The sequence below is a fragment of the Hippopotamus amphibius genome, chromosome 3 (genome assembly GCF_030028045.1).
Source record: "Hippopotamus amphibius kiboko isolate mHipAmp2 chromosome 3, mHipAmp2.hap2, whole genome shotgun sequence".
Classification (NCBI taxonomy): Eukaryota; Metazoa; Chordata; class Mammalia; order Artiodactyla; family Hippopotamidae; genus Hippopotamus; species Hippopotamus amphibius.
Genome location: NC_080188.1, coordinates 198,176,463 through 198,288,386, shown reverse-complemented (window position 1 = coordinate 198,288,386; position 111,924 = coordinate 198,176,463). Strand labels below are relative to the sequence as shown.

At 63.1% G+C, this 111,924-nt stretch overlaps 3 protein-coding genes and 1 long non-coding RNA gene across 4 annotated transcripts; 2 read left to right on the top strand and 2 right to left on the bottom strand.

Moving 5' to 3' along the window:
- Positions 1–3,041: 3,041 nt before the first annotated feature.
- On the bottom strand, positions 3,042–46,843 carry PKP1 (plakophilin 1). Its single transcript, XM_057727649.1, has 14 exons — positions 46,513–46,843; positions 37,067–37,173; positions 19,041–19,372; positions 16,562–16,706; positions 15,459–15,666; positions 14,568–14,745; positions 13,368–13,482; positions 12,195–12,350; positions 11,296–11,472; positions 10,070–10,223; positions 9,612–9,798; positions 9,036–9,120; positions 6,507–6,613; positions 3,042–5,364 (listed from the first exon to the last, which is right to left on the bottom strand). Exons 1-13 carry the CDS (start codon positions 46,712–46,714, stop codon positions 6,539–6,541), a joined length of 2,121 nt encoding a protein of 706 aa, XP_057583632.1. The 5' UTR covers positions 46,715–46,843; the 3' UTR covers positions 3,042–5,364; positions 6,507–6,538.
- Positions 46,844–57,836: 10,993 nt separating this feature from the next.
- Positions 57,837–63,031, top strand: LOC130849073 (uncharacterized). The gene is made up of 3 exons (XR_009052681.1): positions 57,837–60,790; positions 61,142–61,224; positions 61,500–63,031. It is a non-coding gene; the product is annotated as an uncharacterized LOC130849073 (long non-coding RNA).
- A 1,074-nt stretch (positions 63,032–64,105) lies between these two features.
- Positions 64,106–68,096, top strand: LOC130848876 (basic proline-rich protein-like). Its single transcript, XM_057727251.1, has 9 exons — positions 64,106–64,443; positions 65,159–65,272; positions 65,327–65,660; positions 65,819–65,952; positions 66,318–66,522; positions 67,106–67,299; positions 67,521–67,667; positions 67,771–67,899; positions 68,003–68,096. Exons 1-9 carry the CDS (start codon positions 64,106–64,108, stop codon positions 68,094–68,096), a joined length of 1,689 nt encoding a protein of 562 aa, XP_057583234.1.
- Positions 68,097–81,789: 13,693 nt separating this feature from the next.
- On the bottom strand, positions 81,790–111,502 carry IGFN1 (immunoglobulin like and fibronectin type III domain containing 1). The gene is made up of 27 exons (XM_057727249.1): positions 111,484–111,502; positions 111,206–111,400; positions 110,323–110,473; positions 108,797–108,876; positions 108,615–108,737; positions 107,325–107,464; positions 106,457–106,556; positions 104,741–104,785; positions 104,424–104,469; positions 103,842–104,019; positions 103,043–103,156; positions 101,097–101,265; positions 99,812–100,084; positions 99,501–99,554; positions 93,918–94,031; positions 93,360–93,484; positions 92,307–92,448; positions 91,672–91,971; positions 90,758–91,057; positions 90,077–90,250; positions 89,118–89,246; positions 87,502–87,804; positions 86,531–86,619; positions 84,904–85,099; positions 83,913–84,221; positions 82,795–83,121; positions 81,790–82,257 (listed from the first exon to the last, which is right to left on the bottom strand). The coding sequence occupies exons 1-27, from the start codon at positions 111,500–111,502 to the stop codon at positions 81,902–81,904; spliced, it is 4,551 nt and encodes a 1,516-aa protein (XP_057583232.1). The 3' UTR covers positions 81,790–81,901.
- Between the last annotated feature and the right edge of the window lie 422 nt (positions 111,503–111,924).

Here is a 111,924-nt window from a genome sequence, read left to right as displayed (position 1 = left end):
ACACGCGATGCTTCTCCCAAATCCGCCAGCCGGCCCTGGAGCGGGCACCCCTGCTGGTTGTAAGGGGGGGGGTGTCCCCCCGAGGGGCAGAGGGAAGCGCCCCGCTGTGCCTACCTGGAGGGCGGGTGGCGTCTGGGGAAGCTTCTAGGCAAACCCTGGCCTGGGCCCCTGCCGATGCCACGGCTGGACGGGAGTTGGACAGGGTGGAGCTGGCGGGGCTGGTCCTCACCGCCTGACGGTATCCGCCAGGCCTCCGCCGCGGCAGGAGCTGAGGCGCCGAGGAGGGAGGCTGTGGGGTCCCGGCACCGACCCTGGGCACCACCCCTCCGGCCTGGCCGGGAGCTGGGGCGGGCGGGGACCCAGGTTCAGGCTCACGGCGTCCCGGAGGGCAGAGTGGGAATCGACCTGACTGTGCGCAAGCCTGTGTAGGTGCAGCTACAGAGGGCGAGGATGTGAGCTTGGGCCTCAGCCCCCACTCAGATTCCAAGTCTGTCTCCCACGAGCTGTGTGACCTTGAAGCAGTCACTCAGCCTCTCTGAACCGCCGTTTCCTTACCCGGGAGCCGGAGTGCTCATGCCTGCCTTGTGGCGTCGCAAGGAGGTTTAGGTGATTAACGTCTGCACATCCCCTTGTGCCCACTGCCCTCGAGGACAACTTCGAGCCCCGGAACTCAGGGATGTGAGGCTGGGAGGTCCAGAGCGACACCCCCTTGGCCGTGGAGACCCGGGTGAAGTTTCCTTTCTGAGAGAGGCAGGGGGTGGGATTTTAGTGGCCTCTTGTGGAAGGGGTGGCACTCTTGGCCCAGAGATTCAGAGCCACTGGATAAATGAAAGTGCTTTCTTTATTAATTCGCCAGGCGTGAGACTTCCGAATGGCTGGCTAAAGGGCGTGAAAAGGGCGTGAAGCCCTTTCTTGTGCGGGGTCTCTGCTGAGCCGCCGACGGGGGCTCGTCGGCGTTGACGCGTGTCCCCGAGAGGGCTGACGTGCCGGCCAGCGTCCTCAGTCCTCTGCTGAGCCAGCGGCAGTGTCCGCAGGATGACCAGCTAGGCTGGGGGCCGCCTGCTGGGGTCACGGAGGCGTGTCTTGCCCTGCGGCCCTGCTCTCGCCGGCCCCCTATTCTAACCGAGCCAAGCGGCCGGCCCGTCGGGGCCATGCGCGCAGCAGCTCTGGGTCTGATCTTCCACGGACCAGAGCCTCTCCTGGTCAGCACGTCTGCCCAGCAGCCCCGGCCCAGACGCGCGATCCTGGGCGGCCTCGGGCGGCACAAGCTCCCAGGTCACTGACGCGCGGGCGCCGCGCCGCAGGGCCCCGAGGCCGGCCGTCTCCGGGTGCTCAGCTCTGACGCGGGGGCCCCCGGTGCGCCGCCGGTGACCCTGCGCCGGCCTCCCCGGGCCCGTGTCCGCCTCTGTGAAGCGGACGCTCGTGCCCGAGTTCCGCCTGTCCGGCCGGGGGAGGAGAGGAACACCCGAGGCTTCGTCCGGTGACGGTCGTGCCGGCGCCTCGCGTCCGAAGCCTGCTGTTGACGATGAGCAGCTCCCGCTGGCTGCGGCCCCGGCCGCGCCGGGCGGCAGAAGGCCCTGCGCGCTGAGCGGCGACGCGTGAGGCTGCAGGCCGCCCTCGCGGCCGGGGCGGCCCGGACTCCAGGAGGACACGGCGTCACGGCCCGGGGCGGACGGGCGGTGGGCGGGCTGGACCCGGGCTCCAGGACACTCAGCCCCGGGACTCGGGAGACCCCTCCTTGCCGCGCGGGCTTCCGGCGGCTCCTGGCGCCCCCGTGCCGAGCGCCCTCTGACCCGGACCCCGAGGCCTCCTGCTCCCATCAGCGAGTCCCCTGAGGGGCCGGAAGGGCCCGCACCCTGCTGGCCAGGGACGGCTGGGTCGCGGCCCTTAGGCACCCACGCGCCTGAAACGCACCGCCCTCCCTGTGAGTCACCGCTGTTCGCCGTCATTCTCCCCAAGCCGCCACGTCGCCTGCGGGAGCTGCTGGGCCGGAAGACCAGGAACCCGTGCGTGGCTTCCACGTCCGGAACCACTGGGCGTGAGGATGGTGGGGATGGAACGCTGCAGCGTTCTGCATGAAAGGGTCGTCGCGGCCGGGCGGCTTCACCGCAGGGACCATGACTCGGATCAGTCGCGCACGAGGCCCGCGCACGCGCTGGGGGTCAGACGGGGGTCTGACAGGCATGCAGGGCAGTCAGGACAGGGGCCGTTGGGCAGTGGGACAGGTCTGGGGCCGCGCGCGGCTGGCGGAGATTCACAGAGCCGCGGGCCCTGGAGCTGTGCGCTCCCCTGCCTTCCCGGGTGTGCGCTGGGCTGCAATGGCAGCTCCCCAGCTAGACACGTATGGATTTTGAATCTGTCGTTTGATGTCACATTTTGGAGGGCCTGGACCTGGTGTATCAATGATCTGGGCCACAGACAGGCCGTCTTCCTCCCCCTGGGCTGACACAGCCCTCCTCCCCGGCCTCCCTGACCGTCACCAGCTGAGGGATGACCTGGAGGTCAGGGCCATGGGCTGCACAGAGAGGTCCGCACCCTTGCAGGCTGGGACGCGTCCTCCCCAGCCTCCTCCCGCTGGGCAGCCCACAGCAGCACGCCGACCACCGCGTGGAGCTACGCCCTGTGACCGAGGACGTTCCAAGGCTGTCTCGTCCCTTCCGAGCCTCTTGAGGCGGGGGCCCCGGCCCGTCCTGTAGGACCCAGGGAGAACACGCTTTCAGTAACCGTGAGCTCCTTTTCTAGCCCTGAAGTTCACTTCCCCTCAGGTGCCTGCCTGCACGTGCTCCCCTGCTGGTGGCTGTGTGACACTGGGTGTGTCTGTCCCCTCCCTGGGCCCCACGTTCCTTATGTGTAAGATTAGGGCAGCCACCCCAACGTCCTGGAGCTGAGGACAGAATGTGGGACTTGGGGCTGGTGGTGCCCGCCCCCCGACGGTGCCCCCAGTCCTTGCTGGGCGCGGGGTCAGCGAGAGTAGATCCGGAAGACGTGAGCGGCCCCCTCGGTCCCCGGCAGCTCCCCGAATAATCCACTGCTTGGAAATGTTCAAAGAAACGCTAGCAATTTATTGATTTCCCATATTTCAAAAAAAGCAAACATATCGTATACCCCACAGGGAAGCGGGCCCGGCCAGCACGAGGTTCTTGCGTAAACACGGAGCAGAGGGCGGATGGGCTGCAGGGGGTCCCGCCTCCCCCACCCCCCAGCCCACCCACAGCCCCCGCCTGGCCCAGGCTCCCGGGTGGATGGGAGCAGCCCTGCCTGGCCCACGACCAGGCCTGCCTTAGGCACAGGGTCGGGGCAGTGACAGGGAGGCAGGTCCTCTCCCACCTGGCCCCGAGCTGGAGTGTCCCGGCCCGGCAGCGTGCAGCCAACACGTGCTTCACATCCTGAGCTGGGCCTCAGCAGACCCCGTGCTCCTTCTCTAGGAAATACATCCGCAGGCCCCTCCAAGTTCTGCCTCTTCCAAAAGTGACAGGCCCAGCTGGCCAGCCTCAGACGTCGCCAGAGAGGTGACCAACACCAGGCCTGGGCTGACTGTGCACTTGGGCCCCTGAGTCTGCAAAGCTGCCCACCCCCCAAGGCGGAGGCTGGGCCGCGGCCCCTCACCCCGCGGGCTCAGGAAAGCCGGAGAAGGGCCCCTCCGTGGGGCTGTCACAGGCTCCCTGGTCCTCGGCCCGTTCCCTCTTGCCCTGACTGGGCTGGACGGTCCTCTCACACTGGGGACCCCTAAAGCCAGGGACCCGGGGCCCCTCTCTCCTCCAGGAGGACATGAGTTGGGGGTGTGGCCTCTCTGCCCACGATGCACGCCCAGTGCTGACAACACTGCCTGGCTCCCTGTTTCTTTGAGAAACGAACGCCTCTGGGCCCTGAGGCCTGGCAGAGGTGACCGTCTGCTGGGACCAGCTCCCGGTGGCCCCGGGAGGGAGGCAGCCCACCACCACGAGGGACGAGGAGGACGTGGCACAGACCCAGCACCAGGGGACGCCCGGCTGTGCGGCCTGTGCTCTCGGGTCTGCCCCCCGCCCCCCCCGCCATCCTGCTGTCACATCTCTCAACAGGAGGGTCCTTGGTGCAGAGGTCTGACTGCTGGGGTGAGCGGTGGGGCTGGACGGGGTTGGGGGAGGGGCAGTGAAGAGGGAGCGCCAGGCAGCCAGTCCCTCTGGGTCACCACCAGTGCTGCTCGGCGGGGACGCTGTGTCCAGCCCTGTCTTACAGTGGAGACTAAGGGCCGTGCACTCAGCCCCTCTCAGGAGACCCCTCCTCTACGTCGTATCTGAGATGCACAGGAGTCTGGGGTCTGGGGTGGCCGGTGCCCCTGGCGGGCCTCTTACCACATCCCCCGCGGTTTTCACAAAGTGGAAGTAGAGACAGATGGCTGTGGACCAGGGAAGGAGGGGGTGGCCTCTGGCTGGGGTGGGGGCTCCTTTTCCTGGTCTACCCAAATTCCCCTCCTCCAAGTCTCCGGGGACCCAAAACACTCCCTCACTTGGCTCTAGGCAGATGTGCAGGGCAGGAGCCTCCTGGCAGACTCCCTGCCCTGCCCAGCCCAGCTGGCCCCTCCGCTGGGAATATGAGGGCCAGCCGGCCGTCCCCTCAAAGGCGGCTTTGAGCACCACTCTGCCTCCTTCCTCCTGCGATGAGACCCTGGAAGGCGGGGCTTCCCAGGCCGAGCCTGCTCTGACAGGCACACAGCCCGCGAGAACAGCCACCCCCCGCTCTGGCACCTACTCTCGGGACCGTCTGCACAAAGCCCAACAAGCGTGCCTGTCCCGGCCCGGCCCGCAGACCCCACACCCCGCCCGGCCCCGGCCCCGTGGCACTGCGGGCAGGGCGGCACAGTGCACAACCAGATCTTCCCAGGAGACACCCCGAGCCCGCCAACCCCCTTCCTGCAGAGCCGCCGCCCAGCGCGGGCTGAGCCCCAGTCTCCGTGAGTCCCACACCCCACCCCGCAGGACTCCCCGTGGGCCTGGTGCTGGCAAGGCCCCGGCCCGGCACACACCGTCCAGGCAGCTGAACCCAAAGCACAGGTGAGGGCGTGTCCCTCCACCAGCCGGCAGCTCACACAGCGCTTTGCAGTTCGGGGTCCTGCTTTCAGCACACGCACACACTGTACACATGTATGTATACCGCTTCTCAGCTACGGAAGTGTTAACATCAGACATAAGCCCCCTTAACTCAAGAAAGTACCCCCCCACCCTCCCCAACCCCCATGGCCCGGCATTCCCCAAGGAAAAAAAGAGAATCTAAAAATATTTTTGTCATCCACAGCATCCGGTTTGCTCCCGGCTGTGGTGAGCGGCTGTGCAGTGGACAGAATACCCTCCGGCAGGCCTGCGTCTTCTCAGCTGGGTCATATCACGCCTGAAAAGGACAGGCCTCCAGTGAGCACCCACGGGGGACCGCCCGCACCCCCGGTCTCACCGGGGCTGTCCCCCTCCCACCACGTCCGCACAGACGCGCCTGGGCCTGAGCCTGGGGTCGGCGCACCCCGACAAGCGCACGGGTTGCTCCTGCTGGGTCAGAGCTGCCCCCGCCCCACGCCGTGGCCATGTGTTCCACACGGTGGCCCACGCGGCACGGAACACCTGGACTGCGCACGTCAGGTGTCTGCCGACTTCAGTCGCCTCTCTTCTCCTGTCCTCATGTGGTTGGAGCCCATGTGCCAGGAGAGGTTGCCTGAGGTCTAAGGGAACCTTCGTCTGGACCCAAGTTACAGCCCCTCCCCCACCAGGACCCTCCCCGGCGGCTGGGCTTGGGGTTCTGGCGGAGGCCTGGGGCACTGGGGGGCCCCCTTCAGCTCAGAAGACCTGTCCTCACGCCTGGCTGCCTCTGCTGACCCTCGAGGGTTGACGAGGTCTGGTTTGAGTATGTAAGTGTGGTCCTGGGCTTGCCTGCCTCAGAATCACTTTGGATGCTTGTTTAAAAATGTTTTTTCCTGGACCCCACCCCGGAGCCACTGAGTCAGAATTGCTGGGGCCTGGGGCCAGGACTGTGTGGTTTAGCAAGCATCCCAGGTGAGTCTGATGAGGGCGAAGGCTTATGAGTTTTGCCAGAGATATTGGATCTGCGGTTTTGGTCCCTAGAATCATCAGCTGGAAAGAAGCTTGTCCACACTAGGCATGTTGCAGAGACTGGAAAGTGGATTATAAAAAGAAGAGGGTGAGCTGTAGAAGCCCAGACCCAGAACAACATATGATGTTGCAACAGGGGCACCACTCACACCGCAGTCCACGTGAGTGGTGCCACCCGGGTTGTGCAGTGTGCAACCCACACGGCTGTACCCAGCAGTCCTGCCCAGACCTGTGGCCTGTTGCTGCTACCAGGACACTGCACATACCTAATGTCCTGTGTGGGACAGTCACCGGCCAGGCAGACTACATGGCTGTCCTCACAGACCTTGTGTCAGCCGAACCGAAGGCTGCTTCTGTGTCCGTGGGGAGCACTGCCCGGCCCCTGTCTCTGAGACTGGAGGGGCCCCCGGCCCTGCATGGGCCGACTCTCACCTGCAAGCTGAACTGGCCCGAGCAGCCTCTTCTTAGAATCGGGAGGTGAAGTTCCTGAGGCTGTTGGCCCCAGCTAAGGTGCTCAGCATGTTCCTGTCGAAACCTTGCTGCGGGGGAGAAGCAGACGCTGTATGAGACATCCTGCGAAGGACCAGCGCGGGCGTGCCCGCGGTCAGACGCGGCCCCCAGGCAGCCTCGGGCTTGCGCCAAGCCCTCTGGACACACTCTGCGCGGGTGTCGGGGCTGACACTGGCCTGATCACACGTGCGGCCAAGCATGCGGCCGCTGACACCCAGGCGCGAATGACACGGGTCTGGCCCTCGGCACATCGGAATGTCCGTCACCGAAATCTGAGCCGAGGCGTGAGGGCTCAGCGAGTGCCTGTCGCTCTAGATACAGAACAGGCACCAAAATCAGATTAGGAAAATGCTTGTTTTCCTCCTTCTGACGGGACCTGCTTTTTAAAAAATAAATCCCGACAAGAGCTTTTGGCAGGGAGGTCACACACGGCGCCTCTCCCGCTGGAGCAGGGCTGGCGCCCGGGGCGGAAGCCGCTATGTCACGGGCTCTGTCTGCCTGTGGGTTCTGCCCCCTCCCGCCTCACCAGCCCCGAGTGCCTGCTGGGAAGAGACCGAATCCTGCTCCTGTATGTCTCCGAGCAGACAGCAGGCGCTCCGTAAAGGCCCTGGGGTGACTGCGCGCAGCCCTCAGGAAGGGGCACTGCTGCCAGCCCCGGGCTCTGAGAGCCTCGTCCGCGCTGACGGGTGGGGACGCAGGGGCCCCGGGCAGGCGGTTCAGAGCCCGGTCCCACCTGGCCTGGGTGTGGACCACGTGATCACCTCGCCCTCCCCCACCCCTCGCCCTCTGCAGAGGTGCAGCCTTCCTCCTGCCAAGCTTGGCGGGATGTGCTGGAAGGTCCCGGGAGAGACAAGCCCCGGGTCCCAGCCCTGCTGTCCCCGGACTCCCTGAGCCAAGGCCAGCTCCACGCCCTGCCTCCCTGGCCTGCAGGCAGGACCAACCCCGTGGATGCCTTGCTGGGGATGCCACAGGCTGTGAAGGTGGATGGGCGCCGACCCAGTCCCGTCGGGGCTGGTCCAGCGCGGCTGCAGGCGGGAGCGGGCACTGACCCCAAGCCGGCTCCCACCACACGGCCCAGCAGAGCCTAACGAGGGGACCCTGGGTGTCCCGGGCGGGCGCCGCCCCCACGTCCGGGCTAAGCCCAACCCTCTGGGGCACCTCGGAGCAGCTGGAGGAAGCCCTCCCGGGTCCCCTCGCCCCCTCCCCTCCACAGGGCCTCCCTGGCCGCTGTCACGTGGCCAAGCCCACCCTCCCTGTGGTGCTGCCGGGAAAGAGCAGGACAAGGGCCACCACCGGCCGTGGCGTCACACGTCCCCGGCCACCTTTGACCACGGTGGCTGCACTGGGGGAAGAGCCACCCTCCCCCAAGCCCCATGGGGCTCCCCCGGCCTGCTTTGCCAGCTGTGCCCTAGAGTCACCAGAAACTTCCGGATCCCTGGGTCCAGGCCCTTGCGGTTCCCATCTCCTTGTCCGTCAGTGGCCCTGGGCATTGCTGTCCCCCCCCAGTGCCTCCTCCGCCCGCATGTCCTCACCTCCTCCTGCCCCCCTCCCCTCGGCCCCCAGGGAGGGTCTTCTCCCGGCTTCCACCCTTGTCCCCCAAGACTGTGCCGCAGATGTGCTGCCTGTGCCCGTGGCTTCTCCCACCGGGACACGCGGCCGTCTACGTGCAGCCTGGCCTCTCTCCCCAGGCGCACGCCTGGGCCCCAGACTCCACCTCTCCGTCACGGCCCCCCTCCCTCCTCTCCCCAAAGCCCCCAACCCTCCCCAGCCGATCCATCTCCGAACGTAACCTCAGGGTGTCCAGCCCGAAGCCCGAGCCTCGTCAGCCCGACCGGCCGCACTCACCGCTGCTGACACCTCGGTCTAAAGAGCGGCTGCCCCAGATGGGACGGAGGTCAGCGGGAACAGGTCCTACAGCACCGGGCCCAGCGGTGCGGCTGGGAAGGGGGAGGTGCTGGGGACAGAGGGCAAGGTCGCCCCCGGACAAACCCAGCAGCCTGGTCTCTGGTCCGCTCCGCCCACTGTGCGTGGAGGAGGCTTCCTAGGGCTGCTTTCAGCATGAAACCCTCTCCCCCAAACCCTCAGTGGCTCCCCAGCACCGAAAGCAAACCCTTCAGCCTGAACTCGACGGGGTCTCGTCATGCAGCCCGAGCCACCTGCGCAGCCAGCGTGCACACGTCCCCCGCGGGAGCGATGTGCCTTTTGTGCGCCTGCTTTTCAGGTCACTCCCAGAAGACCACCCCCCCAAGTCTCTGTCCTCCACGCCCTCAGCACCTCCTCAGGCCCCGGGCTGAGAGTGTCAGTGCCTGAATCCCAGTCCCCGTCACGCACACCTGTGTGAGCACGGCTCGTCCTCTCCCTTCCTGAGCCCTGGACCTGAGTCAGTGCCGGGAAGGGTGGGGGAGCCTCGCCCCGGAGGAGTGGGGCGGCGGGAAGGGGCCGGGCCCTTACCTGTCTGAGGACCCCCTGCAGCTCCTTGCTGGACCACATGTCGGACAGGAGGAGGCGGGCGGCCTCTGCAGCCTTGGGGGAGGCACTGCGTGGGCGGAAGGTCATGCGGGTGAGGCTCCAGCGACTTGAGGACGAACACACACTCCCCTCCCTCCCACCCTCACCTCCTCGTGGGGTGGCCCCGCGGTGCCTGAGAGCACAGCCCCGCTGGGGGTCCCTCTACACAGCGGGCACAACCCCAGGCCCTGTCCACCTGGAGGCACCCGGGACTCTCGCGGGGGCCCCGTGCCACTCCTGGCCTTGTCCTGGGAGGAGACACCGTCCCCGCCCGGCTGGGTCTGCTGCTCCGTGCCCCCTGCTGCCCCATGAGGACTCAGCGTCCCTCGCTCCCTGGCTGGGAAGTGTGCTGCCCGAGGCCTGGGTGTCAGGCCGCAGCTTCTGGAACCGCCCTCCTGGCCGGCTCCCCCTGCGCCCCCCCGGGCAGCGCAGGGCTCCCCTGCAGGGGGAGGGGCGTGGAGGGGAGGGGCGGGGAGTGGAGGGGCGGGGCGGGGCGGGGCGGGGCGGGGGCCCGCCCACCTGCTGCGGCACAGGTTGATGACGTTGTTGACCATGTTGCTGGAGAAGTACTGCTTGGCCGTGCCCGGCAGGGACGCCATCAGGTTCCTCACGGTGTAGCAGGCCGACGACAGGATGTCCTCCGAGTTGCTGGTGTTGCCCGAGTGGCTGGTGAGGAGTCGGGTCACCTCTGGGAACACTTGGGTCCCTGGGAGGGAAAGCGGGGGCACGTGGGGTCAGCGAGCGGGGGCTCCCGTGGGGCCCCCGTCCTGGCGGCTCCCGCTCAGGGCGCGGGGCCACGTGGGACCTCGCCCGTCCGTGCCCCCGCCCCAGGTGACCCGCCCCTTCTGACGCCCGCGCCTCCCCGGGGCCAGCGCCCCCCGCCCCCGGCAGCAGTCACAGGGGGACCGTCCAGCAGGCTCTGGAAAGCAGAGGTCCTTCCCGGGGGCGGGGGCGGCCTGAGCCACGCGGGCGCTCACCCATCGCCCTGTGCAGCGCAGGGTGGCGGGACATGTTGCTCAGGAGGGAGGCCCCGGACCGCACCACGTCCGAGTTGCCCGACTGCAGGAGGCGGGCGATGTGAGGCAGGCCCTTCTCCTTCAGCCCGATCAGCTGGCTCACACCGCTGGACATCTGAGGGAAGGCACGAGTGAGGCCCGGCCGGCAGCGCAGGGCCAGCTACCCCAGACGGAGAGACCCCGGGCTTGCTCCCTCCTGTGTTGCAGCAAAGACAGACACCCGTCGCTCCCGCCTGGACGACCGCGGAACAGACCCCCAGGCAGACGTGCACCTGCGCCTCACCCGGGGCCGCCTGGCGCCCGGGTAGGGGCTGGGACGGAGGGAAGCCTCTGGCCCCTCGTTCACGGGGGGAGGGGCCCGCGTCGACTTCCCGACGGAGCCGGTCTGCCTTCCTCGCCCCTCCCAGCACCGCGCCCTTCCCGGCACCATCTGCTCGCGTGAGGCCTGCGGCCGCGGCCACCTGTCACCTAAAGCAGTGCCCGCCCTCCTCTGCCAAGCTCCCCGCCTCTGGGGGCTCAGCAGGTAAGGATGGCTAAGCACGGGCGTGTGCCCCGTGGAGATGCAGTCCAGGGGCCCTCGCGGTAACCTGGTCCAGGCTGGTGTGGGGTTCTCAAAGACCCCGGCCCACCCCCTCACAGCGGGGGGGGCGTCCTCCTTTACCCTCAATTCACCCCTGTCCTGCTGAGCCGGGGGGCGGGGGGGGGAGGGGGCGCTGCAGAGTGCCTCCTGCAGCGCCGCCCAAGCCATCACGTCCCCCAACTGCTTTCGGCCTCAAAAACCTCTCCCGATTCTGCCGCACCTTCCTCTGGACCCGCCTATACCCCAAACCCTCTATTTGCACCTGTTTCAGTTCAGCTCACAGGAGACCCCCCCTCCTGCCAGCAACACCCTTCATGCTGTCCCCCAGCCAGGCGCAGCCCAAGGCCAGCCCGGGCCGGACACCAGGAGGCAGAGGGGATCCTGTGCCACAGACCGAAGCCACGAGGGCTGGGTTCCGCAGCCCCTCTCCTCCGCTTGGGCGTTCCCCGGGGCTGGGGGTTCCTGCTCCCTCCTCCCATCCCCGGGGCCTGGCCCGGAGCCTAGCGCGAGCCGGGCCCTGGACGCAGGCAGGGCCAGGCCCGTGGGACCCGGGGAGCTGAGCCTGGCCTGTGGGTGGAGGGACGGGGGTGGCGGCGGGCGCGCTCACCAGCCCCTTGCTGGCGGTCAGGTTCTGCAGGGCGCCGGCGCAGGCCTCCAGCGTGGCGTCCTTCTTGCTCTTGCCCATGAGGTTCAGGTAGGTGCGGATGGCATCCGAGTGGTACAGCCAGCTGCTGCCCTTGGGGTTGGGCTCTTCCTCGGGAAGGGGGCAGTCAGAGTTGTTGTTCTGGGGACAAGAGGTAGGTCGAGAGGGGTGTAACCCACGCATCCTGCTCCCCCAGCCGCAGGGTCACGGTCCCCGGACGAGGAAGAGCCCCCTGCACTCCCTCCCCAAGCACCGGGGCTGCTCTGCGGTGGGTGAGGGGCGGCCGTACCCGCCCTGTCTCTGCGGGGCACAGGGCATCCTCCGTGCTCCAGGCCAGCTCTGTCCCCACCTCCCGGCGGTGAGGCTGCCTTGGGTCTCACACCCTGGGCGTCCTCCCCTCTCAGAGTCACAGCCTGAACTTGACCCTCCCTGGGCCCGCACATGTGGTCCAGGGCCTGGCTCTCACCGCCTGCCCAGTGGAGGCAGCTGCCCCTCCCTCCACAGCACCCCTCCGCTTCTGGGGAGGCGTGGGGGGCTCAGGAGGTGGTGGAGTCAGGCTGCCCCCCCATCCTCAGGGGTGAAGGAGAAGAGGGGGAGACTTGACTCGCCACACAGCAAGAGCGCCGAGGGGCTGGAGCAAACGGGGGTCCGGAGCCTGTGGCCTCTGGGGGTCTGAGCGCCTCCATCCCTGTGTCATAGGTGAGACGAGGCCACCAGCTCCTGCTGTAGCAGGTCCCACGGCCAAGGTCGGGCAGGGGCCCCTCCCCCGGGGCTGGTCTCAGGCTCCGGCAGGGCGGAGCGGGGTGTGGACCCGGCAGTGGGACCGGGGGACTGGGCGGGAGCGGACGGCCGCACGTGCTCACCATCACCCTGTCGCTCTTGTTGCTGAAGCAGCCGGTGGAGGACTTCTCGGTGTAGGCGTTGCGCGTGTTGTACTCCAGCTGGCGGTAGCGGGTGGGCACCTCGGCGTCCAGGCGGTAGGAGAGGTTGTGCAGGACGCACATGCAGTTCTCCACAGACTGGGGGCCGAGCAGGGACGGCGCTGAGCCTCCGCCCGGCTCCCGCTCCCTGCTGCCACCACCCCACGGACGAGAGGCGGGCCCCTCGGGCGGCTCCGGGCGCACAGACCCTGCCACGGTCCGAGAAGCTCCCAGGGGCAGCTGCTCCCGGGCCTTTGCCACGTTTCTTCCACAAACCCTCCCCCTCGGGGCTGAGGCCGCCGATCTGCCCTCCCCGTGTTTGACTCTGCGGGGGTTTGAGGTCCCCTGACGTCCGGGGCCCGGGGGCACCCCGGTGGAGGGCGTGTTCTATCTGGAGCAGAGAATCACGGTGCCGCCGGAGCCAGGCTGAGCCGCCAAGCTGTCTCCTGAGCCTGCTGTCGCTTCCGAGGGAGGGGGCAGGAGACAAATCCCTCCCCACGGAAACCGTGAGCAGGGCCCACGGGCCGTGATGCCCGGCCAGTCCCCTGGGGACCGCCTGCTAGTCTGCGTCCTGATGTGTGGAAGGACCCCAGCCTCCCGTGTAGCCTCCTGCCTGACTTCCCCTTTCTGTCCGTCTGTGCAGGGTCCAGAGTCCCGGAGGGGAGGGGGAGGGTGGCTCTGCCCGGGCCTTTTGGGGAGGCCGTGGGAAGACAGCTGCGGCAGGAGAGGCGCTCAGAGAGGACACAGAGGCCCTGGGGCGCCCACTGGGCTGGCGGCAGCAGTGGACCCTCACAGAGAGCTCGCCCTGAGCCAGGTGACCTCTTCATGCTTTGCTTATTGACTGAGTCCCTAAAACGACCCCCCGCCCCAGGTAGACGTGATGTGAACTGAGAGAAGTGGCGGAGAGGACCCGTCCCTGTAGCCACTGCCCAGGTGCCGCCACCAGGGAAGGGGCGGGTGCTCAGCGTCCAGATGTCCCCTCCGGCCACCAGGCCACACCTGAAAGGCTCCCGCGGGCCGGGGAGAGAAAAATGCCGGATCCGGAGCCCCAGGCCGCCCGCACGGACGAGAGATGGAGAGGAGTCTGGGGCGGGGCCCCCTGGGGGCCACCCTCACCTTGTCGTCGCAGCGGTTGGCCGCCACGCAGTGCTGCACGTAGGCCATGAGGGCGTCGATGAGCCCTGTGTAGTTGCGCATGGCCCGGCGGCCCGCGTCCGCCGAGCTCAGGTTCCTGGGGGAGGACACGGGCGGTGGGGAGGGTGGGGAGGGAGGGCAGGCGGGAGGGGGGGCGACGCGGGGAGGTTGCGGGGTGGGGGGCGGGGGGAGAAGAGGCGAGGAACGAGGAGGGAAGCCGAGACGGGGACCAAAGGAGGAAACACGTAGTTCAGCCGATTCTGCTCAGGCCCGGCCGAGGCCGGGACGGGGTCTCTTTTCCCCTTTCTCTGTGCCCACCTGGTCCCCAGGCCCGTCCCCTCTGCGCGTCCAGGGCTCCGTGGCCACGGGCAGCCCGGGCACCCACCCTGCCCTCGTAGGACTTGGGGCTGAGGCTCTGCCCACCGGTCTCTCCCTGGGGGTGGCAGCGGAAGCTCCGCGCGCTGCTGCACGGGGCTGGATGCCCTCCCCGCGGAAGCTGTGTGCTGCCCCCAGCGCGCGCTGGCTCCCGCCTGGGCCCCTCTGCCTGGTGCAGGCCGGGCGTGACCGCTGCCGCCCCACAAAGTCCAGGACTACCCCAGCTCTGCCTCTCCCCGGCCGGTCTGCTCCCCGGAGGCTGCTGCCCGAGGGGGCAGGGAGGAGCCCAGGCCAACGGCACCCCTGTTCTGGGGCTCCCAGGAGCTGGCGAAGACGAACCCCATCAGAGCGGGGTGTGGTCCTTAGGGGCTCTGCTCCACGGCTCCACCTCCGTACCCGCCCGCCCCCCGGAAGGAGCACACCCAGGCCCCCCCGCCCACAGCGCCCAGGGCCTCTGGCACAGCCTGGGGCAGAACTCAGGAGACTCTGGGCAGAGCAGCGCCGTCTTCACGCCGAGGCACACGCAGGTGCTGTCCGCACCGCAGCCAGGGAGACTCACAGGGAGCCCGCCGGCAGGCTTGTATCCGGAAACGCTCTTCAAGACAGCACGGGAAGGCATGTTGCGGGTGAAGGGGGCGAAACGGCTGAGCCGGTTTGGACACTCAGATCTGAGCATTTCCACTCAGATTCCTCACTTCGACCCCCTCAGCGGAGGCGGTGGGGCCCTGAGCCTCCTCCAGGCCCAGGGAGGCCGGGCTGGGCCTGGGCGCTGAGCCTGGGCGGAGCCGGGCCGCAACCCCGCCTCACCTCAGGCAGCCGGTGGCGTTGAAGAAGACCTCGGGGTCCACGGCGTCCCGGGGCAGGCTGCTGTTGCCGCGGCACCCGCCGGAGAAGGGGATGATGACATGGTCGGCCAGCACGGGCAGGGCGTCCGAGATCAGCTCCTCCTTCAGCTCGTCGGTGGAGGACAGGTTCCAGAGCAGCCCTGGGGGTGGGGACCGCCAGGCTCAGGAGGACCCGGGAGCCGGTGCCCCCCCCGGACACCACCTCCCGGACGGGCCTCTGCCCTCTGAGCGTCCCATGAGCCCACCTGCCCGCCTCTCAACCAGATGGCATGGTCTTGAGGACAGAGCACGTAGAGTTCTCTATGCAGGTAAAAGTCACACGTGTGGAAGCGGATCAAAAACGTCTGACTCACCCGTGTCTTCTGATACAAGTTTTAGCACCCAGACTCTTCTCCTGGGCTCTGTTTTCTACCCAAAGTCACCCCAGAAATTCTCACTGTTGCTGTGTACGTGGTCCCCTCGTCCCCGTCCTTCCTGAGGGCTCTGCAGCGACCCCTCTGCCCTGGGCCCCCACCCTGAGCGCTCGCCCGCCTTGGGAGCAGGCGCTTGAGACCCGCTGCCCTGCCCGCTCCCCTTCACCTGCACATCCCAGCGTCCGCGGAGGACGGTCCTGCCTGGACACCAGCGCCCCACCCCCGCCCTCTGTCCCTCACACACAGATGGTGGATGGACGGACGGACGGACACGACGCCCAGGGTCGCCCGCTGGACACCACGGACTGGCCAGCACGGGTCCCGTGGGGCTCCTGGGGTGGCCGCCTGAGGCCGCCCGCCCGCCCCCCGCCCGGCACCCCAGCCCATCCTGGGCCGCAGCCCCCGCTCCCGCTCCCGCTCTCCATGGCCAGGCTCCCCACCGGTCAGCTGCTTCTGGATCTCCACGCTCCTGGTCCTCCTCAGGAGGCTGACAGCCTCGCGGATGCCGTTCTGCCTCCGCGTCTCCAGCTTGTTGGCGGTGCTGCGGAAGACCAGGTTGCGCAGGGCCCCGGCAGCGGCCTGCTGCACGTTCTGGTTGGGGCTGCGGAGGAGGTCCACCAGCTTGCAGATGCCGCCCAGCTGGTACACCTGCGGGACAGGGTGCCCGGCGCCGGGCAGGGCGGTGAGGCCAGGCTGACCACCCTCCCCTCAGGGCAGCTTACTCCGACCGGAACACCCAGGGTGGCCGAGACGCGCAAGCGGGACGGGGTGATGGTGACGGGCCAGGCCCGGCCCGAGGCCAGGCTCGGCCGCCGGCCCCCCTGCACCCTAGCCGGGACCGCTCAGCCCCTCATCCCGAGCCCCGCTCTCCTCCTTGGAGCCTGGCGTGAGGACCAGACAGGGACACGCATAGACACACGCTCCAGAGTCCGAAGGCGGGGAGGCCCCCCTGTACGGGAATGCCTCCTCCTACAGCAGGAACTGGATGCCGTCGGGTCCGGCCCGCTCTAGGAAACGCATTCACGGGCCGCACCCTAGGGCTGATCTCAGAGGCCCCGAGGTGTCCTCCCTGCCAGCCATGCTTGGGAGGCACAGACAGCCCTGTTCTCAACCACAGATGCCTGGTGAGAGAGGATGGCATCAAGGAGAGACAGAAACAGAGAGACAGACAGAAGCAGCGATAGAGACAGAGACAGAGACAGACACAGAGAGACAGAGACAGAAAGAGGCAGAAACAGAGAGAGGGGGTCGGGGAGGATGTTGAAGGGGAGGACGCGTCCCTCCTTAGTGGAATTTGAGGGGGCGGTCTCTGTTGAACCCTTGACTGTCACCCGTGTCTCTTCCATGACCTGAGCGGTGTCCCCTCCCCCAGGGGCTCCGCTCCCCACAGAGGCTTAAGATACCCGCTCTGATCTCAGGCCGTGCCAGGCCCAGCCCTGGCCGCAGGCAGCTGGCAGGGGGAGGAGGGGCCGACGGCAAATGCCCCCACCAGCTCACGCACGGGGTCAGGCGGCCCCGCCCAGGCCCTGCCCCGGGCGCTTACCTGCTGCTTGGCACACTCATCCTGGAAGCAGGTGTGCTGGATGTAATAGGCCCCGATGGCCTGGCACGTCTCGTCCCGGGAGCTCAGGTACTGCACGGCCTTGGGGATGGTCAGCCCGCTGCACTCGATGTCCTCGCAGCAGATCCTGTGGGGACGGGCAGTGCACGGGGTCAGGGCGCTCGGGACCCCCCGCACGCGCCTGGGAGCCGGAGTGAGGCGGCCCCAGCCCCGCTGTGGACCGCTCCTCCAGAGGAGGGGGAAGGCACACCCCACGGAGAACCCGTGCTGGGATGACGCCCTGGTCCAAGGGGTCCGTGTCCAAGCAGGCAAGCTCCCTCTGTCCTGAAAACACTCTGCCCTGTTTCTGCGGGGAGCCTCGCCACGCACTCCGCCATCTCTCACGTCTGTGCCTGGTACCGGGAAGACGGAAGAGAATGGCTGGGGCCTGTCCATCTATCCATGTCCCTCCATCACCCCTCCATCCATCATCTATCCCTCCACCCAGCCCACCTCTCCCTCCTCCCTCCATTTCCAAGTCTAGCGTGTTCTTCTAACACACAAATTCTCACACCTACTCCTTTTCTGTCCTCACGGCCACCACCTTCCTTCTGACCGTGGTCACTCTCGCTGGGACGACAGTGAGTCCCCCACAACCGGCTGTCTTCTCCACGTGGTCCCATCCACAATGTTACGCCCCTCTCCCAGATCAGCAGCCCTAACACCCTCTTCACTGCGCTGTCCCCGAAGGCAGCGTCTCCATACTGCAAGTTCAAGTTCAAACTGCTTAGCCTGATGTCGAAGATGACATGTTAGGTCACACCGTACAAAACGGCCAATAATCACCCTTTCTGAGCCACGGAACTAGAGCCATCACGTTCTAACCCTATAGTCCGGCTCTGCCGTGTCCCGCACGCTCCCCAGCCCTGACGCGGGTCCGCTCTCTGTGCCGGGCCCTGATGGATCAGGGCCCGGGGGGGGGGGCCTCTGTCCCTTCCCTCACCATCCCCGCGACCCGCCCAAGACTCAGTGCTGGGAACCTTCCCAGGGGAAGGAAACCTCTCTTCCAGGACCCCCGCGGCTCCGAGGGTGCCGACTGCAGCTGTCTCCCCAGCTGCCTGTGTCCTGGTTCCCACGAGACAGCAGGGGCAGCCCCCTCTTGGCATCCAGCCTGCCCCCTAGAAATCTCGCCAGCATGTCTAGAGGGAGCCGCTCCTCACGGGTGCCAGCCTCCTGCAGGTGCCCGGCTCCTGCTGGCAAGAGCACCCACGGGGCAGAGCTCCCGCATCTCGCGTGGGCAGCAGCCCGCCCGCAATGAGAGACCGTCGCCCTGCATCTGCCGGTCAGACGTCACCTCCAAACGCCCTCCCTGGCTCAGCAGACCCTGTCCTCTCAAGGCCTCCCGTTTGGGGCGATGAGCCGGGGCCAGACACTGCCCTGGTCCGTCTCCCAGGAAGAGAGGCTTCCTGGTCCTCCTCCGGAGCATCCCCAATACCCCTTACGGCCTTCGAGTGGCCAGGAGAGGGCCAGCTTAGAACGCGTGTGCTTAGGCTCAGGACTGTGTGGTGAGCGGGGGAGGGCACAGGGCGTGGAATCGGCTGTGCGGCCTCGGGCAAGCCACCTAACGTCTCTGTGCCTGTTTCTCCTTGGGTTCTCGCCTGGAAGGGCTCAGGGGGCTTAAGATGAAGACTGCAAGGCTCCTGGGCTCCGTGGAAGGTGGTTCATCTGCAGCTGCGGGCCGGGGCCATTCTCTTGGTGGCCGTCTCCCTGCTCTGACCACAGGCCGTCCACGTATCCGTGTGGTCAGAGCGTGTAGCGCAGCAAATGTCAAATACGTGAATAAAAGACCACCAAGTGATGACACAGGACGGCTCCGAGATTCACGGGGCTCTGAGCCCTGGAGGGCAGACCCCAGGACCCTCGAGACACCGTGGCCGCCCCCAAGCCACCCTGTGCCCAGGGCTCTCCCCCTCCATCGCCTGTGCGCCACCCTGGCTCTGCATCCTGCCCGTTTTTGTCTCTTGTCCTGTAGGATGGCCCCGGCTCCTCTCCCATCGTCGACCCCAGGTCACACTCCTTTGCTCTTTCAGAACATGGGGAGAGGTTTACACGCTCAGGCCCAGGGGTTCTCACACCCGGGCAGGGTCCCCATCGCCTGGAGGCTGGTAACGCACACACTGCGGGCCCCTCCCGGGGTTTCTGAGTCGGAGGTCTGGGCGGGCCTGACCAGGAGCATTTCTCACAGTTCCCCGGTGATGCCAGGGCTGCTGGTCAGAGGAACACGCTTTGAGAACCGCGGGCCCAGCTAGACTCTAACTCTCTTCCCCTGTTCATTCCCCGCGACCCTTTAAAACCCACACGCTTGACGCGTTCGTTCAGGGCCCGGGTTCTGCCTCCGCCTGCACGCTGAGAACTCCCGGGCTGGCGGTCTGTCTCCCACGACGGCCCCCACCCCTCGCAGCCCCCGCCGAGCGACACTCACTTGGAGCTGGCCCTCGAGTGGCTGCAGGAGGCAGGGTGCACCGGGTACTTCCTGGACGGCTTCTGGCCGCTGCAGCTGCTGTAGAAGCTGTAGCGGTTCTGGATGGTCTTGTGGCCCTTGCCGCCCAGCGTGCCCTTGCGCAGGGTGCCCCGGGGGTCGCAGTAGAGGTCGGGCTCGCTGCGGCTGGCCTTGATCTGCGTGACGCAGATGTCGCTGCCGGCACCGGGGGCGGTGCAGGGGCCACGGGGGTACGGCCGGCCCCAGCTCTCCATCTGGCTGTAGGAGCTGAAGCGCCTGGTGTCCGTCTCCCGCTTGAGGGTCCCATTGTAGATCTGGCCAAAGAGAGGAGAGAGGCTCAGCCCCCCACTGCCCCCGTGGCGGTGCTCAGAGAATCCTGGGATGTCTGGCAGGGAGCAAACCTTGGCCGGCATCACACGGACTACTTTTCACACGGCAGCGTGACCCGTTACGCATTATGAAATCAATTTAGCAGACTGTCACCATCATTTTTTTAAAAAACGGGATCAAATAATATACACTGGAATAAAAAATACAGAGTACGGCGTAGGTAGAAAGGACTGCGCTGTCACGTAAAACGCACTTCATACATTTCATACACAAAATGTGCGTGCTGTCGTCAAAAACGTTTGACAGCCACTGACCCCGTCCCGGTGGGCCCCGTCCAGGAGGGGGGTCGGCGGCCCAGGGCGGAGGGGGCCTTCCTCTGGAGGGAAGGCATAGGAAGGGCACAGGAAGGTCCCAGCGGCTCCAGGTGGCCTTGGCTGCCTGTCCCCAGCACGGGGACATTTCTCCTGCTCTGGCCAGGATTTCTTTCCCCTGTCATTTCTCTGCTAACCTCCCCATCTTGACTCCCGTCTGCCAGGGAAAGAAGCACATGTCACAGGCATCCTAGGGGCGCCCCTCGAAGGCCACAGGGGGACACATCCTGCTCCCTGGGCTTCCTGCGCCCAGGGAGGCAGGCCCGGGGCTGCGGTGCCGTCCGGCTGGCAGCGGGGAAGAGGTGGCCAGGGCTCGCTCCAGCAGGAAACTTAGAACCACGAGGGGCCCCCCGAGCTCTGCGCGGACCCAACCGGGAGTCAGGCGCCCTGGGGAGAGGCGGCAAAGCCAGAGGCGTGGTGGGAGCACGGCCCTCCTGGAGCGGTCCAGGGAGCTCTCCCAGGAGCTCAGGGCGGCGGGTCCGCCTGCTCCGACTCGTCCTGAGACCCGAGGATCGACACGCAGCCTGAGAAAGTGTCTCCACACAGGTGGGCTCCGCTCTGCCGGGATGCGCTGGGGCCAGTCCAGCGGCCCAGAGCCTGCCCGCCCCACCCTGCGAGTGAGAGTGTGTGTGCCCGCCCGTGTGTGTGCCCGTGTGTGTGTCCATGTGTGTGCGCGCCCGTGTGTGTGTGCCCGTGTGTATCTGCACCCGCACACAGGGCCGTCGTCGGGCAGCTGAGTCACCCCCGACCGCACCGGCTCTAGCCACAGCCCCGCTCCTCTCTGCAAGGAGAGCCTTCAGGCAGGAACCCACCTGCGGGCCACCTTCCGTCAGCAGGGACACCCAGTGCCACCCGCGGTTAACCTTGGCCGTGGGGCTCTGGTCGGCCCCGCCCGCACGCGCCGCTGTGCACTCGGGCGGGCACCGCGCGCACCCCCAAACGGGGTCAAACCAACCCGCCCCAAAGGGAACTGGTGTGGGGGGCGGGGCAGGCACAAAGGGACAAGAAGAGGCGGCGGTCAGAGGAGCCGGCCTCCCGGGGAGGAAGGTGACGTGGCCCCGGGGGGAGGGCTGAGCCGTACACGGAGGAGCAGCAGGGCCCCCCGTCCTCCGTGATGACACCCCCGGTCACCTCGGCGCTGAGAGTCCACACGCTCCCCCGGCCCAAACCCAGCCGGGGCGCTGGGGGCCGCCCGCAGAGGCTGGGTGCCCGCCGTGCAGGTGGCGGGGGGGGGCGCAGGTAGCCGCCCCGCGGGGCTGGATTCCTCAGCCCTCGCCAGTCACACCGCCGTCGAGTCACCCCACCCAGCTCCTGCGCCAGGCCGGCTGGCCGGGGGGGCCGAGGACGGCTGCGGCCAGTTCCCTCCCCACCCCCCCCCCGAGACGCTCGGCCAGGCCCCGCCCCCTCCTCGTGCCCAGGGGCCCGGGCTCCCCTCCTGGCACGGCAAGCCCTGCCCGCGCAGACGGCCTGCGGTCTAGCGGCCGCCTGTGACCTTTGCCCTTTCCTTCTACGTGCCCGAAACGACGGGGTCATCGTGCGCCGAGGCCTGCGCGGCAGAGGGAGACGCGGGGGCCGAGAACACAGGCTCAGGGGCCAGGAGGCCTGGGGTGAGCTCTGGCCCCGTCAGCGGCCCCGTGGCTGGCCTCGGGCACGTGGGCCTCAGTTTCCTCATCGGTAAACTGGCATCTCTGCGCACGGTGTGCAGGCCGGTTGGGAGACTTCCGTGCACGGGGCTGAGGAGGCGCTCAGCACAGGCCTGACGAGAGGGTCCCTCTGACGCTCAGACGGGGGACAGGCTGGCTGCCTCCAGGACCCGCGAGGGAGCGGCCAGCTGGGCACGGGAAGGGGAGGGAGGCAGGACAGCCCGGGAGAGGGTGCACGCCGGCTCCCGGGGCCCAGGCCGCCCTCCCCCCACGGCCGCAGGACAGCCTTCACGCGCTTCAGAGAAGCAGAGGAGCCTCGTCCGCCCAGACGGGTGGCTTCGCGACGAGGCGGCGTGGTGTTTCTCCGCGTGGGTGCTGCCAGCCTCGGGGCCGGACAATTCTTCACTGTATTGGGTGCCCCTGCCCCCGGGCCTAAGCGCCGGGAACGCCACACAGCCCTCATGACCGGCGAGGACGCCCCACGCTCCCAAACGCTGCCTCGCGGGTCCTGAGCAGCCGCCGGCCTGGCCGGGGGAGCGGGCAGCGCGGGGCAGTGGTGCTGGTGGGCGGGGGTCCGGGCTCACCCCCACGCCCAGGCAGGGATCCGCTGGCAGCGTCCTCTGCTTTGGCTGCAAAGGACAGGGACACACACATACGCACGCACACGCACACCCGCACACACACGCACACCCGCACACAGCTGCACACACCTGCACAGGCACACCCACGCACACCCGCACACACACGCCCCGGGGCTGGTGATCGCACGCCTCCTCGGGAAACGCCGGCCTCAGGTGGCTCTGCCCAGGGATCAGAACATGCCAGAGGCTAGAGGCCTGATGAGCCCTCGGCCAGAGAGCGGGCTGGGCTGGCCGCCTCGGGGGCGCCTGGGCGGGGCCTGCAGAGAGACCCGCTTCTGCCCAGGAACCCGCAGGGCCCGCCATCCCGTCCCGCTCCGCCCCTGCCCGTTTCCTCTCCCCGCCCTTCCTCCCCGGAGCAGCGGGGAGCCCTGCGCCCCGCACGCCCCCGGCCCCCGCCCGTCCGGCTCCCCCTGGAGTCAGGACGCTCTCAGAGGCTGGCGCCCCTGTCTGCACTCAGGGAGGCCGCTCCTCCTGGGCGTCCCACCCCGGGCCTCAGGGCACGGAGCGCGGGGCCGCCCCGAGCCCGCCCCGGGTCCGCCGTGGCCAGGGGCGCGCCGGGCAGGCCCGGAGGGAGAGAGGGTCTGTGTCCGCGGATGAGCCCGCTCTGGAGCCCAGCGGCGCCGGGCAGGCGGGCGGGACACACCGGCCCCGGGCGGGCACATCCGGCCCGCCCGCCCGCGGGGAGCCAGCGGCCGGGTCCCCCCACGCCCTCCCGCAAGAGCCAGCGCGCGGGCCACGTCCCGGGGTCCTCGCCGGCCCTCGCGGCTCGGTGAGGGGCTCCCAAGGGAGGCCTGGGCCGCAGACCCCGCGGGCCGTTCCCCGCGCCCCGGGCCGCGCGCGCAGCCGGCCTCCTGCCCCGGCACGGCGGCCCCCGGCTGCAGGGGGCCTTCCCCCGCGGCGGCCGGGCTCTGGGGGCACGGGTCGTCCCCCCCCCCCCCCCCGGCTCCGGCCTCGGGGGGCGCGGCAGACGCGGGGCCCGGGGCGCGGGGGCTTCCCCGCGGGGGCGCAGCCGCCTGACGGGCCGTGCGCGTCAGCGTGGGAACCACCGGCCCGAGTCACCAGAGGTGCGGCCCGGGCGGGGGGAGGGCCGGTCCCTGCGCCCTCGGGGCACCGCTCCCTCTCCCGCCGCCCCGCCGTGGCCGGGCCTCCCCTCCTTCCCTGGCCGAGCGCGGAGGACACACGGGCCAGCCCCCCCAGCTCACAGGCCCTGCCGTCTGGGCTCGCGGGCGGCTGCGGGGGGTACGCCAGCCGCGCGGTCCCTCGGGGTGGGGGGGCCGAAGCCGCCCCCGGGGGTCTGTCACCTGCACCCAGTGACCAGCAGTGCCCGCTCGGGGGTGGCCCCGGTCTGCGAAGTGGACAACGCTGACGGATGACCAGCTCCCAGGCCCGGGGGAGGCACACGGAAACCTGACACAGCCTGAGGCCAGGGGCCGGGTGCCTGAAGTTATCACCCGAAGCTTTTTAATGTGGAAAAAATGAAAGTTTTGATGTCCATCCTGGGAGTAGAGATTTCCCAGGAGAGCTGACGAATAATGGCGTGTCCCCTATAATCCTGGAAAGCGGGGACGGAGCCCGCAGAGACCAGGGCAGTGGTAAGAACTGGGTGATTCAGAAAAGTTTTCTGAAGAAACTGGACCACGAAGCCCAAGTAGAAAAGGGCCTGTGACGCCCCGGGCTGTCGCCTGCGGGTCTTCCACGGAGGCGCTGCTCCCTCCAGGGACAGAGGCCACGGCTCGGGGGAAGGACGCATCCTGCCCTCCTGGGCTCCAGGCTCCATGTCTGCCTCTCAGGCCGGCGGGAGGGTCAGGCCCTCCCCGGCCCCTGCTGCTCCTGGGGACAGGGTGGGGCGAGGGGGAAAGTGCACTGGAGCACCCCAGCACCCCGCTGAGAGCTGGCCGCCACGACATGTGATGTCTGATGAGGCAATGGTGCCAGCTCCGGCACCCGGCACCCAGCTCCAGCACCCGGCAGCCAGCTCCAGCACCCAGCACCCAGCTCCGGCACCCAGCTCCAGCACCTAGCACCCAGCTTCAGCACCTGGCTCCAGCAGCCAGCTCCGGCACCCAGCTCCAGAACTCAGCTCCAGCACCCATCTTCAGCACCTAGCTCCAGCACCCATCTTCAGCACCTAGCTCCAGCACCCAGCACCCAGCTTCAGCACCTAGCTCCAGCACCCAGCTTCAGCACCTAGCTCCAGAACCCAGCTCCAGCACCCAGCTTCAGCACCCAGCACCCAGCACCCAGCACTCAGCTCCAGCACCCAGCTTCAGCACCCAGCACCCAGCTCCAGCACCCAGCTCCAGCACCTAGCTCCAGCACCCAGGACTCAGCTCCAGTACCCAGCTCCAGCACCCAGCTCCACAACCCAGCTCCAGCACCCAGCACTCAGCTCCAGAACCCAGCTCCAGCACCCAGCTTCAGCACCCAGCACCCAGCACTCAGCTCCAGCACCCAGCTCCAGCACCTAGCTCCAGCACCCAGGACTCAGCTCCAGTACCCAGCTCCAGCACCCAGCTCCACAACCCAGCTCCAGCACCCAGCACTCAGCTCCAGCACCCAGCTCCAGCACCCAGCTCTGTCCTCACATCCTGTTCCCTGCTTCATCACTAAACTGCAGGAGAAGCTGTATTTTCTGCAACGGTTCTTGGACCTCTCCCCCGCACACCTGAGATGCAGGCTTTTCTCAGCTCCCGAGCCCCCAGGACGGGTTTGGGGAACCAGGACCTCAGGTGTTGTACTGTTGTACACAGACATCTCCACTTCACTTTGGGAAAGACCTCCTGGCAGGCGTCTGCCTTTCAGGGGCAGCTGTCAACCGGCCCAAGAGGCAAAGGACCCCTGCCCCTCGGTCACCTCTCTCACAGTCTCAGATGAGTCCCAGGTCTGGTCCTTCTGCCCCCCAGAAGCCCCATGTTCTGCGGTCATTTTCAAACCCGGAGGCTGGGGCCTTCGTCCCAGTGATGGTGCACTCTGAGGAGGGAACCGTGAGGGCCCTTCCAAGGTTCCCACGTCAAATAACTTCTGGAACCTCCAGGAAGTGCCAGCTTCCTGAGAGAGCACACCCGAGGGTCAGGGAGATCCCACTTTGTGCGGGGAGGCTGGTGGGGGGGTCGCCGGCACCCTGAACTGCCCCCCCCAGCGCTGAGCCAGAAGGCGCTTCCCAGCTGTAAGGGGGCGGGGCCAGATGCTGCGTGATGGCAACATCCTCGGGGACAGACGCTTCCTTGGCCAAACAAGAGCTCCCTGGAGACTCCTTGGTGAAGACCCCGCTGCCACTGAGGAGACAGCCAGGAATTTCACAGGAAGGAAGGGACGGCTGGCTGGACCCCCCAGGGCTTGGCGACAGAGCCCCCTTGGGAGGACGAGCCCACGTGCATGTGTACACACACGCCCTCCATGAGCACACCTGCCTACACATGCCCTCCATGAGCACACCTGTCTACACATGCCCTCCATGAGCACACCTGCCTACACACACCCTCCATGAGCACACCTGTCTACACATGCCCTCCATGAGCACACCTGTCTACACACGCCCTCCATGAGCACACCTGTCTACACACACCCTCCATGAGCACACCTGCCTACACATGCCCTCCATGAGCACACCTGCCTACACACGCCCTCCATGAGCACACCTGCCTACACACGCCCTCCATGAGCACACCTGCCTACACACGCCCTCCATGAGCACACCTGCCTACACACGCCCTCCATGAGCACACCTGCCTACACACGCCCTCCATGAGCACACCTGCCTACACACGCCCTCCATGAGCACACCTGCCTACACACGCCCTCCATGAGCACACCTGCCTACACACGCCCTCCATGGGGCACGCGACACCTGGCCGGGGGTGGACTCCGTTGGGGAAGGTCTTTGGAAGCACCTTGAGCTCCTCCCGAGAGCCCTGGGGCAGGCCTGCAAAGAGCCCTCCCACCCACTCTCTTCCTGGAGCCTCACAACCCCCGTCTCCGGCCGGCCGCTGAGGCGCCAGGACAGACAGCAGCATCTGTATCCTCTCCAAGAGCATCTCTTAAGCTCGGAGAACTTGAGGTTGGGCCAAGGCCACAAGGCCAAGACGGGGCAGACCCCGAATCAGGACACAGGCCTCCGGCCTCCCCCAGTGTCCATCCAGCCTGTCGGCCACCAGCGTCTGGTCACGTGAGTGACCTGTGAAGGGCCCAGAGCCTCTGCAGCGAGGGCTGCTCTGCAGGAACCCCACCGCCCACCCCCGCGGCGGGCTGGCCTGACGCCTAGGAAACCCCCTCCCCGGGCCCCAGACCCAAGAGCGGCCTGTCCCTCCTCTCCGGCTGAGGCTGGGAGACGTGTAGGAAGAGGGCGGCTGCCCGGCCGTGTGGCACATGACACGGCCCTGCGGCCCCCGCTGCCGAGCTGCAAGGCCCTCTGTCCCAGGGACGCCTGTGGGCGAGGCGGCCTGTGATTGCAACAGGGCTGTCCGGCGGGGTCACGGCGGGAGGGTGTGGAGGAGCACTCGTCCCCCACTCCACACCCCTGCCTGCTCCCAGGGCACACGGGCTGGCCTGGGAAATCAGGACGCCACGCCAGGACTGGGGATCGAGGCTGAGCCCCGCGTCTCCTGCAGTCAGCCAAGGCTTGCTGAGCCTCTTGAGGCTCTAGAAGCGTAGCCACGTCGCTCCCAGCCTCGGTGGCGGTCAGAAGGAGGAGAAGGGCCTGCCCCGAGCCCCCCAGCTCCCTCCAGGCCACCTCCCATGGCACCCTGCCCTTCCCCCAGCTCTGTGGGCCTCCCAGAGCTGCTCAGGGCTGCAGGGAGATCGGGAGTCCCTGGGGTCTCCTGCTGACCCTCCCCAGAAGCAAGTGATCCCGCAGAGCTCGGGGCCTGCAGGCCCTCGAAACCTCATCTATCAATGCTCCACCCGAGGGACTTCCCTGGGGGTCCAGTAGGTAAGACCCCGCGCTCCCAATGCAGGGGGCCTGGCGTCCATCCCTGGTCGGGGAACTAGATCCCACACGCCTGCCACAACGAAAAACAAACAAACAAAAAACTGCACCTAAGACCCAGCGCAGACTAAAAAAAAAATATTTTAAAAACATAAAGAAAACATCTAAATGCTCCATTCAAAAGGGCCTTCAGCGGGGCACGGGGTGACCACCCGTGAGGGGAGGGGACGCCACCTGGTCGCCTGTCGCCTTGCCCTCGGCTCTACCTGACCTGCTGGACCAGCTTTGGGAAAATATCCTGCGAGATGAGCGTGCGGCCCAGGCGTGAGCCAGGCTCCGTCGGTGGCCGTGCGGTGACTTTAGGGCATCTGAGGGCACAGCCGACAGCCGGCACTGAGGCTCACAGAAGAGTCTTTGTTCTCCCACTTGCATTCCCACAAGAAGGTCCAGCTCGGCGCCAGGATGCTTCCTGCACATGTGCCAACCTCCCTTTCAGAGCAGAGAGGAAAAACGTCTTACCCACCTGGAATGAAATGATGATTTGTTGTCATTCTATTTATTATTGCTGATTCTAAGTTATGGTAAGCCTTCATTTATGGCCGAGGATACTGGTTTTTCTCTTGAGTTACTGATATAAAGTTTCCTTTCAAAATGAATGCATTGCAACTTAAAAGAAAGTCTTTTAAAAATAAGTAAATAGTAGTGGGTGAGATGCTTTTGTGAAAACCGTGACAGCAGAGATCAGATGCAGTGCCGTTGCCTCCAGTGGCCTGGGTCCCCTGCTGTGACAGTGGGACAGGCGCGCGGGGCCGGGGGCCCGGAGGTCAGCGTTCTAGTCCCGCTTCCTCCCTGAGTGGCTGTGCAGCCCTGGGCAGCCCCTCACCTCTCTGAGCCTCCACTTCCCAACTGGAGCGAGTCGTGTCCCTTCTGAGTCAGTCCTGCGGGAGGCACACGCCCTTCTCCTCCCCAGCCGTGCTCCGGGCTTCCGAACAGACGCAGGGCACAGCGCTGCCTTCACCCCTCCGCCCCGCGCAGGCGTGGGGGTGCTCCCTCCCCAGCCGTGTCTCCACCCCTCCCCCCTCCCCCTGACTGGGTTTTGATTTTCAGCTGCGTCTGCTGTGAGTGCGGGAAGGCCTGGGTAGAGACTTGCCAGACCTGCCGGGCGGGGCCCTGAGGGCGGCGGCTGAGCCCCACCCTGGGGAGGGGAGGGGTCCCACCCACACACCTGGGAAAGGCCCTGCGTTTGTCTCGCGGAGCCGGTGACAAAAGGCAGCTGCAACCAGAAAAGAGGCACCAGGTGACCCGCCCCGCCCGGGGCTCGGTTCTGATGGCCCCTGCAGGACCCTTGGAGGCCTTGCCGCGGGCCGCTGGACCCTGCCCTGGTGGGAGACAGGGTCCTGACCTGTCCCCCCCCTCCCCCCTCCTCCCCCACCTCCTCCCCTACCTCCTCCCCCACTTGCGCCCTCCACACCCCGCCCCCGCAGAGCCGGCTGGGCTCTGGACCCAGTTCTTCCAAGTCTACCCACGAGCGACCTCCGGGCGAGCCCCTGCACTTTTCCGTAGCCTGACTTGCCTGCTCATAAAATCGGAACAGCAAGGCCCAGCTCAGCTCCTGATCTCACAGATCCGGGGGACGTGGGAACAGGATTACTCTGTATAAGGCAGGCTGCTCCGTGATTCAGGGGTTCTGAGGACGCGACTTCCTCCCGCCCAGAGCCCACCGCACGTGAAGGCGGGGATCCCGGCAAGCTGCCCCCAGCCTGCTCATCCAGAAGCCCGGGGCCCCAGGGAGCAGGGGGGGCCCTGCTCCCCGGGGAAGAAGGCTGGCGGCCACCTGGTCCCACCTGCCCTTGACAGGCCAGGAGGCCGAGGCCCAGAGAAGTTTAAGCAGCTCGTGCTGCAAACCTCAGCATTTCTTCACCCCCTCTCTCCCGCTGGGGTTTTGTCTGTTAGTTGTTTTTAACTAGAGTGTTAGGGCTTTAAAGACTCGTTGGCCGAGTGGTTTCCTCTTTGTCAGGACTTGAAAAAAAGGTGAAACCAAAGCTCACTAATTTTCTTCTGGAGTGAAATAAAAAAGTTTACAATTGTCCCTGATTCTTCAAATCTTCCCTCCAGCGTTTCAGAGGCTCTACTGTGACTCACGTGTGAGAAGGAAGGTGAGAACCTCTCTCCCTGACCAACCAGCCTGCCCCCCTCCCCCCAAGGACCCACCAGCTGGGACAGTGGCAGGTGACATCCTGCCTTCTCCGGGCCCTGGCCGCTGGAACTGCCCTTCTCGGGGTGATGGCTGTGCCTTGTGAGAACTCAGAAAGGAGGGCCCAGGGGCTACGGCCCCAGCCCCAGGCCTGGCAGCATCCCTCTGCCCCGCCCGCCTGCGAAGGGCGGCCCCCAAGCCCAGCTCCCCGCCTGGAGCCAGCCCTGGGACCCCGCTTGCATCGATCCGCCCGTCCCCTCCCTTCGCGAGCTCACGGTGCCAACGTCTCTCCCCCAAGGACACACGATACAGGAAGTAAGAGCCCAGGAGACGGTCTGACGGTGCATCTGGGGCCACGCAGGGGCGGGGGGCCAGCGGCGGTTGCCGGGCAGTGCTACGGAGCCCTGCGCCCAGGCCAGCGGCCTTCCTTTCCTCCACCTTACCCCTGGCCTCTAAAAAGTCCCCCCACCCCGCTCCCAAACCTCAGCCGGGAGGAGCAGCCTCTCTGAGAGGCTGGAGTCAGCTCTCGGGGAAAATCAGCCCAGAAGGCGGCTCCTCACACGGGGCCCCAAGGGGAGGCAGCAGGAGCCTCTGGCACGGAGAGCAGGGCCACCCCGCGGACACGGCCACCCCAAGGGACACCCCAACACGGCGTCTGAGTTTGAACAGAGGGAGTGTCCCCAGCCCCAGCAGTGCCCAAGCCGGGCGTTGCCCCTACCGGGAGGGGAGCCAGGGCAGGGGGGCGGGGATGCCGAGGCCCGTGGGCACCCCCTCCTGCCGCCTCCCCTCTCGGGCACACGCTGTCCCCCGGCAGCAGGGTGCTTGTCTGTTCTTGCCGGGCGAGAGCCTGGGGCCCGTGGGACTGGGTGGGGGTGAGTCACTGCCGGCAGAGGGACGCTGGGTTGGCAGACACGTCAGTCACTCCCTCTCGGGGCAGGAGCCATGCCCCCGTGGGGCAGGAGCCGTGCCCGCGTGGGACAGGAGCCCGCGTCCCCTCCATCCTTCTCTCCCTGGACTTTCCAGACAGACCAGGCCAGGCAGGCACCGCCGGAGAACCCAGGTGAGAGGGGGAGCAGGGCAGGAGGTGGCTCCCAGGGTTGTAAGGGGGGTGGGGGGAAGTGACCAGCCGCCTCCCCCCTGCAAAGCTAAAGGAAATGAGGGCTCCCAGCTCCCCATGCTGCTGCAAGGGTCGGTCGCCTGCCGCCTTCCTGGTGCCTGGCGTTGCCCAGACGGAAGCAGGAGTCGGCGCAGAAGCCCTCACCCACCCGCAGGCCTGCGGGGCGGCCCTGCCCCACCCCAGAAACCACCGTGAGGCCCAGGCTGTAGGCCCGCAGCCGCTCAGAGGCCGTTCTCGAGCCGCATAGAACCCTGAAACGTTGGGGCTGAAGGGGTCCTTGGCTAGATCTGGTCCAACAGCCTTGCTCCAGGGATGAGAAAAGGTCTTGAGAGGTGAAGAGCCCCCCGGGTCCTGCCCTCCGCTTACAGCAGCTGAGCTGAGACCAGAATTCAGGCCTCCTACCCGACTGGGTGTGTCCCACCTGCAGCCCTGACTGCCCTTTGAGATAGGAATTCTCACCCATTTCAGAGCTGGGCAAGCTGAGGGTAAGAATTTGCCGAGGGTCCCCCAGCTAGTTGAGGGTCCAGGGCTGGCCCCTCCACACCACCTGCCTCTGGGGGAGTCTGTGTTTACCAGGACCGGGAAAAACAGGCTCTTCTCTGCTTCCAGGCAAGAGTACTGCCATTTTCTCTCTGGCAGCCCCGGCCCCCGCCCTGCAGACCCGGCACACACAGACCCGGCACACAGGCAGACCCTGCACACGCAGACCCAGCACACACGCAGACCCTGAACACGCAGACCATGCACACACACAGACCCTGTACACGCAGACCCGGCACACACAGACCCTGCACATGCAGACCCTGCACACACAGACCCTGCACACACGCAGACCCGGCACACGCAGACCCGGCACACACAGACCCGGCACACACGCAGACCCTGCACACGCAGACCTGGCGCACACGCAGACCCGGCACACACGCAGACCCGGCACACACGCAGACCCGGCACACATGCAGACCCTGCACACACGCAGACCTGGCACACACGCAGACCCTGCACACACAGAGCTCACTGGAGCCTGGGTTCCCAGCCTCCACAGAGCTTTGCACCACCCAGACCTCTCATCCACAGAAGGGGGCCACCCAGGCGTCTCTGGGTCTGGGGCGGGCTGGACCAATCCCCCTCAGGGAGAGGGTCCCTAGCGCGTCGTCCTGTTTTGATGGGGTCACCAAATACGGACACGACAGTTAAGCAAGTACAGCTGAGAAGAGGCTGGGAGGAAGACTTGCTACTGAACCATGGATTTCTTTTTTTAATAATTTTTTTCCTAGGTGGCACAGTGGTTAAGAATCTGCCTGCCAATGCAGGGGACACCAGTTCGAGCCCTGCCCTAGGAAGATACCACATGTTGCAGAGCAACTAAGCCCCTGTGCCACAACTACTGAGCCCACGTGCTGCAACTACTGAAGCCCACGCGCCTAGAGATTGTGCTCTGCAACGAGAAGCCACTGCAATGAGAAACCCATGCACCACAATGAAGAGGAGCCCCCGCTCACCACAACTAAAGAAAGCCTGTGTGCAGCCACAAAGACCCAACACAGCCAATAAAAAAATAAATCCAATAAATAAATATTTTTAAAAATAATAATTTTTTCATATAATTTTTTTTTGGCCACACCGCATGGCTTGTTAGATTTTAGTTCCGCGACCAGAGATTGAACCCGGGCCCTCAGCAGTGAGAGCTGGGAGTCCTAACCACTGGACCACCAGGGAATCCCCTGAATCCTGGATGAAAGTAGAGAAGGGGGTCCGTGCCCAGGATGAGGGGAGACCTGCCCCGGGCCACTCACTCTGCTGGGGAGTCTGGCCCCACCCCGCACGCTGGGCTGCTGCGCACGTGGGGGCAGCTCCTGGCAGAGTGCTCCGTGCCCGTCCACCTCCAAAACACATCTCACTCCACCTGGCTCCCAGAGGGACGGAAGTGCCTGAGGTGTGCTTTCTGATTTGTCAACAGGAAAACCCCTCAGGGCCGGAGGTGGAAGAAAAGGAGCCTATCTCCTTACTCCAGAACCCTCCCTGGGAGTCTAACCTGTCCACCTGCCCCAGCCCCACCCAGGACAAACCCACCGGACAGACGCCCGTGTTCAGCTTTGGAACAGACGGGCTGTGCCTTCCGTGCCTCCCCCTCCCTCCTCCGTCAGCCTGCGGTCAGCCGGCCCAGGGGACGTGTTCAAGGGGCCCAGGACAAGGACCTCAGGGGGGCCGTCAGCCTCCCTTTGGGCTCCTCAAGTAATCCTGCCCGGGTCCCCAGCCTAGGAGGGGGGCACTTAGCGAGTCTTGCTTTCATTACAGGGAATGAGTAGAAACACACCCTGACCTGGGGTCACGAGATGCAGCAAATAAAACTGCAGGACGCCCGGTTAAATTTGAATTTCAGATCAACAACAAATAACACTGTAGGAGAACTATGTCTCAAATATGGCATTTCACTGTATTTTACCTGGCAGCCCCCCGGAGCCCCACAGCTGAGCAGCTCCAGCTTGAGTCTAGGAAGGCAAAGGGGCCACTGTCCTGTATCTTTTGTGCGAGGCTGACTGCTCAAGGAAAGAGCAGGCTTGGCTGGGGCAGGAAGGGAGGAGATGAAGGGTCGCTTCCAAGTCCCCGGAACATGCTGTGGTGTCAAAATACTGAGACTGCAAAAAGCTATCTCATGACCAACAAAAGAGAGCACCTGTCTGGAGTGACGAAAGGAAACTCCGCCAGGTTAGGGGTTAGGAGGCCAGGGGTCAGTCTGCTGAACCATGAACCAGCCGTGTGACCCTGTCCTCACTGGGCCTGCGTGTCCTCAGCTGTGAAAGGCCAGCCTCGTTGGGCTCTAATCGCCCCCGAGTCTGGTTCTGAGAACTGGGACAGAAGAGCTGAGTCTGCTCGTCTGGGAAACGGGGCTGGACACGCCCCACCCTCTGCCACAGCTCACCTGCTCCTCCCTCCCCGAGGTCCTGGGCCTCTGGGCTCCAGCGATGCTGTCCAGCAGACATGGGCTCTAGGGCCCGGGTGGCTGGAGCGGCCAGCAGAGAATGGACAAATGACTGGCCAGAGACTTCCTCTGGACCAGTTCTTCTTTTCCTTAAGCCCCTGGATGCTTTTGATGTGTCAGACTAACTTCGTTTCATTCTATTACAAGCCCCTCTATATTCAATTTTCTTAACTTGTGATATATGATCATAGATTATAAATAATATGCTGAGATATATATATCATCTATATTTTTTAAGTTAGAAGACTTATTGAAATAGAATATAAGGTAAAATTATAAGGTAACACCACTGCTTTTTAAGCATTTGTAGAACTTTCTTTTTGGAAGACGTGCCCACAGATCCTTTGCATATTTAAATAAAATATATACTCAATGGAGACCGACCTTTGTTATCTGAAGTGGATTTGATGCTTGTAACTGAAGCCAAATCTGAGCAGGGAGGCTCTCAGAGGACTTAGGATCATTTCTGCCCAGACACACGTCCTGACAACACAGGAGCGGGGCTACTTTTCTCAGATGGCCCCTAAAATGGCACAAACGACCACCATATTTTGTTTAAAATTTTTTTAGAGGTTCCAGAAGCATTTTGAGCAACGGCAGAGCCGGTGGAGTCCTCCCGCTTAGCCACCGGCACCTGCATGCGTCCTGTCTGCGGGCCTCCCTGCTTCTCCAAGGGCAGATGGAGGCTCTGCCCCCGAGGGTCCGCGCGCCCTGCTCCCTGCCCCCTGCCCTCTGCGCTGGTCTCACGGGGCGGGGGTGGGGGTTCAGCTGCCCGTCCCTGAGAAAATCCCACAGCCCGGGGTGCTCTCCCAGCGTTTCTATCACCCTGCCCCCTGCTCCCCCCCCAGAGTCCTGACCCGCGGTCCCGGTTCTGCCGTCCCCACTGGCTCTGGCATCAGTCCTCCCCCATACCCCCGCCCCTCCCTCCACCAGATCCCGGGTGCACATGGCTTTGCGCTGTTCCCAGAGCCTCTCCTGAGCGGAGCGGAGCCAGGACCTGCCCCGGCAGCTCCCGACCTGAGTCACGTCTGAAGTCCCGCCAGCAGAGGAGCGGCGAGGAGGGCTGGGCCTTGGGGATCGGGAAAGGAAGGCGTTCTCACCGGGTGTCAGGGAACAGGCACAGGGAGGGCGGGGTGGCTGGGAGCCGGCAAGGCTGTCGCGCATCAGGTAACGGACCAGACGCAGCGCCCAGCCCGGCCGCACGCGGGTTCTCCCAAGACACCCTCGGGACGAGCCCCCTGCAGGCCCTCCTGCAGATCTGCACGTGTGACAACCCCTCACTGCCCATCTGATGGCACTTCCCAGTTAATGGAACACGTCAACCCCCCGCGTGGAGGTGAGGCGCACCGATGAGGTGAGGCACACTGATACCCGGAGAAGCCACAGCGCCAGAGAGCGGCAGGCCCAGGGCTAGAACCCGAGCGTCCAGGTTCTGACTGGGCGACGCGTGACATCTGCGCCATCAGCACGACGGCTCATCTGACTGCTGGGCCCGTCCGGGGACCTGCCCTCCTCGGGCTGCTCCTAATCCTTTTCATGGCATCTAAGTCCGCCTCTCAGGTTCCGCCTGCTCATCAGTCTTTGTGTCAAAGCCTGGTCCTCACATCTGAGCCTGGTCTGCCAGCCTACTGGGCTCCGTCAACTGCATTGATCCATTACTGGCTTTGAGGGTATCAACTGACATCAAGGATCGGGAAAAAAGGAGGGAAATAAATTCACAGCAAACCTAGTGAAACCTGTAACATGCAAGAAAGACAAATCCTCCCAAATTAGCCCCCAAAGAACTTAGGTAGGAAGGAATCAAGCACATCAAGAAAGAACACCTAACTCACAAACCACCCACCTCTCTCTTGCCTGGGACCCCGACAGGCGTGGTGACGTCTGCGGACAAGGTGGACTCAGAGCTATAAAGCTGCTAGGAGCCAAGCCCAGGCAGACAGCGCCCAGGGCCCCGTGCAGAAGCTGCCTGCACACCCAGCTGCACAGGCCTGCGGGGCCTCACAGGAGAACTCCCAGAGCAACACAGGCTAACGTAGAGACTGGCAAAAATAAAGGGACGTCACAGACTCTGCAGGCTGGGCGAGCACCTGGGTGGCACCGAGCCCAACACCCCAGTTCTGGAATAGAAGAGAGCTCCTGCACAGACTTGTATGCCTGAAGCAGGGCCTCTGCCTCGGAGCTCGGTGCAGAGGTAGGGCTATAGGAGTATTTGTTCAGTTACGGGCAGATGGGCACGGGGACGAGATCACAAGAAAGCCAGTGACAGGGCCAGGATTAAAGCATCTAGGACAATCTCTACTCATGCTAACTTTTCAAAAACACTCTTTTTTTTCAAGACATATTTTACTTAACCCTATGTATACAAAATATTATTATTTCAGTATGTAATCAAATAGAAAATATCAATGACATGGTTTCATTCTCTCATTTTGTGTCGTCTTCAAAACGGAGTGTTCCACACGTACAGAACATCTCAATTTGGATGCTAAATTATCATGGGAAATCGATCTGAACTCTTTCTTCCTTTCCATCCTTATCGAAGTATCATAGCGCTACAGGGCTGTGCCAGTTTCCACCGTACAACGAAGTCAATCCGTTGTATGTATACATACACCCCCCAGACGCCCCACTCCTGGGCCTCCCTCCCAACCTGCCCATCCCACCCCTCTAGGTGGTTACAAAGCACCGAGCTGATCTCCCTGTGTGATGCAGCAGCTTCCCACGAGCCATCTACTTTACACCTGGTAGTGTATATGTGTTACTGCTACTCTCTCACTACGTCCCAGCCTCCTCTCCCCCACAACATCCTCAACGTCCGTTCTCTACATCTGCGTCTCTATTCCTGCCACTGGGTTCATCAGCACCATTGTTCTAGATTCCATATATATGCGTTAGCACACGGTATTTGTTTTTCTCTTTCTGACTCACTTCACTCTGTATGACAGACTCTAGGTCCATCCCCTCGCTACAAACAACTCGGTTTCATTCCTTTTTTTATGGCTGAGTCATATTCCATCGTACATATGTGCCACATCTTCTTTACCCCTTCATCTGTGGATGGGCATTTAGGTTGCTTCCGTGTCCTGGCTATTGTAAATAGTGCTGCAGTGAACATTGTGGTACATGTTTCTTTTTGAGTTATGGTTTTCTCTCGGTATATGAAAAAAATCTTAAGAATGATTATAATCAGGTTTTTTATGCACATTATTTCATCTAGTCCTGACAACAACCCCCAGAGGCAGACTTTGTTACATTCGTTTCACACGTGAGGGAACCGAGGCCCAGAGGTAGAAGAATCTCCCCCAAGGTCACATGCTCAGCCGTAGCACACCTGGAACTTGAACGCGGGTTTGTCCAACTTACACACTCCAGCTGCACTCCCACCCCGCCGCCCCAGCACACATCCTTGGTCATCAGCACATCCTGAGGGGACGGGTCCCTCTGGGATTTTTCTAGAAACATCTACCATATACCTGACTGGACCACAAGAATTCAAACGTCTTTCAAATCCATGATCAAACTAGACATACCGGCAAATGGACTTTTTTTAAAAAAAAAGAATATGATGTTTTCTTTATGCTTTTTCTAAAAATGTTCTCATTTGAGACATTCAGAACTACGCAGTCCGTGCAGACAGGAGGCTGCAGTAAGAGCCGCGTGTGACACGATGGCCGCACGGACCCCGGGGGGCTCCCCCTCCGGGACCCTTCCCACCCCCCCGTGGCCTCCTCCGCAGCCAGGACACGCCGTCTCCTCCACACACCCTGAACCAGCCCCCCACAGCCTCCAGGAAGCAGCTCCTTACCGGGTACCCCCACGCGCCGTGCCCCGCCTGGAACTTGGAGTAGTAGCTGCTGCGGCCGCTGGTGCCGTAGTTGTTGTAGTTGTCGGCCAGGCCGTCATCCACGGAACCTTGAGGACAGGGCAGGGTTAGGACGAGGCGCCCAGGCGATCCCCGCAGCCTCCTCCCCGGGCGTCCCCTGTGCAGCCCGGTGCCCCGCGGACCTCGGAGGAGACCGGGGCTGAGCCCTTGGAGGGGGAGGACGGGGCGCCAGGAGCCAGCCCTCCACCGCCTCCTCCCTCTCTCCGCCGCCTCCACCGCCAGACGGCTGCAGCGCCAGCTCCGAGGGTCCCGGCCGAGCCCCTCCTGGGGGTCCACCCCTGCAGCCGGGGCCAGGCTGACACCTACAGGTCAGGAGTCGGCCTGGAGGGCCTCGGCCCCGCACGGTCCCGTCCAGGGATTCATGACTCCTCGGTCCGCAGGATGACCCTCCCACTTGGCAGCCACAGCCAGGAGCTCAACACGGCAGGTCCAGAGCCCCGAGGTCAGGGTCAAGGCAGACCCGGAGGACCCAAGGCCAACGCCAGGCGGGACTGTGGCTCCCGAGCCCGGCCCGGCCCTGCTAGTGGCGGGGGGACCTTCCGCCCCCTCCTGCAGCTCCCAGGCGCCCCAGCGGCTGCGGGGGGAGCGGCCACCAACCTCAAAGACCCGGCGAGGATTAATTACTGCGTTCCAAGTGCTTGGGGGCCCACAGAGGACAGGCTCCGGGGAGGACAGGGTCACCACGATCATGAGGGGCGGCGTGGCTGCGGAACACAGCCTGGACGCCGGCCTCCGTCACTGGATGTCAGGGGAGCCCAAAGGACGGCCCGGCTCTGCCCGCAGTCCTGCTGCCCTTGCAGCGTGGCTAACGGTGACCTGCCTGGGGCTCTGCGCACGCCGTGTCCCGGGCCGAGTCTGCCTTCCCTGCTCGGCCACAGCCACTGAATCGCAACCGTCATTAAACCCAAGCTCAAAATCCGCCCAAGAGCCTGTCCCGCTGTCCGTACCCCAGGTCACATCCTGCCTGGTGCCCCGTGTCCTAGACTAGCAGCCACGGCTCTATGGCCTGAGCGTCCGGAGCAAGGCTGGCCCCACCGTCTTACGACATCACGGCCCCTGGGGAAGGTCGATCCCGGGAGAGGGGTCCGACCCCTGCATCAGGGGAAGGGTCCCGCCGGGATCCCGCCTAGCTCAACTCGCCCCTCCCCGTCGGCCGTGCCCCCTCAGACCCCCAGGCCTTCGGGGGTGCGCGCTGGAGCGTGGGAGCTGGGGGAGAAGGCAGAGCAGAGGGGCAGTTTTGGGATGTGGCCGGTGTCGCTGCCTGGTGCCACCTCCTCTGTCCAGAGCCCGGTGAGCCCCACAGCTCACGGGGGGCACCACCCCGATCCACCACGCCCCCCACCATGGGGGGCCAGCTGGCCACTGGGGAGGCCGACCCCGGCAGAGACCCCCGCCCCGGGAGCCTAGAGGTGTTGAAACGGGTCTTGGCTTTGGGCCTCGGCTTCCTCTTCTGTAGAAGGAGGGGCTGGGCTCTGTGCCCCGCGGCCCCGTGGTTGTGCGATGACAGTGATCGTGCCTGACGGCATCCAGGGAAGCCCAGCCTCTCCTCTCCAGAGACGCTGTCAGCAAGGAAGACGTCAGGGCATCAGAGGCTACATTACCACCTCCTTTGCTGCCCGCCTCAGGGCCCCCCCCGGAGGTGTCCCCACTCAGAAGGCCCCAGGCCCAGGCCTGACTCCAGGTCCCTGCTGGGTGCAGGCAGCTTGGGCCGCTTCCTTTCTCCAGAGGCCTCCCCTCTGGAAAGGCTGCCTTGGGGGGCGTGGACCCCTGAACTCACTCTCACGGACGGAAGGGGCCGCGGCCAGGACCCCCGGTGGCCGACAGCCAGCGTCCTGTCCACCTCCCCTCCGTCCGGCCCGCTCCCGCCATCCCTTCCAGGGTGGGCAGGCCAGGGCTCACGTGGGCAGGAATTTCTTACCCAAGGGCAAGTGTGGGTCGGCCAGCTGCTTTGGATGCAAACTCTGGGGTGGTGACAGACACAGCGTTCTGGGAGAGGCGTCCCCAGGAGGCTCTGTGGAGGGCAGGCTCCCACGGGGCCGCGCCCTGCTTGGGAGGGAGTCTGACAGCAGTGATGCCACTCGCCCTCTTGGTCATCAGGTGACGCATCTCCTCCCCCACGCCCTGCACCCGCCCGCCCGCCTCTCCCTCTGCTCCGTGTGAAGGTGGAGAGTTCTCGGCCATGGAGGCAGACAACCTCTGGAACAGCCTATCATTCCAGGCCCTGCGGTGCTGATCGGCGTGGGCCGCAACCTTCGCTTCTGGTTGGACCAAGGCCTCCAGGCCCCGCCAGGCAGCCCCTGCGGGCACCTCCCGAGATCCCCTGCAGCTGGGGGTCGAGCCGCGTGACTCCCGCCCACCACAAGCTGCTCGGCCTGGCCTGCTGGCGGCCGTCACCCCAGCCAGCACTGCTTCTTTGACACGAGGCAGCTGCCCCTGGGCCCAGGTTTTGGGGGAGGGGCGTCCAGAGGCCTCGCACACGTGCCGTCACACCCTGCAGTGTGCCGGACACCCGAGGGGGTGCGGCCGTGGGTGAGAGCGTCGCTCCCACCGCAGAAGCGAGCACGCCTGCTCCCGACCCTGGGCGGTCTGGTCGGGAAGCACCACCCCCTGAAAGTCACGTGCAGTAGGGAGCACACGGGGCTTCCCACTGAGGGTCATGGGACAGCTCTGAGGGCCTGCACGTCCCCACGGGCCCCTCGACCCCTCCGGACGTCACTCCTGGACGCCTGTCCTGATGACCCGCACCTGGTCCCCGCGCCCAGGCCGCCCGTCCTCTCGGTGCAGGGCGTGGTGAGGTGTGGCGCCCCGTCTCGCCCTCGTGGCAAGCACGCCCTGGTGCCCGGAGGCTCCGTGTCCCCAGAGCTGCAGAGGGGACCCGGGTCCTGGGCTCCTCTCGGCCAGGCCCCCCTCCCACCAAAAGAGGCCCCTGGTGGATCAGGGAACCAGGGAGAGGCGGAAGCCAGAATGCCCAAGGCTCTATCCTCGGGGCGGATGCTCGGTCCCGGGGCGGGAGGGGCGGGGGTCCAGCGCCAGCGTGCCGCACGGTCCCCCCCACTGCCTGGGGGGCACTGCACCCCCTGTCCTCACTGGAAGGGCCCACGGGCCTCTCCGCGAAGCCGGGGCAGCCCAGCTGTGTGTCTGCCACGAGGCCTGCCCACCCACAGAAGCCGCGGTCAGAGAGCAAAGGTCGGCCTTCCCTACGAACCGCATCTCCGGCCGCCCTGCCCACACAGAGAGGTCACTACCGGTCACTGCTGCAGGAGAGGATCATCTCAGAGCCCACCCCCGCCCCCCGCACACAGCAGCACCCTGGTGCCCCTTCCCCTGGGCCCGGACGTGGCCTGACTCTCCCTGGGTCACAGGACACCTGGGATTCCTTCCCACCGGGTCGGGCCCGCCTTCGCAGGGATGACTCAGCCTTCACCTCCAAGCTTTCCGTGGGTCACACCCACCACGCCTGAAACATTCCTGCTCTCCTTCTCAGCCAAGCCTCTCCCTGCAGCCCAAATCCTGCACGAAACCAGCTCCTCCTGGAGACGACCCCCCCGGGCGCCCCCGCCCCGGGTGCCGAGCTGTGTCAGCACTCTGTCCACCTGCTCGATGCCGTGCTGTACACTCTTTGTGTCTGTGGCTGGGGCGGCGGGGGGCGGGGACGGGGGGCACAGGGGTTCCCCACCCACCCCGACCCCAGGACCAGACTCCACCTGGAGAAGACCCTCGGGGCATCGGCCGGCCTGGCGCCGGGCTGCTCCAGGGGCGGAGGTCACCTGAAACGCCTCTCCCCCACCCAGCCTCCCCCACAGCCCCGCCCCTGCTGGTCAGAGGCCCTCAGAGAGGGATGTCTGCGGACCTGCTTCCCACGAGGCCCCTGCCTCTTCTAGCTGCTTCTGCACGTGCCTCAAAAATACCTTCACTGCACCCCTAAATCCCTTGCAGCCAGCAGGCCCAGCAGGGCGAGGCCCACGGCAAGAGGAGTTTAAGCGAGACAACGAGAAGAAGTGTCAGAAGAGGGCACCGAGCGGTCTGGGCACCTGACTGTCCCGCAGCCCAGCTCCTCCGCCCAGGCCCGCAGGGGGCTCGCGGACACGCCGCCCTGTCCTGCAGGGAGGAGGCCAGCTCAAGCCCACCGGGCACTCTGGCGCAGTCCTGCCCTTTCCCGGGCATGTGTACGGAACAGAAACACCAAGACAGACGGGGCGTGTTCAAACCAAGCTCTGTCGGAAGCCTGCTTCTCCTCCTGATGAGCTGTGCGTGGCCACCGTGGAGCCCCGGCCGTTGAGCCAAAGGCAGGACCGGCACGGGGGCGGGGCCAGGCTGGGCTCAGGCCCCCCGGGGGGGCGTCCAGAGGAAAACATCGTCACCAGCACCTGCCACACTAGACGTCCACCCGTGTGTGTGCGCGTGTGCATGTGTGTAGAGACGTGTGCGTGTGATGGGGGTGGTCCCCACGCTGGGTCTCTGTGTGAGGGAGGATGGGGACGAGAAAACCTCACTGCACATCGGAATCACCTGGGAGCCTTTAGAAGTCCACATACCCACCCTGTCCCCGTAATAACTAAAACGGAACCTCTGGGGGCTGGACCCCGGCACTTGTATTCTGTAAAAGGCCCAGAGAAAATAAAATGCCCAGACTATTCGGAGGTGCAGCCACATTTGAGAACAGTGCATTGGGAGGCATGTTTTGGTGATGTGAAGCTTCCTGGAGGGAAACTGTGAGGGGTAGGTCTTGAGGGGAGGAGCCTTTCTGCAGCTGCAGGCAGCTTGGGGAACCGGTCTGCAGGGGCAGTGAGTTCTCCGTCTATTTCCAGTGAAGTCTCTGGAGATGATCTCACCCCACCTCTTACAGTCGCAGAGACCCAGAGAGAGGCAGGGACTTGCCCGAGATCACACACCCGTTGGCAACAGCCGCAGGGAGAACTCAAGCCTGCTGACACCAGCTGCACTCCTGCCGCTCCACAAGTTGCAAGGCGGGTGTGCGCGCGCGTGTGTGAGCACACACGTGTGTGTGTGCCCGGGTGTGGGTATATGTGTGCATACGTGTGTGGCTGTGTGGTGTGTGCCTACAGAGAACCTCGCGGGAGGCTACCTTCCATGGAAAACAGCCTTCCAATTTGTTTCGTTCAAACATCACACACTTTCTGTCACATACCGTCCCAGAAGTAGCTCCCAGTTTTAAACCTAGAACAAGTGGCTTATTGATATTTACAATTTGGTGTGTGTGTGGGGGGATTTCTTTTGTTTCGTTTATTTGTTTTTAACCTCCGTCACTGCGCTCAGCAAAGGAGCAGGATTCAGCAGCAGGCACTGCTGTGAAACGCCCGGGATACTGGGCATTTTTGCATGTGTTGTAACAGGCTGGCGGAAACTCTGGCTAAACCCGCAGCTCCGAGCCAAGAGGCATCGTGAAGAAACAGCTCTGGTTCACCTGAAGTTTAATTAGGATGTTCCCCTGCTGGGACAGGCCAAAGCATGGACACCCCGTACCTCCTCTCATCTCATCTTTGGTCTCGAGGAAATAACCCCGGAAGAGATGTCTGTGCCCAGCCTGTGGTGGGGACAGAACACCTTCCAGGAGAGTGGAGACAGCAGAGCCTCCCAGGGGCAGAGGCTCACGCGGAGACACAGCTCCACACAAAGCCAGAGCCGGCCAGCGAGGCCTTGAGACGGGGCGTCCCTCCCCCAGGCACAAGGCTGCCGCCAGGAGGGCCTGGGGAGCTGGACACCTGCCTGGCGCACCCCACCCCCACCTCGGACCGTCCCACCTGGGAAATGGTGCTTCTGAGAAGAGTGGAGATGGGACCCTCGGCTCCAAGGGTGACGCCGTCTCAGGGCAGTGGGCAGAGTGGGCGGGCTAGGAGTCCCTGGAGTGAGCAGTGATGTGTGCAAGGAAGCGGGTTCCACCCGAGCTCCGTGCGTAAGTGTGTGTGTGTGAGAGTGTGTGTGACAGTGTGTGATAGTGTATCAGTGTGTAGTGCAAGAGTGTGAGTGTGAGTTTGTGATAGTGTGTGTGTGCATGTGAGAGTGTGTGAGTGTGTGTGAGTGTGTGTGCGTGTGAGTGTGTGAGAGTATGCGTGTGCGTGAGAGTGTGAGTGTGAGTGTGTGATAGTGAGTGTGTGTGCCTGTGAGAGTGTGTGAGTGTGTGTGAGTGTGAGTGTGTGATAGTGAATGTGTGTGCGTGTGAGAGTGTGTGAGTGTGTGTGCATGTGAGTGTGTGCAAGTGCATGCGTGTGCGTGTGCGAGTGCGTGCATGTGCGTGTGCGTGAGAGTGTATGAGTGTGTAGTGCAAGAGTGTGAGTGTGAGTGTGAGTTTGTGATAGTGAGTGTGTGTGCATGCGAGTGTGTGAGTGTGTGTGCATGTGAGTGTGTGCAAGTGCGTGCGTGTGCGAGCGTGTGCGTGTGCGTGTGCGTGAGAGTGTGTGAGTGTGATAGTGTATGAGTGTGTGGTGCAAGAGTATGAGTGTGTGTGAGTGTGAGTGTGTGATAGTGAGTGTGTGTGCATGCGAGTGTGTGTGTGTGCATGTGAGTGTGTGCAAGTGCGTGCGTGTGCGAGTGCGTGCGTGTGCGTGTGCATGAGAGTGTGTGAGTGTGATAGTGTATGAGTGTGTGGTGCAAGTGTATGAGTGTGTGTGAGTGTGTGATAGTGAGTGTGTGAGCGTGTGAGAGTGTGTGCGTGTGTGAGCAGTGGGTTTCAACTTGGATCAGAGGAAATCTGTGTTCAGCTTTAGGAAGAGATTCCCAGCAGAGGATAAAGGACGTGAACGTGGCAGTGCCTCCTCGCGGGCCCGACGGCAGTGTGCCAGCCCCTGCCCCCACGGTCCGCCCCGCACGGACTCCCCCTCTCAGGGAGGTCACGTATCCCAGCCCCCATCTCCAGCGGGGTGGCCACGTCCCCGGGTTCCTCCTGCTTCTCACAGGGTGCCCACGGGGACCCTCAGGAAGTGCGGGCGGCAAAGCCCAAGGGCCCCTTCAGGAAACGGCGGGTGGGCAGGTCCCAAGCAGCCTTCTACAGGGTCCCCAGGCCCCAGAGACCCCCTCCCTCGCAGGGCACTGCCTGACAGGCTGGGCCATCTGTCTGGGCCTGTGTTTGGGGGAGGGCATGGCAGAGATGGGCGTTCGTGCCAGGCTCCTTCCACAGTGCCCCCTCCCCAGCCCTTGGCGGCTCAAGGCCCCCCCCGACAGGATGGAAGGCAGCCCTATGGGGCCAGCTCCCAGCAAAGGACGCTCCTACTGCCAGAACCTTGGGGGGCCGACTCCTGGCTGTCCTCCACAGGCTACAAACAGAGGCAGCTCCTCTGCCGGCAAGCGGGGCGCACCTGGCCTTCTTCAGGGCGGGGGTCCAGGAGAATCAAAGACCCCAGAGAAAGCTGCTCTTCTCTCTTGGGAAACTGAAGGAGAATTGGAGTCTGTTGAGGGGGGTGAGGGGGATGGCCTGGGGTGAGGTCCTTTCACAGCTGCCAGTTACCCCTCCTGGGAACCAGAGCAAACACATGCAGTGAAACCAATGGGACAAAGAGGGACCTAAGTGGGGAGAGGTGGTCACGGAGCAAACAGGGGACTCCTGGGCGGCGCCGGAGAAGAGACAAAGCCAGATAAACCAGAAACACCAGCTCCAGGTGGCCTGAGCGCCTCGCCCAGTTACAGTGCCACCGGGGAAACTGGTCAGAGCCAAGGGGAGAGGGGGCACGCCCACAGGGTCAGCCCTCGGGAAGGGACGTGCCGGCCATCAGGGTCCACCCCCGCCCGCTGACGCCCCCGGAGGACCCTGGGATGGAGACGTGGAGAGAGAGGGAGGGACGTCACCTGCAAGTTGCCAGGCCAGGGGCGGAGCGCTCAGCCAGTGCCCCACCGGGGGAGTCGGAGGGGGTGTTTGGGCACCTGGGCTGGTCTGAGACTTTTCTGGAGCTGTGAGCCCCGAGCTCCGGGACGGAGCGGCAGTGGGACGGGGACAGGTGGGTCCTGACAAGGGAGAGAGGAGGTTGGCTCGAGCTGTGACCGGGCTGTGGCCAGAAGCGAGGCACTTTGTTTCCCGAACCTGCTTCCAGAAAAGGCTGGCGGCAGCTTCCAAGGCACCAAACAGAAGGAAGGAGGGAAGCGCCCTGGAGGCTGGGACTTGAGTCGGGGTCTGGCTGCAGAGGAGTCAGGGGCCCAGGCCGGGGCAAGGGGCGCAGAGCCTTACAGGCCTTCGGGTTAGGGGTGCAGGGGAGTCCTTGGCCAGCCATTTTCTCTCCCTCAGCTCTACTCGGGGGCCACTCGGCGGGGGGGGGGGGGGGGGGTGGTGGAGTGTGCGCGCACGCGCATGTGGGAGCACGGACGGGGGTCCATCTGCTTTGTCCCCCCTCTTTAAGGCCCCCATTCTCCCCACTCTCTCACAGACATCTGACTTGATAAACCTCTCTCTTTTTTTTTCAATAAATAAATCTTGGTTGGTCTGTACTGGTCTGCAGTCTGCAGCCTCTTTATTAGCATGTAACTAAATGCAGCTAAATAAATAAACAGACGGTCGGTGGGCTGATTTGTACCTAATTCTCACTGGGGATGCTTTGTATGCAAGTGTTTGGTCTAGAAATCCTCCACAAAGGCCCCTGCCAGGTGTCATACCTTCCTCCTTGAGTTTCAGGGGTCCGACCCCTTTCCCCTGGCCACCCCCAGGTGGGGGACCTTACCCTGGAGGGGAGGGGGCCGGCCAGGCCGGCACCTACATCCCAAGTGCCCGCCACGAGGGCCCACGAGGGGTGGGGGTGGGGATTCCCGACTCGCCCCTAAGACACTTGTATCTGCGCAGGCTGAGTGGGGCAGGGCGAATCCCGCGGGGCAGGGGGGTTCTCTCAGCCACCGGGAAAGAGGGCATCCTGGACCCCTCCCCGGCCTCAGTCCCGTCCACACTGGCCTCAGGCGACCTTGGAACCACACCTGCCTCTTCCAGGTGCGGGGCTCCCGCTAACAGTCACAAGGGCGCGTCCACTCCCTCGGCCACCTCCCCGGCCGCCGCGCCCCTCCTGGGCCCGCACTCGGGTCTGCGTGGCTCCCTGCCCGTGCAGCAGCCCCGCACCGAGTCTCCCCCGGACTGGGATCCCGCAGCTAAGTGCGGGCAAGATGGGGCAGGGGGTGAGGGAGGCGCACGACCCCGGGCAGCCGGGCAGGACGGGACGCGGGGACAGTTTCGCATAGCAGGCTGCGGCCCCGACTGTGTGTGCCCCGTGAGCGCCCCGTGAGCGGTCCGGGCCGCCGCGCCCCCGAGCACCCGGCGGCTGGAGGGAGCGCGGCTGGAGGGCCTCCGCCCGGACTCTGCGGAGGCGCGCGCCCCTCGCCCCCCCACCCGGAGGCGCGCCGGGGAGGGGCGCACGGCCACGCGGGCCCCCGGCCTTTACCTCGGTTGGAGTGGCTCAGGGTGGACGCCTGGGAGGACTTGGACTTCTGCCGCTTGACGGCCATCATCACCTGCTCCTGCACGCGCTGCCGGCCCGACGTGCCCGTCTTCATCTTCTGGTCCGACGGCAGGGCCAGCGTCGAGTTGTCCTGGTCCTGGAAGCATTCGTAGGCCAGGGCGGTCTTGAGCGGCGAGTGGTTCATGGCGGCGCGGGGCGCGGGGCGCGGGGCGCGGCGGCGGCGGGCGCGGGCTCTTCTCGCGCGCGGCGGCTCCCGGTGCCCACGGAGCGGCGATCCACGCGCGCGGCGGCTCCCGGCGGCTGCTCCCGGCGCGTCCCGGTCCAGGCACTGGCGGGCCCGCCCTCCGCCGGCCTGGATATACCGCCCCGCCCCGCGCCGCCCCCTCCCCGCCGCCGCCGCCGCGCCAGCCGAGCCCCGGGCGCTGCGCGGCGGGCCCCGCGCTCCCGGGGGCAGGGCTTCCAGCCCCCAGCGTGGACCCAGGCGGCTTCCTGCTCTCTCTCCCTTTTCCCCGCTTCCCTCTCCCCGCGACCCGCTGAGGTGAGGCCGCCCCCAGGGAGCCGCCCTCTGTCCCGGCCCCGCACGTTCAGGGGTAAAGTGTGTGTGCTCAGCTCGGCACCCAGGCAGACGTCTGTCCAGGAAAAGGGAGCTTGTCCCCACTGGGCCCCCAGATGCGCATCTCCCTCCGTCTTGAAGTCACAGCGGAGACCAGCCCTGTGGACCCAGGCGCCCAGGTTGAGGGCACGGAGCACAGCCCCCTCCAAAGGCTCTGCTCTGAGGCAGCTTCCAGCCTGCGGGGGTGGGGGGCCTGAAGCCCAGGCCAGGAGGAGAGGAGGTGCAAAGCCACAAAGTAGGACCCCTCCCCCACGGCCGCAAGGCGTGGGCACACCAGGGGAAACGGCATGGGGACAGGGGAGGTCTCTGAAACCTCAGACGTAGCCCCTAAAGTGGGTGCCCCCACCCTAAAAGGGGCTCGATCAAACATACGTCTTTAATGGACGAATAAACGAAGATGAGCTAATTTAAGGTAAATTAAGTCTAACTGGACTCCTACTCAGATCCTTACTGAAAAACCGGAAGGTTGTCTACCCCTTAAAACTACCCGGCTGTGGACTTATTATCCTAGGATGCTGTGTGCCTGTTCCCACACTCCCTGGGGCGTGGGCCGTGATGCTTCGTTCCTGTGACGTTGTCCTCAGACCCCGAGGTAGCGGGCGCCCGGGAATCTGGCGTGTAGCAGGAACTGAACATTTTCAACCTACGTTGATGGAAATCTCTCTAAAGGCAGCGCACCCTGCCTTTCCCCTTCAGCAAAAGACCCTGAGCACATCCATGCACTTCTCCACGACGTGGAGTTCCTGTGCCGGACGCCCAGTGCGGAACTGGCCGTGCAGCCCCGTCAGCGTCTCTGTGCTCGGGTCACCTCTGCTGTCCTTTGTCGCTGGCACTCACAGCCTTCACTTTCAGTTTGCCCTTCTGCTCTGCAGAGGAAGGGCTCCTCAGACTCTGTGCTTGTCGGGGATTCTGCTAGGAAGAATTGAGAAGGCTGGGGATGGTCTCGGGGACCACATGATGGTCACTCGCTGGCTTCCTGAGACGTGGGTGTTATACGCGGAGCCCAGCTGTTCTCCGTAATGCATTCCCAAGACCCACGTGCAGAGCAGAATATCGTAAAGCACGTCATGGTTTCAACAGAAATAGTTTTATAATTGAGGGTTCTGTCCCTAAGAACTGAGCGTCAAATAAACCAGAGATGTGACCAACAATATGTCATAGATACCAAAGTTCAACCCCTGGAGACCTCGACCATCACTTCAAATTGTAAGATTCCGCTTCCAGCCGTCATTGGTCAGGGCTGGACGGAGCCTTGGACAGTTTTCTGTCTCGGAGAGGAGGTAGCTTGCCTGTAGTCACCAGTTAATATGTGGCAAAGCCTCCATTCCATTTGGGCCCGGCGACTCCAGGGCCAGTGCTCTCCCTTCCACACTATCCGGCCTCCCTTATAAAAGTCCTATAAAGTGGCCTTAAAGTACAGTGCACACCAGTGACAGAAGGGCCCCAATGTCCTATAAAGTATACATGACAGCACGTAAAAATACAAGTCCATTGTATCACGCACTTGACCCATCTATAACCTAATATGCTAGCCATAATAAATGTCAATTACATCTTTAAATAATGATAATGTTGCTACCTTTAGGAGGCAGAAGGGCCCTGAAGGAGGTGATGGGAGTAGCCCGTATTGCTATAAAAGGCCATGTTTAGCCCCTGGAAGCTGAAACTGATTATCTTTAATATTGTTTCCAGATACGAAGTTTTTCTAGACGCTTCTCTATTATTTTGATACTGACATTTTTATATGTTGATAGCCGCAGCAAGTATTTGCTGTGCTCCTACGAATCAGGCACTGTCTGGGCCCTCACGTGGACCGTGTCATTTGCATCCTTACCATCATCCTGTGAGGTGGGTACCTACGCCATCATCTCTTTCAGATGAGGAAACAGGCCCAGCAAGGTCAGGAGGCTCTTACGTGGCACAGGCAGGGCCGAGCACAGGCAGCCAGGATCTAGCAGCCGGGCACTCGGTGCCGGTGCCGGGCTGCCTCCTCGTGATCTCCCTGCGACAAGCCTTCTGTGGACCAACCTTGTAACAGCATCCTTTCCCATCACGTGGCACAACATCCAGGCCACCTGGGATCCGGTCCAGCTGTATCCCTAACTCACTTCATGATGCTGGACAGGTCCCCTCCTCCATGCTTCCCACCAAATCTGTAAAGCCAGGAGGTAGATTTGGTAGCTCTCCAAGTCCACCATAGCCCTAACACTCTCTAATTCTGCTGTCAATTAAGGGGGGGGAGGCGGTTAGAGCAGGAGAATCTTGAATTGGGTCTTCTGGACTTTGTCTCTCCTACCCCAACAACAAGGTGAAGTGAAGTCTGGACGTGGACACGGACAGCCCGTCCACTCTGCAGACACTACTTTATCTCCCAGTAACCCCCAGTAACCCCCATTGTTTCGCGTATGAGAAAACACGCTCAGAAACATAAACTCAGTGGTGCAGCCGGGATCTGAACCAAGTCTGACTCCCCCAACTGGAAGAAAGAAAGGAAGGGGACTCGAGCCGTGGGTCTGGGGCCACGGTGAGGTTTGCTCTGGCTGGGGAGATTGGTCTGGCCACAGCTCTTCCCTCGCACCTCTCCCTCCCGCCTGCCCGAGCCCTGCCTCGAGGGGCCCCTGCCTCTGAAGGAGGCCAGAGGAGAGTGCCACAGTCCCCAAGTGAGGAACGGAGGCCCCAGCGATGAGTGTGCTCTGAACGGCATGCCTTTAGGTGGTGAAAGCACCCCAGTGGGAGTGGGCAGAGTCGCGTTCAGAGGGTGTGGGGTGGTCTAGGGCAAGGATCCTGGAAGAAGTTAATTCTGACTTGATTCAGAAACAAGATGAGTCCACTCCATCCTCAAAGCAGGATGACAAGTGGGGCTGGGGCCTCACCCTCTGCTGCCCGCCCTGCAGCACTGCCTGGGGCCCAGACCCCACACTCAGCACCCAGGGCTCTCCGAGAAGTGCCATTCATTCACTCACCGAACACTTGGTGAGGCTCTCCCACGAGGCAGGCCCATCCCAGGACGTGATGTCAAAAGACGCAACGTTCCTGCCTTTATCCAGCTCACCTCCTAGAGGTGGGGGGAGGCCGGGGCTGGCCCAGGGGAAGGCTGCAAGGAGGCCTCTGGGGCTCCTGCTGCGTCTAAGGGTTGAAGCTACTCCTTGTTCAGTTTCCAGCCCCCCAGGTGAAGGGCCCACCTCCACCGGAACCCCAAATGGAGCCGGAAGCGGTCGCTTCCCGTGTGCACCCCTAAGCTGGAAGGGACGGCCCTGTGCAGCCCAGTCCTTCGGCACCTGCCTGGGGCTTCCTGCTCCCGGCTGCCCGGCCTTTTCTAGCCGCGTCCCTGGTCAGCTAGTGGGGTCCCCCGTGGCTGCCCAACTCAGGAGCTACAGGCCTCCCCTGGGGGACCCCGCGGCCCCTCCCCGGCCTCTCAGGAGCCTCCCTTCTCATTTTGTTTCCTACCAGCCCTGCCCAGCTGGCTGGGCGCCGGTGCCTCCTCCCTGCTTTTGCACATAAGTTCCTCGGCGTGCAGCTCAGGCTGTCGCCCAAGTCTGTCCCCAGCGCTAAGCGGGCCAGTCCTGCGGACAGAACTGTGAGGAACGGCCGGGTCCACTTCCACGCACCCTCCGAGCGGTGGTCAGGGAGGGGTCAGAGAGGGGTGCTCGGCCGCCTGTCTCAGCGGGGAGGGAAGGGGCCCCGGCAGAGGGAACTGTGGGGTGGAGGCCATGAGCCTGGCATGTCCTGGGACCCACAGGCCGGTGCGGCCTTGGCGTGGGGAGGGGAGGTGCCCACAGGTGGGCCAGGCGGGCAGGGTGCGCTGTCCCGCACGGCTCTGTGTCTGTGCTGACTGGACCCATCGCAGCTCCATACAGCGAGGGGAGGGCGGGGTCCGCAGATACGGACCAGCCGCGGGAAACAGACAAGCCGTGAGGGCCTGCGGGCGGCACGGGGAACTCCACTGAGCACCGCGCGATAAGCCACGTGGGAAAAGAATCTGAAAAAGGTTAGGTACACACACACATACACACACGTATAACTGAACCACGTGGCTGTACGCCTGAAACTAACGCAGTATACATTAACTATACTTCAATTTTAAAAATTTTTAAATAAATTTAAAAAAGTAAAACATTCTGTTCCTCAGACACAGCAGCCACATTTCAGGTGCTTCCGTGTGTGAACACAGTGGCCCCAGCACAGGCGCACGCGGGACCCTCTAGACCTCTGTCTGGGCTTTGACGCTTATTCTCAGAGGACTGAGAGGCCACTGAGAGGCCTGAAACGAGGGCGACAAGACCCTCCACCCCTGCCTCCTGCCGCCCGTCAGCTCGGCAGGCCTGTGCATCCCTGCGGAGGAACTCCCCAACCAGGAGGGAACTCAGGGCCCTCTCCCGGGACCCTTCGCAGCCGGGTCCTTGTGTTACAGCCCCTGTCGCCTTATTAGCCTGGGGGAGGGGCTGTGTGCTGTTTGCTTCTCTTTCCCCGCCGTCCACACCGCTGGTACACACTGGGTGCTCAATAAATGCTTGTTGCGTTCAGTGGAGGCCACCCTCTTCCTCTGGGGCCGGGTCTCTGGGGTGACGGACACGCGGCACATCCCGGTCGAGGGTGCACCAGCTGCTCCTGGGACCCCGTCTCACCGCTTGCTGTCAGGATTCGCCCAAGGCACGCGGGCCCAGCCCGTCTCGTCTCTCCAGGCCTCCGGGGAGCACAGGGAGCTGCCCTCGCACTTCCTGCGGGAAACCCACGCCAGGACCTCAGAATTCCCTCCCTGCCTGCCCTGGCCGATCCAGCGTCTTGGGAGAGTCCAATCCAGGACGTCATCTCGCCAAGGATCTCAAGGAACAGACTCAGTGTCGACCCCTCGCAGAGCCCTGGACCCTCGCTGCCCTCAGGGGGCCAGGGTGGGAGTGGACAGACCCTGGACCTGACTCCTGGTGCGACCTCACGCCACCCTAAGTGTGGGTGCCCGCAGCCCCGTCGTCCAGGGTCATTGCGCTTGGAAGGTCCAGAGGGGCCGCAGAGGGGCTGCCGGGCCCCCAGTTGGAGGGAGGGGCTGCGAACGGCAGAGGCCACGCCCCGAGCCCTCTGCAAGGGCCCTGATTGGACGATGGGAGCACGCGGCCAGGCCCCCGTCGCCAGAGGCCTTGTGACTAGAGGGGCCGGTGCCCACGCGTCCGCCCCTGCTCTGCGGGTGGAGACGAGGGGGAGGGCCGGCCGTGGGCGGAGAGCGAGCGGAGGGCTGGGTGCCGAGGCCCGGAGAGCGGGGTGAGCCTGGGTGGGTCCTGGGCGGCCGGGCCGGGCCGGGCCGGCTAAGGGCAAGGCCAGGCTGTGCGCCCGGGCCCCCGGCGCCCCAGAACTCTCTCTCGGAGCTGCTCTTCTGGTCTCCCTGGGTGCGGTGGGTGGGGCGGTGGCCGGGGGGCTGGGAAGGTGATGAATAAGGCCGCCTGGTCCAGCCCCGCCCAACTGGCTGCTGTCAGCACCGGCGCTGCTGGGGGCCCGCCCCCCTGCCAACCCAAAGTTCCAGTTCTGCCCTCCCTACGCCGGCAAGCCCAGCGCCGGCCTTTCCAGCTGCCCTGCCCTCTGGCCAGCAGCGCTGTTTTGCAAACCTGTGATAAGACTCGGGCTCCGGGCGGAGCCCCAGCCTCAGGATGCGGGGGTTGGGGGGGCACATGGCTCTGCAGGACCAAAGCTGCTGCAGCACAGCCTCCACGGCCTTCCCAGGAGCCAGCCTGGGAAACAGGAACGGGGCTTCGGGGCCCCTGCCAGCTGTGTGACCTTGAACAGGCCACTTGACCTCTCTGTGCCTCAGTTTCCTTCTTTGTAACGTTAGATTAGTCACACCTACCTCACAGGCTTCTGGTGACCATAAATATGTAGACTGTAGGAGCTTAACGATGAACAGAGTGTCCTTCCCTCCTTCCGCAGCACCTCCTGTCCACCCGCCCTCCCCTCCAGATCCTCCCCCCCTTGGTTCGGCTCCCCCCTCCCTGTGCTCCCCGCCGCCGTCCCACCTCTCCTCCCTTCCTGGGCCACGTCTCCAGAGTCGTGACGCTGTCCTCATTAACCTTGGACCCTCAGAACATCAGAGGTGGGGGCTCACCGACCATCCGGTCAACCTCCTGATTCGTCAGAAGAGGCCCCTGAGAGCAGAGTGGCCTGGTGGCCCCACCACGCGAAGGCCTCCGGCACCATGGGGCCAGGTGGCTGCTCCTTTTGGGGGTCCCCTGGGGGTGGGGGCAGGGGGATGGAGCCTGAGGGGAGTCTGAGAGCGGGTTCCTGTGCTGGGAGAACCGCGGCATCTGGGGGGGAGAGCCGCCACCCCAGAACTGCCGTGGGAGCAGCCGAGCCGGCAGGGCTGGGGTGTGCGCCCCCCCCGGTGGGCCCTGTGCTCCCCGGGTCTCACAGTCACCTGCCCCAGGCCCAGCCCTCGCGGCCTCCTGGTAACCGGGTGAGTCACCCGCCCGCGCCCGCAGACAGGCAGCCACACCCAGGGCAGCGGGCACCCCGACGGAGCTTCTGCTCTGAGCTGCTGGGCGGCAGCCTGCCAGGCCGCGATGGGCGCCTGTGGGAGCCACGACACGCGGGCCTGGGGTCAGGCTGAGACCCCGCTGGGGTCAGAGCCGGTCTGCACGGCCCCCCGCCTCGGCCGGCACCGCCAGCCCGGGTCCTCACTTATCAGGAGCCCCGGGAACGAGCAGGCCGGCGCCGCGGCGTCTGCGCCCAGCGGGCCCCGGCCTCAGGCTGCTCCCAAAGGATCTGTGGTCCCCCGCTGACCTGGCCCGAGTCGTCGCCTGAGGGGTCACGTGGCCTCTCTGCTTGGCAGGGCTGCTGCGCCCCCTCCCCACTCACCCCCCTCCAGCCCAGCTCACGTGGTCGCCCCCCCCGACAGGTGTCCTGAGCCGGACACAGCACCCCCTCCCCACTCAGCACAAGGTGCTCGTGCGTCCCCCAGCGCACCAAAGCTGCCGTGTCACCCGCAGGCCCGGGGGTCGCCGTGGCTCAGCGAGGGCGCGCCTGTCCAGCAGCGTTCCATCTGCGCGTCCTGGTACGACATCCTGTGGCCAGAGGCCCCTTTGGGTACCATTCTGCCCCTACCCTCCTTCCAGGAGGTACTGTCATCCCAGAGGCCCTGCTGGGGTTGGGGCTGGACCTGGGCGCGTTGTGACAAGGAGCTGGAGAGGACCTGGGCTGGGAGGGGTCCCTGACCCCTTGACTCTCGAGCCACCTCCGGCCTTCCCTCCGCTGGCCGCCGCCGCTGCTGCCGAGGGAGCAGGGGTGGGCCGGGCGGCCAGGCTCCTCTCACTCCTTCCCAAAGGCGCCTCTCCGCACGCTTCGCATCTGCAGTGCTGGCCCCTCCTGCCCCAAGGAGAGCCTGGGCGGCCTCTGTCACAGAGGAGTCTGTCTGTCACCCCACTCACTGTCTTGGAAACTGGTGACTTCCGACCCCGCGTAAGCCACATACGCCTGCTCCACTGCCCTCAGCTCAGGACTCGGGCTGGGGAGGGTGGGCAAAGTGGCACAGAGACAAAATTCGAGGCCTTTTAGGAAACGGGACACTGGAGACCGCAGGACGGTGGGAGGGAAGCGTGTGGCCAGGATGAAGCGTTTCACTCCTAGTCCCGCAGAGGGACATCGTAGGGAACCCTCAGGAGTGAGCCCTGCGGGGCCCTCTGGCTGGCTTCGACGGGTTTTGCCTCTGCTTTCGTCCTTTTGCACATGGATTCATGACCCTGCTTCATATGTATCTAGTTCTTTAGTCTACAGAATGGTTTCCTGTCCTGATCTCTTGGGATCTGCCCATCAGTTTCCCAAGAGACGTGTCCGCCCCGGTTAACACCCCCATTGTGAGGATGGGGCCCAGAGGGGCTGCGGGACTCAGGGGCCAGGCTGAGCTCAGAGGTCCTTCCCGCACCTGAGCCACGGGCTTCCCCTCCACGCCCGCCCAGCACACACAGTGCGGGACAGCCTGGGGTGCGCAGCGCTGCCGAAGCACAGCCGTCGGGCGGCCCTGTGGCACCCCCAAAAAGACGCGTCCACCTCCCAACCCCCAGAACCCGCAAAGGGGACCTTACGTGGGCAAAGGGCCCCTGCAGATGGAATTAAGTTAGGGATCTGGAGATGAGGTCACCCTGAAGCCCACGACAAGTGCCCCCCCAGGAGAAGGCAGAGGGAGGTGAGCCAGAGAAGCGGGCAGAGGCGGGTGGTGCAGCCACAGCCGAGGACCCAGGACGCCGGAGGTGGGCGCACGGGCCCCCCGCCGCCCCCCCCGCCCCCCGCAGAGCCACCAGGAGGAACCACCCTGCCCCCACCTCGACTGTGGAATTTTGGCCTCCAGACCGTGAGAGAAGGCACTGCTGGTGTTGAGACGACGACGCGTGCAGCTGCCCTGGGAAACGGAGACACCAACCCCGAGACGCTCTCGGCCACCCGGCCGGAGCTGTCGGACTCTGAGCAGGCCACGGGGCGCCTGGCTGGTGGGGGTGTGAGACCCAGGGCTGGCCCCCAGGGCTGGGGAGGGGCCCCGGGACGACACGGCCCCTCGGCAAGGGCAGCACGCAGGCGCCGGACGCCAGCCTCTCACCCCCTCCCCTCTGCCCCTTTTTGTTTGGTTTCCCTCGTACCCAGAAAAGAATGTGCTCCGAGGGCTCTGGGGGAAGTAGTCACGGGGACGGGGACGTCACCTCCCCTGGAGGACGAGGCCCTGAAGTTACGCCTCTGCCAGGAAGTCGTCCTCGGCCCCTAGCCCCCCCGGGAAGGGGGGTGGGGGGGCATCGCTTCATGCATCCCGCTTAATGGGACAGCTCTAGGCAGCCAGCGCAACGCAGCCACCATGAACCCCGACAGGAAGACACGATGGGCGCTGTCTCCCGACGGGCCTGTCACTCTGAGAGCTTGGGCAGTTTTACGCCCCCTGCGAGGCCCTGCTGCCGTTTCAGATGGGGAAACTGAGGTGCTGTCGGGGAGGAAAGCCAGAGCAGGGCTCCAGTCCGGTTCCTGAGGCGTGGTACTGGCCAAGAACTTCGTTCCCAAGGTCCATCCTCATGGCAGGACGGTCCACCAGGCTTCAACAGGAAGCTTAGTTTTAGTTTGTTTGTTTCAGAAATACCCTCGGCCTTTGCTGGACTTTGTAGAGACAGTCCGGTCGGGGCTCAGCCTGCTCAGCTTAATGAGATGTGGGAGGGGGGTGGGGGAGGAGAGGCTGGGTTTCAAGGAGGAACGTGCTCTGCTTGGGGTCTTTGTTTCCCACGCTTCCTGGTATGAAGCGGAGGTCTGGGCCAGGCTTGGCCTCCAGCTTGCTCTGTGACTTTGGACGCGTCATCGCCCTCCCTGGGCTTCAGTGTTCTCGCTTGTAAAATGAGGGGTTGGGACAGATGCTCTACGTCAGTGCTTCTCAAATCTGAACGTGCGTTGATTCACCTGGGAATCTCCTTAAGATGCGGGTTCTGCTTCCGTAGGCCCGGGGCAGGCCTGGGGCTCTGCATTTCTGACAAGCAGCTTGGAGATGCTGGTGTTCAGACCATGCTCAGAGTGACGGAGCTCAGGCCAGGTCACCTGACCGTGATCCTTCCAGCATGGCGTGGTCTCTGGGTCACCGCCCTCCCCAGGGCGCTCTTTGAAGAACACACAGGCTACTGGTGTGAGAGCACATGGTAGGCCGCAGAGTCCCAAGTAAATACGTGTGTTGTTGAAAGACCCACAGCAGTGTGATTAAGACAATGTCTGGAGACAAAGGCACCTCTCATCGGCTAATGACCTCTTGGGCAGACGCGTCATTTCTCGGAGCCTGTGAAACGGAGGTGACGGCACCCACCTGGCGGGCTCGTTGCAAGGACTGAACAAGTAAGGTGGTCAAGGGCAGTGCTGCAACAGAAGACGCCCGGCTCCCGCCCCCTCATGACTACCGTCCCCTCTATGGGTGGGGACAGCCAGGGAGCCACCGTGCCCCCATCACCCGTGCTGCCCCTCTCATCCTGGAGCCCAGCTTGCCAGGTGATGGATAACGGCCACCTGGTCCCCAGGATCCCCTGAGGTCCCGCCCAGGCTCCTCCCCTTTCCCCGCTGTCCCGGAGGCGGGGCCCCGGCTCCTCCCCGGGTCCCCTGAGTGTGTGGACTCCACCTGGAGCAGCCGGGGAGCCTGTGAGCCGGGCCTCAGCTCCCGAGGGGTCAGGGCAGCTGGGAGGCGAGGTCGGGAGGACGCGAGGGTCTTTTCCTCGGGAAACGGCCTGCCGCCCCGAGGGGCTGGGGGCTTGGCAGGAATGGCGGTCCGTCTCCACGGTGATGGGGTTTGTGGGTGGAAACAGGCAGGGGAGGGGTCATCAATGGAAGCCGGGGGCGGGCCCAGAGCCCCCACCGCAGCGGCCACCAGGGGCTTTTCTTTCCCCACCCCACCACGCATCCGCCCCACTCCCCCTGCTTGAGCCCTTGCAGGGTGGCCACTGTAGGGCAGCGGGCAGCCCTGTAGGGCTGCTGCCAGATGAAGACTCCCACCCGGTGCAGGGAGGTCCGTGGCCTCCAAACAGGGTCATTACCCTAATTGCTGTTGGAGCTGATCCTCCCATCAGGGTCGGTCTGACAACAGAGAGGCATGACTCACCCTGCTGGCCACGCAGAGCCGGGCCCCTGGGGAGGGGCTTGGGGGGGCCGGTGCCCAGCCCAGTCCTGTCTGAACCCCTGCTCCACGCTCCAGGCCGGGGTGGGGGGTCTCTGACCCAGACTGGGGTATCTCTCAGTTTCTAGGTGTGAAGCTTTAGGTTTGCAGATGTCTAATGTTTACATAACATACTCAAATATGCAAGAGAAAAAAGAGCAAACTACCTCATTGTCTACACCGACTTCCAGGGAACTCACAGGCCTGCTTTCTGATTCTGATGGTGGTGCAGCACCAACAGCAGGAAGAAATCAGCTTGCCCGTGCAGGGTAACTGGGGCGCTGGTTTACATCAGCCTGTCGTGTTCAGTCACAGTCACCTGGGTGCGTGATGAGTTCAGCATCGAAACGCCGCCTCAGGGCTGTTCCTGCTCATCTCAAGGGTGCCTGAGGCCACCTTGCTGGTGCAGGAGAGTGGGGGTCCACCCGCCACCCTCCGTTTGCAGGTCCCTCTGCCCCGTCCAAGGCGAGGCCCTGGGGCTGCTCCTGGGGGAGTGGCGCCATCTCCCTGCTGGCCCGGCCCCACCCATCTCAGCTCTCCTGGCCCCGGAGACGCCCCGAGTCCCGGTCGTGACACAACCTCCGTCCCCGCCTGGGTGTGCACCCTGCAGCCGTGTGGCTGCTCTGCCCGCCCCAACTCCTTGGCAAATCTGCCAGTCAGCACTCTCAGCCCCTCCTGCAGCGTGGACGGGAGGCAGGACCTTTGAGAAGCCCCACGTGCCTTAGCAAGGCTGTGGAAAGCTGGGGGGCGGGAGTGCAGAGCCACCTCTCCAGACACCTACTCTGTTGCTCTGTCCCTTTTCAGATGTGGCCCCATGGGGACCACTGGGCTTTTCTAAGGGGTCTGCAAATTCTGAGTCCATATACTAAGACCTAGGAGGGTGCCTCCTGCGTGGGGACCCCACCAAGCTCGCTGGGTGCTCCTACCCCTAACGTACAGCTCTTCCTCCCCTGAATGCAACCCGGTGGTGGGGGAGGAGGACAGCACCCTGATGCCTCCGCTGCCTCCTGTGCCCGCCCCAAGTCTCAGGAGGGTCTTCCTCCTCCTCCTGTTGTGTGGAAGGCTCTACATCATCCCCTTTCTACACGGACGAGGAGCCTCCCTGATGAGCCTAATTACAGAGGAACTACAGGGAAAGGAAGAAACAAAGCCCCGACCACATCAGGGGAGATTTTAAAGCCAGCCACCGCGATACCCAGAAAACTCACAGCACCCTGGGGAAACAAAAGGGCTGGGACTTGGAGTCAGGACTGGTGCGTGTCCCGGCCCTGCTCCTGCACAGCTCTGTGTTTCTGGGCAGAAGCGCTTCTGCAAAGACAGGGATGTGGGAGCCCTCTGGGGAGGAGGTGGGTTGGGCGGAGAGCCTGGGGAGATCCGAGGTGCCAGCACAGGGCTGCGAGTGGATCAGGACCCTTGGGGCGTCCTCCTGGCACTTCTTTGAGGAGGACCCCTCCCCAGTTCCTGGGGGTCCTGGAGCCTGCTCACAGGCAGTGGACCCGTCCAAGCAGAGCAACCCTGAAAGTGGGGCTGCCCGGCAGGCAGAGAACCCGGGTGCAGAGACAGAAAGAGGGTGAGGCAGGGCCCCCAGAGGGGGGAGAGGGGAGGAGGGGAGGGACCCCAGCCCCTAATTCCTGACGCACAGCACCCTGTCTGGGAGCCCTGATAGCCGAGAAGGGGCTGTTCTGGGCAGGGAGGGGCCTGGTCCCCAGGGAAGAGAAGCAGTGGAGACAGCACCCCCGGCAGCCCGCGCTCTCGGGCTCACGAGAGCGCGGCCCTGGGGCCGCCGCCTGCTCCCAGACGCTTCCTGCCGACACTTCCCTGTGGATGAAACTCTGAACAGTGAATCACGCTGGGGCCCAGACATGGGAAGGTCCCGGTACGAGGGAGCTGGAAGCGATGGGAAGAGCACCCCGCCGGCCCCTGCCCGGCCCCAGAGCCTCTCCTTCCAAGGGAAGGGCCCTGCCGGTGGTGTCAGCGAGGCAGACCTGCCTGAGCCCCCGCCCGCGGGGCTCCCTGGAGCTGCTGCCCCGAGGCTTCTCCCAGAGACGCCGGCTGCCCAGGAGGGGGTCCTGGACCAGCAGGAAGAGCGACTCTCCCGGCACAGCCCCCGGCCTTGGGAAGCCTGGTCACTGACACACACTCCTCCGGCCCCATTGCCCGTCCCCGGTCAGGCCCCTATCCCGGCCAGGGGTCCTTAAACTGGAGAGCATGGGAACCATCTGAGTGCTTCTTTTATTTTAATTAATTAATTTATTTTTATTTATTTTCTTTTCTGTTTTTCCCTGCGCCGGGTCTTCGTTGCAGCACGTGGGAGCTTTGCCGAGGCAGGCGGGATCCTCTGTGGAGGCGCACAGGCTTCTCTCCAGCCGTGGCCCGTGGGCTGCGGAGCGCCTGGGCTCTGTAGCTGAGGCGCGTGAGCTTAGTTGCCCCAAGGCAGGTGGGATCTTAGTTCCCCGACCAGGGATCAAACCCGCATTGGGAGGCGACTCTTCACGCCTGGACCACCAGGGAAGCCCCTGAGTGCTTCTTTTAAAAGGCGCACGTCAGGAACCCACCCCAGTCCGGGGTGAGGCTGAGGAGCCTGAGTTTTTAAAGAACACGACAGGTCCAGCTAATCTGGGGAGAGCACATTTTAAAAAGCTTGATAAAATATATATAACGTAAATTTTACCATTTTAGCGATTTTTAAGCGCACATTTCAATGGCATTAAGTGCATCACATTTTCCTAGGACCATCACCGCCATCCATCCCCGAAACGATTTCAATTTCCCCAAAGAGAAACTCTGTACCTACTGAAAACTAACCCCCTACCCCACCCCACCCCCAGTCCCTGGCACCCACCCGTCCGCTTTCTCTCGGTGAGCTTGAGTATTCTAGGTCATGTAAGCGGAATCACACAGTGTTTGTCTCTGCGACTGGCTGACTTCACCGAGCATGATGTCTGCCGGGTTCATCCACGTGTAGCGGGTGTCAGGTGTCCTTCCCTTTGGAGGCTGGATCGTATTCCGCGGTATGTCCGGGTCCCACTGCTTATCCACGCGTCCGTGGGTGGGCACATGGGGTGCTCCCGCCCTTCCGTCACTGCGAGCCGCGCTGCTGTGAACACGGGTGTGCGAGGATCTGCTCGGGTGCCTGCTTTTGGTTCTTCTGGGGACACACCCTTCTGTCTTCCAAGCCCCATCCTGTGTTCCATGGCTCTTCGAAACCAGCCCACCCTCCTTGAAGGCCAACTTGCGAGGCAGCAGGGGAGAAGCCAGGCTTTGGGGCGACAGGGTGGTTTGCGCTTCTGCCTGGGAAGTGCACCCGTCTCCGTCTGCGGACTTGTAACCGAACTTCTCTGCACTTCTTTGTCCTCGTCTAGGAAAAGAAACTAATGAAAACCAACTTGCAGGATAGCTTTGAAAGGACTGAGTGGGAAGAGACACGCAAAGTGTCCGGCACAGAGTAGGTATTTAATAAACGCTGGTGGTGTTGGAATTGTTCAAGAAAACTTTCCCCAACAGGGCGGATGTGAGGTGTGGAAGCTTCTCGAGCAAACTCTGCACCCAGAGAAGATGGGAAAACAAAACCCCCTCCCCAACTGAAAGAAGCTCAAGCTTTTTTGCTTCTGTAAAATTAGGGTCAGGCAAATTCTTGGAGTTTAGCAAGTTATGTTTTCCGAGTAACCTGTTTCTCTTGTGTAACTTAAGCTCATTTTCTCTTGTTCTGCCCGTCCTAAGCTCCCAGAACGGCTGTGGAGAATCCTCTGTAATTATAAGAACGTCTCTCAGGGCTTGAGAACTTGGTCCAGCCCCAACCCGTGGTCGCTGGAGCCAGCGCTCAGGCAGCCCCTGTGCGTGGCGCGTCCTGCGGGGAGCAGGGCAGCGTGAAGCACGGCTCTCGTCTCCGGGACGCTGAAGGCAGGAGGGCAAGATTTACGTGATGAGGCAACCCGGGAACAACACGAGCCGGGGTGACTCACCCGCTTTCCAGCACAGCTAATGGAGGGTGTGGACGGGCCCAGGCGACAGCATGAGCAGCGCGGAAAGGGAGCACCGCAGCACCTCTGCAGACACGCTGCGCCTCTGCGGACACGCTGTGGGAGCAGGGAGGCGGGGGCGGGGGAGCACAGCGCAGAGACCGGGAGGAGTCCGGTCTGGAAGAGGACCTGAGCGGAAAACAGAAGCAGATTCCTCCCTCGTGCTTCCTGTTTTACAGAAGGTGTCACTACAGTATTCAAAGACTGGATAATAAAACTGAGGGAGGTGAAAAGAGATTTCAGGGTCAAGAAGACAAACTGAGAACTAGAGACAATTACTAACCCAAAAAGTGATTTAGGAACAACAGCAAACAAGGCTAAAAATAAAACGGCACAAAGGCCAGGCTTGAAACCATCCCAATCGGTGTAGAGAAAAGCAATCAGAGAGGCAAAAGGAAGCGAAGGTCAGCTGATGTAAGGATAGCTGACGTCCTCGAGAAACGGAGAAATGAAACAGAAAAGATATTTGGGGGTATTGCACAGATAAGGCTGCCCTTAAATAAAGGAAGGACTGAATTTACCAATGGATAGGATACGAGGAATAATCCCAGAAAAAAGAGAGAATTGGTCAACACAGAGATGTAACCTGTTTAAGTGACCAAACGTCAAAGCATGAAGAATTTTTCAGGCGTCCAAGCAGAAAAAAAACCAAATCGTAACAAGAAGGAAGCTCTGGGTAGCCTTAGATTTCCCCATGTCCAACACCAGGAGACCATGAAGGAGAAGAAACATCCACAGCACACGGGGGGAAGGAAAGCCTGGCCGCAGTCTCAAGGCAAGCGGGGCCCTCAGACGTGAGAGCCTGTCTTGAACACACCATCCGACAAGACAAGGCAGAAAACTGGGAGTGATTCAAGCGGAGGACCCAGAGGAGAAGGGCTGGCGGTGAGCGGTGCATCCTTTCACACCCAGAGCTGAATGTGAGCGCTTCAAAGTCCCAGCGAGATGGAAACCTGTGAGAACAAAAATCAGGATGTGGAAGACGGGGAGGGACGGGGCGCAGGGGCCAGCACGCCGTCTACGATGAAGGCAGGACGCAAAACCACCAGCGACGGCAGCCTTTTCAAACGACTTCAAAAAATAATTTATTTCCTGGTCTATAGAGGGATTTTGTAGGTACAGATGTCTCTTGTCGTTATGAATCATTTACCCAAGGTCAAATAATGCCTTCGGCTTTCTTTTTTTTCTATGGTATGTAAGCGTGAATAAACGTAACCTTTTCATATTTTCAGAGCACGGAACGTGACCCCATCCTTGTATCATTATTTCTGTCTGTCTGTCATCTGCCTACTATTCCATCTGGATTTATGCTCAGAGATAGGTCAGGGCGGACACTCAGTAAACGTTTACGTCGGTCGTTCCTGGGTGGTGGGAACTGGGGTGTTCTGCTGCTTTCTCCTTTGCGGATTTCCGTGCTATTTGGATTTTTGTGGTAAGCGTGTACCATGCTGACAAAACCGTCAACATCTCTGCTTAGAAACATTAAATGGAAAGTCACGGTGAGTGGAGCCAACGTCAGTCCTGGGGCTGAGGGGGCTCCGTGGTGGGCGTGGCCCCCTTCCCGGGCTCCTCCTGCCTCTTAGGACAGGATGAGCGGACGCAGGAGGAGGCTTCTTGGGGGGGACGGGTTGAGCTGGACCTTGAAGACGGGCAGGCTTGGAGAGCACCTGTTTTGCCAGGCGCTCCGTGGATCTAGCCTTGCTCGGTCTGTGGTGTGGGTGGTGTCACCCCATTTTATGGGTGAGGAAAGTGAGGCCAGAGAGACAGCAAGGGCCGAGCGGGGCACAGCGGGAACCGCAGGCGCGGGCGCACAGCACGGGGTGGACGGGAAGCCGTCCGCAGCGCTCGGACCGGGCGGCCGGGCAGGAGTGGAGCAGGGCTCCGAGGGCACGTGTGCCAGGAGGAGGGAGGAAGGTCCTTCACGACGGCGCTGAGGACGGACCTGTGAACACCGCAGGGACGCCCTCAGACTAGAGTGAGCGCAGGGAGGGGTGGTGGTCGGGGCCGCCCCTCACCACGCGGCCCCCGGCTCCCCGCGGCAGTGGGCTTAGGCCCCGTGGGGACCCCCAGGCCCTGAGAAGAGGGGCCAGGAAGGCTGGGGCCACGGAGCAGCACCGTCCCGGTGGCGGCCACGGCCACCTGCCCCTGCAGGGCGGGGACGCCCCGCTCGCGGCGGGGCCTTGCTCGGCGAGGCCACGAGCGGCTCCTTCACCTCCCCACCGTCATCCCTCACACGGCGAGTGGCGGTAGCACGGCCTCCGGTTCCTCATCCTGCCCAGGGCCTGGGGACTTGGCACCCGCAGCCCCATGGCTCCGTTTGGCACCAGCTGCCCGGCGGTACCTGGGCTCCACCAGCGCAGTGGACCGTGGTCACCCCCTGGAGAGCAGACCGGCCACCGCGCAGGAGTCTGGCCCCCGAGTCCAGCCCTGTGTCTCACCGCCCTGGTGAAGGGGCTCAGCCTTCCTGCCGTGAAGGCCCCCGCCACAGAGGGACCGCGGACCTCGGCCCCGCCCCGCTTCGTGTGGACCTCCGCAGCGCCTCCCTCCCCTCCCCGTGGGGGGGATTCCCAAACCCCACTCCGCCTCCAGGACTCAGAAACCAGCCACGGGACAAAGAGTGGGGAGAGTACAGGCGTCGACCTCCCGTAACGTGTACCTGAGTCATGGCTCCGCCGCTGGCGGCCTGTGACCCGGCTGGGGCCCTGGCTCCTCAGACAGAGGACGGAGATCACATCAGCCCCGGGTGTCTGTCACGAGGATTAAACGGTGCGACAGCGCGCCCGCACACAGCCAAGGCCCTTCCTGCCGGCCCGTCTCTGGGTTCTGTCTCCTGGCTTCCCCCCCCGCCCCCCGATCCCACTCAGATCGGGGCTCAGCTGGTGCCTTGGGCAGGCAGGTGCCTTCCCTGGGCCGGGTCTTCCACAGGTGCCGACAGCCTAGATGCCCGGAGCGGGGCAGGGCGGGCGGTGGGCCGCCTGGGGCACCGAGAGACGCCTCGCGATCCTGGCCGTCCAACAAGTGTGCGGGGACCCACACGCGCAAGCTGTCTTCGAGCCGTTGCATTTAAAGAAGTAAAAGCACACAGGTCAAATTAAATTTAGTAACACATTTTATTTAACAATATATCCAAAGTATTATCATTTCAACAAGTAATCAAAATTATTGCAACATTTTGACATTCTTTTTCTCCTGTGAAGTGTTGGACCCTGTATGCTCTACAGGCAGGTGTGGTATTAACACAGACTCGCAAGACACTGACACAGAGTATTTGGTGAAAAGAGTGGGACGTGGACCCAGGAAACGATAAACTACACCTCCCTCCCTCCCCCGTCCCCTCTCCCTCCCCCCCTCCCCCCCCAGCTCTGGGCAGGAGGCCCCCGGCCCTCTGCCCTCCCCGGCCTTCAGCCTCAGCCTCTCTGGCACTTTCCTCCCCACCGCCAGCTCCCGGGCCCCAGAGCGGCTCGAGGCCGAAAGGTGAGGCGTCCAGCCCAACCTGGGTCCCCTTCCTGCTGACTCTGCTCCCGGCAGGTCCCCCACCAGGGGCAGGGAGGACAGACAGGCACCGAGGAAAGGCCTCTGGACCTCAGGCCCTGGGGAGCTTGGCCCCACATCTCCTCCCCACAACTTCACTCCACGTGCGTTAGTGACAGGCCTCGGAGGGGTGCGAGTCCTGGACCGGCCCGCGCCCTCAGAGGGCGGCAGCGTCCGTGCTCCTCTGCAAGGAGCCCCAGCCCCAGGCCCCGGGCAGGCCCAAGCCCCCCGCCTCCGCCTCGCGGGCGGCCGGCTCAAGAACCCAGCCCTCCGCTCCCCGCCTGCCCCTCTCCATATCCGTGGCCACCCTCAGGCCAGCCGGATGCGGGAGGTCCCATGGGCCCCCGTCCTGAGGATGGGAAGGCACCATCACGCCTGGTGGTGACAGAGGCCCCCTCCAGCCAGGACACACGCCCTACCTCGTGCCTGGCACGCCTGCGGGTCGCGCCCTGCCCACTCCTTACCTCGACCCCGCCCCCTCCTGGCCAGGGACACGCCCTGTGGGACGGGGTCGGGGTCAGGACCCAGGACACAGAAGCGCTCGCTCAGCGGCCGGCCCTGCCTCTGGTCTCTCCTCCTGGAAGACCGCCCTGCGTGGGAGAGCCCGCCACCGGCCCCTCGCGGTGAGGGGCTCTCGGGGTGACCGGACCCACGCTCCCCTCTCTGGAGCAGGCCCGGCGCCAGCTCCTCGAAGTGTGTGTCTTGGGACCCAAGGATCCCCCGGGACCCCCTGGAGCTAGGGGAGGGGGAGGGCTGTTCCTGGAGGGTGGGGTCTGGGCCCTGCATGCCCACTCTGTCTGAGTGGCTCCGCTTGTATCTGCTTTAGGTATCAGGGTTTCAAACGCTGTTATTTGGAAAGAAGTTTTTGGTGCCCCAAAAGGTTGATGTCCTTTCTCTATAGCCTCTCATTCGATAGACTGGGAAACAGGCTCCCTCACACGGAACGAGAGCAGGGCCAGCGCTGCGGCCAAAGCTCTTGTGGCCACAGGTGGGCCAGGGCCAGGCCCGAGGCAGGCAGCTACGAACTCCGGGGGCCCAGCCCCGCTGCCCCTCCCCAGGCCGCTGCGGGGGGCGGGGGGGCGGGGGCCGGCCTCCGGGCAGCGGGCAGCGTGCAGACGCAGGCTCCGTTGTCAACACCTGAGGGCAGAGCGCCAGTCCCCAGCTCCCACCTTCCTGGGCCCTGGGGGCCCTGGGTGGGCACCACACCAGGGCGAGGGGAGGGCTCAGAGCCCTGGCAAGGGGCCTCAGCCTGGGCCCTGTGAGCTCAGGGACGTCACCAAGCCCGGGGGCGGGGGAGTCTGGACACAAACGGGGCACCCAGGGGCCTCTCCACGGGCCGGAGTGTGAGGGTCCCCGCGTCCAGGAAGGCACGCCAATCGAGAAGAGGCTTCGCACACAAACTGGCACCTGGAGCAGCTGCCGAGGGGCTCGGCCCTGCCAGCAGGTTCCTGGCCGGGGGCTGGGATGTGCTGTGTCTTGATGTGCAGACATTTATCAAAGTTCCTCAAAATGTAGGACTGAGATCTTGCGTTAGCCTGCGTGTAAAACACACCTCACTGGCGCAACGTCTTCGAGGGGGACAGACTGGGAGGGAAGGAAAGGGTAGGCTGGGGCCACAGGCAGGTCCGCGGCTTCTTCCAGAGGCAGCCGGGCAGACAGGACAGCACGGGGAGGCGGGTGTGGCTCCTTGTCCGAGCAGGGACCTGGGAGCAATGAAAGGGTGTCTGCCCAGAAGCCAGGGCAAGACACGCCCATCCGTGTGCCCATTTTTTCCAGAATCTGCCCCGCACGGGCTGCGCTCAGGCTCAGAGGTCTCACCGGGACCTGCGCCTCGGCCCAGGGCAGGCGAACATACTCCTGGTCCCTTTTTGGGCCAAGAGGCCAGAGGCCTCCTCCAGAGGCCAGGGCCGGGCCCACCCTGCCTGCCGGAACCTTGCAGAGAAGGGCTGGGAGCACCCGGATGACAGGGCGTGAGCTGCCCGCGGCTTGGCAAGGCTGGCCGGGAGCCGCGTCTCATCGCTTGGGAAGCCGGGTACAAGCACCGGCAGCTCCCCTGACTCAGGAGGGGGAGCAGGTGCCACTGCCAGGCTCTCATCGGGGCTGCCATGCCCGCCCCCACCCCGCGAGCCTCCCCAGGCCGGGGCGGGGACGCCCTCCAGCTGCCGCTGCGCGCCCAGTGCACTTTTCCCAGGAGCCCGGAGCCCACGCCCTGGGCCTGGCTCTGGAGGAGGCGGCTCCGTGGCAGCACCCTGGGCGAGGCCAGGCCTGGGGGATGGGTGGGCCCGCTAGCTGAAGCTCCCAGGAAGTGGCAAAGCCGCACCTCTCTTCCCTGGAAAAGGTGAGAGCTCCTCATCCCACCTCCTTGGGTCAGACCCACTCCCCGCCCTCCCTCACCTCTCGGCACTGGTGTGGCCTGATGGGCCCCCGCCCTCGGGTAATAGGAACAAGCCCGGCTTCCCCCGCGGCAGCGGGGAGGCCAGCGCTGTCCCACCAGCGAAGGAACAGAGGGGCCCAGGCAGGCCCCACCCCAGGGCTGACGGGGAGCTTGGCAGGGCCTGCGATGCGGCCAGGTGTGCCAGCGTGGACCAACTCCCTAATCATTAAAAAAAAAAATCCTCTCAGGGAGGAGTTTGAAAACGGTAAGCTCAGCAGAACGGGGGCCTCCCTCCCCAGCGAGCTCAGGGAGCTGCCCATCCTCCGGGGCCCACTGCTTCGCCCGCCGCAGCCCTGCCCCGCCCGTTCTGCCAGTGCCCGCTCTGTCCGCTGAGAGCACACTCATTTATTCCAGCTCTGGGACGAGGAGTGGGCTGTCCTGGCCGGGACGGCCGCAGGGGTGGGACAGGCCGGTGGGTGGTGCCCTCAGCCCCCCGAGTCCACGGCCCTGTGGACGGGAGGACGGCTCCGGCCGCCCTCTGAGCAGGGACACAGCTGCAGGGGCCGAGGCAGGGTGGGCTCCTGCCCGGCAGACACCCACGCACCCCCTCCACGGCCGGCCCTGAGCTGGACGGGTGTCCGAGGGCCCCCAGCCTGGAGGTGGGGGTGAGGGGCAGAGTCGGGGCAGGGGGTCCACACGGAGAGGAGAGCCCCGCAGAGGACGGCCAGGGGTGGGCTGCAGGCTGGCGGGGCTCCGCACTGGCTGCGGGTCTGGGGCCGCGCCGGGCAGGGGAGGCCGAAGCTGCTAGGCCGCGGCCCAAGGTGGACGGGAAGGTCTCTGTGCTGGGACGGACCCTCCCCAGGGACCCTCTCCGTGGCTCCCGGCCGGCAACGTGCAGAGAAGAAGCACCTGTCCCCCTGCCTGGGGGCCGCCCTCCGGGGCCTGTGCCCAGCCTGCGTGTGCCACATCGCGGGCGCCGCGCCCAGGACACCACGTCCCGGGAGGGAGCACAGCAGAGCCGTCCGCAGCCGAGGCCGCGCCCTGCCCCCCGGCCCGCCCACCCGCCCACCCGCCTCCCCGGCTGAGGTGGGCTGGGTTGGATGGAAAAGGCCCCCATGGCCCAGGGAGGCTGTCTTGTCCGAGGCTCTAGTTAGGCCCGGCTTTGGCTTCCCCTGCCACCGCCCTGTCCACACGCCCTTGGCCACGGCCATGCCCTGCCCTTTACGAGCCAGTCTGCAGTCCTGCCCAGACCATCTGGGCCAGGCCCCGGGGCTCCGCTCTGGCCCTGCCCCGGCACTAACTCCCTGACCCTCAGGGAGACCCCGGCTCTGGGCCCAGGAAGAAGAGAGGGGGTCTGCGAGCAGGCCCGTCCTCCCGTGTCCCGGATGGAAGGTGCCCAGGACATGAAAGGGGCCTGGGCGCAGCCTGAGACAGACGGTGGCCTTGGGCCGGGTCCCACAGGCCCTGCTCCCTGCCCGCAACCACGGACCACGCAGGTCACCCAAACCTCCAAGGGCTGCCTCCTGACCTCCCCTCTGAAGCCCCTCTAAGTGATACCCAGGGCCTGAGCCCCAAGGCCTGAAGAGCCCAGGCGGAGGACCACAGGGTGTGTGTGGGGGCGGGGGGGGCTGGGGAAGCGGCCACCCCTCCTCCAGGCCAAGGCCAGGGCCAGGGCCAGGGCTCCTGTCCAGCACGAAGTTCTCCCAGAGGGACCGGGGGAGATCGCAGGGGGAGGAAGCCCCCGCGGGTGCCGGCCCCAGGCCCCGGCCCAGCCCCCGCCGCCCTCCACCCCCCGCCCCGCGTCTCTGGGCGGCTGCAAGGCCTGCGGCACCACCTGGTGGTCATGTCCAGGACGGCAGGCTGCCGGACCTCCAGACTCAGGAGGGGCCCCGGGCTTGGCCGGTGCGCGGTCCACCCCACCCTGCTCCACCCGGCCATGCCCTCCCCTCCGTGCGCTCGGGTTGGGGCTCCTGCCCCCACACGGCTGGGCCCCACGGCCGGGCTCTCCCACCTGGCCCGGCCGCTCCTGGCCGGTTTTGTCAGGCTGGCCGCCGGGGCCTCCCCCGAGCACGGACGGGGGTCTAGGGGAGGGGCTGTGACCACGTCCACGGCAGCGGTGAAGGGCTGGGCAGAGGGGTATTGAGTAACTTGCTCAAGGCCGCACAACTGCTAAACCACGGTGTGGGGCAGGACGGCACCCGCGGGACACCCAGAGCTGGCCGGCGTGCAGAGCCCAAGGAGGCCACAGCCTCCGTCCCCCGACAGGCCCTCTCTGGGCGGAGAGAGGAAAGAACGCGGAACTGGGAGTTAGACCCGAAGGCCAGCTCTGCCCTCCCTGGCTGTGGGGCTCTGGGCCAGGTGCTTTCCCTCTCTGGGCCTTGACCGTCCCCCGAGGACATCACAGCAGATCATCTCCTCGGGGTGGGGGCCGGGCCTCGGCTTCCCGGGCGCCCGCGGACGGGGCGGGGCCGCAGGCCGCAGGCGAGCGCCGGAGACCCCCTGCCTCCCAGCCCCCCCACAAGGGGGTCGGTGAGCCAGACCTCCGGCCTCCTCTGCCCGTGAGCCCCCTCCCTCGGGGCCTGCTGACATCGGCGGCCGCCAGCAGGAGCGGAGGGGGCCCATCGGGAGCCGGTGACGAGGTGACCTCGGATTAGCAGGGTTCAAAGTGCATTCACGCGCGTGGCCCCCGGGGCGGGCAGGGCCACGGCACCGGCCCGTGTGAGGAAAGCCCAAGACCCAGGGCGGTTAGGTGAGGTGCCCGAGGCCCCCCCGTGGGCAGGGGCAGGCTTCCACTCCGTGTGGCTTGTTCTCACCGGCGTCCTCCACCCGCCGCGCCCCGGGGCCACCGCTGGGAGCCGCCCAGTCTCCTTCGGCCCGCGCCCAGCTGCCCAGCCGCTGCGGAGCCCGGAGCCCGGAGCCCGGGAGAGCCGCCCCCGCCCCGCAGCCAGGCAGGGCCTCGCTGCCTCCGCGGTTCGCTGGGCCGCGACGGCCAGCCGCTGCTGCAGCCTCCAGCCGGCCTCCTGGGCCTCCCGCGCTCCTCTCTGTGGGGGCTGGAGCCGCTCCCAGGGGCTGGGGGCCGGGGACCCGACAGGACACTCCAGGCGGGAGCCTGAAGCCTGTGCCCGGTGCAGCCGTGGGCCACGCAGCCTCGGGGCCCCCGCTCCAGGCGGCCCGGCCTCTTCCGCGGCACCTCCGCCCGCCCTGCAGCGCCTCCCCGCCCAGAGCAGCTGCCCCAGCCTCTCCGGAGAGACCACGGGCCGTACCCGCTGGGTCCCCCCCGTGGCTCCTCGGAGCTGTGCCACCCGAAGCTCGGTCAGCTCCTGCTCCGGGACACCCGGGCCGTGGCCGTCTAACCCAGCGAGGCAGAGGGCCACGTTCCTAGTTGGGGACCGTCCCCACGGCGGCTGCGCTCCTGCCACGTCTGTCATCGCAACGGCCACCCGTCACACTGTTGTCATCACCGGCGGTGACATGGCAGCTAAGCTCCCAGAGCAAGGCTGACATGCATTGACATTTGGGAGCCATGGCTCAGCGGGGTCCCTGCCCGCACCCAGGACCGGCGACATAATTTGTGAGTCCCGTGCAACACGAAATGTGAAGGCCCTTTTTAAAACATTATTAAGAACTTCAGGATGGCAAGCCAGCTGAGAGCCTCTCCAAGCCGGGAGCCCTGGCGGCCGTAGCCCAGGCTGCCCCCACTCGTTCTACGCCCCTGTGGCCCTATCTCTCACCCCCACACCACCCCCAGGCTCACACGCACCCCCAGTCACTCTCAGCGGGGGGGTTCCAAGGACTCCGAGAAAGGTGGGGTGTCCCGAGGCACACGATGACACCCTTGGTCATTGTCATTGGTTTTTGAAGCCAATGAGGGGAAAGACAGGGAGGTGTGGGCGCTGGGGGCGGCGCGGAGGCCAGCGCACCTGGGCTGCGAGGACGGGTGCCCGCCCCAGGGGCATCCACGGAAACAAAGTCACCATCGTTTTGTCCTCCATTTCGTTTCTTCTCTCACCACAGTAGACAGTCCCCAGCAATCCCATCTTCTATGACTCAGTGCAGATGTGAGAACACCTTTCCTGGGCTTTGGAAATCATGTGCGAGGAAAAGGCAATATAATGTAGCTCAAGCAATAGACATGGGAAACATCTCACCTACCTTAAAACTGGGAACAGAAAACACGCAGCTCAGCTGAAGAAATCTGCATTGTTCGTGACCTGCACGAACACATTCAACAGCGCTCTTTTGAGGACGCTGTTTTACACATAAAGATCCGTAAAGGTGCGTCCGGAGAGGGGAGGGGAGACATGAGAGAGGTGTGTGTGTACGTGCGCGTGTCAGAGAGAGAGGGAGAGGAATTCTAGTCAAACATTTTGTGCAGCAGTTTATTACTTTTACTTATTTTGTTAAATGTACATACAGGACTGTACAAAAAAGTTGGGGTTTTTTTTGTTTGTTTAGAGAACGATAAGTAGTAAACTCCACGTTACCTCCCCAAAGTAAGGACTAGACCACTGCGGGTTCCCTGAAGGCCTCCCCTTAGTCAGGCTGCAATGCTTTCCTTTTCCTCTCGCCAGCTCTGCCCCCAGGAGTAGCCACTAGCTGACACCTGGGTTAATCAATCACCCACGTCTCTTTATAGTTGTGTCACGTGTGTGTGTGCGTGTGTGTGTGTGTGTGTGCCCTGAAACAGCAGCATGTTTCCTGTGCCTGGTGTTAACCCGGATGTAAATGGATGGACACACATTTACGTCATTTGTTTCTTTCGATCAAGTGGTTTTGAGGGACGTCCACATTGGTGAGTAAAGCACTCGTTTGTTCATCTTTTTTTAATAAATTTATTTATTTATTTATTTATTTTACTGGCTGTGTTGGGTCTTTTTTGCTGTGCGCGGGCTTTCTTTTTAGTTGAGGTGAGTGGGGGCTGCTATGTTGTAATACACGGGCTCCTCATTGCTGTGGCTTCTCTTGTTGCAGAGCACAGGCTCTAGGTGCGTGGGCTTCAGTAGTTGTGGCACATGGGCTCATTTGTTGTGGCTCACGGGCTCTAGAGCACAGGCTCAATAGTTGTGGCACACAGGCTTAGTGGCTCCATGGCATGTGGGATCTTCCTGGAGCAGAGATCGAACCCGTGTCCCCTGCACTGGCAGGCAGATTCTGAATCACTGTGTCACTTAGGAAGCCCCGTTCATCTTTTCTTCTTTTTTTAAATTTATTTACTTATTTTATTGGCTGTGTTGGGTCTTTTTTGCTGTGTGCGGGCTTTCTTTAGTTGCGGTGAGTGGGGGCTACTCTTGGTTGTGGTGCGTGGGCTCCTCATTGCCGTGGCTTCTCTTGTTGCGGAGCATGGGCTCTAGGCGCATGGGCTTCAGTAGTTGCAGCACATGGGCTCAATAGTTGTGGCTCACGGGCTCTAAAGCACAGGCTCCACTGTTGTGGCACACGGGTTTAGTTGCTCTGCGGCATGTGGGATCTTCCTGGAGCAGGGATAGAACCCGTGTCCCCTGCATTGGCAGGTGGATTCTTAACCACGGTGCCACCTAGGAAGCCCCGTTCATCTTTGATGCTTTATTCTATTCTATTCCATTTTCTTTGTCTATCCATTCTACTGCTGGTGGGTACTGCATTGTTTCCAGCCTGTGGCTCTTGTAACAGTCACGATGCTGCGATGACCATTCTTTGCCCCAAGGCACGCACACAAGCTTCTTGTCTAGACTGTGGCCCAGGCACGGGGCTGCGGGTCAGCGGGCTCGTTCCTGAGGTGGTCAGTATTATGGGTCAGTTTGGCTGGGATGAGGGAGGCCCCGGTGGCTGGTGAAACGGGGCTTCTGCGTGTGCCTGTGAGGTTGTTTGCAGAAGACGTTAACACCGGAATCTGTAAAGGTGGTCCTCCCCAGGGAGGGCGGGCGTCATCGAACGCCCTGAGGGTCTGAGTGGAATGGAGAGGTGCAGGCAGGGCCTCCACCCTCTGCTCCTGGACACGGACGATGCTGGTTCCTGGGCCTTCGGGGCCACACCAGGACGAGTGCTGTCAACTCCCCGGGTCCCAGGTCCTGGGCCTCAGGTCTGGACTGGAACCCTGCGGGCTTCCCTGGGCCTCCAGCCTGCAGACGGCAGATGGCAGATGGTGGGAGGGATCAGCCTCCGCGACCCCTCAGAGTGGATGTCTTCCTACCCACCACGCGACACCTGTTGGTTCTGTTTCTCCGGGGAACCCTCCCCGGCGCGATTCCACGCTCAGCCTGCTCGGGTAACGGGTAACGGTGGGCTTTCTCCCATTCCCACCCCTTCTGACCATGGGCGAAGTCCACAGTCTAGGCAGAACTCGGGCCGACGGTTAACCGTCACCCACCTGATAAAGGTGACCCGTTATACAATTATGGTTCAAGCGCTGCCAATCAGGGTTGAGCGGTTCGGGTTACTAATGAAGTGGAACATGTGTCCCTGTGTTTCTGAGCCAGTATCTGTGTTACCTCTTCTGGGAAAGGTCTGTTGTGCCTTCCGCTCGTGTACCCCTTGAAAGGTTCATCTTTTCTCAGGGACTTGACGGGGTCGTCGTGGACACGCGTCACGGGCAGCGCTCACAGGCGTGGACAGCAGGCCTTGCACGTGCTCTGCCTCACTCTTTCGTGTTCTTTACTGACTTTTCATAAAACATGTTTAATGTTAATATGGCCGAATTAATTTTTTCTTTATGGATGCTTTTGGCATCTTAGGAAATCCTTCTCTACCTCCACGTAATACAGATATCTTCGTATTCTAGCATGTTCTAAGACTTATAGCTTGGCCGTTTGTATATAAATTTTTAATACACACGGGATTCATTTTCATGTATAGCGTAAGGTAGGGATTCAATCGCACTTGGGTAACCAACCGTCCGAGAACAACGTATTAAGTACTTCACCCCGTCCTGTTGGTTTACAATACCCACTGTGTCAGAAATCAAGTTTCCAAATGGACCTGGATCTATTCCATCTAGCCCTCTGAGTGTCTCCTGATACACCCAAACCGCACTGCTTTAGTTACTACGGCAGTAATAAGGCTTGAAATATGATAGGGCAAATGTCCTCCTTTCTTTTTTATTCTTCTTCAGGAATTCCCTGACTTTTTTTGACTCTTTGTTCACCCATGTAAATTTTAGAATCACTTTGTCAATTTACGTGGAAAGCCCTGTTGGAATTTTTACTGAAAATGCATTGACTCTATAGATGAATTTGGGGAGAACGGATATCTTTGTAATATTATCTCCTATCCAGGGATGTAGTCTGTCCATTTACTCAGGCCATGTAAAATTTCTTTTCAACAGCGTTTTATAGGACGTCCCTGGTGGTGCAGTGGTTAAGAATCCGCCTGCTGATGTAGGGACAGGGGTTTGATCCAGGGGACACTGGTTCCGTCCCTGGTCTGAGAACATCCCACGTGCCACGAAGCAACTAAGCCCGCACGCCACAACTACCGAAGGCCACGCGCCTAGAGCCCGTGCTCCGCAGCAAGAGAAGCCACCGCAATGAGAAGCCTGTGCACCACAAGGAAAGATCCCGCATGCCCCAAAGATCCCGCATGCCGCAACTAAAAGACCCGACACAGCCTAAAACACATAAAATAAATAAATAAAGAATAAATAAATCCTAAAAGAATAAAGTTTTATAATTTCTCCATTGTACATCTTGTATTAGATCTATTCCTAGGTATTTTACTTGTTGCTCTTCTAAATGATAGCTTTTTAGAGTTACATTTTCTAACGGAGTGTATTTATGGAAATACAAATGTATTCGGTTACTCTATCCAGAACGCTTGTTGGATTCTTTGATTAGTGTGTTTTGTAGACTATTTTGCATGTTGTATATAGACAATCATATCATCTGTGAGTAATGCTAGCTTTGTTTCTTTGTTTCCAATTCCTGTGTATCTATTTGTTTTTCTTGCCCTGGCGAGGAGCCCCAGGGACAGTTAGCTATAAACCTGCCTGTAGGCATTTTGTCTTGCTTGTGATTTTAAAGAAAATGATTCAACGTTTCAGCATCAGTTGTGACGTTGCTGCAGGTCTTTGTACACGGCCTTCGTGGACGTTGTGGTTATGGACGCTGACTTCTCTTTCTATTTCATAAGAGGGTTTTTTAAACCGTTCGTGTAACAACAGACGTGTTAACACGTGCAAGGATGGTCCTCAACGCGTCACACGTATGGACTATTTTAACCCTCACAGCAGACCCGCGAGGAAAGTGCCGTGTTACTACCTTCACCTCTAGGGATAAGGAGACTGATGCCCAGAGAGGTGGCAGAAGCTGCGTAAGGAGCCCGGGCTCCCTAAGGGCCGTCAGCACGCAGCCAGGCAGCCTGGCCCCAGAGGCCGTTTGCGGCGCTCTCAAGCTGCGCGCTGGATGTGGAATTTTATGAAAGCCTCGTGGGCATCTGCTGAACGGATCGTGTGGTTTTCTCCTCTTTTCAATCGATGTGGCGCGTTATGTGCGTGAATCATGCTCCTAAGATGACCCAACACGGCAGCCCTGGCACAGAGCCGCCGCGCCCGGGACGCACGCACCTCCTCCTCCTGCCGCGTTCGGCTCCCGGGCACGCGTCTGGGATTTCACATCTGTGTCAGCCAGGCCGATGGGCCTGTCCTTCTCCTCCTCTGCACTGCCCTCGTGCCTCTGGCATCAGGTCAGGCTAATCTTAGTTAATAAGGTGGACGCTCCCCCTTCTTTGTCTAGTCTCGGGGGAAGTTTGTTGAGATTCTAAATGTTCCTGAAACATTTGGGAGAAGTTTCCACCTATCAGACTTTTGGGCTGTTTTCTTTGTGGGAAAAGGCCTAGCAACCAATTGAATTTCTTCAATGATACAGGACTACTCAGGTTTTCTATCTCTTTTGAGCCTGTTTTGGTAAATGACTTTTTTCTCCCTAGGAATTCACACATTCCTGTGACATTTTCAAAGGTCTTACCATAAGGGGTTTAGCAGTACCTTTTGTCTCTGCGGAATCTGTAAGGCGTCCTCTCTCTCACTTTTTTCCCCTTGATTAATCATAACAGAAGTTTGTCGGTATTTTTAACCATTTCAAAAAGACAGTCTTTGAATTATTCTATCCTTTCTATATTCCATGTGTAAGACTTTACACATTTCTGTAATTTTTGCCCTTCACTGTTTTCTTCTAAGCTCTTTAAAGTTATTCCACTGCTTTATTCATTTTAAAAAGGTTATGTTCTTAATGTTGAAAAAGTTATTTCATTTATTCAAGTTATCTGCCCAATGCCATGACAACCTGTAGACCTCGGCAGCTTCATACAGTTCGGGTTCGTTTTTCGTACCACAGCCCAAGGCGGGCTGGTCTGGAGGACCCGCCCCCCCGGGATCATCCAGGGCTCTGGGGTCCTTTGGTCAGCGGCCCCCACCGTGCTCCAGAGCTGCAGGGTCCTGCAAGGGTGCTTCGCATCAAGCTGGGCAGCGAAGGAAGAGAGCGGATGGAGGCCTGCACGGCCAGTCCGCAGGGGCGGGCCCGGAAGTGGGTCCTGTCACGTGGCACCTGTTCCCTGGGCCAGAACTCAGTCACACGACCCCCCTAACTGGGGTGGGGGCTGGGAAATTGTCTCTGTCACGGCTCCTTCACTTATGGCTTTGGAGCCTTTTTTTCCCTTTTTCCGGAGTGAATATATAAGCTCTGAATTTTCTTCTGAATTTGCTGTTCACTGGCTCCTACAGGTTCTGATGTATAGTTTTAACTCTATTTATCATTCAGTTCTAAATATTTTTCTCTTTTCCATTATGTTTTTTCATTTGTTTGAATCATTAATTGTTGAAAGATATATTTTGTTAATTTTTCTTGTAAATGTGTCCATTCCTGCTTTTGATGTTTCAGGCTATATTTTTCTCTGTATTTGGGGGCCCTACTTTTACCTTCATGACATTCAGAATTCTTGTATTTTCCTGGTGGTGGAAACATTTTAACCTTTTGCAGTGACCCTATGTCTAGTAATGGCATTGCTTTAAAAATTAGTTATGTGATACAGTGTAGTTATATTGGGGGTTTTGTTTGTTTTGTTTTTGGCTAGTATTTACTTGAAATATCTTTTTCATTCTTCAGCTGTCCACCTTTCTGGGTCCTGTGTTTGAGTGTGTCTCAGTAAATACGATACAGCTCGTTTTTAAAATCCAGTCTGGTGATTTTTTTTAACTAGAGAACTTGACTTGCATTTATTGTGATTACTGATGTATTTCCTATTTATTTGTATTTGTTCCAGGATTTCGGGTTCTCTTCCCTCCCCCTCCTCCACTCCTCCCTCTCCTGTCCCCTCCCCTCTCCTTCCCCTCCCCCCCTTCCCCTCCCCCCCACTCTTCCTCCTCCTCCTCTTCCTCTTCTTCTCCTTACTCACCCTCTTTTTGATTGATTGAAGTTATTTTTCTCATCCCATATTTTGTTTGAAAGCGATACCCTCTGAGTCTATTAGTTCAGCCTTTACTCTAGTTATTCTTTTTTTCTTTTTTTTTTAATTTGGGTCTTTGTTGCTGCAGGCAGGCTTTCTCTAGTTGTGGTGAGAGGGGGCTGCTCTTCGTTGTGGTGGCTTCTCTCGTGGTGGTGTATGGGCTCTAGGCACGCAGGCTTCGGTAGTTGAGGTGCTTGGGCTCAGAAGTTCTGGCACGGGCTCAGTAGTTGTGGCACACGGGCTTAGTTGCTCCGCGGCATGTGGGATCTTCCCGGACCAGGGATTGAACCCGTGTCCCCTGCACTGGCAGGTGGATTCTTAACCCCTGGCCCACCAGGGAAGTCCTACTCTAGTTATTCTTAAAATGCCCAAAAGTTTAATAATAATAGTAACTCTGCCATATTTTACCTCTGATCACTCCTCTCCTGAAGTACATCTGATTTTCGTCTAGCATTTTAGCCTGGCCTAGTGGGTATTATTTACCGCCAGGATTCTTTGTTTACCCAAATATTTTAAAATATCTTTGCTGATTATTTTTTCTTGCATCTCAGAGCTCATCTCTAGAAATCATTTTCCTTCTGTCTGAAGCATAAAATGGAAGTTATTCAGAGTCTATTAGTGGTAAACTCCTTTTATATTTTTCGGAAAAAGTCTCTATTTTGCCCTTATAACGGTACAGAGGATTAAGATGGCGGAGTAGGAGGATGTGCGCTCACTCCCTCTTGCACGAGCACCGGCATTACAACTAAATACTGAACAATCATTGACAGAAAAACACTGGAACGCACCAAAAAAGACACCCCACATCTGGAGACAAAGGAGAAGCCACAATGAGATGGTAGGAGGGGCGCAATCACATTAAAATCAAATCCCATAAATGCTGGGTGGGTGACTCACAAACTGGAGAACAGTTATACTGCAGAAGTCCACCCACTAAAGTGAGGGTTCTGAGCCCCACATCAGGCTTCCCAACCTGGGAGTCCAGCAACGGGAGGAGGAATCCCCAGAGAATCAGACTCTGAAAGCCAGCGGGATTTCATTGCAGGACCTCCACAGGACTGGTAGAAACAGAGACTCCACTCTTGGAGGGCACACACGAAAATGTGCTCACCAGGACCCAGGGGGAAGGAGCAGTGACTCCATAGGAGACTGAACCAGACCTACCTGCTGGTGTTGGAGGGTTGCTGCAGAAGTGGGGGGTAGCTGTGGCTCACTGAGGAGACGGGGGCACTGGTGGCAGGGGTTCTGGGAAGTGCTCATTGGCGTGAACCCTCCCAGAGTCCACCATTAGCCCCAACAAAGAGCCTGTGGGCTCCAGTGCTGGGTAGCCTCAGGCCAAACAACCAGCAAGGTGTGGACACAGCCCCACCCATTGGCAGACAAGCAGATTAAAGTTTTACTGAGCTCTCTCCACCCAGCCTTACCCACCATCAGTCCCTCCCATCAGGAAGCATGCATGAGCCTCCTAGATAGCTTCCTCCACAAGAGGGCAGACAGCAGTATCAAGCAGAATCAGCAGTATTTCCTTCTGTGGAACTGAAAACCACAGCCACAGAAAGATAGAGAAAATGAAAAAGCAGAGGACCTTGTACCAGATGAAGGGACAGGATAAAGCCCCAGAAAGACAACTAAATGAAGAGGAGATAGGCACCCTTACAGAAAAAGAATTCACAATAATGATGGTGAAGATGATCCAGGACTTTGAAAAAAGACTGGATGCAAAGATTGAAAAGTTTACCAAAGACCTAGAAGAATTAAAGAGCAAACAAACAGAGATACGCAACACAATAACTGAAATGAAAAATACACTAGAAGGAACCAAGAGCAGATTAACTGAGGCAGAAGGGCGAATAAGTGACCTGGAAGACAGAATGGTGATCATCACTATGCAGGAAAGAATAAAGAAAAGAGAATGAAAAGAACTGAAGACAGCCTAAGATACCTCTGGGATAACGTTAAACACGCCAACATTCGTATTATAGGGGTCCCAGAAGGAGACGAGAGAGAGAAAGGACCTGAGAAAATATTGGAAGAGATTATAGTTGAAAACTTCCCTAACATGGGAAAGGAAATAGCTACCCAAGTCCAGGAAGTGCAGAGAGTCCCAGGCAGGATAAACCCAAGGAGAAACACGCCAAGACATATAGTAGTCAAACAGACAAAAATTAAAGACAGAGAAATGTTATTAAAAGCAACAAGGGAAAAACGACAAAAAACATACAAGGGAACTCCCATAAGGGTAACAGCTGATTTCTCAGCAGAAACTCTGCAAGCCAGAAGGGAGTGGCACCATATATTTCAAGTGATGAAAGGGAAGAACCTACAACCAAGAATACTCTACCCAGCAAGGATCTCATTCAGAATCGACAGAGAAATCAAAAGCTTTCCAGACAAGCAACAGCTAAGAGAATTCTGCACCACCAAACCAGCCCTACAACAAATGCTAAAGGAACTTCTCTAAGTGGGAAACGTAAGAGAAGAAAAGGACCTACAGAAACAAAAACAAAGCAATTAAGAAAATGGTAATAGGAACATACATATCAATAACTACCTTGAATGTACATGGACTAAATGCACCAACCAAAAGACACAGACTGGCTGAATGGATACAAAAACAAGACCCATATATATGCTGTCTACAAGAGACCCACTTCAGACCTAGGCACACATACAGACGGAAAGTGAGGGGATGGAAAAAGATACTCCATGCAAATGAAAATCAAAAGAAAGCTGGAGTAGCAATACTCATATCAGATAAAATAGACTTTAAAATAAAAAATGTTACAAGAGACAAGAAAGGACATTACATAAAGATCAAGGGATCCATCCAAGAAGAGGAGATAACAATTATAAATATATATGCACCCGATATAGGAGCACCTCAATACATAAAGCAAATGCTAACAACTATGAAAGAGGAAATGCAAGGCAGAAATAGAGACACAGGTGTAGAGAACAAACACATGGACACCAAGTGGGGAAAGCGGGGAGGGTTGTGGGAGAATGAACTGGGAGACTGGGATACCAAATTGTACACTCTAAATATATGCTGTTTATTGTCTGTTAACTGTATCTCAATAAAAGTTCTTAAAAAAAAAAAAAAGTACATGCAGTGAAGTGAAATGACTACATTATCAAGAGATTTATACATGTTAAAGCTTTTGATACATATTATTTCCTGGGAGCCTAGAAGGCTCGGGGGCCAGGCCTGGAAGATGCCGGAGCCCCAGAGCTCCGGGAGGAGGCGGTGGGTCTCACAGAGGCCCCTCCCTGGAAATGGAGGCACCCCATCCTGTCTGCGACATGGGGCCCGTCTGTGACCTAGGGCAGTGGGGCTGTGAAGGGGTGAGGTGGGGCCCACAGGGCTCGCCTGGAGCGCACCTTTCCCAGCCCAGACTCCACCCAGACAGAGGGGCGCAGGAGATACGGGCGGCTCCGGGAGGTCTCTCCACCACGCAGACCCTCTAAACGTCCTCAGCGTTGCCACCCTCAGATGCGACTGTGCATGCCAGGCTGCAGAAGACCTTGATTCTGACCCAACTCTTCCCTCCAGTCAGAAACCCGCCCCCGTCCCCCCCCCCCCCCCCCAGCTGGAGCCTGGCACAGAGGCTCTGCACTGGGAGTCTTTCCCCAGCACTCCCGAACCCAAACTGATTCACAAATGATTTGCCCGCGTTAGCCAACGCTTTAATGAAGAAACAGCCTGGAGAAAGCACCTCCCCCACCCCCACCCCACTCCGATCACACAGGCCCAGCTCTTCCCACCCTCCCTCCAAGGGCCCAGCCTAGGAAATCAAGGACTTGGGCGCCGTCCTACAGATAGACCCAGTTCCCGCTGATCTCCCAGGCGGGAGGCTCGCTGCTGTCCGTTCAGTGACTGAGCTTGGGGCTGGGAGGCTGAGCACCTCCTTCTTCTTTGTCTTCCCCAAAGCCTCCGTGCCCTCCTGGAGGAGCTTCCCCCGAAGCCCCCTCACTCCCCTCTCCCTGGGACCCTGGGCACCGGCAGCATCCTCCATCCTCTGGGACTGGCTCCCCAGCCCAGTGTGGTGTGAGGAATGATGCTTCAGGGATCTGCCCTTATTCCAAGGCTGAGGGGCTGGGCAGGGCCATTCCAGGGTGCGGCGGGCCTCCGAGCTGGATTCTGCAAGACACAGAGGACCAGGATGCCGGCTAGTCCTGCAGGTCGCTGGGACAGTGCAGGGGGTCAGACCTGGGGCGCTGCCGTGGGGGTGTGGGTTCAGACCCACAGTCACCACATGCGCTCCGAGTTTGGGCAAACTTCTTCCCTGGCCCCTCAGGGAACCACAACCTCCCCAAACACTAGGTGTGCACGCGAGCTGGGCACTTTGAAACGTTCCTTTCCAGGGTTGAAAGGGCCACTGCCGCACAAAGGTCGATTCTGAATTTTTTTCTCATCCGAACGAGGCTGCAAGGCCATTCTGGAACGCTCAGGTGGGTGGACGTAGCCCCTCAAGCCGAGAGCTGCTCACCAGGGACGTCGCCCACCGTGACGGGCAAACCAAGGCCCCCGGAGGGCCCGAGGTGGAGGTTCCCTAACGGAGCTCACGGAGAGCCAGGCGGACAACGCCGCTGTCCCGACCCAGCCCACCCCTCCGAAGGCAGACAGGGGCTGCATCGGTGGCTCTCCTTCCCCGCCCCCTGCCAGGCCGGGCCTCACCCACGACGATGAGGCTGGCGGTGCTGACGGCCTGGCCCAGGGTGTTCTCGGCCACTGCCTTGTACTCGCCGCGGTCCACGGCCGAGACGCTGGGGATGACCAGGGAGCACACGCCCAGCATGTCGGTGCTGTACGCGGCGGGGCTGCCCTCCAGGCTCTGGTCGTTCTTGAACCAGGTGACGCGGGGCCGGGGCCAGCCCTGCACGGCGCAGGTCATGCAGCACTCGCAGCCCAGGGGCAGCACGTGGGGCCGCAGGCCCACCAGGAAGCGGGGCTTCTGGCTCAGGTCCAGCTCCCGGTAGCTGGGGGCCTTCACCGTGGCCCTGTCTGCGGCGGAAGCGGGCGGGAGAGGAGGGTCAGAGAGTGAGGAGGGCGGCGGCGCGTCCCAAGCTGCTGGCGGCCGCAGGCACCGCCTGGACCTTCCTGCCACGCCTCACCTGCAAACGTGGCCCCAAGGCACCCGACTCATTTTTTATCCTTTTCTTAAAACACCTTTTGGATTTTTTTTTCCTGTACTACAAGCTAACACACACTCACTGTGGACAAATGGGAACACATAAGAAATCAAAAGGAGAAAGGATAAAAACCAAGCACAACCTAACTACCTACGGTGACCGCAGCTAACGTTCAGGTGTGGGACCTTCCACATATCTTTACATTTTAGAAAACCGTGAAAGTGAGACACCGGGAACACGTGCATCTGCACGTATGGTCCGCTTTCCCTGGCGGCTGCTTTGAAGGCTCCCATCTGACTGTAAAAGACTCTGTGTTGGCATCAGCACTGACCTCTGTCTACCTCATCGCCTGCCACCGACGTGAGAGGCCACCCAGGAGCCGCACACACCCCGGCCCCCCACCGCGATCTCCGCGCCCAGGAGGCGGGAGCCCCCGAGTCGGGGACGCAGGGGAGCGGGAGGTGGGACGAGAGATGCCCCCCCGCGCTGCCCCCCTCCATCCCCGCAGCCCCCCTCCCGTCCCCATCCCCGCAGCCCCCCACCCCCTCCGGCCCCCTCCATCCCCGCAGCCCCCCTCCGTCCCCGCCCCCTCCGCCCCCCCATCCCCTCCGCCCCCCCATCCCCTCCGCCCCCCGCCCCCGCGGCCCCCCGCGGGGAGCTCACCTGGCGGCGGCCGCGGGACGGCCCAGGGCTGGCGCGTGTCCGAGGGCTCGCTGGCGCCCAGCTCGTTCTGCGCCAGCACGCGGAAGTGGTACTCGCGGCCCGGGAGGACGCCCGCCAGCGTGAAGCGGCAGGTGTGCAGGTGCGCGGCCGCGGGGCGCCAGGGCTCGCGCGCGGAGGTGCGCAGGAGCACCGTGTAGTGCGGCGGCGCGGCGCCCGCCTCCGCCTCGTCCGGGGACGGCGCCCACTCGACGGTCACCGAGCCCAGCGTGCCCTCCCGCAGGAGGATGGGCCCCGGCGCCCTGGGGCGCGCTGCGGGGACAGAGGGGGCGGGATGGGGCCGGAAGTGCACCTGGCCCTGCCCGGGTCCTCGACTCCTGCCCCAGGGCCCCGACTCCTGCCCGAGATCCCCACTTCTTCCGGGGCCCTGGAGACACGGTCTGGCCAGGCAGGGGGCCGGAGCCAGGGAGAACTGGGCCAGCTCTGCAGTTACTGCTAGAGGGTGGAAAACCTCCAAAAAGACTCATTTTATTTCACTTTGGCTTGTAAGTAAAATGACATAGGACACGGGAACAGAGTGGGGGCTTTCACAAGACCAAATTACAGAGCCCCCACTGTTACTCGTTCCTCATTTCTGTGTTTCAGAAACCCATCCAGGGCTGGGGCTGGGGAGACCAGCTTTATCCCAGGTGAGGGCCACAGACAGTTCTTCCCATGGCTCTTTGGAGTGATGTGATGCCGGTGACTGTCTCCTCTCACTGACCCCACATGAGGCACAACTGCAGTCCCGGGAGGGCTGTGCTCAACTGTCCCCAACCCCCTGGGGGCAGAAGGACAGTGACAGGCCCCCCGCCCCTCCTCCTTCCTCCCTTAGACATAAGAAGGGTCAGGTTGTGGTCACAGGCACACCCAGGTGCGTGGAACCCTGGAGACCTGCGACCAGGCCCTGGGGAGCGGCCCAACCGTACCCAGCCTCAGCGCGGGCCTGCCTCACCTGCCACCCTGAGGCGGAAGCGGTAGGTGGCCTCCTCCCCCCTCGGGCTCCTCAGCACCACGGTGTAGAGGCCGCTGTCAGCGAGGCTGGCCGAGGGGAGCAGGAGCTGGGTGAGGCCATCCTTGACGGAGGTCACACTTCTTTTAGGTAAGCACAGGCCATCCTTCAGCCAGGTGACCTCTGGCATGGGGGCAGCCTGGACACGGAGGAAGGAGCGATGAGAGGGCAGGTTTGTGGAAGTGATGGCTGGGAGCTGGACTGAGGTGTACGTGTGAGAAGAGCGTCCTGAGAGGAGCATCGGGGCAGAGCCACAGCGGGGGCGGAGCCACAGCGGGGGCGGAGCCACGGCGGGGCGGGGGGGGGGGGGGGGGGGGCTGTTTAGGGAAAGACTGGTGGACAGGTGGGCATGGCCAGGCGGTAGGAAAGGAGAGAATGCTGCAAAGGTGGGGGGCGGGTTGCAAACACGTTAAGGGCCCCGCACATCACACCCTGGGTTTCATCCTGGGCCACGAGCTGCTGTTGTAAGGTTTGACCAGGAAAACAGAATTTGATCTGGATTCACGGGGTTGGGGGAGCGAGGGCAGGAGGGAGTGGGGAGGACGCGTGGGAGGGGAGTGGTCCCGGCAGTAGTCCAGCGGGGAGAGTGTGCCGACCCGACCCTGACCAGGGTGCCTGTCTGACGGCCCCGCCGCCAACTCCCGTGAGACCCTCAGCTCTGGGCAGCAGAGTCACCGGGTGATGCTGACCGTGACCTGCCTCTCGGGCTCGTCTGGGGACCCGAGACGTGAACACCACACGGGAAGCACGGAGCGCGGGCCCAGGACAGAGCACGCACGCGGCGTGTCTCAGGTGCTTTGTCGCCGTCACCGCTGTCATGGTCACGGTCTAATAGTTAAGGGCACGTAACTTAGAGCTGGCTCCGGGGTTGAATCTGGCTCTGCCCCCACGAGCTCCCCACCCAGAGGATGGTGCCGGTTTTAATAACGATAATAATAACAGTCAGAATAACACGTGCACACGTGCTGGGGACCTGCCACGAGCCCAGCGCTTTGTGTGCTTTCAAGGGTTAATGCCTGGAATCCTCAGAGCAGCTCTTTGAGAGAAGTTACTGTTATCACCCCCACTTGTCAGACAAGGTTGTCAGAACAGAGAGGTTAAGATATGCGCCCAAAGTGAAACAGCTAGTGAGCACTGGGGTCAGAATTTGCATCCAGGCACCTGTGCTTCTAAGCACCACACGGGCCGCTCAACTGCACACAGAGACCGGGGGTGCTGCCCGAGGCCGTCCCGAGTCACACGCAGCACGCAGGCCGTGTGCGTGCACAGCAGACATCCTGTGACGGCTCTGCAGGCCCCGGTCCCAGACCAAGGAGGTGGGGGCGTGGGGCGGGCGGAGAGGTGCAGTACCCGAAGCCACCACCAGAGGGGTGCGTGGACCAGCGCAGAGGGGCCGCCCGGCATCCCGGGGTGGGGGCTGTCCCTGCCTGGAGGATCTCCGCCTCCCTGCCTCGCCGCGGCCTGATGTTCCGCACAAGCCCAGGTCCCTGACTAGGGGCCAAAAAAGAACAGGGAAGAAAGCAGACCCACAGGGCTGAGGCCGCCCCCCGCGGCCCCTAGGGGTGCTCACCTCAAAGCGGACAGGCACTCGAACGGTGTCCCCGGCTCTGACCGCCAGCACGTCCTTCGTGCTGGTGTCCATGAGGAACCTGGGACAGACTGGAGCACACGGGGTGGCCGTCACCTCCCTCTCCGTGTGGGCCCCAGCCCCGGTCACCAACCGGGCAAGCCTGCTGGGGGACGCTAGGCCAGCCCCGCGATGCTGAGACCCCACTGGACACTGGATGGGAGAGGGGGCTGGAGGGGAATCCTGGGGGGAGCCGCAGGGCTGGGAGTGTGCGGGGCGGGGACCGAGAAAGGGCAGCCGTCCGAGACAGCCGTAGGGTCAGGTGGGAGCCGCGCGGGGCGGTGAGAACGCAGCCCATCTCTTGTGTTTTGTGGATGAGACCCCCGCCCATCTGAGGCAGGAAGGGGCCTGAGAGCGCTGGAGTTGGGGGCAGAGCCAGGCCAAGGCTCCGGGTGCTGGACACAGACTCCGTGCAATTTTCTCTGCACGTCCCCCTTAGCGTCTCAGGGACCGCTGGGGTCTGTTGGGACGGCCCAGTGTCAGCATGGGCCAGAGACAGCTCGGCTGCTCCAGCGATGAAAGACAGTCCACCTTCCAGGAACAGGGACGGGGGCTCACGGCCTTCTCGGGCCACGCTGGGGAAGCAGCAGAGAATTCCGGAGCAAGCCTGGGCTTTGGGGCCACTCACCTGGCTCGCGCCCCGGGGCAGCATAACCCTGACCTCGGTTTCCCTATCTGTAAATTGGGGATAGTGTTGACCTTGCAGGGTGTTCACGCGTTAGGATGCAAACGCACTCCTGAAAGGGTCTGCCTAGCCTGCTGCTCTGCTCCTGCCAGGCGCCCAACGCGTGACACGTCACCAAGCTGGGAAGGGAGTCCCAGCTCCGCCAGCGCGCGGGTGCGGCTCAGAGCACCCCGTAACCCTGCCCCCCGCCCCAGGAAGGGCCTGGACCAGGGGAGGGAGGTGGGCTCACCAGCGACAGGCATGGCGTGCACCACTGTGTCCAGGGCAGTGGGCTGGCCGCGACCCCCGTCGTTCACCGCCGTCACCCGCACGAAGTAGCCCTCCCGGGGCCGCAGCCCCTTGGCTGTGTAGGTGGTGCCCGGCACGGTGCCCGCGTGGCACGGGCTCCACTGCAGGCTGGCCGAGCCACACAGCTCCACCACGTAGCCCTGAGCTTCATCCCCGTCCTGAGGGTCTGGCCGGGCCCAGCTCAGCGTGATGCTGGTGTGCGACGTGTCCGTGACCCGCAGATCCCTCACGGGCCCAGGGGGGCCTGGCCAGGCACCACAGGGTGTCAGGAGGGGCGTCTCCTCTCCTGAGGGAGGCCCCCTCCGTGGACACTCACTGGTTTTCTGGGGGCGGCTGGGGGTTCCTTCCACTTAGGGGTCCACCTCCAGACTTTGCTGAAACACCTGACTGGACCCAAACCCTTACTCTGTCCCAGGCTCTTTCTCAATGTGCACCACCCATCCCAGCTCGCCTCCTCTGGGAAACCTCTCCCGACTCCTTCCACCCACTCGCCAGCCTGCCAATCCCCTTCCCCAGCTGTCCTTCCGTAATTCTCCAAATCGGGTGTTTTCGTGGATGAGTCCTGAGGTTCCCACATCCCTGAGGACTAGAATTCTATGTCTTTTAGTCCTGAGCCTTAAGCTCCTGGTCGGGACTGTCCTGGGTACTTCGTCCATACTTGTGCTCCTTCCCTGCACAATGGGAACAATAGCCCCACCCACCCATGAGGGTTTCAGAACACAGGTGTGGTGTGTGTGAAGGGCTCTGTCGGCTGCACAGCTGTCCAGGGCTCTGGCCTCCAAACCTGGGGAACCCCCTGGAGGGAATCCCTGGGCGCCCAGCCCCCAGGTCCCCTTGCATCTCCAAGCCCCACAGCCACTTCCCCAGGCCCTGGCTGACACGGAAGGACACCCGCTGGCCGATCCACAAGGGCCAGGCACGTGCTGCCCCCCTCAGGGCTGTCACCGGCGGGCCCGAGAGGTTAAGAGCTCGGGAGAGGAGCAGAGGGAGCTGCAGGCTGCGCAGGGATGCTTTGATAGGTGTTTCGTGGAAAAGGTATTCTCTGCTCGAATTTGGGAAATTTGGACCAAAGCAGGGCAGGTTTCCTGTAGGGCTTGGAAATGACCGAGGCTGCCTGTTATGGGCACGTGGACCACAGGCAGGGCAATGCTGCTCTAGACCCGACGTGCCCCCAGGACGCACCGGTTCCTGGCACAATGCCAGCGCCAGCAGGTGAGGAGCAGGTGCTCGCTGGGTAGAGACTGGATGCCGAGGCTCTCCTGTGACCCCCCCCATCCCCACGGGGATGACGCCCCCTCTCTGGGGGGAGTGGACGCGTATAGGACGGGTCTGAGTGCCTGGGCTGACCTGGGAAAGGACTCTCCCCATCCCCATCTCTGGCCCCTGGGCCTGTCCGGTCTCAGTGGAGGGCCTTAAGCCTCCGGGTCCCCTAAGCTATTTCTCTCCCTCAGGGCCTTTCCACCTTTATCCCCCAGCCCTCCTGCCGTCTCTGTCAGGACGGCCCTGGCCGGCTCACACCACCACCACCACCCTCTCCCGGGTTGGTGCTCTGCTTACTCATGGCGTCCCGAGCAAAGACGGCCTCCGACGGGGGCCCAGGTTTCCCGGGGCCAGAGGGGGCCACGGCCGTGACCCGAAACTCATACTGACAGCCTTGCCGCAGGTCCAGCACTGTCCACTTCTTCTCTGTGGGAAGCCCACGCACATCAGTCCTGCCTGAAGGGGCCGGGCGATGCCTGGACAAGACCAGCCTGGCCCTACACCTCCCTGCCCCCCAGCCCCCAGCCGGCTGTGACTCCTCCTCTCCAAGACGAAGAGGGCACTGCTCAGAACCAAATCTCTGGTTCTGCCACTAACTTGCCGGAACGTCTCGGACGCGTGCCTTCATGGCTCTGGTTCCCTCTGCCTTAGAGCTGCCGTCCTACTTAAATAGAATGGAACCACTCAACAGGGTAGTTGGAAGGCGCCCTCGGTCCGTGGCCCCCTTTCCGGAGACGGGAGGCCGAGGCTCCGGGGGTACAGCCTGGCCCCCAGCACGGCCTGCCTGGAGCGCCGAAGCCCTCTTTCTCCCACTAGCCTGGGCTTGGGCTTTTCTGAGTTCATTCTGGGCTCAGAAAGCAATTTCTTGGAATCTACTTAAGGAGGCGGGGGTACGTCTCCCCGCTGTCCGGATGAGGATGCTCAGATTAAAGAGAAACGAGAGCTGCTGGGCTCAAACCTCTGTGAAACCAGGGCCCCGCAACCCCGCCGCGGCTGAGGGTCCTCTGTTTGGGGGAGGGGCGGAGCGTGCGGTGGGCACTGCCCCTCTGTCGGAGGACGTGCAGCAGCGTCTCGGCCGCCTCTCCCCTGCAGTGTGGCAGCCCCACGCTGCTGCACGAGGCCACATGCCCCGGGGGCACCCACCGCCAGCGAGACCCTCGTGCTAAAGTGATCGGGCTTGGGGCTGCCACAGGAGCCCGGGGGCCCGGGAGGGTCTGGAGGCCAGGACGGTGCTGACCACGCCCAGGGCTGCTCACCCGGCACCGGCTGCTGGTTCACGGCCACCCACGTGTTGCTTCCTTTCTTGCGCTTCTCGATCAGGTAGCCCAGGATGTGGGCACTGCCCGGGCCCCGAGGCGCCGTCCATGACAGGGTGATGCCCTGGCTGGAGGCCGACAGGATGGCTGGGGGAGGAGGGGGCCCAGGCAGAGCTGGGGGCAGAGAGGGTGCTGGTCAGCCAGGGGCTGGGAGAGGTGCCGGCTCCCGGGGGCTCCTGGAGGGGGCGCGGGCACCGCGTGCTGGCCACATGCTGTCTCTTCCTGGGGGGGACAGGGGTCTGAGCCAGCCCACAGTTTGGGGGCAGGAGAGACGGAAACAGGGAGGCGCTGCGGCCTGGGGACCAGAGCCCCGAGGCCCCGAGGCCCCGGGGAGGTGCTGCAGGGGGAGGACGATGCCGGCCCCTCCCCGGGGCCTGAGCGTGCCGCTCTGCCGGTCCACCCCGTCCCACAGGGCCCGGCTGGAGAAGGCGCCACGCATCCCACTTGCTGACCCGGCCACCAGGTCCCAGAGAAGCCCGGGCGAGGGGTCTCACGGTGCTCTGGAAGGGCCTCGGGACCCCCAGGAGCTGGCCGGAGGCGCCCAGGAGCTGGGCAGACGCGCAGCCTCCGGACACAGAGGGGGCCCCGCGTGTCCCCTCCCGGGCCCCGGCCTGTCCTCACCCTCGGGAGCCACCAGCACCTCCTCGGACTCCAGGGCCTCCCCGGGCCCCTCCGCGGTCACAGCCCGCACGCGGAAGGTGTACTTCTTGCCCGGCTCTGTGTGGGCGTCGGTGAAGGTGGTGCTGTCCGCAGGGGCCGCGCCCGCCTTCAGCCACGTGCTGCGGCCAGCCTGCTGCCTCTCCAGCACGTACTGCTCCAGCGGCCGGCCCCCGTCGTCCCTCGGGGGCCGCCAGCGGAGGCAGACGCCAGCCCCGTGGCCATCCTGCACCTCCAGGGGGCCCTGTGGGGGCTGGGGCTTGTCTGGGGACCCCCGAGAGGACAGGAAGAGAAGCGGGGTCAGAGGAGCCGCAGCGGAGCAGCACTGGACGCCCCCCATTCGCGGACGAGCTTGCCTGGAGGTGGGGGGCCGAGGTGGGCGTCCCCTTCAGGCCTCCCTGGTCTCCGTCCCCGACATGCAAGCCCCGTGCCCCGGGAGGTGACCCAGAAAGCACCAGCCCCGCGCCCAGGCCCACCCTGCGGGGGCTGGATGGGCACCTGCCCTCTGGCCACAGGCAGTCCCACCTTCATGACACAACTGAGGGCCGCAGGCCACAGCCCTCCCCAGGGACACCTCTAGGACCTGGGCTGTCGGCCACAGAGACGCACGGCCAGTCTGCCCCCAAGGAGCCTGGCCTTTTATTTGTCTAGACGGCTCCTTCCAAACCCGTCTGCAGAGGGGTGAGGACAGCTGGGGGCAGGTTTGGATCTTCAACAGCACACACACGGGGGTCAGTACCAGGGACGTCCCCCCCCAGGGCCTGCCCCACTGCCAGGCAGGGCTCGGGGGGCCGGGGACAGGCCGGGGACAGGACAGGGGACAGGCCGGGGACAGGACAGGGGACAGTGATGGGGACGGGCCGGGGACAGGCGGGCACCTAGGACTTGCAGGGTGAGCGTGGCCTGCACGGTGCCGCCCTGGCTCCGCAGCGTCACGCTGTACTGGCCACAGTCCTTCCTGCTGGCGCTGGGGAGGCACAGCCGTGTGAAGCTGTCCCCCACCGCCACCTGGGCCCCTCTGCCGCTGCCGCCCGCCACCTCGGTCCCGTCCTTGCTCCAGGTGGCCTGGACCGGGAGGCGGCTCTGGAAGGGGACCTTCATGGTCACCGGCTTCCCGGCCTTGACCACCAACGGTTCCCTCAGCTTTGCTGTCACATCAGGAGCGATGACCGGGGGGTCTGGGGAGAGGACAGGGCACGAGAGTCAGAAACGGCGGCACCGGGCGCCCGGGGGCGGGGAAGGAAGGGCCCAGAGACGGAGCCCCTCCCCCCTCACAAGCACGGGTGGGGACCCCGGGGCTTCGTCTGCAGCAGGACGGACGGACGGGCCAGACCTCACTGGGGACGTGCTGACGGGAGCAGGGGGCGTGCGGGCTGCTTTTTAAAAGCGTCCTCTCGGCTGAGGATGCGCTCGGACACGGGCTGCCGGCTGGTGACACGTCCCGGCGTCTAGTGGTGGCGCGTGTCACCGGCCAAGAGGCTGCCTGGTGGGAAAGGGCGGGGCCGGGCCTCACCGTGGACGGTCAGCGTGGCCTGGCTCTGCTGGTCCCCAGCCACGAAGCTGTACCTCCCGGCCTGGGTCCCCTCCGCGTGGGCAATGAGAAGCCTGTGCGCCAGCCCGTCCTGCTCGAAGGTGACTCCATCCCGGGTGCTGAGCTGCAAACGAGGCCACGGAGGGCCGGTCACCCCGCCCCGTCCAGCCCCTCCTAGCGCTGGCCGGGGCCTCTGCTGCGGCAACTGCAGGGATGAACTGAACGCTCATCACAGGCTCGGCTGGAGCTGGTCCCCCCCACCCGTTCAGTGTCTCGTTCCCTGTCCGGCGACCTGTGACGTGGGCACCACAGTTAGCCCAGTTTACAGCTGAGGAAACCCGAGGCCATGTCCGTGGTGAATGGCTGAGCTGGGGTCAGCCCGGCCCAGCTGCCACCGAGGCCCTGCTCGGAGCCCTTGACTACCCCCTCTAGGTGACCGCTAGAGAGCTGCGGGCTGCTCAGGGAGCCGAGAGCCCGCCTGGCTGGGCCCCGGAGATGGCCTCTGTATGGGCCTTGAAGGACAGGTGGACGTCAGCGGGGGCTGGGACAGGACGGCAGTTTGGATGTGGAGGGCGGGCCAGGGGCGCATTCAGCGGGGGGTAAGTGGGAGACGCGTCCAGTTAAAAATGTGGCTTCGGGGGTTTCCCTGGTGGCGCAGCGGCTGAGAACCCGCCCGCCAGTGCAGGGGACACGGGTTCCAGCCCTGGGCCCGGAAGATCCCACAGGCAGCAGAGTGACTGAGCCCGTGAGCCACAGCTACTGAAGCCCAAGCGCCTAGAGCCCGTGCTCCACGACTAGAGCAGCCACCGCACTGAGGAGCCCGCGCACCGCAACCAAGAGCAGCCTCCGCTCTCCGCAACTGGAGAGAGCCACGGAGACCCAACGCAGCCAATAAATAAACAAAAAAAGCTTCTCCCAGAGTCAGCGCAATGTTACAAGGAAGAGCAGAAAATCTTTCCACCCCCTCTCTGCTCCGCTGGCTCCTCCCTTGAAAACCGGGGGGTGAGTGGGGGGTGGGGGTGGGGGGCAGAGTACCTTGACTCCATCCTTAAACCAGGCTCCAGGTCCCAGGTCGCGGGTGAGGCTGCAGGAGAGCACAGCAGCCTTCCCGTGCTGCACCTCTGTGTCAGCCAGGCCCTGGGAGAAGAGGCCCGTGGGGCCTGGAGAGAGGGGAGTGTGGGGGCCCAGGGATGCCCCCCGCCCAGCCTCCCACCGCACCCTGCGAGGCCACATGTCCCGCCCGCCAGGCCAAACTGCCCAGTTTTCTCTGCAGGGCCCTGGCTGGTACGGACCCTGGGGGGCCAGGGAGATGAGGGCCCTTGAGTCCCACGGGCAGACGTCCGGGTGAAGCACAGCAAGTGACCCCAACAAGTCCAGCGCTTTGGACACAGGGCGTCAAGACACACACCAGGGAGGCTCTGAGCCCCCCGCAGCTGGCATCCCACCCGTACAAGGAGGAAGAGGTTGCCTCCTGAACTGGGCAAAGAGGGTCACTGATGGCCGCAGACTCCCGGGGCCGGCGGCAGGTCTGGGAGTGGCCCAGGCACCCCGGGGTCCAGGGAGCCCCCCTTGGCTGCCCCTGGAGGCACCTACCTCGGGTGTCCTCGGAGACGCCTCCAGCCCCGGGCTTGTGTCTGGATCTGGGACTCCGGGTGGGGTCCGGCCGCGGGCGGTGGACGTCTGACGCGCCCTCTTTGCCGGCTCTCCAGCTGCCGGGACGGCTGGGGGGCTCCGCTGGGCACGCCCTGGCCTCTCCTCCAGGCGGCTCCCCCAGGTCTCTGGCCTCATCCGTCTCCCCTCTCTTTGCGGCTCCACCCTCGACCCTGGACCATGTCTGAGTCCTGCTCCTGAACGGGCCGAGCCTCCTTTCTGACGCGCCAGCCTCTCCGGCTCCCGGGCCCTCGTACTCCTTTAGGGCCCCTGGACCTTGGGCCCTGTCATCCTCCACCTCCAGGGAGCCCCTTCCTCCCCTCTGTCCTGCGCCCAGCGGAGACCCAGGCCCCTGGGTCCCCTGTGACCCGTCTCCAGAATCTTTTCTGCCAAAGGGGCCGTCGAGGCCATCCCAGGCTCCCTGACGCCCAGAGTCCCCAGGCTTTTGTGGGGAGCCATCCTCCCTCCCAGCAGAAGTCCCCTTCCCCGGGACACCTGAATCCCCTGGGCCACTCGCCCTGCTCCTTCCAAGACCTGAAGCGTTGCCCTTCAGAAACCCTGGGCTTTGCCCTCCGCCAGCCTCCTCTGGGCCTGGAGCCCCCTCCCAGCCCCGGGAGCCCTCTGGCCCTTCCCGGGTGCCCCTGAAAGCCGCATCTTCCTCCCGCAGGGAGCTTGAAGCCCTGGAGCCTGGGGGCCGGGCCCTGGCATCTGTGCTGTCTTGGCCAGGCCCCTGGTCTTCCCAGCCTGGGCCCCCAGCGTGGCCTTCCCTGTGCCCCGCGGCGGGCCCTGATGAGGCCCCGCCCGGTCCCCCGGGCCTCGGGCTGCTGTCCAGACCCCGGCCGGCGCCTGCTGAGCAGCCACCCCGAACCCCCATCCGCCCGCCGCCAAGCTGCGCGGCCCTGGCGCCCTGAGGTGCCAATCCCCCCTGGCCAGCCGCTGGACCGCTGTCTGCTGCCCCGGGACCTGCTTCCCAGACGTCCGGGTCACGTGCGGGTTCCAGACCAGCTGTCCCTGCCCAGGTCTCGCCCGGCACCACGCCCCGGCCGTCAGGAAACCCGGAAGCCCCCACACCCGCCGCGAGGCCTGCAGACCCGCCCTCCCCACTGGGAGCCCCTCTGTGCCCAGGGGACCCCAGGAGCCCAGGGCCACCTTGCCTCCCTCTGATCCCTGACTTTCCCTCTGAGCCAGCAGCCCCCCATGCCTCAGGGGCGCCTGGGGGTCCAGATCCCCCCAAACCACCCTTGGAGTCCTGGCCCCCTGAGAGCACCTGCGGGCCGCCGTGAGCCCCCAGCAGCCCCGGGACCCCAGGCCTGTCCCCGTGGGCCGTGCTGTCTGCGGAGCCTGGCCTCCCGGCCACCCCGGAGCCCAGCCCAGCACCGGCCCCTCCCATGCACTCTGCCGCTCTGCCCCTCTCCAGGCCATCCTTGGGGCTGGTGCCACCATAAGACCTCTCTGAGGCTGCCCCGTACCCTGAACCACGTGCCATGGCTTCCTGGCCTATGGGTCCACCCTCACCTCCCACTCCAGCCAGGGAGCCTCCAAACCTCCCTGGATCATCTCTGCAGCCCCTCTCAGCCCCTGGCCCCATCTGCCCAGATCCTCCAGGGCTTCCCCTATAACCTGCCTCAGTCCCTGAGTCCACTCCCCTAGTACCCCTCAAACCAGCCCGGTGACCTGCCTCCGCCCCGGACCCCATATCCCCAGGACCCCCTAAGCCATCCCTGTAACCTGCCTCAGCCCCTGACCCCATATCCCCAGGACCCCCTAAGCCACCCCTGTAACCTGCCTCAGGCCCTGACCCCATATCCCCAGGACCCCCTAAGCCACCCCTGTAACCTGCCTCAGACCCTGACCCTATATCCCCAGGACCCCCTAAGCCATCCCTGTAACTTGCCTTAGCCCCGGACCCCATATCCCCAGGACCCCCTAAGCCATCCCTGTAACTTGCCTTAGCCCCGGACCCCATATCCCCAGGACCCCCTAAGCCATCCCTGTAACCTGCCTCAGGCCCTGACCCCATATCCCCAGGACCCCCTAAGCCATCCCTGTAACCTGCCTCAGGCCCTGACCCCATATCCCCAGGACCCCCTAAGCCATCCCTGTAACCTACCTCAGACCCTGACCCTGTATCCCCAGGACCCCCTAAGCCATCCCTGTAACTTGCCTTAGCCCCGGACCCCATATCCCCAGGACCCCCTAAGCCATCCCTGTAACCTGCCTCAGGCCCTGACCCCATATCCCCAGGACCCCCTAAGCCACCCCTGTAACCTGCCTCAGGCCCTGACCCCATATCCCCAGGACCCCCTAAACCATCCCTGTAACCTGCCTCAGGCCCTGACCCCATATCCCCAGGACCCCCTAAGCCATCCCTGTAACCTGCCTCAGGCCCTGACCCCATATCCCCAGGACCCCCTAAGCCATCCCTGTAACCTGCCTCAGGCCCTGACCCCATATCCCCAGGACCCCCTAAGCCATCCCTGTAACCTGCCTCAGTCCCTGACCCCATATCCCCAGGACCCCCTAAGCCATCCCTGTAACTTGCCTCAGACCCTGACCCTATATCCCCAGGACCCCCTAAGCCATCCCTGTAACTTGCCTTAGCCCCGGACCCCATATCCCCAGGACCCCCTAAGCCATCCCTGTAACTTGCCTTAGCCCCGGACCCCATATCCCCAGGACCCCCTAAGCCATCCCTGTAACTTGCCTTAGCCCCGGACCCCATATCCCCAGGACCCCCTAAGCCATCCCTGTAACCTGCCTCAGACCCTGACCCTATATCCCCAGGACCCCCTAAGCCATCCCTGTAACCTGCCTCAGGCCCTGACCCCATATCCCCAGGACCCCCTAAGCCATCCCTGTAACCTGCCTCAGTCCCTGACCCCATATCCCCAGAACCCCCTAAGCCATCCCTGTAACTTGCCTCAGACCCTGACCCTATATCCCCAGGACCCCCTAAGCCATCCCTGTAACTTGCCTTAGCCCCGGACCCCATATCCCCAGGACCCCCTAAGCCATCCCTGTAACTTGCCTTAGCCCCGGACCCCATATCCCCAGGACCCCCTAAGCCATCCCTGTAACTTGCCTTAGCCCCGGACCCCATATCCCCAGGACCCCCTAAGCCATCCCTGTAACCTGCCTCAGTCCCTGACCCCATATCCCCAGGACCCCCTAAGCCATCCCTGTAACCAGTCTCATCCTTTGGGTCCATTCCACCAGGCCCAAGACCCCTGGACCCCGCTCCGTAAGCTGACCTGCCTCCCGTCTGCGGCAGCCCTGCAGCTCCTGACTCATCCCCAGAGGCCCGCGCTGGACCAGACCCAGCAGCCCCCCGGCTCTCCAAGGCCACCCTCGCGTGAGCCGCTGGTGCCTGGGGGCCCCGGGTCGCATCCCCATAACTGCCTCCAGCTCCAGAGGCCCCAGCGCCAAGGCCCTTGGCTCCATCCCCACCTCGCACTTTGCCTGCTACCCTCAGAGACCCTGGAACCCCAGAGCCATCTTCATGGCCTCCTTCTCCAGAAGCCCCCAGAGCCCCCGGGGTGCTGAAGCCCCCGTAACCTCCAGTCTGACCCCAAGGCCCTGTTGTCCCGGAGCCCCCCGGTTCTGCCCCGGCACGTCCCTCCCCAGTGGTCTCTGCTGCGGCAGAGGCCCCCAGGTCACCTGTCCCCACAGAGCCCGCCGTCCTGGGACTCCCCAGACCACCATCAGGAAGACGCCTCCCCCCAGGGCCAGTGTCCCCCCGGCCTCCAGATGCCTCCCTGGCCCCTGCACACACCCTGGCCTCGCCCACGGGCCCTCCGTCAGGGCCCCCGGAGCCACTCTGCAGACGAGCAAGTCCCTCAGGCCCCCTTCCGGCGGCACCACGGCCATCTCTGCTCCCAGACCACATCCCCCCGGGCACCTCTGCCCCCCCAAGGGCCCCAGAGGCGACCTGCCCACCAGCATGACCAGAGCCCGCTGCCCCCGGCCCCCCGGAGCTATCCCGGTAACCAGCTCCGTGTCCAAGGCCGGCTCCCCTGGGGGACCCAGCACCCTCACCGAACCTAGACGCCCTCCCCGCAAGGCCACCTGTGCCACCCCCACGGCCCATCTCACCTCCGGGTCCGTTCTCTCCGGAGCCCTGCGACCCATCCCAGAAATCTGGCTCAGACCCCACGGCCCCCGCAGCTCTGACCCCATCCGTGTCTCCCAGCGTCCCGCCAGGGCCTGAAGACCCACCTAGCCTGTGGCTTCTAGCACCCAGCCCCTGGCCAGACCCCACCAGCCCAGCCGCCTGGGCACCACCCACACCGCCCTCCCCCCTACCAGACCCCAGGCTGGATTTGCTGAGGCCGGACCACGTGCCGTCCCAAGGGCCTAGGCCCTCAGACCCTAGCCTGCCCGCCTCCCCTCCTCCGCTCTGACCGGCTGTCCAGGCTTGGGACTCCTGGGGGCTTCTGGAGCTATCCACTGCCTCACCCAAGGTGCCCGCTGCCTCCGGGCCCTCCCTCCTCCTGAGCCCCTGCGGGCCGCTTTCCCAGCCCCCGGGACCCCCTGAGCCTCCGTCACCTGCCTCCTGCACTGAAGGCCCTGCTTTGGCCTCAGCACCCCCACGCCCCAGGAGGAACTGTCTGTCACCAGATGTCGGTGGCTCCCGGAACCGCTTGCCTGCAGAGGTCTGCTCTGGAGACTCCCCTGGCCCCCAGGAGCCCCTCGCGTCCCCACGGTCAGCACCGCTCCCTTTCCGAGAGCCCCCGGACTCAGGGCCCCTGCCTGCCATGGAGCTGGAGCCTCTTCCTCCGGCAGGCGCCCCCAGCCCAGCGTCCCCCAGGCCAGCCTCGCGGTCCCGTGCTGCCCGCGCTGCTCCTCTCCCCCGCTCCCCGCTCAGGCCATCCCCTCCCCCCACCTCATCCAGGCTCTCCCCCTGCGAAATCTCCATCTCCTCCCCTTCTGACCGAGACCCCACACGACCAGCCTGGGGTCCCCATGGGGCCCCCTCTCCTGCCCCAGGTCCCAGCTGGGTGTCCCAGGGCTGTTCCTGGCCGCCCCTGGCCAGCCAACCCCCGGGGGCCTCACCACGCTCCTTCCCTCCCCCGCTGCCCCCCGGCCCTGCCGCCTGAGGACGCCGGGACCCTGCCTCCCTGCCTCCCACCCTTCCAGAGCATCCGTCCCCCTCCCTGTCTTTGCTGCGATCTAGCTGTTGGCTTCCCACGAGGCCCAGCCCGGATTCCAGGCCTGCTCCTGTGCCCCTCGGAAGGCTCCTATCCACGCCTCCCTCTCCGCGGAGCTGAGCTTCCCCACGAGGCGTGACTCTGCCTCCCTCTTCCAGGAAGCCTTTTCCTGCCTGTCCGGGGCCCCAGGCTGAGTCGGCTGCCTCCCTGTCCCCTGTCAAAGCATAGCCACGCCCACCCAGGCCACCTCTGTCTGGGCCGGCTGTGAGGCCAGAAGCCAGTCCGGCGCCCTGGAGGGAGCTCTCCTTGGGGTCCTGCTCTCTGGGTCCCCCCTCCTCGCCACGGATGCTCCTGGCATCTTCTGGGCTCTGGGCTCCATGGGCCTGTTGCTGGTGGTCAGCGCTTGCGGTCAGAAGGCTTTTATCCTTTCCAGCTTCGGTGAGAGGTCACGCCCCCGAGAGAGACAAGAGGAAAGACCTGTTAGCTCAGGCCAAGGCACCTCTTGGACCCCAGGGCTCTGCCTGACCCTGTTTCCCCAGCAGAGAAACACGCTGAGGATCCCCAGAGGAAGCCGGCACGCGGCAGCTCATGGGTGGACAAATCCCATCGCCGCCTCCCCGGTCCTGTATCCAAGGCCTTCCTCCCACCCTCCCGGGCCCTGAGGTCTCCCCGCCTGGCTGACCCACTCACCTTCCACCACCAGCCAGGCGCTGGAGGCATGGAGCTTGGTGCCCAGCGAGTACAGGCCCATGTCTGAGAAACGGGCCCCTCTCACCACCAGCCGGTGGGTCAGCCCGTCCGTGGACACGAACTCCTCATATCTGTCACTGAGCTGGAGAGGCCGGTGCTGGAACTGCCAGGTGGCGCTGGGGCAGGGGCTGGACAGAGTGCACTGGAAGACCGCATCGCCCCGCTCCTGGCAGCGGGCATCGGACAGCGGGACCACCACCAGCGGCGGGATGGCTGTGGGGAGAGGACCCGGCGTGACCCCACGCGGGGCTCGGGGCTCAGCAAGCCCTGCTCAGGCCAGCTGAGCCGCAGCGCGTGTCACCTTGGACCGGTCACTCCCTCCCCCAGGTATCAGTTTCCCCACATAAAGGGACGAGTTATAATTAGGTTGTGAACGGTCAGACTCGGGCTCTGGAATTCTGGAATTCTAAATCTGACCCTTCCGTCTGGGGGCAGCTGGGAAGCCAACAGGCTGAGCACCGTGCCTCATGCCTGCCGTCTCATTCTTCCTCACGACCACCTCCAAGGCCGGCGTTCCTATTTCCCTCTCACAGGTGAGAACATTGAGGCTTTACAAGTTACGTCAGCTAAGACGTGGTCCAGCCGGAAATCACAGTCTGGTCTGGCTGACCCCAGAGCCCTGCCCCTTCGCCGTCCCTCATGCCAGGCCAGCTGGAGCCCTCACCCCCTCCTTCTTCTTCAACCTTGACTTAGTCTCGTTCCCTATATCCGCCGAAAGCTTCCCCCACCCCAAGCCTCTCCTCCCTCCAGCGCCCCTTGAGCTGTCAGGTGCCGGGGGCAGGGCGGGGGAGGGGGGTTGGGGAGAGCAGTGGAAAGGGACAGAGTTTGACCGTTCCGGCGGGGCGGGGGCGGGGGAGGCAGAGAGGGGAGGGGTCTGCACAGGGCAGGAGCCTGTTGACCCGTGGAGATTCTCCCTGGGGGGTCGTGGGAGGGGGGAGCTGCCTCAGAGAGGAAGCTGTGGAAGTGGTCGGATCTGCTCTGAGAGTGGACGGTCTGGGAGCACGGGCGAGACCCTACGTCTGAGGCACTCAGGCAGCCCAGCCCAGCACCAAGAGAACACAGACCTCGGACCGAGGCCTTTGAAAAGGGATCATCAACATTTAACCATCTGGGTACACGTGCCTCTCCCCACCCGCGAGGGGGCCGCGCCTGTCACGTTCATCTGCCCCCCAGCACGGCACCGACGCGGGCCCCCGCTCAGACTTCCGCAGGGCGGACCACTCACTGCTGGCCTCCAGCTCCGTGGAGAAGACGTCGGCATCCTCCACCCGGACCTGGTACACGCCCGCGTCCTCCGGCCGCAGGTCCCTGATCTGGAACTGGTAGTGGTTCCCCAGATGCCGCAGGCAGTGCTTGGTCTGGTTGTCGCAGCCGTAGGGGACCATCTCGCCATCCTGAGGCCGGGAGAGGAAGAGGGGCGCGCAGGGCCCCAGTGGGCCCGCAGCACCTCCCGCCCCCATCCTGCTTGCCGGCGACCAGCTGTGCCCTCCGCCGCCCGGCACCAACAACACTGGTGGACCGTAAAGGGGCGGGGCCGAGAGCGGCGGGGTGGAGGCAAGTAAATGCTCTAGGAATATCCATGGCCCTCACCACGGAGTAAACGATCTGCCGGGATTGTGCAAGAGCCACCCGAGGTTGCTGAGCCGGCAGGTGGCAGGTGGGGCGGAGCTGCTGCGGGAGCAGGGGCCGGGGGCGGGGAGGCGGCCGGGGTGGCCGGGGCCCCCGCGTCTTCATTCATGAGGAAGCAGCGTGCGGCAGACGCACGTGCCCGCCTTAGCTTGGAGAGCCAAGCCCTGGAGAGGTTGGCCACTTGCTGAACACAGATGGTCCCTGATCTACGAGGGTTCGGCTCTTTTGACTTTACAATGGTGCGAGAGGGATGCACAGTCAGTAGAGACCGTATCTGGAATTTTGAATTTTGATCTTTCCCAGGCTAGGGCTGGGCAGAGGCGGCCCCGGCTCCCGGGCGGCCCCGTGACCATGAGGGTGAGCCACTGACACACTTAGAACCATTCTGTACCAGACAACCACCTGCTTTTCCCTTCCGGTACAGGATTCAAGAGATCACAGGAGATACTCAACACTTTATGATAAAACAGGCTTTCTGTTAGATAATTCTGTCCAACTTCAGGCTAATACAAGTCTTCTGAGCACGTTTAAGGTGGGCTGGGCTGGCCTATGATGTTTGGTAGGTTCGCTGTATGCGATGTATTTTTGACTTAAGATATTTTCAGCTTACAAGGGGTTTATCGGGACATAACCCCATTGCAGGTCGAGGAAGATCTGCATTAACAGCAGCTAACACGGAGCTGCCCGCCGTGTGCCAGGCACCGTTTTAGGGACTCAGGACACATCGGTGAATAAAACAAAGATTCCTGCCCTCAGGGAGCTAAAGTTCTACCGGAAGACAAAGAAATAATACACGTCACAAATGAGTGATATAACGTGTTAGAGAGAGAACTGGGGTGCGGGGGAGAGAGAGGGGGATGGGGCCCAGGAGCGCCGCATGGGGCTGGGGGCACAAGCACCACACGGGCGGCTGGGGAGTCACTGTGGGGAGGAGAGAGCCATGCGGATGCGGGAAAGGCCTGGCGATCAGAGGAAGCAGGAAGCCAAGGGACGGGAGTGAGCCCAGGGGGCGGGGTGGGGGGGCGGCAAGAGCAAGAGTAGGGCAGCTGGGGGAGGATGAGCAGAGAGGCGACCGGTGCACTGTCTCATCTATCCTTTCAACACGCCAGGAGACAGCCCTGCGTCATCCTCACGTCACCGATGAGGCAACCGAAGCACAGAGAAGGTAAGCATCTTGGCTGAGGTCACACAGCCAGGAAGTGGTGGAGCCAGGGGGAGTCTGACCAAGGGACGGGGGGATGCTTTGCTGCCACCCCCGGACCACCCCCCAGACGCTGGCCCTACCCCCACCTGTAGTTGCTCCTGAAGCCCATGCAGGGGTGTGTCCGGAGAGAGCGCTCAGAGGGCAGGGGTGCACTTCTCAGAACCCTCTTTTGACCCCGTGCCCTGGCTGGAGAGCCTGGTTGCTTGGTGAGAGGTCAGAGGCCTCCCTGGACGGTCTTCACCAGGGTCTGAGCTGACCCCAAGCAACCAGGAGGCGGGTGGGCAGTTCCTCCCCCAGGACCAGCAGCAGCCCTGCCTCGATGGCCTCTGCAGCCTCACCTTATACAGGTAAATCTTGCTCTCAGGACTCTTGAGATCCAGCTCCAGGTCAAACGTTGCGATTCCCTCCTTGTTGACCTTGATGTGTCTCAGGTTGAGGATGGCGTTGACGTACTAGGGAAGACGAACCCGCCAGGGGAGCCCTCTGAGCGCCCTCTTCGGCGCTCCACATCCTCCGCCCCCAGCCCCCAGCAGCCCCGCCGAGCACGCATCTGCCCAGTTTACAAGTGAGAGGCTCAGTCCTGTGTCAAAGCAGATGGGAGAGCCCGGAGCAGGGAAGCTGGGCCCCTGGATGAGAGGCTGGGTGAATCACCTTCACGCTGATAACATACGCTCTTCGAGGTAGTGCAAATGGGTTGTTTTGGGTTTCCAGAAGAAAAATTAGACTTTTACTATGGTCAGGTTGGACACAGGGAAGAACGTCCCACACAGTGTGTAAGAGGCTGGAATTCCCTTCCCTGGAAGCCTTTAGAAATAAGACAGGTACCCAGGGCCGGAGGATGGTGATGGGGACGGCTGACCTGAAGCCTTTACCAGGTTAAGTGCTTAAGTCCATCCTCTCGCTCAGCCTCTCTAACCCCACGTCGCAGGTACGCCTGTAACACCCGCTTTACAAGCAAGGAAAGCGAGACCCAGAGGCCCTCACTTTCCCAAAGCCCCAGATTTTAGTACGTATCAAAGCCAGGACGCGGTCCTTGCGGCCGCCGCTCCACCCCGCCCGCGCCAGCTGTGAGCCCCTCCCCCAGGCACGGCAGGCGCAGCGCGCGCGGGCGGGGCGGGGCGGGGCGGGGCGGGGTACCGGCGCCAGCTTCTCCTCGCGCTCCTTGCGCATCTTCTGCAGCCGGCGCAGCATCCCGCGGAAGTCCACGATGCCGTACTTGAGGCAGATGCGCTCGTAGTCCTTCCGGTCCGCCGCCATCAGCAGATGCCACACGTACTCCTGGTCCACCTTCTGCTCGGGGGCGGGAGCCGGGGCCCTGGGGAGCCGGGTGGGCGGGTCAGGGGCCGGGGAGCCCCGAGAGAAGGCGCGCGGAGGCTGACCGCTGGGGGCTGGAGGGACCCAGAGATGGGCGGGTGGACCGCGCCCCACAACGCCAGCTCTCCCGGGAGAACCTCTGCGCCTGACAGCCCGTCTCGCAGGCCTCAGAGCAGCGTGTCTTTGGGGGGAAGTTGTCCGTTGCTCTAAACTTGTTTTTCGATCGCGGTGCCCGTGGAGCCCCCCATTTACACACACATAAATCAGCGCCAGAGCTCCCGTGCCGCCCACCCGCCACCAGAAGCGGAGCTTCCCCGGGGGGGCAGGGTTGGGGGTGGAGGCCGGCTCTGAGCCCAGCTGGCAGCAGGGGGGCTCCGGACCCCCCACAGACAGGCCCAGACCCACCTCTTTTTCAGCATCTTCCGGAAGTCCATCAGCTCCTTCTTGAGGTCTAGAAAGGGAACGGGGATGAGGCCCCAGTCCCAGGTGGGCTTCCACAGGGCTAAGGCAGGCTTTCCCGTAGGAAGGGGGCGGGGTGAGGAGGGGCTGGAAAGAGGGCCCACGGTCCATGGCTGACCAACGAGCTTTTGCAAGGGGGTCTCCTGCGGGCTAGTGAGGACCCCTAAAGCATCTGGGAGGGCTTGCCCAGGTGGGGCGCCCCAGGCAGGGAGCAGCCCAGCCCCCAAAGACCCCAAGGAAATTTCGGATGACCTTCTACCTACCCTCTTGGGGTTCGTTTTGCCTCTTCCGACTCTTCCGAAAGCCAACTGGACCGTCGGGAGGAGAGGAGAGAGTTAACGTGGACAGGCAGGGAGGGAAGCTAGAGGCACTGATGGTCCTTGAGAACCGCTGAGCCTGGGCCCTGACGGCGCCACTCGCCTCGAAGGCTGGCAGCAGCCCAGCGAGAGGGAGAGCGGGGCCCAGGCTCCGTCCACCGTAAGCAGACACCCCAGAGTGTGACTGAGGGGGAGCTGGCCGGGCGGCCATCTCAGGCAGGGGCGGCAGGGCCAGGAGGTGGCATGAGTGAAGGGGTGACCACTGGTGACCACAAGCTGAACAGCATCTAAAGAGGCAGCTGCCCTTTCCCCCCACCTGAGAGCTGTCACTTCAGGGCACAGGCCTGAAGGCGCCAAATATGCCCCCTGGGGAGGCCGGAAGGCTGACCACCCGCCTTCCCGGCTTCCTTTGCAACCAGGAGTGGCCACGTGACACCATTCTGGGCAATGAGATGTCAACATGTCTCCAAGGAGTGTCTGAGGAAGCTTCTGCTTTCTTCCTTTTCTTAATTGTATTTTCACATTTTTAGAAAACAGAACAGGAATAAATAAAATAAATATTTAAAATAATAATCTCATCTCAAAATCATATTTTGCTACAGGTTACCCATTTGATTTTTGCTTTGGTTTCCTTTATGATACAAGTTACATATGCTTCTGTCTCCAGGAGGAAGCTCTCTAGCTTAGTTTTCCTAAAACCTTGAAACTTTTATGCAGGAACAAAGAAGAATTTGTGTTGTACAGAACAATGTGAGTTTCCTGCTCCTTTCCTTGCAAACAGTATCTGCTGAAGCATGTCTATTTTTACAGCTGTAAGATTCTTCTTTTACTGACGTATACTTGATTTACAATAATATACTAGCTTTTGCTTTCTTGATAAAAGGCCCAGATGGACCAGAGCCCCTCCTTCCCCCTCTTCCTGCCTGAATGTGGGTTCAGTTAGGGCCTGCCGCAGCCACCCTACAAGGATGGAGTGGTAAACCTGCCCCAAAGAGGGGCAGAGCCGTGGCACGGGAAGAGTCTGCCTCTCCAGCGACAGCCCCGAGCTGTGGTTGGAGCCCTGGATGCCACCCCAGGACTTGTCATCCTGGACGTTAGGAAGTGGCTTTGTTTCTTGGGCCATTCGGAGGAAGGTTTTCTGTTACTTGTGGGCAAAGGCATAGCCAGCTGAGAGACTAGACCTGCTTTCCAAGGGACGTTTACCTTCAATTACTTGCTGACAATTAATTTAAAATTTCGAGAGCAAACCAAAACAAAGCACACCTGGGGAAGAATGTGGCCTCCATGTTACTTGTTTGTCCCCCCCCCCACACACACACAGATTTGCACAAAACAGCCTGAGGCCAAGAGAAGAAAGAGAAGCCCCCTGAGAGAGTTAGCAGAAGATCGGGACTAGAAAACGACTTTCGGGCCCTGACCTCACTCCTCGGGGCCAAGAGCATGTTGCCTAGCACACCTGCAGGGGGCGCCCTCGGATGTGAGCCTCCCCAACACTGGCAGAGGCCGCAGCACGTGGTGGACGAAGCCCGGGGCTCTGCACCCAGTGGGGCCGTGGCCTCCGTGGTCCCCCCTGCCCGGCATCAGGACCCGATTCCCCTCAGGGCTCTCCCACGCCCTGAGCGTCCAGGGCTGGGCCGAGGGGTTGGGGGCAGACAAGCCCACCTTCAATGACCGTTAGCCTCGCCGAGCACGTGGCCTCTCCGTACGTGTTCACTGCGGTGCAGCGGTACAGGTCTGTGTCCTCGCCGGTCAGCTTGTTGATCTGCGGAGAGGCCGAGGGCGGGGGAACAGGGCTAGCCTCCCCTCGCTCCGTCCACTGGGCGAACGAGACACACCACTAGTCGTACCAGCTCACCGTGCCCCTCAGGGAAGCGGACCCCGAGACAAAAGCCTGGGTCGGGGCAGCGGGGGATGGGCCAGTGCCGCCCTCAGAGGCACGCGAGGTGCACAGGGAGATGGCTGTCCTGAGTCTGGCGGACCCGGAACTAAATACCATCTCGGGCGTGTGTCACCCAACCTCTCTGGACCTTTGTTTCTTTACTTATAAAATGAGAATAATAATAGCCCCAACGCGGTGAACGGTCAGGATTAAAACGTACAATCTACATGAGACGGCGAGCCCGGCACAGCACGCGGCGGGTGTTCTGTGACGAGGAGCTACAAACGTAACTGAGCAGCACCGGCCGCGCTCACTGCAGCTCGGCCCCGGCTGGGCCCTCCACGCAGCCCCTCACTGCACACCAGGATCCCATGAAGGAGGTACTGTGATCACCCCAATTTACAGAGGGAGACAGAGATCCAGAGAAGCACGTGACTTCCCACGGCCGCGATGCTGGGCCCGGGGCTCTACCCAGGAGCCTGCCTCCAGAGCTTGAGTGACGCTCCTGGTCACCATCTGCAGAGGTACCTGCGAGCCTGCCGGGTCCAGCCTGGCTCTGGGAACATCTCTAACTGCTCTGGGGACGGGAGACCTTCTAGGGGGCGGAAGAGAAGGGCAGACCCCCGTGAGGGGAAGAGCCGCGGTGCGTACCTGCAGCACGTGCTCCTTGCTACCCAGGCTGGACGAGATCTGGTACTTGCTGGAATTACTGAGGTCACCTTTGGAGCAATGCCAGCGCACCTCGGGTCTGGGCTCCCCAGAGACCACAGCCCGAAAGATGGCATTTTTCCCTGCGGCAGGAAGAGGCAGGCAGGTCGTTTGATGAGTTGGGGGAGGATGGACAGGATCCTTTATTGAGATTTTAATTTGTGTTCTTTCCACTGCTCTGGGCACTTCAGCTGCCCATTCCAAGAAGGGTGTCTGGCCTCAGTTCTCGAGACCCGAGGACCCCTACCGTGCCAGGTGGGAGCACAGTCTGGCACCAAGGACAGCCCCCCCCCCCCGCCCCGCCCGGACTGTGTGCGCAGAGCCTGGGCTCCCTGAGGGGAAGTGCAGCCGGAGTGGCCACGGGGAGGGGAGGCCACAGGGATGGGGCCGGGGCGGGTAGAGATCCTGAAGGACTCTCCCTGGACTGGGAAGGGGTGAGTCTTCTGTGGGTCCCGTGTCCACTCTCTAGGGGGGATGGCCACCTCGGAAAGGCCTGGCTGTGGTGCCCACAGGGCCTGGTCCCGAGACACAGCGTTCCAGCCCCGGGAGGGAGACAAGCTCCATCCTAGCCTTGAAGCCTGGGGGCCGCCTGCCCTCCAGGCCCCCCGGACCCCGCCAGGAGCGTCGCAGTAGAGAACCGTTTGGAGTAAAGACCCAAGGGCCCCCCACCCCACGATGAGAGACACAGCTTCTTAGACCGTGTTGAGTGGGGACGTAGAGTCAGAGTTAGAAAAACAAAGGGCCTTATTTTTCTGAGGCCGGAACGTGGGAAACTGAAATCCATCACAGGGGCCTGTGTGGGGGAAGGGACAGCCATCCGCACCCTCCCCACATCCCGTCCGCCCGCTCCCCGGGCACCCTCCTCCGTGGCCTGCGGCGGGCGGCGGTGGGGCGGCCCGCGTCGGGAGCCCCATTTCACCCGGTTTGGAGCTGCCCCCGCAGCAGCTGCTTGTGGGCGGGGACGGGGAGGGCCCCAGAGCCGCCCGCAACCCCCCGCTCCCCAGCTCAGCGCGTCCCCACCCTCGCTCGCAAATACGCGTCCCGTGGCGGGCCTGCACCCCCTCTTCCGCCTGCTCCCCGGGCCCCTTGCCCCGTGGGGACCCAGCACCCCCAGGGAGGGTGACGTGGTGGGCCCTGTGGACTCAGGGGGACTTAGAGGCTGGGAGGCAGGCTGGGTGGGAGGCGCGGGCGCAGGGCTCCCGCCCGCCCTCACGGCCCCCTCCCGGGTCTCACCCTCCTGCAGCGCCAAGGTGACGGGCTTCTGCTCAAAGTCGGGCGTGCTGCAGCCCTCAGGGACGTCCTCCACCAGCTGCCGGAGGCTCACGCCGGGCTTGGGGGCCTTCCTGAGGGGCTTCCCTGGAGAAGGTGGCGGGACGGGAGACGGGCCTCAGCACGGCGGAGCACGGACCCCTCACCCGAGGGGCAGGAGCCCCTTTCCTCTTTGGGATATGCTGGCGGGTATGGCGGTGGTCTTCCTGCAGTGAGAACGCAGCCCCTGGGAAGTGGGCAGGGGGCGCCCCGGGGAGACCCTGGGGGCGTCACGGGAGGGGCGTTGGGGAAGGGAGAGTGGAAACGCTCCTCGTGGGCATCGGGCCCACGTGAGGGCCTCTGCACCCCGTATTCAGGAAAACAAATTGAAACCCAAAGCGGGAACTAAGCAGGCAGAGAGCCAGGTGAGCCCCCAAACACGCAGGGCCCCCCCGTTCTCCCCCACCCCCACCCCGCAGCGCACGGCGTGGGGCTCGCGGCGTGGAGGGCGCGCGTCTCCCACCTGCCATGGTTCTGGCGCCTCTTTGGCCGCTGAGGGTGGTGACAGATCTGAGAACAGAGGACAGAACTGCTTAGAAAGGTCCAGGCTGGCCTCCCCCCGCCCCTCCCACACGTCTGTGCTTTGTGGCCCCGGAGCCTGCCTCTCACCCTGCTCCCCCGCCCCGCGCACCCCCCTCCCGGGGACCGGGGATGGCGCGGGTGCGGCCCAGGTAAAGGAAACCGTGGGACGGAGCTGCAGACTGTGCCCGTGGCCTGGCCTCCCGGGGGGACCCCAGCCCGACGGTCACGGAGAGGGTGGGAGGCAGCCTTCCCAACCGCCAGGAAAGCAAACTCTCCGCATCAGGATTCTACCAGCTGTTTCACAGCCTGGCCCCTCGACTGGGGAATGTGAATTTTCCAGGGACGTCCTCTGGGACTCCCGGCTCCTCCACCACCCCCGAGTTTCTCTTGTCCGGCCCAGCAGCCCTCCGCTTCCCCACCCCCCACACCCAATCCAGAATCCAGATCCCCAGGTCTGCGGGCAAGAATCCCTGTGCCACTCCTAAGATCTTCTAGCCGGGGCCAATAGGAGCCTCATAAATCCATCCACCCCCTCCGAAGCCAGTGCATTCTACTGTCAGGTGAGCTTCCAGCACTTTCCACCATCATCGCCCCAGCCCGCCCCCCCACCCCCCGCCCACCCCGTCGTGCCACCAGGAGAGGGCGGGGGCTTGGCTCTGGGCCGGGTGAGAGGGTTGAGAGAGCTGTGCGTTGAGTGCGGAGGGGGTGTCTTGAAAAAATTCCCCAGCCGTCCCACCCCCTGTGCGGTTGGCCCGTGGCCAAGGGGTTCCATCTTGGAGATTCCACTTCCTGCCCAAAGAGCCCTGGATATAGAATCACACGACAGGGCACATTCCTCCTCCATCTGACACTCCTCCGTTTCACAACTGCCTACCCGCCGGCGCCCTGGCCCCAAGTATCCCCTCTGCAGCCCGGCCGCGGCCCCTCCGTGCGCTGGAATGCCACGGTGCGCCAGCCACGCGTTCTGGGGCGGTCACAGGGCCACAACCGGCGCCGCTCAGCGGGCGGTCGCCGGGGAGGGTGAGGCGGGATGGAGGGGGACCCGGCTGGCCGCGGGGGGGAGGGGCTGCGTCCCACCCACGCCCAGGGCTCCCGTCCCGCGCCTGCCCACCATCTGCGCCCTGGGGCGGTCAGCGCGGACGTCTTAGTCAGCACCTCCACCTTCACGGCTCCATCACCATCACACCAGCTCTCGGTTATGTACTTGGCCGCCGCACGCCGAGAAGCATAATCCTCGCCCGCCTCTCCCTCCAGCCTCCTGCCTGCAGGTCGCAGCAGAGACGGGGGAGGCCCTGAGCCCCGCGGGGACGGAGGGGCCGATGTTAAGCCATCTCGCTCTCCCGACCTCCACGTCTTTGGGAATAAGCCAGGTTTGGTGCGAGGTCAAAGACAAGGGCAAGAGATCTGTCTGGTGGAGACCAGAGGGTCGCGGTCCCCATTGTGGGGCGTCAGAAAGGGATGAATGTTCTCCCCCGCAGCTCCTCCCGCTTTGGAGGAGAATCTTAATGCTCTGCACCAAAGAGCAGCTCGAGTCCCAGTGAGTGTCCCCTGGTCCCCCTTGGACCCAGGGCCTCCAACCCCTGCCCCACCCAGCTTCCTACCGCCTCCAGCTTCTCAGCGGGTGGGAGTCGGGGCCAGAAGAGACAAACAGGGCTTCTCTCAACCGTTTGACCATGTTACTTACCAAGATGCCGCAAGTCCCGGACCTGAGGGCCTTATTCTGCACAGCTGGTCAGAGTTTTAAGCTTGTCACCACTGCCAGCCGAGCAGTGCCGGGAAAGTCAGAGCCAGGACAGAACCACCCAGACAGACTCACTGTGGTTTTGTCCTTCAGTGTCCTGGAGCCGTCGGAGGGGATGTACCTGCACCAGGGAGTACTCCTGGGATTCCTGTCCACTGCCTGCCCTTCCTGAGCAGAGAAGGTAGACAGCATCCCAGCCTCTCCATCGCCGCCCCCACCCCGGTGGGCAGCCAGGTGTGCAAGGCCCACTCACCTGGACTCCCGGCAGGCCTCCAGCCTCCCGGCCGCTCCCTCCTCCCCGTGTCCAGCTGCTGCGCGCTGCCCGTGGCTCTGAATGGACTACTGGCGGCCTGGCGGCGCCGGGAGCAGATGTAGGTCACGGCAGACTCCCGGCACGCTCCGCCCCTCCCACTCAGCCCGCCTCCCTCCTCCTCCGTCGTTGCCGGGGCTTGGCAGGGCAGGGCCCCCTGGGGTTCGCGCCCTCGCCTCCCGGGAGGTCAGCGATGGAAGGGTCCTGTGACATCAGCTCACCCAGCTCCTCGCAGAGCATGAATCTCTTAACCAGATTGGCCCGGTCGGGTTTGCCCCGTGCCACCTGGCTTATGTGACCGCGCTTAGCAGGGGCGTTCTCACCCAACAAAGACTTAACTTTTCAGCTAAGCTGACCTCTTGGGACCCTTGACGCCATAAGTCACGCAGACAAGCAAAGCTCTCTTGGGAATCACAGTCCAAAGTGGCACCAAGCAGGCCCAGACGTGGGGAGCTGGTCCCAGCCCCGATAGAGAAGCGGGTGTGACCCCACAGGCTCTGCCACGAGGGGGTGTGGGCAGGGGGAGACCCCGGAGTCGTACAGCCAGGAGGCCTCCCAGGGGGAGGTGAGCTTTCTCCTGGAGGGAGGGGTGGCCCGGCCAGCTGCGCTGGGGGCTGGAGGGGGCAGGGCAGATGGCTGGGAGTTTGAGGTTGTGTGGATGG

Bases quoted from the DNA above. Each gene is read 5' to 3' on its own strand.
- IGFN1 (XM_057727249.1), bottom strand. The intron at 92,449-93,359 runs GTACTCTGCCCC...CCTCGTTTGCAG, and splicing joins GGTTTAAGGATGGAGTCAAG to CTCAGCACCCGGGATGGAGT. The intron at 84,222-84,903 runs GTGAGGCAGGCC...CTGTCCCCGCAG, and splicing joins CTTCCGCCTCAGGGTGGCAG to CGCGCCCCAGGGCGCCGGGG.
- LOC130848876 (XM_057727251.1), top strand. From the start codon at position 64,106: ATGGCTCCGTTTGGCACCAGCTGCCCGGCGGTACCTGGGCTCCACCAG. The intron at 64,444-65,158 runs GTAACGTGTACC...CTCCCCCCCCAG, and splicing joins AGTACAGGCGTCGACCTCCC to CTCTGGGCAGGAGGCCCCCG. The intron at 65,273-65,326 runs GTGAGGCGTCCA...TGCTCCCGGCAG, and splicing joins GAGCGGCTCGAGGCCGAAAG to GTCCCCCACCAGGGGCAGGG.
- PKP1 (XM_057727649.1), bottom strand. From the start codon at position 46,714: ATGAACCACTCGCCGCTCAAGACCGCCCTGGCCTACGAATGCTTCCAG. The intron at 15,667-16,561 runs GTAAGCGCCCGG...CCTGTCCCGCAG, and splicing joins ATGAGTGTGCCAAGCAGCAG to GTGTACCAGCTGGGCGGCAT. The intron at 13,483-14,567 runs GTGAGGCGGGGT...GTCCTCCCCCAG, and splicing joins AACGCCACCGGCTGCCTGAG to GAACCTGAGCTCGGCGGACG.